This window comes from Aotus nancymaae, unplaced genomic scaffold, assembly GCF_030222135.1.
Source record: "Aotus nancymaae isolate 86718 unplaced genomic scaffold, 86718_ANA_hifiasm-v0.15.2.pri h1tg000002l, whole genome shotgun sequence".
Lineage (NCBI taxonomy): Eukaryota > Metazoa > Chordata > Mammalia > Primates > Aotidae > Aotus > Aotus nancymaae.
The window spans coordinates 32815422-32937317 of NW_026988413.1; the positions used below are offsets into that span (position 1 = coordinate 32815422).

Below are 121896 nucleotides of genomic sequence, written 5' to 3' on the forward strand. Positions count from 1 at the left end.
CACATTCAGATTCAACTCAGTAAGTATCAGCAGAGTTCACCATATTCATGACATGGTGTTTGATGCTAAAGATGACACAAGAACATGCCCGAGAAGTTTGAGGTCCAATGTGTGGGTGCCGTGTGTGTGTGTGTGTGTGCGCACACGGAATGTATGGATGTGCATTGGATGGGAACAGGAAGGAAAGGAACATATACATCCTATTTAAAGTACCAAGGAAAACAGCATGAGTGCTCATTCTTTCTTTTTTAAAATTAGCTATTATAAAATTAACAATCATTGCACAAAATATAGAAAAATATAGACAAAATTAAGATTAATTTTGTTATTACTCAAAAAGCAATACTTTTCCTGTGTGCCCCAAAGTGCTGATTAAATGAGAATCTTTTCCCTCCCTTCCCAATTGAAGAGGACAATCAGGGCAGAAGACCAGACTTCCATATAATCGGTCTCAGAACACTGGCATTTGTAGTATTATTACACCTGTGAATCAGTAATTCCCAGTGGTGAGTAAAGTCAAGAAACATATGTGCATAACCACCCTCACCATAGACTTCTTTACAAAAACAGTGTCATACTATATATGCCATTTGCTACTGTGTTTATTCACATAGGGTGGGTGGTGTTTTGTGAGAATAATCAGCTTTGTTAGAGAGGGGAGAAAGCTACAGTTTCTTAGCATATATAGTATGTGAAAGTAAATTGTGAACTCTAGTATAAGACGATTATATAAATAACCTGTATTCATGTGGAGTAAAATAAGTTCCATAAGCTAGACATACCCAGAATGCCATGTGACTTCAAAACATGGAGCCATCAAGTGTGGTTTAAAAGATCTGGATAAACTTCAAGCTGGATGTGGTATTTAAGGCTTGAAACATAAGCAGAATTTCAAAAAGCTGAAACTGCAAAGGGACTCCAGATGGAGGAAATGGCAAGAGGAAAGATGCCGAAGAAGAAAGACAAAGGGCACGTACAAATGGTAACAGACACTGATTTGGGGGTGTACATATCTTCACATGAAGATCTGCTGCAGGCAGTTAGGAATTTTTCTAGAAGTATAAAATTGGGCATCTTCTGTGTGGAAGTGATGGTTGATGCAAAGGAGGAAAATATCTACAGAGCAGAGATGAGAACTGAAGATAGAATTTTCAGTATCACCTACATTTATATTGAAGAAGGAAAATGTCCAATAATAAAAGAAAAAAGTCTTGAGAAATTGGGAGGACAGTAGAGTGTACCTAAAGACAAGGAACATGAACTGTGCCTTAAGGAAGGCAAGTTGTGGAGGATAAAAACCAAGAAAAGGCAACTTTGCTGAAGCAATTAGATGCTGATTAAAGATATCAGTATACGAGTATTAAAACAGTGAAGGGGTTTATGAGTAGATCATTTTAGTGAAGGTAGCATTCTTCCTTACACTCAAGTGATGTCTCTGTGCCCTCCTTTTTTAAAATTTTATTTTATTTTTTAGAGACAGGATCTCACTACATTGCCCAGGCTGGCCTCAAACTCCTGGGCTAAAGCAATCCTCCTATCTCAGCCTTCCCAGTAGCTAGGACTAGCAACACATGCCACCATGCCCATGTGGCCTCTTTATCGCTCCCTAGAGGTCCTTCAACTAGAGTAGAGAGAGGATTATTTCTCAAGAAGGGAATGCTTGGATGGTACAGCCTCTTGACTTGGTGGTACTCAACTGAATTTACTCGTGAAAGGCTAAGGGAACAGAATGACACCAGATTTAGAGTTGTGGTAAATAATCAGGTATATGGAGCCTAGTGTCTCTCAGTCCTGAGATACCAGCAAGGTCAGTCATGACAGATTTTAAGACATGAGGTTGACCTTACACAGTAGTGTAATATAGTTGTATACAATTGCATACATTTCATAATCTTAAAATATATATCCTATTTGAAATGGTACTACATATTTTGAAAATTATTTATTAAGCAATCTTATTTTTACTAGCAGTTGAAAATATTTATTAATATTTGACTTTTCCTTTAGTATCTTTTGTTTCCGTCTTTACAGACTCAGTGCCATAAAAAGATCTATAGGGTGTTGAAAAGTAACACATACCCAAGCTATACTCTTTTGTAGGGAAGTCTTCAAAAGAAGAAAAAAACAAAACGAAAATTTCCCAACTTGGGATCTACAATGTTAGTTAGATATTTAAATTTATATTAATAGTAAATGTTGCTAGAGAATATACAAAATGAAGTCAATGGAACTTGATTTGTTGTCTAATATGAGCACTGTTGAATGTGCCAAAAGGCACAAATTCCATTTAAATCAAATTACCTTGATTTATTAAAAGTTGAACAGAGGATTGTCAATAACAGAGAAGTCATCCTTGATATGCAAAAATGAGACAAAAACTCTCCTTTAAAAAGAACACTCTATCTGAAGATTATTAAAAGATTTACAGTAGAGGGAGCTATGGTGAGGAAAGGAGTATGTTTAAATTTAATTTTCCAAAAGTCCATATGGACATTCAAGTTAGAATATGAAGCAAAAAATAATAATATTCTTATATAATATCAGAAACTTCTCCAACAAGCAGCTAAGGAAATCTTTCTTTTTTGGAAGCATCAGGCATTATATTGGTTGCTTTGGCAATAGTTATACTTGGAGATTATACGCTCAGTTTCTTCTCATGAACTCAGCAATCAGAAAAGTCACTCCTCCTCCCCTGGAGAGGAATAAGAGAAGAGACAAGAAAAGATAAAAGTATTTTCCATACTATTCTAGAAATTCTCTACCCTCCTTTAGAACACAAAAACCATGGGGGAAAAATGTGCTCCCCTCACACCTGTCTATATGGTGAACAGACAGTCTGGTTTGCTGGGGAGAATCACAATCTACACCTGTTGCCCTTGTGTGATAATTAGTAGTGCACCTTTTAATCCCCCAAACTGTCCCAATTTAGACAATAAATTATATGAGCAGCCTAAATATGTATCAATTGTAGACTCAAGAGATGTATAATACTGAAAATAGAAGTTTCATAATAACTTCTACTTAGCCTACAAAATGAAGGAATAGGATACTAAAAAAAGATTACAAAATCAAACATGAAATAGAATTAATGAAATCAAATAAGTAAGATACTTTTACTTATCTTACTTTGGATACAGTTTAAATAGCTTAGAAAAAAGAATAATGTTTTATATTTATAAATTTAACTGTAGAATTTGAGTCATCTTGAATAAGTCAATTTTTACTTTTTCATCCTTTCTCCTCATGAGAGAAAAGTCCTCAGGTAATTTACGGTTCAAGCAAATGAGTACCTTAAAATAGTTTACCTACTTTTTAGTGAATATTAAGGTTCATGGATAGAAAACAGATCAGTACTCCTTTTCTGGATTAATAACTCAATTCTATTCCCACTCCCACTCAATTCTACATAAATTTAAAAGACAGTCATTTTTAAACATTTTTTAGTAGATTTAACAAGATGTATTTAAGTGCCTCAATAAGAAAATGAAAAGTGAATGAGAAATAATATGAATAATGCCTAAACTGACCATATTCTCATCAGTCAATGAGGGACAAGAAAATGGGTGGTGAGTAAAGGGAGATAGTGAAGCCTATCGTTCAAGGCATTCTCCTTCTAGTGGATGAAATAGACATACAGAACAATGTTGCACAATAAATTTTATTTTGAAATTACATTGAGGTTGGGCACAGTGGCTCATGCCTGTAATCCTAACACTTTGGGAGGTTGTAAGGAGTTCAAGACCAGCCTGGAGTACATGGTAAAACCCCGTCACTACTAAAAACACACAAACACAAAAAAATTAGCCAGCGTGGTGGTGTACACCCATAATCCCAGCTATTTGGAAGGCTGAGGCACAAGAATTGTTTGAACCGGGGAGGCACAGGTTGCAGGGAGCTGAGATTGGGCCACTGCAAAAAACTATTAAAAAAAAAAAAAAAACTACATAGAGATTTTAAATGGATATTACACTAAATGGAATTATTAAAGATGCAAAGAAATGAAGTGATTGCATTCTAATTAAATCCTAGAAGATGATCTACTTATTTGATATTTTAGCTACCAAAAGCAAAACTTCTATTTTTATTTATTTATTTTTTTTAAGACAGAGTCTCTCTCTCTGTTGCCCAAGCTGAAATGCAGTGGTACGATCTCAGCTCACTGCAACCTCCACTTACTGAGTTCAAGCAATCCTCCCACCTCAGCCCCACCTCCAGTAGCTGAAACTGCAGGTGGGCCACCATGCCTGGCTGATTCTTTGTATTTTTAGTAGAGACGGGGTTTCACCATGTTGCCCAGGTGGGTCTCGATCTCCTGTGCTGAAGCAATCAGCCCACCTCAGCCTCCAAAAGTGCTGGGATTACAGGCATGAGCCACCAAGCCTGGACAAAACTTCTATTTTTAATTAATAGTGATTTCATGTACCAAATAATGTATTCAAACAAAAATTCATATTGGAATTGAAGTAAATAAGAAAACTTGTTTAAAATGCAAGTCATTCCTTGGTAGAAAAACATGTCTGATGAAAAGAACAAAAAGAACAAAAAACATGGAACCAAAATGAGTAAAAGAAAAATTATTAACAAAAAATGTTAGCAAAATGTTGCCTTCCATAGTATTATATTTTCAAAAAGATTAGAAAAATGAGCCTGCTGATAAAAGAGTAGGTAGGGAATGGAAAAAACTGGCTTAAAGGAGCTATGTAATTAATTTTTTTCTGTATTGCCTTTTAACCAGAAAATTAAAGGGAAATCTACAATGAAGAAATAATAATGTCGGGAGAGAGATCCAAGATGGCTGATCACTAGCAGCTCGGGCATGTACCTCCCAGTGAAAGCGCAGAGAACGAGAGGACGCCACACTTTCAGATGAATATTTGTTGCTCACGGACCAGGAGATTCCCAGTGCAGGAGCCCCACGTGTCACCAGGGCGACTCTTGTGGCCAGCGCGGCGGTTTTGCTGGCGCCCTAGCGCAGCAGTTCTAGGTGCAGAGTCTGGAGGTTCCTGGGCAGAAAAGCACCATCAATCTTAACACCGCTGTTTTGGCCGGCGCAGTGGATTGCTCAGATTTCGGCGCTGGGAATCAAAAAGTTGGACGTCCGCTCAGAAACCTAGTTAGAAAGTCGGTAATTACAAAGATGACAGAGGGATAAATATATAATGAAGAGAAGAAACCAGCCTAAAAAGGCAGAGAATACTCAAAATCAGAATGCCTCTCCCTCTATAGGGGATCGCAATTCCTCATCAGTGACGGAACAAGGCTTAATGGAGAACGAGTGTGTTCCAATAACAGAAGCAGGTTTCAAAATGTGGGTGATAAGAAACTTCCGTGAATTAAAAGAACTTGTTCTAACCCAATGCAAAGAAACTAAGAACCTTGAAAAAAGGTTTGACGAAATGCTAACGAGAATGGACGATTTGGAGAGGAATATAAGTGAATTGATGGAGCTGAAAAACACAACACGAGAACTTCGCGAAGTATGCACAAGTTTAAACAATCGAATTGATCAAGCAGAAGAAAGGATATCAGAAGTCGAGGACCAGCTCAGTGAAATGAAACGAGAAGACAAGATTGGAGAAAAAAGGATAAAAAGGAATGAGCAAAGTCTCCAGGAAATATGGGACCATGTGAAAAGAACTAATTTACGTTTGATAGGTGTACCTGAATGTGACGAAGAGAATTGAATCCAAGTTGGAAAATACTCTTCAGGATATCATTCAGGAAAACTTCCCCAACCTGGCAAGGCAGGGTAATATTCAACTCCAGGTAATACAGAGAACACCACAAAGATATTCTTCAAGAAGACCAACCCCAAGGCACATAATTACCAGATTTATTAGGGTTGAAATGAAGGAGAAAATACTAAGCGCAGCCAGAGAGAAAGGTCAGGTTACCCATAAAGGGAAACCTATCAGACTTACAGCAGATCTCTCAGCAGAAACCCTGCAAGCCAGAAAAGAGTGGGGACCAATATTTAATATCCTCAAAGAAAAGAACTTTCAACCCAGAATTTCATATCCAGCCAAACTAAGCTTTATGTGCGAAGGAAAAATTAAATCTTTTGCAAACAAACAAGTACTTAGAGAGTTCACCACCACCAGGCCTGCTTTACAAGAGCTTCTGAAAGAAGCACTATACATATAAAGGAACAACCAATATCAGCCTTTCCAAAAATGTATCAAAAAGCAAAGAGTATTAACACAATGAAAAATATATACCAACTAATGGGCAAAACAGCCAGCTAGCATCAAATGGCAGTATTAAACTTATATATATTCTAATTGGATAAAAAGCCAAAACCCATCGGTGTGCTGCATCCAGACCCATCTCACATGCAGCAATACACAAAGACTCAAAACAAAGAGAAGGAGGAAGATTTACCATCCAAACGGAGAGTAAAAATAAACAAATAAACAAAAAGCAGGAGATGCAATTCTCGTCTCTGATAAAGTAGACTTTAAAGCAACAAAGATCAAAAGAGGCAAAGAAGGACATTACATAATGGCAAAAGGCTCAATGTAACAAGAAGAGCTAACGATTCTATAGATCAACCAGACAGAAAATTAACAAGGACATCCAGGACTTGAACTCAGACCCGGAACAAGTAAACTTAATAAACATTTATAGAACTCTCCACTTCAAATACACAAAATATACATTACCACCTCACACCTATTCCAAAAGTGACTACATAATTGGAAGTAAATCACTCCTCAGTAATCGCATAGCATTTCATAGGTTTAAATGAAATATTGGTTGGCTGCTTGTTTGTTATTTTCTTCCCTTATTCCTTTCTGTCTACATCATTAAGTATAATTATTGGCATAAAAGTGGTTTTCAATACCCATTACTAAATTGCATTCTAGCCTGGGCAAGAAAGCAATACTCCCATTCTCTCTCTCTCTTCCTTTTTCTTCCTCTTCTTCATTCTTTTTTTTCCTTTCTTTAAAAAAAAAAAAAGAAAGAAAGAAAAGAAAACAACTAGCTACTGACTGAATTCAACAAAGTTTCCCCTTTACCATCTTCAAACAACCGGTTCACTACATTTATCCATATACCCAAGCTAGTTTGTACATGAAAAAAAAAAAAAAAAAAAAGAAATAATAATGTCTTTACATAAGGCTATGAGGAGAAGAAAGAGGAAACTACATGGAATGTGACTCAGTCAGAGAGAAATGGCATTACTTTAGCAGTACTAAAAGAGTTTGCAATGAGTCTACTGCTATGTGTAATTAACTCGGATAAATGTGGATGCCCTGAATTATTTAATAGCCTCTTAACAAGTTTCCCTACTTATACGATTGCCTCCTTCAGTCTAGTTGCCACCATAGTGTTCTCTTAAAAAACTTAAGTCAGATCATCGCTCTCCTCTGCTCAGAGTTCTTAAATAGCTCCCCATTTCCTTCAAGGCCCTATATAATCTAGTCACAGTTACTTCTCTGATTTCCTTTCCTATTTCCCTCCCCTAGACCATACTCTAGTATAGAGTAATAGAACTTTCTGTTCCACACAGTCACTCAGAGACCCAGGCTACTGGAGCTGGCACCATCTTGTAGCTGCTTCATCCTAAACATGCTGCTTCCTTGGGTATTCATTAAAGGGAAAGAGAAACTTGAGAAATCTGCATAGATTTTTCACTACCTCAATCTGGAAAGGACACACTTATATCCACAAATATCCCATTAGTCAGAACTTGTCCTATCCACGGATTTAATTGCAAGAAGACTAGGAAGGGAGTAAATGACATGTTCAATGTGTTTCTGTCAGCCCCATGAACGTGATTTGCACACCCAACCACCTGTCCCACTCCTTGTTTCAGCTCTGTCTTTCCTAAGGTTGTTTTTAAGTTCATGATAAGTATGATTTTCCATTTTTAGAGATGGATTTACATTTTGTGGTTTGAAAAGGATAGTGCAAGATCTTTATAAGTCTTTATTTAGGACTAAATTATGGTTCTAAGATCATTGTAGGTAATCTCTCTCTCTCTTGCTCTCTCTTTTTTTTTTTAAATGAAGCAGTGTTTATGGGATGAAGGAACACACCTACTCTTTCCCTTATTAAGAATAAAGCACCAAGCAAGTAGAAGGGTGGAGACTCTGATAGTTGCATAGTTTTTATAACCACAACTGACCCATAATCACTTGACCTTACCTCTGGCTTACATACACAAGAGTGACTTAAAAGTTAAACATCTGAGTGTGTTGCAACTAGCGCTATAACTACCACTGACAGGTTTTCAATTACAAAATTCCTACTGCATTACAGAGTCTTGAATAACAGAAACTTGCCAATTTGAATATTAACACAGGGTACTTAAAACAATATAAAAATTTCCTTCAGAAGCCAGGCCACATCTTTAGGAAATGTAAGGAAGTAGCACCCTCTGGTGGGGAAAACAAAAGGAGAATTTGTGGAATTGCTTATGAGGAATGTGTGATTGTGGGCACTTTCTAAAATTATTATTGTGTAAAATTATCATTATTGTGCTATAAGTGTAATCAAGTTTTCAAATATAAGCTTTTTGAGAACTTGCAATTGAGACCTCGGAAACAAAATGCTTTTCTTAGAAAACACTGATAAATAGAAAGTGTATGACTTTGCGAATTGCCATTTTTGATTTATAGCTACTCATGAGAATTCCAGGTGAGTTAAAGCAGTCTCTGGTAATGATGAGAAGGTTATTTATAACCTGAGACTATCATCATCAAGAAGCCATGTGCTGTGGTAATTTTAAAAAGTTTGCATTTGCTAGGCCCCGGCCTTAGTGTGGGCCTCCAATTTACTTAGTACTTAGCAGCAGAGCCCAGCAGGGGGGCCTTTTTCATATCTAATTGATCTATTTGTTAGCCAGTTTCAGAAATAATAGTTTTTATTTGTGTTTTGTTTTGTTTTGTTTTGTTTTTGCAAAGGCAAGAAAAGTTTTTGACTTTCAAGTATCTGGGCCCCATTTACATCATTTCCTTAGCTGACATTTTTCTTAGAACGTTAACATTGCTTCCTTGGGCAATTAAGTTTGGAGTTTTATTTGACTAAAAGGTTACTTAGTTCAACAGAGCAGTAATGTGATGGACCTGTTCTGGAATTTTCCTCTGGCACTTTATCATAGCTTTTTCTGTGATGTTCAGTAGCAATGAGAGAATAGAAGACCTTTTATATAAAAAGAGAAGGAAACACAAATAGTCATAGCAAATAGATGCTAAAACTTCATAGAACTGTTACTCATCCATTTACAATTCAGCCTCATTAAGCCAGGCTTCTTTTTAACCTTTTACCTTATGGATACTTTTTACCTGACTTTGCCTCCATATGAATACCAAAGCCACATGTATTTTATGGTATCTGAGTATATACAGCAAGACATTCTAGTCAGTAGGCTTCTGTGATCAAGACAGGTGAGCATAGCCCAGAGATTGAGAGTCCAGATTCTTGATCCAGATCCTTAGGTTTTTTTGAGATCCTGTGTACCCCTTAGTTACCAACTCCCCTGTGTCCTTTTTCCACACTCCACCCCCAACTTCTAGTAAACCACTAATCTATTTTCTGTCTTTATAGATTTGCCTATTTTGGACATTGTATATGAATGGAATCATACAATATGTAATCTTTTCTGACTAGCTTCTTTCACTTGATATAATATTTTCAAGGCTTATCCATGCGGTCGTATGTAGTATGTATTGGCACTTCATTCTTTTTCATAGCTGAATAATATTCCATTGTATGTATATACTATATTCTGTTTATTCATCTGTTGGTGGACATTTGGGTAATTTCCACCTTTTGACTATTATGAATAGTGCTGCTAGAAACATTAGTGTACAAGTTTTTCTGTGGACATTTTTCATTTATCTGGGACATACACCTAGAAGTGGAATTACTAGGTCATATGGTAACTCTGTGTTTAAACAAACTACCTGATTTTTAAGCCTGGTTGTTGTTGCTTGCTTTGTTGTCTTGGGCAAATTATGCCTGTTTTTTTTTTTATCTATAGATGGAACTGACAGCATCTCATATAGTTGTTTTAAAGATTAAATAATTACGACTTGAAAGGGTCATAGTATACTTATAAACACCATATAAGTGTTTCTTTAAATAAAATTCCAGGCTCTCTTTTTTAAAGATTTTGTGAGAATCCTTGAATCAGAGTGACAGAAGGAATCGTCTCAAGTTGGCCAGGTCTGGACGACTCTCCCTGTGAGACTCCACTGTTTTCTGTTCCCGTGTTGTCTAACCCACACTGTTCTGTGTTTGGATTGTTGCTTGGTTCCTTCAGTGCCTTCTGGGGATTTACAAATAGTCCTTATTCTTTGCATTGGCAAAAGTTCAAAGTTCACCTAAATACAAGCTTCACAGAGGCTTCATTTCCCTGCAATATAGTTTGCAAATAATTGACTTCCTGCTTTCTCATAAACCCTGGGGAAGGTTTTTATTTATTTGGTTGGCCCTACACTCTTAAACCAAGTATCCTATCCTATGTGTCTCTGTCAAACAGCACTCAAAGAACCAGTTTTATTCTGCTCCACTGGGGTAAGAATCTTTCACATGTTGGGCCCAAGTTGTATGGATCCCACCATGATGCAGCACTGTGACTCTTCCTTTGTAACTAAACATTCCACTAGTAGCATTTCTGATCAACATAGTCATGCTTATAGCTGCATAGGCTACATCGACAGTGTATTATATTAGTCTGTTCTCATGCTGCTACTAAAGACATACTGAATACTAGGTAATTTATAAAGGAAAGAGGTTCAATTGACTTACAGTTCAGCATGGCCAGGGAGGCCTCAGGAAACTTACAATCATGGTGGAAGGGGAAGCAAACATCCTTTTTCACAGGGTGGCAACAAGAAGTGCCAAGCAAAATTGGGGAAAGCCCCTTATAAAACCATCAGATCTCATGAGAACTCACTATCATGAGAAGAGCATGAAGGTAACTGCCCCATGACTCAATTACCTCCCACTGGGCCCCTCCCATGACACATGAGGATTATGGGAACTGCAATTCAAGATGAGATTTGAATGGGGACACAGCCAAAACATAATTCTGCCTCTGGACCCTCCCAAATCTCATGTCCTCACATTTTAAAATACAATCATGCCCTTCCAACAGTCCCCCCAAAGTCTTAACTCATTCCAGCAATAACTTAAAAGTCCAAGTCCAAAGTCTCATCTGAAACAAAGCAAGTCCCTTCTGCTTATGAGCCTGTAAAATCAAAAGTAAGTTATTACTTCCTAAATACAATGGGAGTACAGGCATTGGGTAAATACACCCATTCCAAATGGGAGAAATTGGTGAAAACAAAGGGGCTACAGGTTGTATGCAAGTCCAAAATCCAATAGGGCAGTTATTAAACCTTAAATTTCCAAAATTATCTCCTTTGACTCCATGTCTCACATCCAGGGCACACTAATGCAAGAGATGGGCTCCCATGGCCTTGGGCGGCTCAGCCCCTGTGGCTTTGCAAGGTACAGTTTCATTCCTGGGTGCCTTCAGGGACTAACATTGAGTTTCTGTGGTTTTTCCAGGCACACAGTGGAAGCTGTCAGTGGATCTACCATCCTGAGGTCAGGAGGACAGTGGCTGTCTTCTCACAGCTCCACCAGGCAGTACCTCAGTAGGGACTGTGTGTGGGGGCTCTGACCCCTTATTTCCCTTCTACACTGCCATAGCAGATGTTCTCCATGAGGGCTCCACCCCCTGCAGCAAACTTCTACCTGAACATCCAGGTGTTTCATACATCCTCTGAAATCTAGGCAAAGGTTAACAAATCTCAGTTCTTGACTTCTACCCACAGGCTCCAAACCACATGTAAGCTACCAAAGCTTGGGGCTTGCATCCTCTGAAGCAATGGCCTGAGCTGTATGTTGACCCTTTTTGGCCATGGCTGGAGCTAACGTGGCTGGAACTCAGAGTACCATGTCTCAAGGCTGCATAGAACAGGGGGCCCTGGGCCTGGCCCAGAAAACCATTTTTCCCTCTTAGGCCTCCAGGCCTATGATGAGAGGGGCTGACACAAAGATCTCCAACATGCCCTGAAGACATTTTCCCCATTGTCTTGGTGATTAACATTCAGCTCCTTGTTATTTATGCCAATTTCTGCAACCAGCTTGAATTTCTCCCAAGAAAATGGGTTTTTCTTTTCCATCACATCGTCAGGCTGCAATTTTTCTTTTTCCTTTTTTTTTTAAGACAGAGTTTCGCTCTTGTTGCCCAGGCTGGAGTGCAATGGCAGATCTCGGCTCACTGCAACCTCTGCCTCCCTGGTTCAAATTATTCTCCTGCCTCAACCTCCCAAGTAGCTGGGATTACAGGCACATGCCACCACTCCCAGCTAATTTTTGTATTTTTAGTAGAGATGGGGTTTCACCATGTTGGCCAGGCTGGTCTTGAACTCCTGACCTTGTGATCTGCCCACCTCGGCCTCCCAAAGTGCTGGGATTACAGGCATGAGCCACTGCACCTGGCCTCAGGCTGCAATTTTTCAAACTCTTATGCTCTGCTTCCTCTTGAACACTTTGTCACTTCATGGTTCTTCCACCAGATACCCTAAATCATCCCTCTCAAGTTCAAAGTTCCACAGATTTCTAGGGCAGGGGCAAAATGCCACCAGTCTCTTTGCTAAAGCATAACAGTCACCTTTACTCCAGTTCTGAAAAGGTTCCTCATCTTCATCTGAGACCACCTCAGCCTAGACTTTGTTGTCCATATCACTATCAGCATTTTGGGCAAACCTATTCAATAAGTCTCTAGGAAATTCCAAACTTTCCCACATCTTCCTGTCTTCTGAGCCCCCCAAGTCTCTAGGAAGTTCCAAACTTTTCCAGATTTTCCTGTCTCTTTCTGAGCCCTCCGAATGGTTCCAACTTCTGTCTGTTAACCAGTTCCAAAGTCACTTCCACATTTTTGGGTATCTTTACAGCAATACCATTAAGCCATGGCTGGAACTAAAGCGGCTGGGACTCAGAGCACCACGTCCATCCTCATATTCCTAATAAAGACATACCTGAGACTGGGTAATTTGTAAAGAAAAGAAGAGTTCACAGTTCAGTATAGCTGGAGAGGCCACAGGAAACTTAAAATCATGGAGGAAGGGGAAGTAAACACATCCTTCTTCACTTGGTGGCAGAAAGGAGAAAGTGCCAAGCAAAAGCAGGACAAGTCCCTTCTGAAACCACCAGATCTCATCTCACTCACTATCATGAGAACATGAGGGTAGTGGCCCCTATGATTAAATTGTTTTCCACCAGGTTCCTCCCATGACATGTAGATTATGGAAACTACAATTCAAGACAAGATTTGGGTGGGGACATAACCAAACACTATCAGATACTAATCTCCCAAGTTCTGAGATGTTCTATATAATAACATGACACAGACAAATTTGAGTCTCAGATTTTATCACTGTAAAAACAGTTAGCTTGGCAAAAAGGCAAAATATTTAGAGATGACTGTCTTGAAAATACTTCAAACTGTTCCTAAGCAAAGAAGGCAAAATGGGTAGCTTACTGTGTCACAAGAACTAGTTGTGATAGCTGTACAAAACAGCTCAATACTGGTCCACTTGTCCACCAACTGTGTTAAGGCATCCACACACCAGTCTAGGAGACTGGGATCCCCTGAAAAAGACTGGCCTGAAGAGACCTCAGAGCCTATGAGAGGAGGTCTGGAAGAGCAGGCCTGAGCTGTTAGCCTGCCTGAATGTCAGAGCAGTGGGCTATGGCAGGAGGAGACTGTGCTTGACCTTACCTGATATTACTCCCTTCCCCCTGAGCATCAGTGCATTATGACAGGAGAAGATAGAATGTCAGTGACATCTGTTTCTAGGGGCCTAACTGTTCTTCTGTGAAAAACATCTCTGATCATGAAACTCTAAGCGAGTTTTGCTACTCTCCAGAGAGGGAGAAAAGCAAGAGATCAGCAGTCTGGGGATGAGAAAGAACATGAGAACAAAGGAACTTTTCGGCAAACCTCACCCCTGGGACTTCCCAGCCAAAATAAATTAACAGGAGGGGCTTATACCAAAAGACCCAGTCTAGCAGGTGTGGGCTCCAAGCCTTGAGATTTGGACTATTATTATATATGTGACTATTTGTACGCCCTGGCAGGTAAAGCCTTCAGCTATCTGTGTTAGGTACATTTAACCTTTACAATTAATTTTACAGAAGAGAAACTGAGACTCAGTAAAGCAATTAGCATATGTGCAAAGAGATAAGAGGCAAAGCCAGGCTGTCTGACTCCAAAAGCCAGGCTCTTTCCCCCATACTTTAAAGCATTTTACGAGATGGAAGGTTCAGTGGAGCATAACCAATAAACACGTAGAGTGTTCTAAATAATGATAAAAAGCAACCTAAAGTAAGCAACTTCTACGTGCCATGTGATTTGCCTATGTAACAGTGTGACTTCCTGAGGAATTTATCAGAATCTTGATTTTTTTTCCCACTATTTTCTTCTCATCAGTGAAACAATGAGGTCAGGCCTCTATGCCTTTGAGATCTGGATTTCCCTTGTCCTCAGAGTGAGAGAGTTCATAAGACTCATTTCAAAGCCCTCAGCCAATGAAGAAACTGGACTGTCCCAAAAATGATGAAAATAGAGGCTTGAAAGAGTGGCCCAACACTGCAGTTGGTTCCACAGATGGAATAATTGGGAGGATTGTGAATTTCTTCATATGCTTGGACTTGGCATTCTGGAGGTTATAAGTCCTTGTATGGGCACAGGTGTTTGAATACAGATGAGAATTGGCCATTAAATGCTGTGTCTTGAGCATCTTTTTAAAACATTTGTAACTAAGCAGTCAGCACAGAGGAATTTTGAGGAAGTTTTGGGCCAGTTCCCCCAAGGAGGCCGTCTCCAGTGCATGGCAAAAAAAAACCATGCTCAACCACTGTTGAACATTTGGAAGACTGAGCTACCATCCATGTCTGTGAAGGTTGTGTACAAAATGGCCCTGTGCATAGCACCCAAGTGGAGCCAAGGGATAAATGCTTATCCCTGTGAACCAAGAACCAGGCCCTTTCCCATTTTCCTAGGAAAATGTAAGTCCCGCTAGAAAATAAAGAATTTATTTTCTTTACAGATAATAAATTCTATGGAACTAGTAGATGGCACAACAGAAAGATCACTAGATAATGAATCCAAAGACATCAGTTCTAACTCTGACGTCAGCTGTGCCACTTACAGTTCCCTAAACTTCCAGATTAATTTATCTGTGCCTCAGATTTGTCATTTAGAAACTGTTTATAATAATATACTCCCTTCTTTTCTCACAGGATTTTTAATGATTATATATGCAAAATCATTTACAAAATATAATGAGCTATAAGTAAATGAAAGACTTTACTGTTTTCCCTGTTTTCATTACTGCCATGTCTTCATGATTCATGACAGCTCTGATGGTCAATTTCATGTGTCAACTTGAATTGGCTAATGTGGGTGGGCTTCAACCAATCAGCAGAAGGCCTTAAGAGAAAAGACTGAGGTTTCCCCTGCCTCAAAGAAGAAATTCTGCCTCCAAATTACATCAGACTCAAGACTGTGAGATAAATGCCTGCCAAAATTTTCAGCCTACATACCAGCCCTTCAAATTTCAGACTTGCCAGCCCCCATAATCGTGTGATTCAGTTCCTTAAAATCTCTCTCTCTCACTCTCTCCATCTCTCTCTCTCTGGTTCACTCATTTTCGCTTTTGCTCTGGCTCTCAATCTCTCTGTCCAACAAATAGGATGTATACACACACAGAGAGAGACACATATACACATATACATGTTTGTACTAATGTGTATATGGGTATATATACATACATATATGTGTTCTTATATACATCCTATTGGTTCCATTTCTTGAGAGAACCCTGACTAATCTAATAGCTGAGCTAACAGGTTACTTTGACAAGAAAAACGTGGAAAGCAATCAAAAGGACTTCAGAAAGTACTATTTTACTCTCAATATATTTTCTGTTAGTCATTTTTGAATATTTATGAAGTAGCCAATAACAGAGCATATGTTTCATAATTATATCTTTGATTATTTCAATGAAACATGAACATTTTATACACCCAAGCAGGAAATACAATGACACATGACTATTCGCTATTGTTTGGAGCAGCTGATTTGCATGTCTTGGTCAGAGTGTGTGTCATTGTTCAAGGTGTTCCTTACATCATATTATCTCCTTCCCTCCCCAGTCACCCCTTGTCCAAATGGATTATAGTTCATTCTGAAAAGCATAGTTCAATGACCCCTCTAAGCTGAAATGCTCAATTCCTCTAGCTGAAAATAGTCACTACCTCTCCTAAACTCCATTCCTCTTGTACTATTTACTTCAGGTCCTGAATTACAGTTATTTGTGTGTTTGTGTTGTTTCCACGTCTAGAAATAACAATCTTCTTGAAAGTAGCATTTACTGATAAATCATAGTTTTTATCAGAGCCCGCTACGGCTCCTTGTGAAGATGTCTTCATAAATATCTTCTGGATAAATACACCTTCATGAGTCATTTCAGTCACCAGAATTCAATCTCTTCTCTCTGATTTGTGCCATAACAAGTCCTATAAGTAATTTCTATTGGACTGACTGTAATCTTTAATGTATGGTGGTGGTCTGGTGGTGAATATTTATCAGATAGTGAAAGGATGAAAAGCAGCAGCATGGGGCTTTAGCTATCTAAAGAACAAGCTTGAAAATTGGCTTACAATTATGTTTTTAATGAAGGAATTTTATGAACAGAGGTAGTAAAATAGCACAGGCTTTGATGTGTACACTGATATCTGCACAGTAACCAAGGTACTTCCTTGTTCTCACATGAAATGTTCTTGATATTTGTCAGTGATATAAACTAACTGCTAAATATGTAACAAAAGCAAAGTACAAGTGTCTGTGTACCCATCAATATTTTACTTTCAAAAATATTCCTGTACCCTCCATGAACAGTGTGTACTTTTCATCTAAATTCAGAACACTTCAGTAACTTCACAATATGTGAGGATACACAGTGGTACAAAGAGATAGAATGACTTCTCCGGGGTTAAAATCAGAGCTGAGATCTATTTTGGATCTCAGAATTTTAAATTTTAAATTTAGCATGTTTGATAACCAATATTCCTTGTACATTTGGGAGCAAATTTATCAAAATATTATTATGGTTGTAGAACAGAAATTTGTTCTTGAGTTCTATTCAACCAGTTTCATATTTTAATGCATCTAAAAGTTTCTAAGACCAGAATTATTCTAGAAGACACAAATAGTAACTGACAATACATTCGGTTCATTGAGCGAATATTTTTTTTTGAGACAAAGTCTCACTACATTGTCCAGCCTGGGCTCAAGCATTCCTCCCACCTCAGCCTCCCAAGTAGCTAAGACCATAGGTGTGTGCCACCGTGCCCAGCTTAATTTCCAAAATTTTATTTTAGTAGAGATGAGGTCTCACTGTGTGGCCCAGGCTAGTCTTGAACTCCTGGGCTCAAGCGATCTTCCCACCTGGTGCACAAAGTACTGGAAGTACAGACATGAGCCATCTCTCCTGGCCATTGAGCCAATATTTATTGGCCGCTAACATGTACTATGTTGAATGCTGAAGACCCATTTAGAAAGAAACGAAGCTCTTATTCTCAAGACCAATGTCTATTGAGAGGGGTGAGCACACACCAAACCAACTGGTAAGTTGTGTTTGCTGCTTAATGCTATTTTTAGTTTTCCCTGCCGTTGACTCACCATGATAAAATAAATTATCTCTTTTTTTGTCCTTCATCCAAAGAGGCGAAGTTTGCTCTCACTGCAATTGCCTCTCCTCCACTCAGTAAACACACACTGAAGTCTTCAGAGACAAAGTTAATCCTTGTTTGTGATTCAGGCCCATTGAGGAAGATTATGCTTCCTCATCTTAGAAGGAGAGTGGATAGAGGATATTGTTTGAAATTGAAGAGGGGGTTGACTGTGCCCTAGAGAGGATTTCCTAAGGTGGGTAGGGACTTGGGTCTTATTCCCACTCAGAATCCCAATAGGTGGCAGGACTGCTGATAAGAAATGCATAGAGATAGCTGGTGACTCAGTACTGCCATGGCCTTGCAAGCTTTGGAAAAGGCTACTAGGGCTGAGTTGAGCATGGAGAAGGATACTTCACCAGCTGCAGGGCAGCCTACCTTCAAACAGGCCACATGGGCTTGAGCAATGGGCATGACATTAGGCAACTAGAATGAACTCAAGTCAAGAATCCTTTCCTCTCCTCAGCCACCCTGTCACAGAAAAAAAAAATTAAAATATAGAAGAATCTTTTCTTCCATGATAGCATGAGATGAACTATATAGTACCCCTGGGAATCTTGAGGAATACTAAGGAAGGGCCCTCTGGTAAATCACTGGCATGTTGACAAGGAAGTTGAGAGTGAGATTCATTCTGATTTTTCAAAATAAAGTAATGCAGCTTTTTTTTTTTTTTTGAGACAGAGTTTCACTCCTGTCACCCAGGCTAGAGTGCAATGGTACGATCCTGGCTCACTGCAATGGCCACCTCCTGGATTCAAGCGATTCTCCTGCCTCAGCTGCCTAAGTAGCTGGGATTACAGGTGCCCGCCACCATGCCCAGCTAAGTTTTGTATTTTTAGTAGAGTCGGGGTTTCGCCATGTTGGCCAGGCTGGTCTCGAACTCTGACCTCAGGTGATTTGCACATCTAAACCTCCCAAAGTGCTGGTGTTATAGGTGTGAGCCAACGCGCCCAGCCAGTAATGCAGTTTTATTTCACCCAAGTCTCATGAAACGAATTCATACCCCTTACAGTTTAGATAGATAGATATAAGATAGATAGATAGATGAGTGTGATACATACCAAAATAGAGAATGTATTATATGCTAGCATTGCAACACAACAAATGTGGTAGACAAAGCAACTACCCCATTTCCTAGACTTTAAAATTGTTTGATTATTTCAGTGTTTCTCCATTAGAACATGTCTTAAAACTCATGCATACTTTTAATATTCTATTTGTTTTGCTTTGATTTTCAAAAAAAAAAGAAAGCTGACATTTTAGAATCAAGAAGGCATCATAATTCCCTGTAGGGAAATAACAGAGAAAAGAAGGTATCATAAATGAATTGATTCTTCAATTGGCTTAAAAGATAAGTAGCGAACAAAGTGGAGTAAGGATAGTAAGTGTGGAGGTGGAAACATGTAGAAAAATCATAGTGAGTGCAAGAAAACCTCAGCATCATTGGCAAGCAGGTGATTTGACACCTCTTTCACTCCAAACTACATTTTGAGCACTTTATGTAGAGTATGAAAAAATTAGATTAAAAAATGTTTTACATAGAAACAAATTTCTTTGCTGATTGACTTCTGCTTAAAGCACAATCCATGTTTTGAAAAAATGTGACCACTTAGTTTGAAGCATATTCAGAGATTAAGATTTTAAATTAAAAGGTGAATCCTGTCCCTATTAAGCAGTATTATGGCCTGCATTTTGGACCTTGGGATTTGGGCTATTTGTAACTGTTTATGTACAAGAACGCTCAGAAAAGAGGTGACTCCAGCAAGGAGTTTTAGTTGTTTTTTTGGTTTGTTTTGTTTTTGTTTTCTTGTTTCTACTGAAGGGCTTACTTCTTTTGCCAGGAAAGGAACTGTAAACCTACATTTTGCCTAGGATAGCAAATCAAAGCCTACATTATCAGGCAGCACATTTTCAATGTAATCCAGGGCTGGGTTGCCTTTTTATAGGTTGGCACTCAGCTGAGGCTGTCTGTGTGTCCCCATGCCTTAATCCAGCTCTGAGTTCAAGGAACTTAAAGAAGCAAAGGGGAAGTAAAAATGTGTTTGTGGAAGGGATGGGAGATGAAGGAGTACAGCAGAGTGCAGCCCATTATTATTTTCATAAAATATGTGGCATGTACACTCTCTTTTGATCACTTCTTTGCAGTATAGGTATCATCATCCCCACTCTTAAAGGTGGTGAAACTGAGGCTAAGAAAGTTAATCTGCTTTAGACAAAGTTAATCAAATAGTAAATAAGTAGAAGACTGAGTGTAGGCCTTCTGAATCTCAACTCAAAGACTGCCCACTACCTCATGTAACAGGCATAGTGGCTAGCTAGCCAAGTGAGAGATGTTTAATTTGTTTAAAGAAATCCATATAGTTAGGCCCAGTGCAGTGGCTCATGCCTGTAATCCCAGTACTTTAGGAAGTCAAGGTGGGAGAATCACTCGAGCCCAAAAGTTTGAGAGCAACCTGGGCAACACAGGGAGACATCTTCTCTACAGATCCTCAGAAAAATTAGCCAGGCATAGTGGTGTGCACCTGTAGTCCCAGCTACTTGGGAGGCTGAGGCCAGAGGATCCTTTAAACACGGGATGTAGAGGCTGCAGCATGGTCAATGGAGGCTGCAGTGAGCCATGATCATGCCACTGCACTCTAGCATGGTTGGCAGAGCGAGACTCAGTCTCAAAAAATACATACATACTTAATTTTTTGATAATTGTTTATGGTACAAGTATTAAGGTAAATGGAAGAATGACAATAAATTATCCAACTGGTTTAGATCAGAAAAACACCACTTCTCCCTTTGTGATGCTCAACATACGAATCCCCAACACAGAGGCAGGATTCTAGTTGCTAGTTCTAGATGTCACACAGCTTGATCTCTGACTTACTCTGAGATATGTACAGTAACAAAAGCAACAACCACATAATCCAACCTGTGGCTGCCAAGGTCCTTCCCACATCCTGGAAGGCTCCTTGTTTTCAGTGGAGTTGGTACTGGTGGTGAAAACTAGCAAATTCAAATCAGAGCAGATGTGGTTTGTAGACCTCTTTATAGAGTTAAGGTAAGCAAATTTATTTGTAGCAAAACACAAGTAATAAAAGTCCTTTAAGATAAACATTCCTAAATAAAGTTACTGAAACACTGTGGATTTTTAACCACAAACTAATTCCCTGGTAATCAGTTTCAAATGCTGACAAGCTTGTTTTCTTCCTGGTTTCCTATTTCTGACCTTCTAATTCCTTTCTTTAGCAACAGTAAGAATATTCCAAAATAATTCTTTCCAAGGACTCCGTGTCAACAGCTGTGAAGCCTCTAAGCTTCTGTTTTCCTTTGGCTGGTCACTAAGTGAGGTCAGTGTGAGGCTTATGTCATATTTTCTAGTTGAATTAAGCAACTTCTCAACTGGTGAAAAATGTGAAGTTCTAGATATCTCAAGAGTTTTGAAAACCAATTATGATATTGCTATTATGTAATATACAAAAAGTCTGTGCTAAATTTATGACTAATAGGTTTGTTAGACATAGTTTGAACTCACTTATCTAACATCTTATTTTAACAAATATGCTAAAATTAAAGAGTTTCTTTTTTTAAATCAAGGCTAGACATACTTTAAAATACCAGGAAAATTATTTACTCAACAGATGGGAAACTAAAGCTATTCAAACAACAGAATTAAACTCTCTTTTACAAATATACTCTGTGGCTATTACATGAACACACACACACACATGTACACAGTGGCTAGGTACTTACTGGAAGAAGTTCTTGCTAAAATAGTAAGATTAGATTACAAACACATTTTATGACAATTCTTTTATTGAGAGGGAGTGACCAAAAGCTATTTTACGTGGTGCTAATTTAGCATACTTTTTATTTCTTTGGTAGACGTTTAACACGCCTATGAAACTTTCTCATCAGGTTGTTAAGTTGGCTGTCCAATACTGAAAGGCACTCATCAAGGTCATAAAGTTTAGTCATTAAAATCATAGGTCATTTCTTTATTCGCCCTGAATTGAATTTAAAGAGACTTTATATTTGGTTCCCAATTATTTTTTTAAACTTATATTTGCCCCCATCACCCTAACCTATTCCCAGCAGCATGGAAAATGGGCCTACACGGTCTCTACCGGCATTGTTTTTAACTGTGCAAACAACTCTCTTGGCCTGAAAATACTTAAACTCTTCCTGTGTCTGTCAGCATTTTAATGTATTTCAAGGCTTCACTCACTTAGGACCTCCTCGGTGAAATCCTTTTCAGTGATTCTGGAGAGAGCTGAGTAATTCTTTCTGTTTTAATATCACTCAATTTATGTCTTGTTCTATCACTTAACTATTAAGTCACAATACAATCATGTGTGTTCTACCACTAGATTAATTCCACTAACCTTCATAGTATGTTGATAATACTATAAGATGTAGAAATACAATTATGATAAGAACCAATTAACAAAAAATAGGGGGAAAAAAAAGTCCCTGCATAGAGAAGACAAACTAATGCACATTTTTCTATAAAACTTAATCCATAAGGGATCGTATCTGATTCATCTTTGCATGATCAGTACTAGCCAGGGCTTGATGTTTAAGATGCATGGGATGAATATTTATTGAAATTAACTGAAATTAGCAGGAACTCAGATTTCCTGATCACGAATAAAAGGAAAGCATTTCCTTAAGCAGACATCTGCTCATATCAATGCTACTTTAGAAAAAGTCAAAGAGGCTTATTATATAATGATTACATATTTATTTACATAATAATAAAAAATTGTAATTCCTCCTATGGTAGAAACCTGTTAGTCAAAAACCTGGCACTGAAAAATTCTCAATATGGTTAAACTAATTTTAAGTGTGTTCCATGGGATGCTATATGTGTCACAGGAAAAAAGGAGTTTCATAATGAAATAAATTTAGGAAACATTGAGTTACACTAAGTTAAAAACATTTATTATATGACTTCTCAGAAGCTAGTATATGTTGTAAATTTCTAAGAGGGAAATGAAATATGATTTATTTCCCAAGGTTATTGAACCAAGAAATCCTATCATCAATAAGGATATTACGAAAGGTGAACCATGAAACTTATTGTCCAAACTGAAACAGTTTTGAAAGTGCAAGGGAGAGCTAGTTAATAAATTATACCAGAACAACTGGTATAAACTGGGATCCTGCCAGGCAAATCAGGATGTATGGTTACCCTACTTTTACAGAATTTGTTTTTTAATACACTTCGAAAAAAGAAACTATATTAATATGGTCAAGAGATAAAACTGTTTTATGTCAACACACGTCTGCTATTAGTATTTGTGTTGATAATACGAAGAGGAAGATCACTTGCATTTTAAACATAATGATATCTTTTTATTTTTCTAGCTCAAGGAGTCTCACCATTCTTACAGCTCTTTTCCTGAAACTATAATGTGAATGATAAGGTTGTATTGTTGGGGAACAATAATACACAATGGAAATTCTCACTTAGCAGTTAGGAGGATGATTGAAGAATGCTGGCTTCCAAGAAATGTCTAGGTTGTGGCACTGATATCAGCATTTCATTTGGTCTTGGACAATAGTTCTCAACCTTTTTCTTCTCAAGACCCCTTTTTATTATCAAACTTGTTGAGGACTTCAGAGAGCCTTGGTTTATGTGGGCTATAACTATTGATGTTTACTATATCAGAAATTAATACTGACAATTTTTTTAAATATTTATTGTTAATTTATTTTAAAATAACATAAAGTTTAGTTGAAATGTGAAATCTGGAATCTTATGTAAGTCTCTTACATATTAACATAGGTAACATATTTGTATGTAAATATATTTATTTTTCCAAAACAAACAAACAAAAAATCTAGTGAGAAGAGTGGCATTGTTTTACATTTTTACAAATCTCTTCAATATCTGCTTAATAGAACTCATTTGGACTCTCATATCTACTTTTGCATTTAAACTGTTGCAATATACTGCTTTGGCTAAAGAATATACAGAAGTATGATTAATTCAAGTATGATTCATCATAATAGGCTAAAAATATAGGTTAAATTTTGAAGGGGAATATTTAGATATTCGGATTGTCAAAGTATCTCTCTACTGACTATTTACGAATTACAAAGGTAAAACCTGAAATTTTACAGTACAAAAATCTATGGACATCATCTTAATCAAGCTGGCATCACCAAAATGGGAAGCTAACATCCTGTGCTCCTGATGTGGCACCTGAGATCGCAGCATCACTTACGTTGCACTCCTGCCAAAAGATTCATAACCTGCATCTCATGACCAGGAAACTCACATCAAAACACATTGTACAAAACAATTAAAAATTGTTTAAATTTAAGAGGCCCGCACTCTTAAAAATATCACTGCCATGAAAGACAAAAGTGAAAAAAAAGGGCTGGAAACCGTTCTTGATTAAAGGAAACTAAAAAAGACATGGCAATTAAATGCAAGGCATAATCTTGAACTGACCCCCCATCAATTGGCAATATTTAGATATGTATGGTATAATGGATAATTGCATTGAATTAGTGTTCAACGTCATGAAATTGATCAGTTTATTATGATTTTATAAAAGAACACACTTATTCTTAGGAAATGCTCATTGATGTATTTTGGAGTAAAGAAGTATAATGCCTGCAACTATCTCTCAGATGACTCATGAAATAATATGAATAGATGATAGATAGACAGATAGATAGATAGACAGACAGATAGACAGATAGATATGGAATAATAAAGCAAATGTGGCAAAAAAATGATAAATCTGCTAGAGAAGTATATAGGAGTTGTCTTACGCTGTTCTTACAAGTCTTCTGTGGGAAAATTATTTCAAAATAAGTAGCTAAAAATAAAAATAATAATTAGAATTTTGGAAAATCAGTTAATGTTTCTTTCAATTATAAATTAATAAAATCTTACAGAAATAAGCACAAAAAAGCTAATGAAGAAAAATGCCCTGATTTCTTTCTTAAATTTCTCATTTTAGAAATATAAAACAAGGAGATCGAAAAATAAGCTCATGATGAAATTTAAATAATTCTGTTATTCATTAGCACATTTTCTGAACTGAATGCTTTTTATAGCAATACAAAATTCTGTTTAAAATTAAAATGCACTTATCTAGGACACCATCTAAAAGTGGTTCACAGTTTTATGGAAATTTTAAAAAATCTTTTTAAATTAATTGAAATCAATAGGTATATAGTGAAATCAGGTGCTAATAGTGCTTAAGCATCTGGACTAATGAAAAACAGAAACATAGAATTTATCCTCAAGGAATTTAAAATTTTATCAAATGAAAACTTTTTGCACATGTGAATTAAAAATTAAAATAAGCAGCCGGGCGCGGTGGCTCACGCCTGTAATCCCAGCACTTTGGGAGGCCGAGGCAGGTGGATCACGAGGTCAGGAGATCGAGACCATCCTGGTCAACATGGTGAAACCCCGTCTCTACTAAAAATACAAAAAATTAGCTGGGCATGGTGGCACGTGCCTGTAATCCCAGCTACTCAGGAGGCTGAGGCAGGAGAATTGCCTGAACCCAGGAGACGGAGGTTGCGGTGAGCCGAGATGGTGCCATTGCACTGCAGCCTGGGTAACAAGAGCGAAACTCCTTCTCAAAAAAAAAAAAAAAAAAAAAAAGCAGCATATGATTTAGCACTTATATGTTAAGTATCAGTCATCTCTGTCTAATAAAATTATGTGAGCCACATGTACTATTTTTAATATTCTTTTCTATTAACCACACTAAAGTAAAAAGAATCATATGAATAATTTTAGTAATATATTTTATTTAACCCAATATATCCAAGACATCATTTCCACATGTAATCAATATAAAAATGAATAATATTTTACATTCTTTTTTATACTATTTCGGAAATCCGGTATGTATTTTACACTTATACTTCATGTGAATTCAAATTAGGTACATTTCAAGTAGTCAACAGACACATATGGCCAGTGGCCACCATTTGGCACAGAGCAAGAGTAAATAATGGTAAGAGAATTATTCCATAAAAATGGCACAATGGTGGTGGTGTATGGCTTCAAAACGGTCTCATTATTGGGGTGCCAAGGAGTTTTTATTAACTGTAATTACTCAAATTTGGTGAGTTTCTTATTCTCCTATGTACTTCCCAGGACAATAATGGTCTGTTGCATAATTCCCCTTCACCATAATTATTTTTTGAGAGTTTTCAGGGATATTTTGCCTACGGTCACAATCAATCAATCCTTTCACCAACCTTGGTTGAGAAGCCACTTGAAGGGACGCGTCATCACTGTCAAAAGTCATGTTTCCTAATACATCCCAAATCTGCAGTGTAAGGATGGGAAAGAGCACCTCACAACTCTTCATGCCAGTACTGTAGTGTGTGCTGCCCCAAAATGTAGGACATGTCCCTCTCTCAAACCTCATCTTCCCTCATGAAAATGGCACCTTCAGCCAGGCATGGTGGTTCACACCTATAGTCGCAGCACTTTGGGAGGCCAACATGGGAGGACAGCTTGAGGCCAAGAGTTCATGAGTAGCCTAGTGCAACACAGCAAGAGAACATCTCTATAAAATATAGAAATAAAGGCCGGGTGCAGTAGCTCGCGCCTGTAATCCCAGCACTTTGGGAGGCCTAGGCGGGTGGATCACGAGGTCAGGAGTTCAAGACCAGCCTGGCCAACATGGTGAAATCCCATCCCTACCAAAAATACAAAAATTAGCTGGGTGCAATGGCAGGTGCCTATAATCCCAGCTACTCAGGAGGCTGAGGCAGGAGAATCGCTTGAACCCAGGAAGGACAGGTTGCAGTGAGTCAAGACTGTGCCACTACACTCTAGCCTGGGTGACAGAGCAACACGCCATCTCAAAAATAAATAAATAAAAATTAAAATTAAATTAAAATTAAAATTAGCCAGGCCTGGTGGTGCCCACCTGTAGTCCCAATTACTTGGGAAACTGAGGCAGAAGGATCACTTGAGCCCAGAATTTTGAGGTTACAGTGAGCTATTATAACACTGCTGCACTCCAGCTTGTGCAACAGAGTGATTCCCCATCTCAAAAAATGAAAAAACCACACAGCTGCAGCTTTCGCCTAACATGCCTCTCCACAAAGGGCCTTGATTTAATATAAGATCAAGAAAGAGACAGCATGTTGTCCCTTATTGCATTGGTTTCTAGCTCCCAGGTTCCCATGCATAAAGCTTCCTCAGACTTCCTGCAGCCCAAAAGTCTTCATGCCAATCAGTCCATGAAACCCATGCTCTTCTTAGGCTTGTCCTACCAGTTCCCAAATGCCACCCAGTCATGCTGAGTCCCAACAGTAGGTCCAGTCCAATTTAAAGCTGAGATCTCTGCCATATAAGCAGAGACGTATAGAAAGATATCTTACTTTCTGTAGTACATGTTTTCTTGAAACTTTTATATAAATTGAAACTGTCTTAATTAATTCCTATTTAAAATGGATTATAGAAGGCAAGTGTTGGGTGTGCCCGAGAAAATCTTCTCTAACCCAGTTCCTCTGATTTTCCAGATGACTAAAGTGGCCAGGCCAGTTTGAGCTTGCAAACATGACATACACTTGTTCTGCTCTATATTTCCAGATAGCTACAGGTCTTCAACTTCTGGTTTAGGGGACTTCCTGTTACACCAGTTGCCTAGGGTAGTGTGCCATTTTAAAGATTCATCTAGAGAATGATCAAAAAAAGTAGGGAACTCTTTTTGGTGTGTCATTTAATGCAGATAAAAAAAAGATAAAACAAAATTCAGAGATTAAAATAAAGTAGGCTACATCAAGTTCTTGTCACAAATGGACTGCACTCAGCATTTTACACATGGCACAAAGGACAGTGACTTTGCTCTTATTTTTTGTCTTATTCCAGATATGGTTGAAGACTAACAAGTCATTACTGATTTTAAACATATAGCTTTAGTATGAAATATAAAATAGGAACCCTGATGGTATTTTTTTCCTTTTTTTTAGAGACAGGATCTGGCTCTGTTTCTCAGTATGGAGTGCCATGGTGTGATCACAGCTCACTGCAGCCTTAAAATCCTAGGCTCATGCAATCCTCTTGCCTCAGCCTCTTGAGTAACTAGTACTATAAGCATGTGCCACTATGCCTGATTTTTAAATTTTTTGTAGAGATGCGGTTTTGTGATGTTGCCCAGGCTGGTCTCAAACTCCTGGCCTCAGCAATCCTTCCTGCTTCTACCACTCAAAGTGGTCTACCCAATGTCCTGGAATTACAGGCATGAGTCACCATGCCTGGCCTCTTGAGGCATTTTTAGAAGATATACAAGTATTCTCTTAAAATATGTCATGAGTTGTTGCCTTATTCAATCAAGTGCTTATTTAGCACCTACAATACAACAAACACTAAGCTAGACTCTAAGTATCCAGAGAGGAAAGGATATTTCCCTGCTCTCAAGTTGCTTGTGGAAGGAAACAGGACAAAAAGAGAAAAAATTTTAGTGCTGTCTGTGGTAAAGGTACATATAGAAGAGATATCTAACCCAGAGAAAGCTTCCTGGAAGTAGTGAGTGTGGTGAGACTTAAATTTGGCTGGAATTAGCTAGGAGAAGCATAGTGAAGAAGGTGAGAGATAAAGAATATTGACACGAAGAGTCAGAAGGGAAAGTACCTTCAAAGACCCAGAGGTGAGAGAACATATGTTCAAGGATCGAAACAGGCAAATGAGATATATGTGAGACAGATCAGAAAAAGGCTTGAAGAATGTTAGGAATCTGGACTTTTATCGTAAAGGAAACGAAAAATATTGAAGGGTTTTTGAGTGGCTTGAGACAGTCTGATTTGCATTTCAAGGAGATCCTATGACCGCAGCATTGACCATGTATTAGGGGAAAAACAGAGATCCATTAATTAGCAGTTGCCACTATCCCAATCATAATAGATATCTGATCTAGGATGGTGACAGAGACTGGTAGGAAAAGCAAGAGACAGATTTCATAGGGGGGAAAAAAAGCAGAATTGACAAGATTTTGTGACAAATTGAAGGTCAAGGCAAGGGAGAATGCCACACTGAGCAAAACATAGGAGCAAGAATTAAGCATGTGACTAGGTGTGATGGCTCACATCTATCATTCTAGCACTTTGGGAGGCTGAGGTGGAAGGATTGCTTGAAGCCAGGAGTTAAAGACCAGCCTGGGCGACATAGCAAAACCCCATGTCTCTAAAAGGTTTCTAAAAAATTAACTGGGCATGGTGGTATGCACCTCTAGTTCAGGCTACTTGGGACGCTGAGGTGGGAGGATCACTTGAGCCCAGGAATTGAACCCAGGAGTTTGAAGCTGCAGTGAGTTTACGATCAAGACACTGCACTCCAGCCTGGGCAACAGAACAGGATTCTGCCTCTAAAAAAACCAGAAATTTAAAAATTAAAAAAAAAAAAAATGAAGTATGTGAGACCATATCTCACTCACCCTTGATTCCTCACTGAGTAGCAGACTGCCATGCATAACAGAGTGTAAAACAAATGTTTGATGAACAGATGGATGAATATGGAATTATTGACTGACTGACTAAATGAATTTATTAAGAAGCAGGAAACTTGAGGGGAGAGATGAAAACAAAAATGAGCATTGCCTAAGAAGAAAGTTCAACTTGAAAAATTTTAAAATTCCCTTTTAGATTGAGATATCTTTTGAATTCTGCATCATGAGCTTTAGGGATTTAATTAGGCAAACAGTAAAGATTTGATTCAATGAGTTGGTTTCTGTAAAGAAAATACACACAAACCTCCCCCCAACGTGAAATGGAATTGTTAACAGCTAATACCATGCAAAAAAATGTACATTATATAAAAACATTCTATGAGATAAAATTTATCCCTAAAGTATATAGGTACCCTGTAGTTATCCCTGTTTGAACTAGTATAAAGTGAGCTAGTATAAACTCACATGAAATTTTTTAACCAATTATGTAATTTCAGGTAGTGATTAATTTGTTCTTATCTTAATCTTCCATAGAAAACAGAAAATAATTAAGGAAAATAACAAAGCATAATTATTATTTATAAATAGATACGTATTAAATAAATGAAGCAGTAAATATTTACTTTTTTAAAATGCAGAAATAGAGTCAAATCTGATAAACCACAGTTTATCTTTCCCATATAAGAGCACAAACAGGAACTCATACAAGAAAAGCACCTGGGCTATTTGTTGCATTAGCAGCAAAAACTCCTTAATTAACTATAAAATATAAAGAAGCAAAAACTAAGTGTGAATAAGAATCAGGAAAGAACAGAAGACTGCCAGGAGCTTCCATGGGCAAGGTTAGACTTAAACCATCAAAAAATATTCCTATGGAATACAAGTTCCAATGACATAGAAAAACAAAAAGAAACCAAATGAAGACAACCACTGAATCTTAGGAGACAATATTGTGTGCCATGAATAGCTGGCATTATCAGTTCTTTTTCATGGGTGTGGTCTGGTCTGACATAAGATTTCATTTTTTAACTGTAGTATCTGCTATCAGTGTCCTTGTCCCTCACTTGGCAGATGGCCCTCTGTACCCTTTGATCTTTCAGTCCCACTCCACTTCCTTCTGACTTGAGGCTAAAGGCGCAGAAGCAGCTTTCATCAGGCAGAGCTTGGCTCTAAGACAATTTTCTGTAATTCCATTTCAAAGATGCTTCACTTTCCACAGGTTTCATTTACTATTCCACAAGTCACAATTTCTGCACTACATACATCAAATAATTGGACTGCTGCTTTGTCCTTATTTCTTAGTTTCAGTCTCAGTTTTTTGCCTACTTGCTCATTCCCACCACTAAGATAATGCACCTTTTTGTCTATTTTAACTTTAGTCTCCGCGTTTGAAATTTTGTACCAGAAACATTGTTTTCAATGGTTGGAAATCCTGTTATTTGTGCATAAGCTTCTCAGATGAAAAATCCCCTGTGTCACGTGTCTAGATGCCAAAGTGTCACATGTCTCAGGTACATGGGTATTATAATTATGTTGTTGCCACCCATTGAGATGCCCACCTATTGCCTGATTCATGACTAGATGTTGCTGTTACCAAGGAATCTATTCACCAATCACTCTGCTTCCAGCCTTAGTGACTTATATCCAAATCCAAGTATTAAGTCAAGGTTCTCTAGAGAAACAGAACCAGTAGGAAATATATACACATATCAGAGCTTTGAACTTTCTGGGTCTCCACCTTTTTATACACAAAAAAGGAGATTTATCCTGAGGAATTGGCTCACATGATTATGGAGGCTGAGAAGTCCCATGATCTGCCATCTACAAGCTGGAGACCCAGGAAAGCCAATCAGTCAGTCTGAGTTCAAAGGCCTGAGACCCAGGGGAGCTGATGTAAATCCCAGTCTGAGGGCTGGAAAAGATGAGGTGAGGTGTCCCCGCTCAAGCAGTCAGGCAGGCAGCAAAAGTGGTTAATTTCTCGTCCTGTCATCTTTTGTTCTACTAGGCCCTCAACAGATTATACGATGCCCTCCACCTTGGGCAATGTACTTTACTGAGTCCATTAGTTCAAATGCTAAAGTCTACATGGATGGGTAAGTTAAAAAAAAAAAAAGAAACTCAAACCAAACAACAAAAACACACAAAAAAAAACAAACACTAATCTCATCCAGAAACGCCCTCACAGACACTCACAGAAATAGTTTACCTTGGGCACCCTGTGGCCAGTCAAGTTGACACACTAACCATCAAATCAAGTAATCAGTATCATGTACAAACTACCCATAATGAAAATGCCAAAATACCATAAGAACTAAAAGGTTTTAAATTGCAACAAGATATTAGTAAGGAGATGAAGCACTGTGAAAGAAAAATATTGCCAATGTCTATGAATGATAAGCTGAAGAGAATAACAAGCTGGGTAAATGAAATTGGATACTACATGCTACTGGTATCTAGTGGGTAGAAGCTAGAGAGGTTGCTAAACACCCAATGCACAGACAGCCTCCTCAACAAAGAATTATGCAGTCTGCAATATTAATAGTGTTAAGGTACAGCAACACTGATATGTAGTTTTTGAAATCTGTGTTCCTCATTTTAGATAGCACCATGTTGACTGAGATTTGGACTCAGTGAATAGTAAGGAAATAATTTCAGTAAATATGAGATTCAGTTAACATCGTACCATGCAAAATGAGGACTGCTTTTATTTATTTGTCAGTTGAAGCTCTACTATCCATGCTATTGTAGCAAGAAAGGAAAGTATTTTTAGAAATAGATCTTCTCTTCAGCCTACTCTTCCCAGGGCAGATTATTTAAAGTTAGGATGCTTAGAACTAACTGAACTTTTCATCTTCTTTCTAAAATCTCTCTTCCTCACTCTCTTTTTCTGTTCATGAAACTACCATTGTTTTTTCCTCTTCCTTCTCCATAAGCACTCCAATAAATTGCCAAGCTCTGGTGATTCTCTTTCTACTGTATTTACATTCATTTCCTCCTTCTTATTCTCAGTACCCCACCCTTAATTCATATCTTCCTTTTGTCTTTCACAGACTACAACAATCGCTTCATAACGAGACACAGAATCTCTGCCATATAATCCATTTTAAGCATATGTCATAAATAAAACCTTTTTACAGATGAATTACTTTTCTTAAAGCACAACTTAGATCATGTAAATTCTTTGCCCCCAAATCTCTACTACTTCCCATTGTCTGCTGAATAATCTGACCCCAATGTGTTCTAGTTTCATTTCTCAACACTCCTCTCCATGACTAATGCTCCCTTGAGCAGGATTACTACACTTCATTGTGTTATTACGCCCTGCACTTCCCCATCTCTGAGCCTTTGTTCACACTGTTCACTCAACTAGAAACCTCTTCACTGACTCATCTTGTTACCTATCTTTCCAGCTTTAACGTTACCTTTTCTACCAGGTCTTCCCTGGAACTTCCATGGTAGGATTTTTCTTTAGTATCCCACTTGTGGTAATAATTTCCAAATGCCAGTACACGGACAAACCATCAGTGACAAACTTTTCTCCTGTCCATGATGAAATGAAGAATAATGTAGTGAATGTTTTACAATGGAATATTTATTCAGTTTAAACTTTTATCTGATATTATGCCCAGCCTTTTATTATTAAAATATCCTCTTTTTAATTATTGTTAAAAAAAAATCCTTACTTGGCAAAAATAAAAGCTGGTAACCACGGGTTTGTCATTTCAGTTGTTGAGAGAAATTTCACTGTGAAATCCAAGAGTCCTCATATAACATTTTACCTAGGATTAGTAAGTGGTCAACTTTTTGTTTTGTGGTAGTTGTTGTTTTTTTTTCTTCAAGTCTCTTTCTCTTACAGATTTGAGGCAGCGATTATTACTCTATAAAATTATTTACAAAAGGACTATTTAAACTACAGAGCTGACAGATGTTTGCATTGCGTAGTCTCTTGCACTTGTTGGTGAATTGTAGTGGACACTGTGATGCATCACTCAGATTCTCCTTCCAGGAGGACTTGTTTCCCCCATGCTAGAAGGGCTGTTGGCAGAAGCCATCAGCTGACAGCCTTTTCAGGATTGCTCCAATTGCAGAGAGCCACCTCAGTCAAGGTCATGCCCCTTTCTTGGCACATCATACCCAATGACTAATTCACACAATGTTGGGAATACTCTGAAGGGCCATTCTAACCCCAGAGGTTTTCCTAGGACCAGAAAAACTGTTGCTGGTTCTGCTCCACAATTCAACTTTTCCTTCTGCCTACTCCTGCTTCCTCCTTAAACCTCTCTCTAACAGGTACAGATCCCATAAACATTCCTATACACAGCCTAACTGCTAAACTCCATCCCAGAGTTGGTTTCCTATAGAACTCAATCTCTTTATTAACTCATTGAAATCCAGAAATAGGCTTTTAATCCTTACATCTTCCCAAGAGCCTTACACTGTATCTTGAACATGTACTTGACACAATTAGAAAGGTTAATTAGGATAGATCTTCTTGCTTGAACCCATAATTCTACTTAGGAAAAAGAAAAAGAAGACTAAACATATATAGATAATGAACTCACTTGTGTTTCTTTCCCTGTGACAATATCATAAAAACTCTACTTCAGTATTAGTATATTCTTATGTTGAATTTATAAGCTGACATGAGAAATACAATTTAAAATGTCAAAATCATGTGACATTTACTTAGAAAGGCTCATGGGTCTCTGAAAATAGAAACAGACTCTAGCATATAAAAAGGAAATTATTAGAAGGCTCATACAAATCTTAGGACAGAAACAGGGGCAATGTCATTTGCCTGGAATCATAGCAAAAAAAAAAAAGAACAAATAGACAATCTCCTCAGCTAGCTCATCAGAACAAATCAACTCCTTTTTTGGCTCCAAAGTAATTCCTCTTGAAACTCAAAATTGAGGGAGAAATTGTTTGCTTAGCCTGAGTTGTGTCACACGTTCACCTGGTCAGAGATGGCAGGACACTGAACTGACCATCCTACCAAGACTACATGCAACAAGAGAAGATGTACCTCCTCAAATGGCAGTGGAAGTGCTGCCATAAGGGTGGTGCAGATGTACAGTGTACACTGATGAATCAGCCTGCCTAATAGAAGTCTATCAGATGACATCAGCAAAAAAATATCCTGAGACTCTGAGTCTGAGGATGAATCAAGAAAATATTGTAGCAGCCATTGCCCAATAAATGTAACCAAAATGACCTATAATTTCACATTTCAGGAGTGCTAAACAAGTGGAAATATCCTAATAAGATAGGTCTTTCCCAGATAAACAAACCAGAAAGCACAAAATATCAATATTGAAATTATATCAACCAAACCTATGTAAATAAAGTGAGGTCAGGTTGCTTAAATTATTGAAATCAAATTCTTTGGTTTTTATTTTAATAATGGAAATTTAATTGTAAATGTTATTTATTTTTACTGTAGTTGTGTAGTACTGTAGTTATGTTTATAGTACCTATGATTCTAGATGGATGAAGTGGCTGCCTAATATAAGATTACTTATTTTCCTATTATTTTAAGTTAATTTCAATCTTACATTTTTTTAAAATTAATGTATATACCTTTGTGGTAGGGTTATCAGATAAAATACAGAATGTCCACTTAAATTTGAATTTCAGATAATTAATAATAAATAACAAATAAATTTTTAACAAATATTTAACAGATAATAACAAATAACAAATAATTTTTTAGTTTAAGCAGTCCCAAAGGTTGCATGGGACATATTTATACTAAAAGTTATTCGTTGTTTATTTGAATTGTAAATGTTCTCATGTGTCCTGCTTTTTATTTGCCCTCTAAATCTGGCAACCCTACTTTGTAATGCATACCTAATGTTTTTGATTATCCAGTACTCATCATTTTCCCTACCACTCATAACCAAACCTCTCTTCCTTTAGAGGACTATCCACCCTAATATTAATATATGTGGTGTGGGTGGAACTGACCCATCTCTTACAGGTGCATGATCCAAGCTGTATCAACCTAACTACAATGTCATGCCACAGTGACTGGTTCAGTAATGCACACATGACTCTGGTCAGGACAATGAGAGCCAGACCTAAGATTTTTGCTCTTTGTAGAAAAGATGAGAGATTTTGTTTGTCTGTTTTGTCTTGTTTTGCTTGTTTGTTTTTCCTGATATTATTGCTAAGCTGGTTGGTGATATGTCCTGGAGCTTCAGGGAGCCAGCACATGAAAAGAAAGAGTCTGTCCAAAAATAGTGGCTACATAGGATAAAGCTGAAAGATGAAGAATAAAGGCTGAGACCTACTGATGTCATTGAACTCTGGATCCAGCTCAGCCTGAAGAGGTCTATCTTGGACTTTTCCATTATTAGAACGAGAGATCCAACTCACTTAAAACAAACAAACAACAACAACAACAAAAAAAAACCATAAGCGAATACATTTAAATTGTTGCCATTTGTAGTCAAAAGTTCCTTTTAACAAAGATATTTTGAAGCAATGAGAGGCATATACAATAAAATTATTAAATAGAAAAATCAGAACCAAATGTAGGAGGACAAAATAAGCCAATCCTAAAAGTCAACATAATTTAATGTCTTCTAGTATATGTGTCCCAGTGATAGTATGTGAGATGATTCTAAACATATATAAATAATAATTTTTTATTTTAATAGTTTAATACTATTTTAATGTGAATTAAATACATAGCTAGCATATCATACCCAAGTATTCTTATAAAAGACATTTGCTGAAGTAAAAACATGATTTGATCAAAATTGGAATATAAATTATTCTTCTGGAAATATAAGGATATGGCAAACATCATGAAGGTATCATTTAAGGTCCCAAATTTTGAAAGCATTGACATGGTTAATGTGATTGTATATCACGTTTTGCTCTGAGTAACCTAGCAGTCAGGGTTGGGGCAGGAAATGGGGAGAAATCTGTTATTTTATAACTATCATGAGAAAAGAAAAATTATGTCAATATTTCTGGAAGGCCTGTTTATTCTCTGAAGCCAAATTCCAAAACAAATTTCTCATTTTTTACTTATATGAAGACTGTTAACCTTTATTACTTAAGAAAAATATCCTCTGCAATAGTTTTATAATCAAAACCATCAATATAAAAACAAATTTTTAATGCTTTTTCTTATAACAATCTTCCATTAAAGTCAACAGTTTTAAATATATACTTTAGTACAACTGGTTCCGTAAAATATAAGTTAATATGGTACAACCGTGCAGTCTTCCAGGGCTCTAATTTAATGAAAAAAAAAAAAAAAAAAAAAAAAAAGCTTAGGCTACCAAGGGGTTTCAATGAAAAGCATTTACATTGAAAACTTTCATAAACCCCACATCTCTTACTGGGTTTTGAAAGTAGCTGAATAGAAAACAATTAGCTATCTGAGGTGGTTTTATAATACTGGTGCTGTATATTGCTAATGGATTCATATGCTTTGAAAATCAAGAGAACAAAAGACAACTATTATTGATGAGAAAAAGAAAAAGGCTTTTTGTAATTCAAAGAATTCTGTAGCAATTACAATTAGGAACCTTTCACAATAGGTAAGATACCAGCATCATGTCCCTTAGAACAGAATGTACATTGTTAGAAATCCAAGTGCAGTAGGCCTTTTCTATTAGGAATTATAGGGATAGGAGTGGAAAGTGGGAAATCAAGAGTAGTTGTTGAAGAAAGAATAAGTAATACAATGGAACAACAGCAAGAGATAAGTGAGAGAAAGATATGAAGTTAGGCTTTCTAAAGCATATTTTGGAGAGGAAATTCAAATAGCTTAAGGAAAAGTAAAACAATATTACATGAAACCTAATCTCGCAAGAGAGTGATAGAACACATCCAGAGAATAAACATACCTAGCAAATAAACGTCCTTGGATCAATTATTTCTCCTACTAAGGAAGCAGGAAGAGTGCATTGTTTGCTATTTTTAGGTATAAAGTAGTTTCAGTATAGCCTTGGTTTAATGAATAAGACTAAGATAAAGACAGGCACTGTGCTGGTAGCAGATGAGTTGAAATGCTGACTGCAGAAAGGCACACTACAAAAGCTTTAGTTTCTGATAAAGTAAATATTTAAAAGTTATTTTTTCTTTTATTGCATAAATATTTGCCTTCTACTGGATTAATTATGAAAATACAAACTATTTCATTAGCAGATTTTACTTCTGAAAAGTTTATGAAAACTAAGAAGGGAATTAAGGGCAGATTATTAGAGTAACGGGCCTTAAAGTCACTCTCATTCCACATTTCCCGTAGAACTAAGAGATATCTAATACTCTCGAGAGTGGGGATTTCTCTACCTAATTAAAGATTACATTTTAAACTCTTGACTTGCAAAAATCCCTAATGTATAGTTAACTGTATACTGTTTTTCTCCTTACCTACACTGACATGAACACTCTTCCCTTCTTAGAAACTTGCTTAGAGAACAAGATTTTTCTATACAGACAAACCATCTCTGTTATCATCTTACCATCTTTCTTTACTCTCAGAGTGACAATTTATTTTCTTTATTTACCACTGATAGCTTTCTTAACTCAAAAGAGTTAAAATGCAAAAACTTCCAGTATATTTTTCTTTGAGAAATTAACAAGTTTTTAAATTAAAAATTAATACATATTTTGAATGATGAATAAAATATCCCAAAGAAGTAGCACTTAAATATTTAAGTATTTGTAATAGAAATATCTTTAGGCGGACTAATTATAATATGTTATTCCTGGGCAATCTGACACTTTGGTTGAATATATTTCTATCATTAACTGTCATTACCACTTTCAAAAGAAAATCTGGTTTTCTTTGCTTATCAGATTGTTATGGATCAAGGGTTTCCATAAAAAAGAACTAAAATTGGAGTGGAAGATGGCAGCTGGCAAGAGATCTTCCAATGAAGGTGGGAGAATTTTCAAGGCACTTTCCTGTCTACAGAGGATGACTTTGGCATTTATATCCAAACAGGTGAGAACAGAAGTCTCAGCCATGATTAAAATAAAATATTTAGCATTGGGAGATCCACGATTATTTAGCAGAAAAAGAGATAGAGAGTGACAAGGAGTCTAGAGTAGTTTCTTAAAACTCGGAACCATCTTCCCTTTGTCATTCATTCCATTCCTTTCTTTCCTCCCTTCTCCCTACTATATGCTTTAATCATTAGTCAACTAATTCTTACTGAGACTCTGTGGTAGGCAGTGGAGGATCATATTCATGAGAAACATACATATATGGGGACATATACTTGTAAACATTCAGGATCCATCTCCTTAGAGTCAAATGAGGGAGCAGATAAGTACAAATAAGTTAATTTTAAGATGTGAGGGGATTAAATGCAAGTTCCAATGTGGGCACGGAAGAACAAGGAACAGCTCACCTGGGAAATTCAGAGAAGGCTTCTCAAGGTGGTAAATACCTGACCTAAATATTGAAAGAGGCCGGGCATGATGGCTCACCCCTGTAATCCCAGCACTGGGAGGCTGAAGTGGGAGCATCACTTAAGCCCAGGAGTTTAAGACCAGCCTGGGCAACACAGTGAGATCCTATCTCTACAAATAATTAGCCAGGCATGGTGATGGGCGCCTGTAGTCCTAGCTACTCAGGAGGCTGAGGTGGGGACATTACCTGAACCCAAGGAGGCCAAGGCTGCATGAGCCATGATCTCACCACTGCATTCTAGCGTGGGCATTGGAGTGAGACTCTGTCTAAAAAATATATAAATAAATAAATTAAAAAATTTATTTTATATATATATGGAAAGCTTGTTTGACAGACAAACTTGGGGAAACAGGAGAGAAGACATTCCAAGGAGTGGGAATAACGTGTGAGGAAGTGTGGCCTGTTCAGGAAACTACCAGTACTGACAGAGTGGAAAGTGTGAGGGTTTGGAGGTGTGAGGAGGAGCTACCAGAGGATGAGGCTGAAGAGGTTGGAAGGAAGAGATACTAATGGACCTTACTTGTCATGGTAAGGAACTCAAATCTTATATTGCAAACAATGAGGAGCCTCGAAGAATTTTTAGGAGAGAGAGTAACATGATCAGATTCTCACTTGCATCCTGGCAATGATGAGCTGGATGAATTGTGAGATTAAAACCAGGGAGACAAGTGAGGTGTGAAGGATGCTTGACTTAGGGCGCAGGCAGAAGAGATGAGAAGGAAGTGGCAGTGGAGGGCTTATAGGAGGTAAAATTGATAGGAGGTGGTGACTGAAGATTAGACGGCAGGAACAACGCAAGCAATAGGAGAGCAAGATGCTTTTTGAGGTTCCTAATTGGAAAAAAGAGTGTGGCGGCATTAATCAATAAGATAGGAAACGCAGAAAAGATTTGGAACAAAGCTCCTGAGTACAGATTTGTACACAGTGACTTTGAGGAACTTACTTGTTGTAGCTATAGTTCCAGACCTCAGAAGAGAGGTCTGGAGAAATATTTGGGAATCACAAAGAGGACAATAAAAGCCATGGACATTAATAGTGTCACTGTTAAGGGCATAGGCTCTGCTGTCAAAAGACCCAGAATTGAGTTGGCTCTCTCATTGACCTTGTACAAGTTTTCTAAATCTGAAACATGCTGTTAATAATATCGCCTATAAACTGCGAAAGAGTTAAATAAAATGGAAATGTATCTAAAGCATTCAACATGGTATTGGGCATGTAGTAAATGCTCGGTAATGCTACTTTATATTATTCTGATTAATCAAATTAGGAAATTAAAATTCACCTATTCACTAAATCTTCTGGGGACCCCTACTATATTCAAGGTCAAATAAAAGAGGCAAAATTATAGAACTCTGGGTGGAATTAATATTTAAGATGTAGAGCCATAGAGAAAGAGGAATGAGTGATTGATTGCCTTTAGTTATGTGACAAAAATGTTACATAACTAAAGCTTTCAATGTTTTCAGGGGGTTAGTAGTTACCTAAGTCATGGGCAACTTTAGTCATTAAAATATTAGGAGTGGAAACAGGCTTGCATTGCTTGATGAGTGAAAGAGAAAGGAAAAAATATGTAGACAATGGGTATAGATTACTCTTTTTAGAAGCTTGGCTGTGAAGAGGAAAAATAGAGATTAGTAACAAGGTATTTGTTTATTTAAATCGATTGTTTTAATGAAGGTAGTTTTTATTTTAATTTGAGAGATAACTGAACATATTTATACGCTGACCAGAAAGAGTCAATGGAGAAAACAAAATGATGTATATAGGTGAGAAGGTGACTCAGAATCACTGGTGGAGCAAAAGGAAACAGGGAAATGTAGAGTGCAGTAAAGCAGAAGGCCTCAGGAAGAGCAAAGTGCTTTACTCAGTGAGTACAGAGATGCCAGATCTAATGGGTGCTCGAGTTACCTTTATTGCCACTTGAACAATTTCAAGGGTGTCAAAGAATTACTGAATTCCACATTGAGAGAGTGCTAACTACAGTAGGATAGAGAACAATACGAGCATCTGGGAAATAACTGAAAATCAGTTCCCCACTGGGAATGAACAGGAACTGGTGGCATGTGCAGCTTTGGGTACTGTGAGAAAGTTCTGGTTCAGAAGGCAGATCCTAGTATTGAGGGAGATGATAATCCTAACAGTGGCCACTATAAGGAAGCTCAACATGAAATAACAGAATATTTAGAATCAGGGCATGGAGGAATTGAAATTACTTGGAAATAAAGGAAATCAGCATCAGCTGAAAAGTCCTTCAGCTGGTAGAGTTGATAGAGGAGATCTATCTTCTTAGACCAATATTTTATAGGCACAAAAACCCTTAATACATTATCAACAAATGGAATTAAGCAATATATAAAAAAGGATAATATATTATGATCAACTGGGGTTTATCTCAGGAATACAACACTGTTTCGACATTTAAAAATCAGTGTAATTCCAGGAACAGAAAATCAAAAACCATATGTTCTCACTCGTAAGTGGGAGTTGAACAATGAGAACACGTGGACACAGGGAGGGGAGCATCACACACTGGGACCTGTTGGGGGGTGGAGGACAAGGTGAGGGATAGCATTAGGAGAAATACTTAATGTAGATTATAGGTTGATGGGTGCAGCAAACCACCATGGCACGTGCATACCTATGTAACAAACCTGCACGTTCTCCACATGTATCCCAGAACTTAAAGTATAATAAAAATAAAAATCAGTGTAATTCGCTGTATCAACAGAATAAGTAGGAAACAAAATATGAGTTTATTTAAGAAACAGAAAAATTATTTGACAAAATTTATGAGGAAAAACTCTCAGCAAGTTGGGACAGAAAAGAACTTCTTCAATTTAATAAATGGCATCTAGCATCATATTTAATGATCACAGATAAAAGAAATAGAAAACAGAAAACCATAAAGAACATCAATGATGCCAAAAGAAATTTCTGTAAAAAGGCCAATAAATAGCAAAATGAAACAAGACAATTATTTGTTTTCTCTAAAATATTAAGAAAATAGTTTTTAATGCATGCAATGTCATTGAAATTGCTCCATAATTTTTGAAAATTTGGCTTAATGCTTTTTGACATGTGATCCAAAAGTTTTGCTATACTATATTTTAGTAGTGAGTTTTGTCTATACCATATTTTAGTAGTCATAACTGAAAAGGACACTTTACAAAAAAACACAAAGATACATCTACCTGGGAGAAGTACACATGAGTTTTCCTTACTCAAGCATAATATTTAAGATTTCAATTATATTCATCTGTTGAAAATTTTGATAGTAATTTTCTTGCAAACTAACTGAGAAGTATTTCATTTACATATTTGCATCAAATGAAAAGATATCAAAACATTTTTACTTTGAAAAATTTTAAACAGTTTAAAAGATTGTTTTTAAGTTTAGAAATAAAAGTTTTTACAGGAAACATATTTTAGCATTTTGAACTTTAAAGTCATATAATGATGGACAAGATTCCAAATAACTGTTTTCAAAATATGCTTTGGAGAATGTAAATTTCTTTTGAAAAGTAGTTCAGGGACACAGTAAATATGTGCTTCCTTTTTTTTTTTTTTTCCAAAATATCTACTAACAGTGATTTATTGTCCCTGGAAAGACTGGCACACTTGAATAGTTGTCTTTTTTTTTTTTAAGTAACATCCTAAGTTTAATGATTCTTGTAAGAAATTTACACAAAGATAGACTGGATGTCTTTGTTATAAATTATTTTCATGGTCGTCTCCTATCTCATTGCACAGTATTTAAGATACTTTAATTCATAAATCATTAGTTTAGCAACCCTGGATCAAATCATGAGTTTCACTTTTGCTATCTCAGTCCTATAATGATCAGAGATAGATTTTTTTTCAGAATTATCATAAAATATCCCTGTAGCAGGCTATCCTCTGAGGCAACAATTCATTCTTACTGGTTAATGTATCTAATGCTATCTCACAATTCTTGAATTCTCACAACGCTTGTATTATTTGATGGCAAAAAAACTATGCAGTTACCTAAAGCAAGGGTTGGCAAACTTTTTCTGTAAATGGCCAGATAATAAATATTTGAGGCTTTACAGGTCATAAGGTTTCTGGAACAACTATTCAACTCTGCTGTGTTGTATGAAAGCAGTTATAGACAATACTAAAAGAATAAGCATGGCTGTGTCCCCCAAAAAGATTTACTTACAAAAACAGGCAACACCACAGGTGGAGTATAGTTTGCTGATCCCAGCCCTAAAGCTTTCTAGAACCTCAGAAGTTTCTAGATCCTAATAACCAGAGGTAGTAATGTAATTCTCTGTTGTCTGATGCTAGTTTCCCATCTTGGAATATGAATGAGAGTTTCACCACCTCTTGCCTCATTATAGCCAGGTAAACAATGCCAAATAACTCAGCTTTCTGAAAGATCTGTTGCCTGCAACCACCTTCATGGTAAAATTTTAGAATACCTAGGGTTTCTAGTTTAGAATCACCTAGAGTTTCTGTAAGTAACAGAATCTGACCCAGGTTAGCTAATGCAAAAGGGAATTTATGGAAAGGATATTGTGAGCCTCACAGGTCAGCTCATTTTTTAAGCAGAGGTCAGTTATCCTAGGCCATCTTCCTATTCCACCTGATATCAGGCTAGTTCATTGTACAAAATAACATCATACTGAAATGACCTGTAGAGCAGGAAGTTGCAAGTACCTAGGTCCTTGGTCACATAAATGAATGCCGGATGATATAAATACCATCGAATATAAGAGCCTGATACCTCAGGGATGTTTCAGGGTGTCCGTCGTTCTGAGGCATATAAAAATATGTCCTTCCAAATGAAGGGCATGTTGCTATTCCTTTTGTGCCTTTCCAGCAAGAACAAGGCTTGGTGGGCCTCTTTGGGTGATTATGACAATAAGGCACAGTTGAGTGCCTTGTTTCAATCAAGTTACCCAAAGACCACAATGCTGCTATCTCTGAATGGAACTGAGAGTGAAAGAAGTCTCTCTAGGTAAGTTCAGACTGAGGGGAAGTAGGCTGTGAATTGTCCCTTATAACACAATAAAGTCAAGGGTGCTTGGAGAGCCTGAGGAAGATTGGGATGTTGTATGGACTCGCATTAAAACAGGAAACTGAGACAGGGTAACACATTTTTCTACTGTGTGTCACAACATTATAATGTGCATGCATATAGATGCCATCATTATGTGGGAACTGAGTCAGCATACCAAGTCAGCCCTGATGCTTGTTATAGCTTTCCTCTTACATCAGTTCAAAGCCCTAGTCCAGCAGAACATATCATAAACACGCAATAGTTTCATTATGAAGAGGATCAAAGTGAAAGAAAAGTGGCAATATTCTACTATATCTTCCTAAAACGAGGAAAAATGGAATGTGAGAAAGCAAATATGTAATTTAATTTTTAAACTGATTCTAAGTAAAGATATTGAGCTGAATGACTCCTAAACTAGGTATGAGGCACTTATTCTAATGTGACCATTGAGTTGTTTGCATATTCAATGTTTTTCCTCCTCTGTTAAAAAACAAAACAAAAATGAGTACTACTAACTTCCAGGCATGGGGAATTGAAAATCATAACTGATGTAACAACTATCAAGTATTATCTAGTTTTTAATATAAATGAAAAAATTAGATTAATAATTCCATGAAACCACAGTCACCAATTACCTTCCTTCCTGCTCTGAGGTAATTAAAAGTAGGATTTTTATGTTCAGGGGATTGTATACTTTTGAGTCAGGCTTATGATAAGGCTTATATATTCATTTTCATACCACCAAAACTGTTTATATTCCCTTATGCACTGCCTTTTACCCATTGCTTTTTAAAATGCAGGATTTTTTTAAATACAAAAAACATGGGATTGATCATATAATTTTGAGCTGAAAAGGACCTTAGCAATCATTAAGTCATTCCTTTCATTTTACAAATGAGTAAAGAGAAGCATGCTGAGGTTGAGTGACTTTACTAAGATTACATGGCTAGTTACTATCAAAACTCAGATTAGAAAAGCTATAGCTAATAAATACCTGCTTGCCCTTGCAGTGGTTTTGCCATGTGTGAACAATGAAGTCATCCCACCTACAGACTCTATCCTATAAATCCCAGTGGTTCATTACAAGTTCCATCCCCCGAAAGGAATATGATTCAAACATAGTTTGTGTAATGCTATAAGCCTTATATGCTTGGGAAAGGGTGGAAGGCAGCTGGTGGTGGTGATAAATTTCATCCCCTGGATGTCATCTTGAAGGTCTGCTTTTTGGAATCACCATGAGGGCTTGTTAAAACATAGACTGATGAGTCTTATCCCCAGAGTTTAGGGTTCAGTGGGTCAAGAGTGGGGCCTGAGAATATGCATTTCTAACACATTCCCAAATGATCCAAATGCTGCTGGGGGGGGAACCACACTTTCAGAACTGCTGGCCAGTCTCCCCCAGTCCATTGGGATGCCAGCCTACTTTTTGTCCTTGTTTTTTCACTTCAGTTTCCAATGCTCCTGGATACTGAATTTGCTTCCATATGCTTCCAGAGTTGCTTTCTAAGCTCATATCAAGCCTTGTCTTACTGTTTTTGAAATCACATCATGCTAAAAACTATTATTCCCACAAATCCCTAAAATATAATACCTTTCTTTTCTCAGATTGGACACCTGAGCTCACTCAGGAAAAAAAAAATCACTTTATCCTCTGGACTTGAATTAGGTTGCTGGGTAATCTCAAGTAAAGGTCATTCCTTTCTATTGCTGTTGTCACAAGCCCTGCTTCTGCTCCCATTAAGTTGTGTGCAGTTTCTTATGTATTGTGTTGTCTTTCCAGGTGCTCTCAGAATACCACATGCTTAGTACTGTGTGGAAGAGTTTGGACAAGACTGTAGTTTCTCTTTTTTTTTTTTTTGAGACAGAGTCTCGCTCTGTCACCCAGGCTGGAGTGCAGTGGCACCATCTTGGCTCACTGCAACCTCCACTTCCTGGGTTCAAGCAATTCTTCTGCCTCAGCCTTCCAAGTAGCTGGGACTACAGGTGCGCGCTACCAGGCCCAGCTAATTTTTTTTATTTTTAGTAGAGACGGGGGGTCTCGCCATATTGGCCAGGCTGGTCTTGAACTCCTGACCTCATGATCTACCCGCCTTGGTCTCCCAAAGTGCTGGGATTACAGGTGTGAGCCACCATGCCCAGCCTGTAGTTTCTCTTTATTTGATCTCAGATCCTGTATAACTATCTTTGTACCTGATAAAAAATTCATTTATTTTTATTTGAATCAAAGGTGGTTGTTTGATCTACAAATATACATTGAATAATGTATAAGTTCAATGTTAAGACTAAAAAGATATAAAGATGAATAAGAGATGATACCAGCTCTTAGCCTTGAGGCTAATGTAGGAGACAAACATCTAAAAGCAATTATAATTTACAAATGAAAAGGCTGTATATCACTGACTGTATATACAATAAATTTGATAATTTATTATATCAAAATGACTTATACTTCAATTTTCTTTAATGAATCAGCCAAATAGCTATTTATAAATAAATGATATCTAAATGTATAAACATATAATACTAACCCATTCAACCATTACCTATTTTCCAAGGACAAATAACCTAGTTAATGTGGGGGAAAAAAAGTTCTTATTAAAGACTGTATAGAGGCAAAAATAAAGACTGCTTACTTCCTAGATACAGAGTTTTACAATTTTATTATGTATGTAACATGGATATAATTCAGTACACAAAAATGCTATCATCTTGATAATATTGGAAAGCATTAATCTTTCATATTATTTCATATTGACCCTCTCCAGTCATCCAGTGTCCTGAAGTTCCAACTGTCTCTATTTGAATTCACTAGCTGCTGAGTACCTTTTGAATACCTTTTCTGTGTTCATGGAATTCCTGACCTTATGAATCTCAGACCCTTAACATTTAGCCTGAAATCTCCAGCTCTTTTGCAGGTAGGGTATAGGTATGTGACCTTTCCCTAATCAGACACACCCATGGGCAACCGTGATTCAAAAACACATAAAGTGAAGGAGCATGTGACATAGGGTGGCAGCAGAAACATCTCGCTTTTAGAATCTCAGAAGAGATTCTAGTTTCCAATTCCCAATGTTAGCAGTGAATTTATGGCATCTCTGCCCAGAGATGACAACAGTCAGGAGTTCACTGGAGTAGTTCCACAGTGAAACTTGGGTGTAGTTTCTAACTGTATAGAATGAGTCAGGAAATCTGACATTTGACCAACAGGCATTCCAGAAAAAAAAATATTAAAGGGAAGAAAAATATGAAAATAACAAAAGAAAAATTTCCAATACTAAAAGACAAGAGTTTTTGGATAAAAAGGCCTTTGGAATACCCAGTACAATAAATGTAAAAGTACTCCACTATTGTACATCATCAACTTTCAGAATTCCATGAACAAACAGAAGATTCTAAAAACTTTTAGAGGTCATAAAAGGCATATACAAAAGATCAGAATCAGAATAACATCAGATATCAACAGCAATGTTGAAAATTCAAAATCAATAAAATAACACCTTCAAATTCTGAAGAAAACTAATATTCAACCTGAGATTTTCTACCCTGTTAAACTAATCAACCAAGGGGGAGACTAGAATAAAACTATCAGATATGCAAGGTCTCAAAATTTTACTATTTATGCACTTTTTCTTAGGAAGCCACTAAAGAATGTACACTACCAAAACAAGGGAAAATGACATAGGTTCCAAGAAACAGAGGGTCTAACATGGAAAGATGAAGGGGAATCCCAGGATAGTAACTCAATAAAATTCCAGGCAATAGCCATGTAGCAACAGTCCAGATTAATATGGGATGATGGATGACTTTGGGAGACAGATCTCTGATCAAAATTAGTTTATCTAATAGATTTCTGATACACTTGATTATGTGGAAAATAAGATGAGAAAGGACTTTATAGTTGTTAATATAGAAGAAATGAAAGAAATAAAATTAAAACTACTGAGCGGGGAAAACCCAACAAAGTGAAAGTGGTACAAGAAGGTAACTTCTGTTTTATGTTATTAAAAGTTTTATACACCATTTGATTTTATAAATTATGTGCATTTATCATTTGTTTAAAAATAAAAATTGATTTTAAAAACATTATGTGGTAGCAGAGACCATATCCTTGACCCCAATAATTTCAATGGGGTAATGGGGACATGTGGCATCTTCAAATTATCCCAAGTATCCAATTTGCCTACTCATCTGTAATGTAGACTGACCTTAAGCACATTACAATAAAGAAGCCAATGTTTTTCCTCTCTCATTTGGAATAATAGGCCACTGAATATCCATTAACATTAAAGACCAGCAGCCAGAAAACCAGTAAGCAGCACGCAGGGAACTATAACATACTTAGCTCTTCAAATCATTTCTTGATTACAGGTAAGTACTAGGCATCTGGAGACTAGGCTATATAATGGCAGTAACCATCACTGGTAATTCTGTAGCATAAGTAAGAGTTCAATTTTCCACCAACTTCATTAAGAAATCAGAATGATTTGTAAATAAACTATTTATTCCTAAAAAAGAAAGCCCCAAAGAGGTTTGTAGTTAAAATGAATTTTAAAAAGAGAGGCAGAATAAAATGGTGTGCTAGCTTACTTTTCGGATTTTAGTTGATGAAGAAGAAAACAATTAACATTTAACTTGGGATAACATGTACTAGAACAAATTCTTGTAAGTATTGCTATATGCAACATTTACATAACACTCTGCAGAGATATTTTACAAGATGAACATTTTAAACACATGACATTTGTGGAGGTTGCATGGGAGAAGTAGCACTCATTGCCCCTGCACTTTTTCTGCAAATCCAGATTTGCTGTATTCAGATTTGCTGTTGTTCTGTCTCTATAAATCAGTCCTACCATAGCCAAGCAGCAATTATGGCTACAATGGCTGCTGAATGCCCTTGCATGCATTCAGCCACCTTTACATTTCCCCACAGTAAGGGATGTCACTACATTTTAAATTATTAACATTAGCAAGGGGAATAGGGTGTTTCAGAGGACTTGTAACAGTACATAAACAATGACATCTGTAAAGAAGAAAAATGGATAACAAAGAACCAGAACAAGAAAACCTTGCAAAGTACCCATAAGGATAACAGCAGGAATGTATCTGAAAATATGGCCTCATTTCCATAATAAGCTACCCTAATGTTTTCTGTTACAATGAGGGCTTTACCTTAAAAGATCCTACCAAAGAAAGAAAGAAGAAAATAAAGTACTAGCATAGATTCTAGTTGAGGTAAAGAAAGTCAAATGGAAGAAATTAAATGTAAGAATTGCCTTTTTTGGGTTATATTCATATATACCTTAATAAAGCTTTTTTTCACAGCCCTCTCCCAGTACTCTTTCCTGTTTTCAAAATAGTTTGGTGGTCTACAAGTTCTAAAAGCTGGTATTTCTAGCATATGCATTATATATATATATATATATATATATATATATATAATATGTAGTCTTCTTAACTGAGCTTACAAACTTCAAGATACTCTGTTGAAGGGAAACAGAATGCTTATGTCCTGGATAAAATCCAATCTCTCAAACTGGGTAAGAAGAATTTGAGATAAGGAATTAATTTTCCAAAGAAAACAGAGAGAAAAGATGTCTTATGTTCTGCCAAATAGAGGATATGCTATCAAGAATTAAAAAAGGACTTTCTAAACCTTTTGAAACAAAAACAGCAAGTACTGCTTGGTCTCAGGATGAGTATGAAAAAAATAGAATCCTTTATATATGGTAAGGGGGGAATCCCCAAATATTGCTTGTTCACAGGCTTAAATGAGTAAGGAAGTCATATTTCCAGTGAAATGTTCATGCTTACATTTTCCACACTTTAAGAACATCACAGAGTCAGAAAAAGCCCAGAGAAAAACAAAAATAACAATGAAGGGTAGAAGACAAGAACTTAAAGTGCAATTTTGTGGACAAAGTACTATATTAAAAATTTGGAGAAAAATTAAAGGTTGGACCTGAGGAAAAAAGTCACTGTGGTCATAATTTTCCATCTCCAAGTCTAAAGAAAACAGAACAAGAGCAAATAGTTAAAAAAAAAAAAAAAAAATTACATTTAGATAAGTCATAAAATTTCCTTAAAGAAAATCAATAAAACAATAGTCTAGGCTAGTAAGAGGTTTTGAAATGATTGGAATTCAATAATTCTCAGAATGAGATAAGATTCTTCAATGCAGTGACTGTCCATTTACCTATCATCTCATGGCTTTTTTTTTTTCACAGCCCTTTCCCACTACTCTTTCCTATCTTCAAAATAGTTTGGTGGTCTACAAGTTCTAAAAGCTGGTATTTCTAGCATAAAATTTGCTGTTCTTCAGTTTTTATCAATTAGAAGCTAATAGAATTCTATCTCTAGATTTACAGTTTTAAAAAGTTTTATTTTGGCACACTGGGATATATATGTAGCCTATTTGGCATAATATATGGCCTAATCAGAAATTCTGCTATCAATTTCTCCACTGTATTTTTGAAAAATTATGTACAATTGTAAATTTGAAGGACATTTTTTCAAGAGTCAGACTTAGAACAAAGGTAAGAAGGGGCCGGGCGCGGTGGCTCACGCCTGTAATCCCAGCACTTTGGGAGGCCAAAACGGGTGGATCACGAGGTCAAGAGATCGAGACCATCCTGGTCAACATGGTGAAACCCTGTCTCTACTAAAAATACAAAAAATTAGCTGGGCATGGTGGCGCGTGCCTGTAATCCCAGCTACTCAGGAGGCTGAGGCAGGAGAATTGCCTGAACAACAACAACAAAAAAAAACAAGAATAAAGGTAAGAATACATGTCAAGTCCTGATCCCTTAACTTAGGGAAAGCAGAACAGATCATAGGCAAGGACTGTCAGTGGCAGACAACTAATACTTGAGTGACCGCTACTTATCAGGTCCTTTACAAGTGATATCTTTTTAAAAATATCTTATAATATTTTAGTTTTAAAAAAATTTAATAGACACAATAATCATACATATTTATGGGGGTACACAGTGATGTTGCAACACATAAAACGTATAGTGATTAGATCAGGGTAATTAGCATATCCATCACCTCAAAAACTTACAATGTCTTTGTTTTGGGAACATTCAATATCCTTCTAGCTATTTGAAACTATACAGTATTGTTAACTGTAGTCATCCTACAGTGCTACAAAACACTAGAACTTATACCTCCTATTTAGTTTTAATTTTGTATTTCACAACTTTGAAGTAGATGTAATTACCCCCATTTAGACTGTACCTGTATGACACAAATTATTTTCATTTTACAGATGAGGAAACTGAGACCCAGAGAAGTAACTTGTCCAAAGTCCATAAGGTTGTAAGACTCACAACAAGAACTAAAACTTGGGCCTATTTAAATCTTATACTTCTAGTACTATACTTGTTCAAAGGTTTGAAAAGAAGAGCTGTAATAAATTTTATTATTTCTCAAGAATTTGTAATGCTTTCTGTTGTCACTGTGCTTTCAACTTACAGGAGTTGCATTTTTGGTAAAAGACAAACTGATTTAGCTTCTAGGTTTATTAGATCTGTAATTCAGAGGCAACGCCAGGCTTATATTTCTACTACTGCTTTCCAAACCTACTTATTTTATAAATAGTCCTGTTGCTTTTTTAATTCACTTTTTACCCTAATATTATTAATCAAGTTTAACTTTGAAATCTCTATCTTTTATGTGGGAACTCCCAAGGCTATCCACTCTCATTTTCCTTTGTAAATTTATTCTTGTTCAGCCAAATTTCATTAAGGGCAGCTTTAATTTTAACATTTTATGGTATTTTCAAAGTGCATTGATAATGGCTTATCAGTCTGGTAAGTACATTAGAGATTTCTATTGGGAGCTATCAGAGATGTTTAACATCCAACAATTTTACCACAGTTTGTTACAGATGTCTTAAGTTTAACGTATAACTTTTTAATTGAAATTTAGCAATTAGCAGACATCAATTTATGCAACAAGTGTTAATGTGTTTAACGTGGAGAACGGTGAGATGCATATTTGATTAATTGACTGCAGTCTGCATCACCTCTATATTACAAAATTTCGTTTCAACCATTTAGTATTTAACTTACAGAACAAAGGGAGTTATCTTAGATAACTTGTAATATCCTAGGGTATTTTCCAATTCACGATATAGGGAGAAAAAAGTGTCCAGAGCCCTTAGAAGAAAAATACTTTGAATTTAAATGTGACACATACATTGAACCCACGTGACACGCCAGGCAGGCGGTGGAAGTCAAGTGCATTTGTTTTTGTTACATCCATCAGGGAGATCTCTTTCACAATTATGGGAGAGGCCTGTTTGTTCTTCCACTCCCACAGCTGAAGTTTGGGACAAAGTTTGAGAAAATACCAGGCACCTGCGGCTCCTATCGAAGCCGACACAGGGCAGAGCGCATCTTCCCAGGTTTCGGTCTTTAGGTCGCAGGCCTCTCTAACCCGGGGAGCGCTTGAGAAATAGCCATTCCAAGGAGGGGCCCTGGGTCCTCACAGACGTAAAGGTGTGCGTCCGGCCAAGGAAGGCTGGCGGCACAGCGGCGGCGGCAAGTCTCCATACATTCTCTCTTCAAGCAGTAGTAGCTGGGTCTGGGCACCCAACCGACTAGCCGAGACGCCAGAGGCCAAAGAACGAAGTCGGAAGCCCGCGCCCGGAGCCAACGGGGATCCCGCTCAGCTCCGCGCGGTCCAGGCCTCGGCCGGAAGGGGGCGTGGCCTCGGGCCGGCGCGGCGAGGCCCGCTGCCGAATGGGGGGTTCCTCCCCGGGCCCCGGCCGCGCGTTTCCGGCGCGCTCCCCCGCGCCCTCCGTCCTGTGGTCTCGCCCGCCCCGCTGCCATGTTGGATTGTGCGGCCGCCGCCGCCGCAGCGGGAAGGCTGGGGGAGGAGTTGGGAGTTTAGCGCAGTCGCCGGAGTGCGAGGACAACGACCATCCGGCCCTAGCCTGACCGGGCGGGAGCTGGGAGCTCCCTTCTCTCAGCGCGGCCCGAAGGTGGCTCGCTGTCAGCGCCTGCGTCCCTCGATCTCCTCCTCCTCCTCCCCGCGCCGGAGGAGCTGCGAGATGCGGCGCCTCTGACTCCCCTCCTCCCCGCCCCTGTCACCGAGAGGGGGAACAAGCTCTCGTCCACTCGCCGGAGGAGACGGCCCTGGACTCCCAGCCCCACCGGCGAAACCATGAGCTCCGTCCAGCAGCAGCCGCCACCGCCGCGGAGAGTCACCAACGTGGGGTCCTTGCTGCTCACTCCGCAGGAGAACGAGTCCCTCTTCACTTTCCTCGGCAAGAAATGTGTGGTCAGTGGCCAAGACCCGCGTCGCCACCCCTGACGTTACCTCACGGGCCCGGGCTTGGGGGCCGGGAAGTGGGAGTGGGGAAGGAGGCGGGAGCCGAGTGGGGAGGGTCCCGCTGTCGGCCAGGTCTCCCGCCGGCTTCGGCCCGGCCCGGGCCCCGCGTCGGCGCCGTGCTCCCTGGGTGCGAGCCGGGGCGGTCGGGCGCCGCCTTCCCGAGCTGCTGGAGAACAAGGGAGTGTCACCTCCTCAGGCCTGTCCTCCAGCCTGGCCGAGCCTCGGTCCGCGCCCTTGCTGCTGGTTAAAACTTTACTCTCTGGCCACAAGGGGATTTTTTTGCACGAGCCGCTTGGTCCCAAAAGCTGAGCCCTTGTTCTAGCTCTCACTTCACCTCCTACTGCTTGATCTGGGGGTACCTTCTTTAACAATGCCAGGTTTGAGGAGTGGATAGGTCGCGGAAGGAAGGTGGTTTTTAATCTCGCATTAGGATTCCAGGAGGGAATGAAGTCGAGTACAAGATCTTGGGCTCTCTTCGGATTAGAGAGAAGGCGAGAAATGTTACTGCTCCTCGTTGAAGATAAACAAGATTTATTTCTCCAGCAACCTTGCCTAGGCCTGGTTTCTACTCTCCTTCCCACTGATTTTTTTTACCCCATTGATGGGAGCGGGTGCTGCTCTCCCCGCAGCCATGCGCAGGGAAACCTCAATCTCTGGTAGTTCTTGGCTTTTGGGGCCGAGAATGATTCTTAGTTTGGTGCTGTGCGGCCAATTGCAACCCCAGATGGCCGGTTGGGAGCGAGCAGTTCTGCTGTGGGAAGGGGAATGTGTGTTGTTGACGGAAGCATTCATTACATTGGCTGCTGGCACTTCTGGGGGTGGGGAGGTTCTGCTTTGTGGTGTAGGCCTTTTCGGGATCATACTGCGGTGACTGGGTTGAAGTGTGGTTTGTTGAAATACTGGCTGGGTCTCTTTCCACTTTGCTTGCTAGCACCTGCAGAGTATGTGCCACTGGAACCCAGAAAACACGGAAATTTCAACAGAGCAATACCATTTTATAACTTTTTAAAGTAATGTTAGGTATGCCAAACCAGATTTCATCTGCTGCTTTAAGAAGTTAGGATTAGAGAATTTCTGGAAAGTTCTTGGATTGTTGACTTCATAGGAGTCCACCCTTTGTATCTTGTGCTGTCCGGTTGGAGATTGAATCGTTCCATTCAATTTCAGATTTGTTTCATATTTCAGAATTTAGACCTTAGGGAACATTGAGCTTACTAATTGGAAGAATGAAACAAGAATAGTGGCTCTAAATGAGAATTTTGGGTAACAACTTTAAAGATAAGCAAGCTCCTCCCCATCCACACACACTTTTTTCAACAAATGAGAAAACTGAGCCAGTGAGCCCAAGTCATACAGCAATTTAATAATGTAACCAGAACTAGAATACCAGGACTCCTCATGCCTAGTCCCTTCCCATTGTACTTTCCACTACGTCATGTTGGTTTAGAAGGGTATTTTTTTTTTCTTGTTACTGATTTATTTCTAAAAGTGGTCTTAAAGGAATAACCACTTTGCCTTTTTCACCAAAAACTAATATAATTAAAATACTAGATTTTTTTTTTTTTTTTTTGAGATGGAGTTGCGCTCTTGTTACCCAGGCTGGAGTGCAGTGGCGCGATCTCGGCTCACCGCAACCTCCGCCTCCTGGGTTCAGGCAATTCTCCTGCCTCAGCCTCCTGAGTAGCTGGGATTACAGGCACGCGCCACCGTGCCCAGCTAATTTTTGTATTTTTAGTAGAGACGGGGTTTCACCGTGTTGACCAGGATGGTCTTGATCTCTTGACCTCGTGATCCACCCGCCTCGGCCTCCCAAAAAATACTAGATTCTTAAAGCACCACTAATGTTTGGGAATGTTCAATTTAGGAAAATCTCCAGCACTTTGAATGGTAGTTGCCTCCAATGAAAAAAAATTTGGTTGCTGGTTTACTATATTAGCTATGTAATCTGTATCAAAAAGGAAGTAGTTTTACTGTGTTCTACATACCAGACACATTAGGCAGGAAGGACATTACATTTATACACAAGTATATTAATTGTTCCTGTGCTTACCTATAGCTTTACTGGTTTCAAAAAATGACAGATGGGGAAAAATACTGTGATAGAGAAAAATGGTGTTGCACGTTGCTTAACATAAGTGGATTGTTGAATAGGCTGTCAGTATTCAGTGCTTAATTTCTTTATGCCATCTTTTATTAATCAACTTTACCTTTTGAATTTCTGTCATTTAAAACCACACTGTTTCCGTTGCCTGCTCTTGTGGGATGAAGTCATTGCAAATACTAATTTTAAAATTTTAAGTCTCTAGTTAATAGAGAGTAAAGTAAAAGTGATATTTTAATTTTTAAAATAATCTTTTCCTCTCTTTGCTGATTGTGCAGTTTTTTGTTTGTTTTTTTTTCTTGTTGTTGTTGTTTAAGACATTACTGAAATACATGTCTCATAATTAATCCAGCAATAAAGTGTACAGGTCAGACCAAATGTGTTAGACAGAAGTATACTCAAAGCTCTTTCTAAGAATTCAAGAACTGAAACAGAAGTAGTTATAGTCAGAGCTTTGGAGGAGCTTCATTTCTTCTTTCATTCAACAAACATTTATTGACTAAATATTGAGGCAAAATCTGGAAGGGCTGATAATTGTCTTCAGGGAGCTTACTAGGTCTAAAAAAGGAAACATGTAAACAGAAAAATAAGTCAGTGCTTCAGAGTGATATGTAAGAGGCTACTTGTTACAATAGAAAATGCCTTGGCTTTGTATTCAGCAAACGTGGGTTCAAACTGGGGGTCACTTTGGACAAGTTTCTTAAGCTTCCTATCCTAGATTTGGTTTTCTCATCTGTAAAACAAGGATGCTATCTCATGGGGTAGTTGTGTGGATTAAGACTGTGTGTAAATATATGGAAACTATAAAGGTTTAGAGGATTGAAGGAGAGAATGGTGGGAGAGAGGATGAGTAAAAGTTTTTTAGAATGGATGATAACTGAATATTTATATTAACAGGTACTCCCCAGGTTGATGAGAGATATGAAACAGCTTGAAAAATTAGGAGAAGTTTGTTAGGGAGCAAGGAGGGCTTCTTCTTGGGCTCTCAGATTTAGGTATGCATTGGAATCATTGTGGAGTTTATGAGAAATGCATATATCTAGGCCCAATTCCTAGATAATATTCAGAATCACTGGGTCTGAGGTGAAGCTTGGCCATGTCTATCTTTAACAAGCTTGACAGAAGATTCTAATGTATGTCACAGTTTGAAAACCACTGCTGAAGTCCTCGTTGTCTGATAGGATAATCCTTGAGCATGCTGGAAATCTTAATAGATTTTTCTTCAATTTTTGGTCTGTACTTTGCAAATTGAAGCTAAATTAAGTTAAACCAATTAAGTATAGCATTTCTCCGACCTCTTAAGATCTCAGTGTACATTTCACAACTAAGAAGGAGATACGGTTGAGGAAGTATTGCACTGTTTAATGGGTACTCACGAGATCGTATTTGGCTTAGAAAGTTTTCAGGGGAAAGTTGGAGGCAGTATAGAAGGTGGATTGAGGAATGTGAGGGAAAGACAAAGGAAATCAGATAGTTGTTTTATAGTAGTACCAGTGAAATAAGATGAGAGCCCGAATTAAGAGAGTGCTTTGGGAATTCAAGGACAATTAAAGTCTCCAGCAGAAATTAGTCCCAGTTATATATAGAAGGTGAGGGAAGGTAATTTCAATAAGGCAGGCATTATAACCACAACAGAAAAAGTACACAGAAACATTTTTATTCTCATTCGCTGCAAATAAATGCTAATGAGACTCTGGATTGGTGATTGGCTTCATGGAGGAGTAAGCCTATTGTTTTACTGCAGTTTCTAAAAATACATTTTGTGAAAATTGAGGTTTCATTGTATTATGTAAATATATGATAGGTACTTTTATACAAATAGTTCTGATGCCATTCATTAGCTGGTAGTATTATGGGAGAACAATTTAAGAAGGTTATAAACAAGGTTACTAAGTTAGATCTGTTGTCTTTCATTAGTGTGATTCAATTAATTTTATATGAAAAATATGTGCAATCTTGCTAAGTGGAGTTCAACATATATAGTCCTAAATAAGTGACAAACTAAGGATTAGGAAAAAATAAAACATTAAACTATGCCTCTACAGCCATCTCTGGTCTATATGAATTTGAGTTGTTACTATCCGTTATCTTTCCCTGCGGTACTCACCTGGTTTGTTGATTTTCGAGATTTAGTGATACTTAAGCCATTTTATTAATCAATCTTAATCTTTATATCCTTTAATTCCTCAGCACTTATTTTAACTTGCTTATTTTCTTTAGTTTTTTTTCCCTCACTTTATATATAATTCTTGGAGATAGACTTTATGCCTATGTAGTATTCTATAATTTTTATAACTTCTAGCACACAGATCAGTGAATACTTACTGATTAAATAACTATAGTTGCTCACTTGTTTATTTTTTAGGAGCTTATTCTGCATTTTTCATTGTTTGATCAGGTTGTTAAGACCTTCAGTTTCTAATGCACATGGTATCTGGACTTTAGTCTTCATTTATTAAGCAACCAAAGTGGTTTAATTCTTTTTGCTGAACTAATATTGGTGCTAATAGTTGTCTAACAGTAGTTTCTGTTCTAAATCAGACCATTTGGATAGGGATTCTTAAATAGGCATAGAGGGGAAGACATGCATAGAGGGATCATTGTATTATTGACGATGGCCTGAGTAAGGTGCCACTGGTGGAAAGTTTGGGCTGGGAATATATTTCACCTTGAGTAGTAAGGAAAGATAAAAGTTAAAATTCACTGGATTTGGAATATACAAAGATGAGAAGATAACCTTGTATAGAGCAAAAAGATTAGCACAAAAATGTATGTGATGCAGGGTAGCTGTAAGCACAAGAAGAGATTCAGAAGTGTTCAGCAGGGTTGGATTATGAGTTTTGTTTCTGGTTATTCTTAGCTCTGTAATATAGGAAAATTTCTTAACTAGTCTCAGCCTTAGTGTCCAGATTTGTAAAGTGGGCTTAGTAAAGAATTTCTAAGAGTAATACAATAATTATGGAAAGTGCTTAGAGTTCATAACACAAAGTATTCTGGGAGTTTGGAGGAGTATATGAAAGGAAGTTGTTATTAATACTATCCAGTGCTCAGTTTAGGTTTTCTGTTATTGTCAGGGAGGATTTAGAGTAAAATTTTCAACTCTATATTGTATTTGTTTTGACTTAGGTACATTATTTCTAACAATTTTAAAGTCAGTTAATTGTAGAGTGTATAAATTAAAAGATTAAAAATTGAGGAGAAACTTGAATATATCTCTTTGAGAGTGTCTGGGCAGCCTGAGAGGAAGAAAGGGGTCCTGGTGAAAAAGTTAGGAGTTCTTGTATTTTAGTCCATGCTCTGTTACCGTAAATTGTGAATGTGAACAGGAATTTTTGCATTCTTCTTTCTGTTGCCCAGGCTGCAGTGCAGTGGCGCAATCTTGGCTCACTGCAACCTCTTCTAGTGGCGTATGCCTGTAGCACCAGCTACTTGGGAGGCTGAGGTGATTCTCCCGCCTCAGCCTCCCAAGTAGCTGGTGCTACAGGCATGTGCCACTAATCCCTGGCTAATTTTTGTATTTTTAGTAGAGACAGGGTTTCAGTGGCCAGGCTGGTCTTGAACTCCTGACATCAGGTGATCTGCCCTCTGGGGCCTCCCAAAGTGCTGGGAATACCGGCGTGAGCCACCGCGCCCAGCCATCGCTGCCTTCCTGAACTTCACTTTTCTAATTTGAAAATGAAGGGTTGGACAAGATAACTCGTCTTCCCAGCTTTAATGCTTAAACAGTTTAACTATTCTAGATGCCAGGGACTCTAGCAGAGAAAGAACAGCCCTAATATTAAGAGACAAAGATAGCATATGTCTAAGCAAAATATAGATCATCCCAAATTATTTCATTGAAAACTCCTATTTTTAATTCAGCTTTTTAAATAGTCATTTCACTTTTAAAACACCAATGTGAACAGAATTAAAAGGCATTAATAATAGAATTATCAACTCTTAGCTAACTTAGAATTACTGTTATTTGTAATTATAATGTATTTTGGGTTATTAGAAGCTGCTTTTTTGATTAAGATGGGAGTTATTTTTAAGAATTTTTCTTTTGTTAACCAATTCCATCTAGAATCCTAATTCTAGATGAAATGTATTAGTGATGTTATAGGTGTTACATGTTGCAGCTTATTTTCCAATATTACAAAAATAGGTTTTTAGTTTTAAGTGGTAGAGTTATTTGTTACAGTGAATTGACTTGACTTGGTTATTTTAGAGACTGATTCAAAATTGAGGTTACTATGTGGATTCATTCATGTGATTAAAATAATCTTTGCTTTTTAAAAAAAATTTTAATGCACTGGACAACGTGCTGGAATTATGGCTTATTATATTAGTGAATTTTGTGTTCCTGAAACAGCATACCAGAGACACTAGAACCTTTGACAGAACTTTTCTGAAACCTAAGTGAATGTGTAAATTAGGCAGCCTTTTAAGATGCCAAGGGCTAGGTTTTGTCTTTTACTCTCTTTCTTGCTTACTCAACTTCTGTTCTTGCTGTGCTCTGGATATTAGAAAGCACAGTTCTTAGGAAAGGTGTGAGTGGGCCCTCTGAGCAGTGTCTCGTATACCAAGTTCTGCCAGTCACTCTTTAGCATCTCTCTGTTGTGGACAGTTGTAGGGATTTTTTTTAAAAGTTACCTTTTACTTAATGTAAAAATTGTATCTATAAGTAATATCAAATTATAGAGTATAGAAATAAAGTCTTGATTAGAAAGTAGGTTTGATTAGGCCATTCAGGATTCCTCATAACATATAGAATTGGAGCTGCTTAAGCGTTGGCCGAAATACAGAGGAGCCGGGTTCTACTTGTTTTGCTGCTGAGCCACACTCCTACCGTGTATATCAGTATTCTAGTCTTCTGTAGTAAGATTTTCTAAAAGCGGAAACACATGCTTGTAGTAGTCTCATTTATTTCACTTTTGTCCATATCCTATAGATTTTTAAGATAAATCATCTTAATTGAAGTATGATGGTAGCCCATTCTAGTTTTGAGTAGAAAAACAAATTTTAAAAGAGCAGATAGGAGTTGAGCTTTGTTATAAATTATTCTGCCTGGAAGTCATAGCTTTGTTAATAGTGTTCACTGTTACTATAAAGGTTCTAGAAACAAAACAAGTTTATACATTCTTAGTCACAGTAATAGACGGTACATTGTTAACTATAAATATAATTCTTATTGGTCACCTAGCATTGTTGATGGATTTTGGAAACTGTAACTTTAGGTAAAACACAACACATAATGAAACCAGTTTTACCACAGCGTAATTGATATAAACAAGAGTTAAGTTTCTATAGCATATTTATGGTCACAGATGTATCACCAGACTTCTAAATAAGGACAAAAACAATTGAAATAAATGTGAGCTGTAACACGTTTAAGAAAGTAATAAAAAAAAATAATTATTTACCCAGTTACTTCACTTAAGTCTTGGGTAGCTGGAGCCTATCCTGGCAGCTCAGGTTACGAGGCAAGAACCAACCCTGGACAGGACATCATCCCATCGCAGGGTGCACTCACACATAACACCCACACTCACTCATCCTGGGATAATGTAGACACACCAGTGAAACTTATTTGCATGTTTTTGGGATGTGGGAGGAAATCCTGGTACCCATAGAACCCACATAGATGTGGGGAGTACCTGCAAACTCCACACAGACAGTGGCCCTAGCTGGAAATTGACATTTTTTTTCTCATCAAAGGAAAATAATGAGCTGGATGTGGTGGTTCACATCTTTAACCTCAGCGCTTTGGGAGGCTGAGGCAGGAAGATCTCTTGAAGCCAGGAGTTTGAGACCAGCGTGGGCAACACAGACCTAATCTGTACAAGAAAAAGTAGCTGGTTAGTGGTGGCTCATGTCTGTAGTCCCAGCTACTCCAGAGGCTGATGCAGGAAGTTCACTTGAGCCCAGGAATTCAGGGATTCAGTGAGCCATGATGATGGCATGGCATTCCAGCCTGGGCAACAGAGCAAGACCTGTTCTCTTAAAAAAAAAAAAAAAAAGTTTTGATGAAAGGACATTGAATGAAATGATGTTGAACAAAAGGATGTTATTTGAGCATCTGCTGTATTAAGTATTTAGTAATTAGAAGACATTTGGCATACTTAATCATATTCATAAATATAATACAAAATAAATCTTATTTATTGCATCTATGTTAGTAGTTTCAGAAGTATTAGAGAGTTATAGTGATATAATAGCATATAGTTAATTTAAAAAATTAATTAGAAAAAATCATTTTCTCTTTGGAGTGAATGCATTGTAGAAGAATTGTAACCCTTTTTTAAAGAGATCAATTAATTAAATGTAGAGTAATGTTGAAGAGATAAATACAGAAAAGCCCCTTAGGCAAATGTGATCAAATGAAATATATATATAAAAGATAATATATATATATGTCTGACATATATATGAGAGAGATATATATATGACTTAATCAACTTGTTTACTAATACATAAATGGATGCATAAACTAGTTAGAAACTAAAATAATTTTTATTAGTAAAACATAGTCAAGTGTTGAGGACTTTACTGAGCATATAACAACCCCCATTATCTTGGAATATGAGGGAGTGGTAAGGAAAATCCAGGCTTTACCCCCTCAGTTATTCACTGTATAGCTGAGGAAGACAAAAATTAGGCACAAAAAGATAATATGCTGTAAACTAGCTGTACACACACACACACACACACACACACACACACACACACAATTTGAGTAATAGGAGAGATAGGTATATCATTGTGGGACTTGAATATAAAGACCTTAAATAGCCTATAGAATTGATGTCAGAAAAAAGGAAGCAACTTATCAGGTACAGATTCTCTACTACTTATGATAAATTATGTCCTGATTAACCTATTTTAAGTTGAAAATACTGTAGTCAAAAATGCATTTAACACACCTAACCTACCAAGCATTATAGCTTAGCCTAGCTTTCCTTAAATCTGCTCAGAACATTTACAGTAGCCTACAATTGGGCAACATCATGTAACACAAAGCCCGTTTTATAATAAAATGTTGAATATTTTACATAATTTATTGACTACAGTACTGAAAGTACAAAACTAAATGGTTGCATGGATACTCAAAGTATGGTTTCTACTGAATACATATTGCTTTCTTACCATTGTAAAGCTGAAAAATTGTTATGTAGAACCGTCGTTAGTTGGGGAGTATTTATATAGGGAAATGTGTAAACGAAAGTTTGGGGTTGAAAATGTACATAGAATTTTAGGAGGTATTGAGTAGACTGGTTGGCTAGAATTGAGAATGATACTTGCTTGGGCAGATAGTAGATGGTATGTTTGAAGAGTAAATGGAGGCTAGATTTTAGAAGATCTTTGAACTTCAAATCTTAAGTATTGAATTTTATTCCCTAGACAGTAAGGAAATACTAAGATTCCTTCAAAAAATTTCAGGATAAGAAGGATCTGGAGAAGGGGAAAATTGGAAATTATTATTCACAATAGAAATAATTAATAGTTTAATGTTTACTAAATTTTTTATTTATTGGTTCAGCACATCTGATCTAACTAAGAAACCTGGATCGTGGCAGCTTCTAGAGCAATCTTGTCCAACCTGTGGCCCAGGACGGCTTTGAAGGTGGCCCAACACAAATTTGTAAACTTTCTTAAAATATCGTGAGATTTTTTTTTTCTCATCAGCTAGTGAGAGTGGTGTTAGTGTTAGTGGATTTTGTGTGTGGCCCAAGACAATTATTCTTCTTCCAGTATGACCCAGGGAAGCCAAAAGATTGGACACCTCTATCTATAGCAAAAAATGGACTAAGTCCTCGATCTGTGTATCCATGGCAGACACCAGCAATCACAGTACTTTTTTCCTACTGAGTTAAGACATGGTCTCTGACTACTTACCATATTCCTAGAGGCAACCACAAGTTCACAATAGATGAAATCTAATTGTCATTCCAAGGCTAGATAGCAGAAACATTGTGAAGAAAAATTTGGCAATATTTAATTGACTTGTGAATTCTGGATGACAACAGAACCTCATACTAGAAATGACTAGATAATAGAAACTACAGCTTTGGACTCTGGTGTTGATTATTGCAGCTGTGGTAGTAGAATTAGATCTGTGAAGGTGTCAAGCTCAAGATTACAGAGGGGAACAGTCTAGCTCATGTTTTACCTTTCCAGCATTGGAAGAGAATGGCTTTGGCTAAGGAGTTGAAAGTGCTGTTCTCTTTCATTTACTAATAAAAATGGTATACGTATCATTCTGCAACTTTTTCACTTTTGCTAATACATATTTTGTATATTTCCATGTTCGTTTATATCTGTTGCATCCTTTTTATTAATATATTACTACCTCACACCAAGTTATATTTATGGGTAATTTATTAACCTATATTGATGGGTGTAACAGTTTTCACTGCAGACAGTCTCACACTGGTGAAGACATCTCATTGTTCAATTCATAGTTTTTAGAGAGGTTGAACATCTTTTCATGGTCTCTTGGCCATTTATATTTCTTCTGTGAATTGCCTCTTCTTGTCCTTAGACCAATTTTCTATTGGATTGTCTCTGTTTTAGTGATTTGGAGGAGCACTTTATGTACTAAAGATAATAATTCTATATTGTAGGTTTTTTTGGTGGGTTGTGACTTGTCTTTTGACAGGTATTTGTTTTTGGTCATTATACAGGTTTAACATTTTTTGTAGTTAAATGTAAAAATATTTTTATTATCATATCAAGTTCCCTGGCTCAGAATTGCAAAAATATTTACTCACGTTTTTCTGGTTTTATTTTGAACGTTTAATCTTTAATCTTTCTGGAAGTGAATTTGGAAAATGAGTATAACAGAAATTCAGCTTTATATTTTTATAAATGGCTAGTTGTCCCAACACCATTTATTGAACAATTTATTTTCTCCCACTCATATTGAAATGCTACTTTTATACTTTACTAAATTACAGGTAATACGTAGACCAACCTTTTCCAACCCATGGCCCATGGGCTACACATGGCCCAGGATGGTTTTGAATGCAGCCGAAAAAAATTTTTAAGCAGTCTTAAAACATTATGAGATTTTTTTTTTTTTTGCAGTTTTTTTAAAGCTCATTAGCTATTTGTTTATTTCTTGGCCAGTATACTGAATTTTAATTAGTATAGCTTCATAATGATGATAAAATTTGATTTGAGTATGTCTCTTATTAGTCTTCAATATATTCTGGCTGTTTTAATATGCATATGCTTAGTGTTTTTTTTAAGGCCTTACCCTCTACCAAAAAAAAATTGGTTTGATTTGGAATAGCATTGGATTTGTAGATTAATTTGGGAAGAATTGGCATATTGAGGCTTTCCATTGGAAAGCAAGAATTTTTTACTATTTGTCTTGTTTCCTTCTGTAGTTTTATAATTTTCTTATATATACTTCCCATTTATTTAACTATTTTTTGAAATATAAAATAATACCGAGTTACAGTCATGTATCACGTAATGGTGTTTTAGTCAGTGATGGACCACATATAAGGCCCCATAAGATTACAATCGAGCAGAAAAATCCCTATCACCCAGTGATGTAGCCTTACCGGCCATTATGCTATACTCTTCTCATGTATTTTACTTCTACAAATGTTATAAATTTCATGATACCTTTTTATAGTTTTTGCAGTACAGTTTTAATTAAATTTTAAAGAAATTTAAATAGTAAGGAAAAAACCTTATATTTATTCACTTAGTTATCATTTCTGGTACCCTTAATTCATCTGTCTAGATCAAGGTTTTTCTCTGATATCATTTTCTTTCAAAGAGAAGTATTTTTTTCTTTCCTTATTTTAAAATGTTTCTTGTAATGCAGGTCTTCTACTTATAAATTCTTTCAGCTTGATATAACTGAAAAAGTCTATATTTTACCCCAGTTCTTGAAAGACATTTTCTCTGGGTATAGAATTAAGGTTGATAGGTTTTTCTTTCTGTTCTTTAAAGATACTACTGCTCCAGTATCTTCTGGTTTACATTAATTCTGACAAGGAATCTGCTGTTGTTTTTTTCTTTAATCTTCCATACATAATGTATCTTTTTTTCTCTGACTGTTTTTCTGATTTTTCTCTTATATTACTCGTTTCAAGAGATCTGATTATGATGTGCCTTCGTACAGTTTTCTTATTCTTTATCGTGCTAGGTTTTAACTAAGTTCATATCAAGTTTGGAAACTTTTCAGACATAATTTTTTCAAATATCTACTTTTCTTCCCCTGGCCCTGCTAGACTTGTGTTTCAGATGTATTAGACTCCTTGACGTTGTCCAGTATCTCACTGCTGTACAGCTTTTTTTTCCTCCGTCTCCCATTTTTCCTTTTCTGTGTTTCTTTTGGATAGCATCTGTTGCTATGTCTTTAAATTCACAAGTATTTTGTCTACAATATCTAACCTGCCATTAAAACCATCCACTGTATTTTTCATTTTAGACATTGTAGTTTTCATTTCTAGAAGTTTAATTTGGGTGTTTTTAAAATATATGTTCAGTCTTTGCTCTAGCTACATTTTTAAATATATGGACCTACAGATATAACAACTGTTCTAATGTCCTGTCTGCTATCATCTGAGTTAGTTTTTGTTTTATTCCTTTGTTCACCTTGGGTCATATTTTCCTGTTTGTTTGTTTGTTTGTTTGTTTGTTTTGCATGTTTGGCAATTTTTGATTGAATGCCTGATTTTGTAAAATTTACCTTAACTCTTTTGATCAGTCTTGAATTTTCGATAGTAGGAAGGTTTTTTTTTTTAATTTTCCATGAGGTCATTTCTATGATTGCTAATTGATCTATTTTAATAACAGCCTTCTATTCTCTTGTGTGTTTTTTGCAATAATAATTAAATATTTCTGAAGATACAAACTGATTTTTTTTAATTCCCGTTGAATTTTTTTTTTTTGTCAGTGTCACTTACACTGTGTATTCATTGTAGTCCCTCTGCTCTTTGCTGCTGGTTTATATTTATATTTGAAGGACTGCTTGCACAATATAGGCAGCTGGCTTGCATTTAAAAAAAAATAAAGTAGACTTGTTTGTTTAGAGCAGTTTTACATTTACAGGAGCATTGTGCAGAAAGTCCACAGGGTTCATATACTCTGTCTCCTTCCTTACTCCCTCTTCAGTTTCCCCTATTAATAACATTTTGTATTAGGTAAATTTGTTAGGATTGATGATCCAGTATCGATACATTATTATTAAGTAAAGTCCATAGTTTACATTAGTTTTAACTGTTGGTATTGTATAGATGATTAAGGTTTTGGTTTCATAAGTACATAACATCAACATGTCTACCATTAGAGTGACATACCAGAATAGTTTAACTGCCCTAAAAATACCCTGTGCTGCACTTATTCCTCCTCCTTTTTTAAAAAAAACATATTTTATAGTTTTGCCTTTTCCAGAATGTCATGTAGTTGGAATCAGACAGTATGTATCCTTTACAGACTGGCTCCCTGTTCCTGTTGCTCCACATTCACACCAGCATTTGGTTTTACCAGTATTTTGGATTTTTAGTTATTTTAATAGTTTTGCTGTCCTATCTCATTGCTTTTGCAATTCCCTAATGCCATATGATATTGACAATCTTTTCATATGACTATTTGCCATCTATATATCTTCTTTGGTAAGATGTCTAGGTCCTTTGTCCAATTTTTTATTGGGTTTGTTTATGTCTTAGTGGTGAGTTTTAAGAGTTCTTTGTTTCAGAATCAATTCCTCTATCAGCTGTGTTTTGCATGTATTTTTCTCTCAGTCTGTGCTTGCCTTTTCATTCTTTTATTAGTGTCTTTGACAGAAAGGAAGTTTTTAATTTTAGTGAAGTTCAGTTCATGAGCTTTTTCTTTGATGTATTGTTCATGTTTTTGGTATTGTATCTAAAAAGTCATCACTGACCCCAAGGTCACCCAGGTTTTGTCTTATGCTCTTTTCTAGAACTTTTATAGTTTTGCAATTGATACTTAGATCTTTAATCCATTTTAAGTTAATTTCTGTGTAAGATGTAAGGTCAGTGCCTAGATTTGTTTTTTTTTTTTTTTGGCACATAATGTCTAGCTTTTTACCAGTTGTTGAGATTATTACCAGTTACTGGATTGCCTTTGCTCCTTTGTCAAAGATCATTTGACTGCATTTGTATGGGTCTACTTCTGGGCCACCAATCTGTTTTGTCTAACTGCCTTGATCACTGCAGCTTTATAGTAAGTCTTGAAGACAGATAGTCTTCAAGTCTCTGATGTTCCTCTTATTCTTCAGCATAAGACTCTTATTCTGAGTCTTTTTCCTTTCCCTATCTTTCGGGTTTTTGATATCCACAAAATAACTTACTAGAATTTTGACTGGAGTTCTGTTGAATCTATAGATCCATTTGTGGAAAATTGACATTTGAGCAGTATTTTTCCTGTGTGAACCTGAAATATCTCTTAACAGGTCATCTTTGATTTATCAAAATTTTGTAGTCATGTAGATCTTCTACTTATTAGATTTATATAGAGGTATTTCCTTTTGTTGGTACTAATATAAGTGGTGCTGTGTTTTTATTTTCAGATATTAATTGTTCATTGCTGGTACACAGGAGAGCAATTGATTTTGTATGTTAACCTTGTATCCTACAACCTTGCTTTATATAAAAGCTTATTAGTTCCCACAAATTTTTTGTTTCTTTGATTCTTTAGGATTTTCTACATGGATAATTGTGTCATCTGCAAACAAAGACAGTTTTATTTCTTCCTTTTCAATCTACATACCATTTATTTTATTGTGTTGCATTAGCTAGAACTTCTAGAATTATATGGAATAGAGTGGTGAGAGGAAACATTTTTACTTTGTTCCCAGTACTAGGGGAAGAAACATCTACTTTTTCTCCATTAGTATAAGGTTAGCTACAGGTTATTTATGGATACACTTTATCAAGTTGAGGAAGTTTCCTGCTATTCTTGAGGTGTTTTTTTTTTTTTTTTTTTTTTTTATGAATGGGCATTGGGTTTTGTCAAATGCTTTTACTGCATCTGTTCATATGATCATTTGGATTTTCTTTAGCCTATTGATAGGATAGGTTGCATTGGTTGATTTTTGAGTGTTAAGCCAACGTTGCATACCTGAAATAAATTTCACTTGGTTTTGATGTATAATTATTCTTATATATTGTTGGATTTAATTTGCTAATATGTTGTTGATTTTTTTTCCCTTTTTGTTCATGAGAGATACGGTTTGCAGTTTCCCCTTTTTGTTAGGTCTTTGGCTGGTGTTGGTATTAGCTTAATACTGGCTTTACAAAACAGTTATGAAGTAGTCCTTCTGCTTCTATTTCTAGAAGAGACTGTAGATAATTTGTTTCATGTATTCCTTATATTTTTTAGAAGAATTCACCAGTGAAACCCATCTGCTCTGGTATTTTTTGCTTTGGAAAGTTGTTAATACTTAATTCAATTTTTAAATAGTCATAAGCCTATTCAGACTGTCTAATTCTTGTGTAAATTTTGATAGATTGTGTCTTTCCAGGAATTGGCCCATTTAATCTAGATTACTAAAATTTATAGGCATAGAGTTTTTCAAAATATTCCTTGTTAGTCTTTTAATGTCTGGAGGATCAGTAGTGATAGTTCTCTTCTGTTTTTATATTAGTAATTTGTGTCTTTACTCTTTTTTTCTTGGTTAAGCTGGTTAGAAGCTTATCAGTTTTATTGACTTTTCATTTATGTATTGATTTCTTATTTTCAGTTGCATTGATTTCTGCTATCGTTATTTTTTTTCTTTTCATCTGCTAACTTTGGGTTTAATTTGTTCTCCCTTTTCTAGTTTCCTAAGTTAGATGCTTAGGTTATTGATTTTAGATCCTTTTTCATTTCTAGCACATTTCTACTTTTGCTGCATTGTGCTTATTTTCATGAGTTATATTTTCATCTTTATTTAGTTTAGAATATTTTAAAATTTCTCTTGAGACTTCTTTGACTCATGAGTTACTTAGAAGTATGTTTAGAAATATTTCCAAATTTTTCTACTGTGTGTTGCTAATTTATAGTTTTAATTGCATTATGGTCTGAGAGCATACTTTGTATGATTTTTATTCTTTTAAATTTGTTAAGGTGTGTTTTATGGCCCAGAATGGAGTCTGTCTTGGTGATTGTTCCATATGTGCTTGAGAAGAATGTGTATTGTGCTGTTGTTAGATGCTGCATTCTGTGTGTCAACTGGATACAGTTGATTGGTGCTGTGCAGTTCAATGCTATCCTTCCTGATTTTTTGCCCACTTGTCAATTACTGATAGAGGGGTGTTGAAGTTTCTAACTAAAATAGAGAATCTATCTATATTTGTCCTTGTAGTTTTATGGGCTTTTGCCTCATGTATTTTGGCACTCTATTCTTAGCTGCATGCATATTACCAATTGTTATGTATTTTTGTATAATTGACCCTTTTATCATTATGTAGTGTCCCTTTTTATTCTTGATATATGTGTATGTGTGTGTATATGTATTTACTCTGAAGCATACTTTGCCTGAAATTAATACAGCTGCTCCAGCTTTCTTTCAATTAGTGTTAGCATGGTCTATCTTTCTCTATCCCTTTGCTATTAATTTATCTGTGTGTCTTTATATTTAAAATGGTTGTCTTCATTGAGTACACATGGACGCAAAGAAGGGAACAAACAGCAGACATCAAACCCTACTTGAGGAGGGTTGCGGGGGTAGGAGAAGGATGAAGATTTAAAAACTACCAACGGGTTGCTATGCTGATTCCCCGGGTGACAATTACCTGTACACCAAACCCCTGTGACATGCAGTTTACCCATGTAACAAACCTGCACATGTATTCCCTGAATCTAAAATAAAGTTAAAATAATAAGTTTTCTTGTGGATGATATAGAGTTGGGTTGTTACTTTTTGACCCATTCTGACAGTCTTCTTTTAATTGGTGTATTTAGACCATTCACATACGATTATTGATAGTTGAATTAATATCAACTATAACTGTTTTTGTTGTCCTTGCTCTTTTTATTCTTCTTCTGCTCTTTGGTTTTAAGTGAGCATTTTATATGTTTCCATTGTCTCTCTTTTCCTGACAGCAGTTATACTTATGTTTAAAAATTTTTAAGTGGTTACCCTGTAGTTTGCAATATGTATGTACAACTAATCTTTATCTATTTTCAAATTATACCGTAGTGTTTTGTGGATAGTGGAGGTACCTTAGTACAGAATATTCCCATTTTCTTCCTCCCATCCCTTATAACATTGCTGTCTTTAATTTTATTTATCTAAAAGCTGTAATCACTGAATACATTGTTGCTATTGTTATTTTAATCAAATTGATCTATTAGATCAATTAAAAAGAAAAAAATGATTTACCATTTATCCCTTCTCTAAAAATATTTTTTTCTGTATGTGTATTCAAGTTTCTGACCTCTGTCATTTTCTTTCTCTAAAGAACTTTAAACATTTCTTGCTAGGCAGATCAGTAACAAATTTCTTCAATTTTCATTTGAAAAATTATTTCTCTTTCATGTTTGAAGGATCATTTTGCTGGATACAGAATTTTAGGTTGTTCCATTTTTTTCTTCAACATTTTAAATATTTTGCTTCACTCTTTCACTCCACTCTCTCATCGTTTGCATGACATCTAAAGAGAAGTCCAATATAATTCTTTTTTCCTCCTCAGGAGAAGAAAATTTCCTTCCATAGGAATTTTTAGGTTTATTGAAGGCACACAGAATGAACTCTTAACATTTTGAGCCTTGTTTAATGCACCTAATTATTATCTTTTTCCTATTTTTGAGAAATACCTAGGAAAGTTGGAGAAGGTTTTAACTTTATTTGGTTAAACATACACCAAATGATCATAATCTCATATTAAGAGAGCTCAAAGTAATGCTCATAGAATATTCAGTGACTATTTATTGAATTTAACTGTCAGAAATTCATTGTTAGAAAACCTGGAAATTAGTGATTGGCTTCATTTGTACACCCACATACATATCTGTAGGAAGACTTATTTTAGTACTACTTTGTAGATTGATTTTTATGTTGTTATAGCTCTTTATTCCATAACCTTACATCAACCTGTTCATTTCCAAAAACAATCTTCCATGGAATGCTAGGAAACAGTTTGGAGTAATCCAAAAAATTATATAATACACAGCTGTGAGACTTTGGAAAAAGCTCTGATAGCAGTCAAGTGACTTATTTAAAAAATACTGTGTCTTGCTCATTAAAAATATAGTGCTGATTATTAAATACTTAATCCTGTACTGTCCAGTATGGTACTTGGTAACCACTAGCCACATGGGCTATTGAGCAATTGAAATGTAATTAATTCAAATTGAGATGTTCAGTAACTCTAAAATACACACTGGATTTCTAAGACTTACTGCAAAAAAAAAGTGAACTATTTCATTTAATATTGATTACATGTTGAAATGGTAGAATTTTAATATATTCAGTTAATAAATTTCACTTTAAATTTACAAGTTGGCTACAAAAAAGTTGAAATTGATTATTGGCTTGCATTATATTTCCAATGGATACTGCAGACTTAAGCAGTGTACAGAGTAATAATGATAACAGTACAAATCATTTATAAACCTTACCACCCAGAAATAACACTTACTAACATTTTTGTTCAAATCCCCCTAGGTTTTGTTTTACATGAATCATTGAATAACTATACATGTGTGTACTTACTCTCAGCAAACACGCAACCACAGGCACAGACATTATTATTATTTTTTTTTTTTGAGACGGAGTCTTCAGACAACTAACAGCAGTTATACTTAGGTATAATGGAGTCACCCCGGCTGGAGTGCAGTGACTTGATCTTGGCTCACTGCATCTTCCACCTCCCAGGTTCAAGTGAGTCTCCTGCCTCAGCTTCCCGATTCGCTGAGATTACAGGTGCCCACCACCACACCTGGTTAATTTTTTGTATTTTTAGTAGAGATGGGGTTTCACTGTGCTGGCCAGGCTGGTCTCGAGCTCCTGACCTCGTGATCTACCCGCCTCGGCCTCCCAAAATGCTAGAATTACAGGCGTGAGCCACCGTGCCCAGCCGAAATTAATGTTTTATGGACTTTGTTTCTTGTCAGTAAATATACCATTATCAGTGGACACATTGTATGGACTTAGCAATTTCCTAGAGATGAACAGCTGTTGGGTTTTTTTTTTCCACGTTTTCTTTTTTTTTTTTACTCCCTAACATAATATTGGAGTCCGTACATGCTCTTCATCTGTCTTCAGCAGACTTGATCTGTTTTTTAATGGTAATTCTAAGCAATAAGTTTGCTTAGTTTTAAATTGAATTTTTGCCTTGCCAAATTGCATTTTCCAATAATCTGTACCTTTTATAATGATAGTCTGTGTTTTCTTTGTAGTTTTTTTTTTTTTTTTTTTTTTTTCAGATGGAATTTTGCTCGTTTTCCAGGTTGGAGTGCAGTGGCACAATCTCAGCTCACTGCAACTGCCGCCTCCCGGGTTCAAGCTGTTCTCCTGCCTCAGCCTCCCAAGTAGCTGGAATTATAGGCACGTGCCACCACACCCAACTAATTTTTGTGTTTTTAATAGAGACAGCGTTTCACCATGTTGGTCAGGCTGATCTCGAACTCCTGACCTCAGGTGAGCCGCCTTCCTCGGCCTCCCAAAGTGCTGGGATTACAGGTGTGAGGTACCTCGCCTGACCTTCTTTGTAGTTCTTCATATTTGTTTAACATTACCAGTCCCCAGGTAATGTTAAACAAATATGTCGGGTTTTTTTGTTTTTTGTTTTTGTATTTAATTCTGTAAAATGCTCTGAATTTTAAAATGTGATCTTTCTGAATGCTGGCCATGCTTTTTAAGAGTCTTAGAGACATCTCAATTTGAAAATAAAAGTGGGTGAATGAGATGATGAATACAGCAGTGTATTTTACAATTAAGCTTTCTTGTCTCCTTTGTAAGTGAGGTACATTTCTTTTCAAATAAAGTAAGTAAGGTTACATTAATATTTATTGTTAATAAGAACTATCTAATTTAGCTATCATGAAATGAAGTCTGTCAAACATAAGAAGTCATTTGTGTTTGGTGGTTTGCCTTAACACTTCTTTATCTTAACAATTCTTTTCTTCACTTAGAAAATGATGATATAATTTATGTATAATAAAATACACAGGTATTAAATATTTGATGAATTTTGACAAGTGATACACAGTATAACCATATCTCCAAAATAAGGTTTAGAATATTTGTAATACCTCGAAAAGCTCCCTTGGGTCTCTAACCAGCTAGTTTCTTTCTAATTCCTGCCTCTCTCCCTTCTTCATCCACTCTTTGCAATCACTTTCTGATTTCTGTCATGATGGCTTAGTTTTGCCTGTACTGGCCTCTTCACTTAGCATGTTTTTGAGATTCATCTATGTTATTACACACATGTTCTTTCTTTTTTTATTAGTCGATCAGTATTGGCCATGAATATACCACAATTTGTTCTTCTATTAATGGATATTTGAGTTTTTAGTTTTTGACTATTATGAATAAGGCTCCTATGTTCTTATATAAGGTTTTTTTTGTGTGTGACACATATTTTTATTTCTTTTGGGCAAATAGCTCAGGAATTATATTGTCATTGGAAAGATATACGTTTGTTTTTATAAGAAACATTCAGATAGTTCTCCAAGTGGTTGTGCAATCTTTGCACTTCCACCAACGGTGTATGAGACTTGCCATTGCTCCACATCTCTAACATTTTATGTGGTCAGTCCTTTTGTTTTTGGCCATTTTAGTGGATGTGAAACGGCATCTCAGTGTGGCTTTTGATTGTATTTCCTTGGTGGTTAATGGTGTTCCTTTCCCCCTTTCATGTGCTTATTGACCATTTATGTGTCTTTATTTTTTATGTAGCATTTCAGGTCTTTGGCACATAGATTCAGTGGGTTGTTTGTTCCTTATTAATGATTTGTAGCGATGCTTTATATATGCTTGACACAAGATTATTGTTAGAGATATGTACTTTAGATATTTTCTCCCAGTCTGTGGCTTGCCTAATTATTATCATTATTATTATTATTTGAGATGAAGTCTCACTCTGTCACCCAAGCTGGAGTGCAATGGTACGATCTCAGCTCACTGCAACCTCTGCCTCCTGGTTCAAGCGATTCTTCAGCCTCAGCCTCTGGAGCAACTGGGATTACACATGCCACCACACTCTGCTACTTTTTATATTTTTAGTAGAGATGGGGGGGTTTCACCATGTTGGCCAGCTGGTCTTGAACTCCTGACTTCAAGTGATCCCTGTGCCTTGGCCTCCCAGAGTACTGGGATTACAGGCATAAGCCACTGTGCCTGGCCCTAATGATTTTTTTATGATGTTTTTAGATGGGCTGAATTTTTTTAGTTTTGATGAGGACTAATTTATCTTTTTTTTTCCTTTTCTAGCAAATGCATTTGTGGTCTGAGAAATCTTGGTCTATGGCCTAGGTGGTCACAGACACAGTCTTCCTTCCGCTTCTTCTAGGAGCTTTGTGGTTCTAACTTGAGGTTTATGATCCATCTCAAATTTTTTTTGTGTTATATAAAGTGCAAAAAGGTCATACGAGACAATCATACGAATTTTTCTTTTACAGGTTTATTTTTTCCTTATATAGTTACCCATTTGATACAGCACCATTTGGTAATAAAGCGTTATCTTTTGTCATTGAGTTGACTTGGAACTCTTTTTAATAATTTTTGACCTTATACGTTTAGATTTATTTTTGGAGCCTGACCTGTTCCATTAATTTGTTTTTCTATCCTTATATCAATATATTATTGATATGATTATTGTAGATTTATCATAAATCTAAAATCAGGTATGGTAGGTCAACTTTTTTATCATTTCAAGATTGTTTCGGCTATTCTAGGTCCTTTCAATTTTTCATGAGTGTTTCAAACTTCTAACAGAAAGTCTACTGGGATTTTGATTAGGATTGTGTTGATCTAGTGATCAATTTGGACACAATGAGTATGGTAATAATATTGAGTTTTCCAATCCATGAATATAACATATCTCAATATTTATTGCTAGGAATTAATTTTTCCATGCTATTGTAAAATTTTGTTTTTAATTAAGTTGCTAATACATATAACTATATTGTATTTTGTTCTTGAATCCTCCAACTTTGCTAAATTCAGTAATTAGTTCCAGTAGCTTTTTTATAGCTCTATAGTTTGTGTGTGTGTGTGTGTGTGTGTGTGTGTGTGTAGGTGCGTGCATGTGCACACGTGCCAAAACTTGTGCAATCTGTGACATTTTTTTAATGCACATAACCATGCTTTCTGTGAATGATGTCAGTTTTACTTCTTCCTTGTCCCATCTTTATGTTTTTTACTTATTGTTCTTGCCTTATTTCCCTGGCTTGGACTTCTAATACAATGTTGAATAGAAGTGGTGAAGATAGACATCCTAACCTTGTTCTTGACATTTGTGGGGGAAAACAGTATTTTTGGTAAATACCTTTTATCAGATTGAGGAAGTTCCCTTGTGAGTCTAGTTTGTTGAGGGCTTTTATCATTAATGGATGTTAAATTTTGTCACATGATTTTTCTGTGTTGAATTGATCATACAGGTTTTTTTCTTCTTTCTGTTAATATGGTGAAGTACATCAGTTTTTAAATGTTAAGCCAACCTTGTATTCCTGAGTTAAACCCCATATGGCCATTTTAATTCATTTTTATGAATTGCTGTGTCTGACTTGCTAATATTTTGGATTTTTCACATTCATATGCATGAAGAATATTGGTCTAAAATTTTATTTTCTTGTAATATCTTTGTTTTGAGCAGGATTTTGCTAACAGGGTTAATGCTGACTTTGCAAGAGCTTTGAATATATTCTTCATATCTCTAGGTAATATTTAACAGTGAAATTATGTTTGCTTTAAAACACTGTTTATCTTCTTTTCTTGTGACCAGAATTAACTGTTAGGGATTCTTACAGACTTAGTGTTGAATAAGAATTTTCATTTTGGGGGAGGAATTAAAATTCCACCTCCCCCTTTTAGAAGCCAGTGGAACATTTAATTTAAATGTTTTCTGCACTGAGACACATGGTTTACAGCATGGGCTCTGCAGTAAGACAGATCTGAATTTATAACCCTGTTCTTTTAGTTGTTACCTCTGTGACAGTGGGCAAGTTACTAAATCTGGCTCAATTTTAATTTCCTCACATATGAACTTGGTTCCTTCTAGGATTGATATTAACTAAGAAATACAAGTAAAGCCCTTAGCACTGTGCCTGATACAAGTATCAATTCTAGACAGTTGTTTTTAATGTTTTTATTTGGGATTCTAATGAGGAAAAAGGCATAAGATATTTCAAGAAATTGGTTTTAGGTTTTTTTTTTTTAAGAAATATAACCTAATGTAAGGCTGGGCGTGGTGTTTCATGTTTGTAATCCCAACACTTCACTTTGGGAGGCCAAGGCGGGCGGATCCCAACGTCAGGAGTTCAAGACCAACCTGGCCAACATGGTGAAACCCCGTGTCTAATAAAAATACAAAAATTAGCCTGGTGTGGTGACGGACTCCTGTAATCCCAGCTACTCAGGAGGCTGAGGCAAGAGAATCACTTGAATCTTGGAGGCGGAGGTTGCAGTTAGCTGAGATTGTGCCACTGTGTTTCAGCCTGGGCAACAAGAGAAATCTCTGTCTTAAAAAAGAGTTTAGAAATAGATTTCAGAGGCATGTGTTCTAATTTTTATCTTTGCATAGTTTTACAGTTTTCAAATTATATCTATCCTTTTTTAAAAAACAGATTAGCATCTTGAATAAAAGTCAGTGCTGTGTATTTTCATAGCACAGTAGTGATGGGCGTACTTAATATTTATTGAGTAATTTAATAGAACATTAAATTTACGTATAGTTTGTGTACCACAACAATGTATAAAAGATGGAACGCCATCTGTTTTTAAGAATATCTTGAAAACCACAAAATTGTTCAGTTAACCAAAAGTACTGAAAATTGTTTCGTGCTTCTGTGCTCATCTGACTTACTGATCTTGTTGTACTTTGAAAATTATTGGGGAAAGTATATTTTTAAAAATATATGTTGACTTTGGTGTGCTGTTTTTTGCCCCAAAACTCACTACTTCCTTCTATCAGAGAAGCTTTGAGAATTAGTGGGAAAAGTACGTTCTTTTTAAAAATGTATGTTGACTTTGGTATGCTTTGTTCTAGCCCCAAACTCTCACTACTTTCTTCAATCGGGGAAGCTGTTGTGGAAGCAAATTGTTGTGGCATTTAAAACAGGAAGAGAGATGCATTAACTGAGATTTTTCATCATGTCGTGTAAATGTTTATGATTAATTGAAGTGCCAAGAAGAAAAGTATCATTATTCTTCTAAAAATAATTTTAATACCACAGATTAGCAGTTTGTAACATTCTGAAAAATTATTTTAAGACAATTTTGAGAGCAAAACAGTAATCAGTAAGATTCTAAGAAAGGCCCCCCCCCCCTTTCAGTTCAATCCAGCAAACAAATGAATGCAAAATGTATATAAAATACTGTGCTGGAGGCTAAAGGTAATAGTTCAAGAGCATGTGGTCCTTGTCTTTAGAGGATGAACAGTGTTTTGGTGAAGCAGACCCCACATAGGAACATATAAGTCATTCTATAAGTGCTTTATTGGATATATAAATGAAATATTATGAGAATACAGAAAGGAAGAAATATTTGCTTGAGGAAATTGAAAAAACCTGATTGAGTGTGATATTTGAACTACATATATGGAGTTTGAAAAGGTTCCAACATGGTATTTCAGTAGCGTGAAAACCATAAGCTGAGAAGTATGGTACGTTTGGGGTCTGCAGATTATTTGGCTGCTATCTCTGATATATATTGGGTTAATAGCAAGATGGTGTCAAAATGTTGATTGCCTCAGACTAAGAAATAGCTTGAATTCATGAAGAAGAGTTTGGATTTTATTTTTATCAAATAGGAACCTGTTATGTTTTTGAATATTAATCTGTATACTAAAAGATAATTGGCAAGCATTTATGAAAGAGAGTAAAATAGAGGCAGTGTCTCCTCTTGGGAGGGGAGAGCTATTACAACACTTCAGGCCAAAGCAAGGTATAAATTTCAGATCTCACTTATATACTTGTATATAATAGCATATACATATAATGAAAAAGTGTGTCATTTCTCATTGAATTCCATTAAGATTTCAGAGATGTGAGAATATACACAATATATATACATTAAGAAGTGTATTGTTAGCTAAGCTTCTTTTTGTACAAATAAAATGAACTAATTTTGGCTGGCTCAACCAAAACGGAATTTTTTGGCTACCAGAGGATCCCATGGAATCTAAAACAGAATTGAACAAGGAAGTTTCAGGAACAGCAGGAGGCTGAGAAGCTCTGAGAAAAGCAGCAGGAGTTGGTGGAACATCTCTGAACTCCAAGGCTCTCTTCCCTTACTAAGCCCATCAGTCCTAGGTCCCAGTTTAGAATTCTAAATTCTTGGAAGAGGATCTTAATTTAATTGATTGAGCTTAGCACAAGTGCTTGTCCCGGGAGAGAGGCAATGAGTCTCTGACACTGGAAGTTATCGGAGTTGGGTAACGAACGGGAGGTACCTGATAATGTATACAAGCCAGCAAAAATCCTATTAAAATATACTACATGATTTTTTATTTGGTTTCTCACTGACCTAAACTTGCTTTAGATGCCATTGTTCAGAATATTTACTCTCTACTGTACTGAATTGTTTTTTTAGTTATAGCTCCAATCTGAGATTTGCACATAGTAAAAGTGTGAGTATATCTTTCTTATTTTTGGAAGCCTGAGCTTTAATTGACCAATATACTGAAAATAAAAGAAATATTAGTCTTTTTATTACTAGCTTCTGTTTCTTGCCTGGGGAGAACTTTACATCTCATTTGTTTAGACCACTGCCCATGAACCCCAGAAATGTCCACGTAGTTTGATCATAGTATGTCACACCTAGCAGGAACTGGGCAACACTCATGCAAATCCTTGGGTTAAAGATTGAGTGCGGATACATCATGTGGTCCAAGAGAGACAGGACATTACTGCTAGGAGCTAGGCAGATACAGAGAGAGTTGCATCCTTGATAGAAGTATCTTGATCATCTTCAAGGATAGCTAAAGAGGAACCCCAGGCATGAGGCTGCAGTTGTTGCTGATCCTGTGTCCCAAAGGAGAATACACCAAGCCTTGTAAGGGACTCTACCAAGTAAAGGATCCTGAAACTTAAACTTAATTGGCTTCATGGTAATTCACCTCTTTCCCCAGGACAAACAACTTAATGTCTTTTTGGAGTGTTTCCGTTCATAAACATCTTTTTTTCTCATGCACCAGCAATCCTTTACTTTCTACAACCACTACTACAAGCTCTCCCTGCCCTGCCCTTTTCCCTGCCCCAAAATTAAGGTAAAAAAACAAACCAAAAGAGAGTAATAGAGGAGTAAAACTATATTAAGGATATATCATTCTTTGAGGATCATTTAGATGGCATAGGGCAAAAGTATGATAAATTAGGAACTGGGATGAATCACCAAGTATGTAGTGTATGTTGAATGTAGAATTAGCAGCTGATTGAGAAATTCATCCAAAGCTGTATAATATGTGACCTCTGGCAAATAAATTGAGCTCATCTGTAAAATGGGGGGATTGGATTATAGGCTTGATAAAATATATGGTGAAATGGTGTTAAATGCTATTTGGTTCTAGAATTCAGGAATACCCAAATGCTACTAGCAACTGCAGTAACTGCTTTTCTACCCTCTTATCCCAAACTGTTCCCACAGAAGAGTAGTAGCAAAGTTAAAAAAAAAATCAATCTCTCTTTCTCTCCCCCTCTCTTCCTGCCTCCCTCTCTGTCTCTCCCTCCCTCCTTTCCTCTTTCCCTCTCTCCATTCTGCACTCACACTCTCCCTTCCTCTCTCCCTCTGTTCTTTCTCTCTATTTTTCTCCCTTGTTATCAGGACTTGGGGCTCCACTAGTAATGTTAGACATTGGGCCGGGCATGGTGGCTTATGCCTGTAATCCCAGCACTTTGGGAGGCTGAGGCAGGTAGGTTGCCTGAGGTCAGGAGTTCAAGACCAGTCTGGCCAACATGGTAAAACCACATATCTACAAAAATACAAAAATTAGCCAGGCATGATGGTGGGTACCTGTAATCGCAGCTACTCGGGAGGCTGAGGTGGGAGAATCGCTTGAACTTGGGAGGCAGAGGTTGCAGTGAGCCGAGATTATGCCATTGCACTCCAGCCTGGGCGACAGAGTGAGACTCCGTCTCAAACAACAACAACAACAACAAACTGTGGTGAGTGAGGTGGGAATCCTAGGATCCTAGGGGACCTTCTTTCCAACTTTATTCCCTGAAAATCCAGACCCACATTTCAGGTTTTACCGTAATCCAACCAAATTTACAAGAAACAAGGAAAAGGAGACAGGAGAGAAGAGAGGAAAAACTCCTTCCACCGAAGTTACAGGGTAGGGCAGAAGAGAGCAAGCCACACCTATGAGCCTCCCTTTTAACACAGTGTCCTCACCCATTTGCAAATAAAACCTAGTCTATAATGAGATCAGTATTCCTCTTTCCTTTATCTGTTTATGATTATCCTTCAAGTAGTAGAAAATTAAGGAGAATACAGTAAGCCTTGCCGTTTATAGTTTTAACATCTGTAATGGTGATTGTTTACTGATAATGCTAAAGGTGTGTGCCACATAATAATTTACAATTTTCTAGTCGTATGAATTTAAATCATGGGCAGTATGTAAGATTGGTGTGTGGTTGTGAATGACAGCCTACTGGCTAGCACACACCTTTCATATGGCTTTTGTATATAAAGTGATTTCTTAAATGGTTCCAAACAGGAATGTGCACTGATAATGAAGGTGAGGGCTACAACTTTTATGATTGTAACCAAAAATTTGTCATAACTATACTAATAGACGTGGAATGGAGGAAGAGATAGGGCCATTTCTTATAGGTCATATGTCTTCTAGTATATTAAAACAATCCCCTACGTCTGTTACCTGTTGTTGCAAACAAACCACCTAATGACTTTGTGACTTAAAGCACTATCAACATATTTCTCATTCTGTGAGTTGACTGAGTGATTAGTCTGCTGGTGACTGATATCACCAGAATGTAGGAACTGGGTTCAGAAAGGACAGTTGAAATGGGCTAGGGCCTTGCTCTCCATGTGGTCTTTGATTCCAGGTTTTAGGGCAGCACTTCCAAGAGGGCAAGCCACAAGGTACAAACAAGTATTCACACTTCTCCTTGAATTTACCAATGTCTTTTTGGTCAAAACAAGTCACATAGACAAATCCAGCATAAGTGGAGGAAGAGAGAACTTACAAGAATTTGGATCAAGGGCCATTAAAGGAATGATGTACTACTGTACCACATCTCCAGTCAAGGTTTCCAAACTGTATATGGCTGTTTATCTCTTTAAATCACAGAATTGAGCTGTGTTTTTTATTACTTTAACATTAAATCTGTCTTCATTCCATGCCACTCTTCTCTTTCTTATTCCCTACTCCACACAGTTCACCAAACTTTCCTAGCATTCTTGAACTCTTTGTTCACCTGACTCATCCTTTTTCATTCTTCAGGTAAGATGTCACTTTAGAGAAGCCTTTCTACACTAGTTAGATTTTACATTTTTCTTGCATACTAATTTTTCCTAGTAACATTTGTAATAGTTATTAACGCCAGCCTCTCCATTAACTAGATGTTTTATAAAGTGATTGTATATAAAGTGATTTTTTAAATGGTTCCAAAACCATTTTAAGTGGTTCCAAAACCAGGACCCTGTCTAATTCATTTTTGTACTTATCCCCATTTTTATTCCTGTCCTCACCCACAGTTATCCCAGTCCCTGGTACATAGTAGGTTCTTTATAAACATTTAGTGAACAAATACGTCTGGTATAGTAGTTTTCTTAAAAAGCTGCTAAGATCTAAAAGACTCTTTGTGTTTGGTCCCTGAGGTAGCAGCTGTTTTTATCTGGCTCCGTTTTTTTCTTCACTGTTGGGATTCTGTTTGTTACTTTTTGCTTTTGTGGTTTTCCTCCTTCATTCCTCCAGCTTTGCTTTTTTAAAAAAATTAACTATTTCTTGTGGAGTCTTTTGTCATTGCCATATATCTTTTTAAAACCTGTACTGTTTTTGTTTGTTTTCTCTTTTATTTTCTGGTTATTTCTCATTGTAGAAATTACCAGGTGATAAGATCCCTTCTTTCCAAAGTGAATTTTTGTGTTTTCTTTTCCTGGATAGTTCTTACTGATACTCACCACTCAGGAGTTATTGTTCCCTGCCAGATACATTGTTTTTATCTTTTAAATGTATGATTTCTGCATTGGGTTTTGAGATGGGCAAATAACAGGTGTTGCTACTTTAACTCCTTGAGATCACTGCATAATTAACTATAAGAATTCAACCAAATTATTTGCCATTTCTTTACTTTTATACTTTCTTTTATAATATATAGATTAAAATTTTACAGTCATCTCTTGGTATCCATGGGGGATTGGTTCCAGGACCACCCACGGATACCAAAGTCCACACATACTCAGGTCCTTCAGAACCCACCCATATGAAAAGTCTGCCCTCCTCTTACATGGGTGTCTCATCCTGCTAATAACCGTATTTTTCAGTCCACCTTTGGTTGTGGGTGCAGAACTCTGCGATATGGAGTCCTGAATGTATTTAGTGAAAAATATCTGCATGTAAGTTGGCCTACACCAGCCGTATATTCAGAGTAATAATAGGTGAGTTCATGTGAATATATCATGAGAACATCTAGAAATGTGTTTAAATCTTAGCTTTTATATAATAAGAAAACTTAGAATGGATTTTCTTATATTAGTTTTCAGACATTTGAGGCCAAATACACACTCAGACACATGTGTACATATAAAAGTTGGAGTATTTGACTATTAATCTAGGCCAACGTGATCATAGAAAATATTTTATTAAGTCATATGATCTTTTTTCTCCTCACATTTAGTGTATTTTGGCTATTTATTGAAAATCTATTCTTTGGCCAGGCACAGTGGCTCACATCTGTAATCCCAACACTTTTGGAGGCCAAGGTAGGAGGATCACTTGAGGTCAGGAGTTTGAGACCATCCTGGGCAACATAGTTAGACCGCATCTCTACAAAAAATGAGAAAATTAGCAAGGCATGGTGGTGTGCGCTGGTAGTCCCAGCTACTCAGAAGGCTGAGTGAGGTAGGAAAATCACTTGAACCTAGGAGTTTGATTCTGCAGTGAGTTATGATCTTGCCACCTGGGTGACAGAGCAAGACCTAGTCATGAAAAAGAGAAAATATTTTTAAATATTTTCTTTAACAGCATAGTATATTTATTAGATTATTAAAAATAATTATTGTAAACAGCTATTCAATATTGTCATCTTATTATTTGTTGTAGGCAGTTGATTGCTAAAAACAAGGATCCCTGTGACTCCTAGTATTTTCTAGTCTTCTCCTTGTCTAGCTTATTCTGTAGTCCAAAAAACACCTATTTTCCCGATCTAAAATTCTTATTCTGACCAGTTACATAATGTGGTTGTTCTGAAAATGTGAAAGGAATTTAAACAGTAGAAGTGCTGAATGTTTGTGGTTTAAGTCCTACTCAGGATAGAGTGCCTTTTAAGAAAGAAAGTTGGTATACATATAGCGGGAGTAGGAGGAAGTAGCAGTTTTCTTAGTTTTGGGCCGTTGCTGCAGTGGCTAACATATTATAGAGGTAGTAATGGCTCTGAGGAGAGGACCACCTTCTTGAGATTGCTGTGGTTGTGAAAGAGAGCTAAGGGTCATACTTTTTAATGAATCATTTGTGCTTCTTAAAGTTAGAAATAATTTCATACTTGTAGATACGGTATAAAGAACTTCTGTATATCCTTCATCCAGATTTGCCAAATGTTTATTACATTTACCATGTTTTTTTTCTCTCTATATATGTGTATACATGCATGTTATTTTATTCTGAATAATGCGAGAAGTTGCAGACCTTATGCCTCTTAATTTCAGGCTATATATCCTAAAATCCGTTATTATCATAGTATCATTATCAAAACAAGAACATACAGTTTTTAACACATGTTTGTTCACTTGAGGACAAAGTATAGGTGGAGTAAAAGTATAAGCTTGCAAAACTACTTTAAGTGCTTATGGGAATTGCAGTCTTTTTAGTGGTTAAGAAAGCAAAACAGAAAATTATTCTGATTTAGAATAAAATCAGTGCAATAACAGAGTAACACAAGGTACATAAACAAGTACTCTAGAAATGTGAGGGGAAAAAAAACAGTCATTTCAACTAAGGAATCAGGGAAATACTTCTCAACTGGTGCAGAGTCAGGCTCAGAGAGGTGGAAGTGCCATGCAGAAGGACAGTGGGAGGGAATTCACTTCGTAGAAAACATCCCCCGTGATCTTCCTGCCCTTGACCATCAGAGTTCTGAGAATGAATATGTTACTACAGTTACTCAGTACTGAAATATCAGGAATACACAAGATATAACAGGTTCTGTTTGTACCAAAGTTGATTCAGTCCTTTTTCCCCCTTTTAATTAGCGGATTTTAAACTTAACATTATTAGGCTAATAAGAAATAGATTTCCCTTCCTAAGCCCTTGTTCTTAGGTTGTTTTTCATTAATATCTTCTTAATTACAAAAGACAAGAAGGAATGGAATTGATTCGTTGTAATTACCTAGAAGAATGGAAGGAATGTTTTTAAAAACTTAATTAAGTCACTGTCAATCTAGAATTTGGTGGTTAGTTACTGTTTTTATATTGTCTAGCATTAATAAACTGTATTAAATGTACACTAGTTACTCTCATATTCACTATAATTATTCTGAATTAGTCAGAAAAGGCCTTACAAAGTACTGTGGTATCTCATTTTCAGACTGATACATAAAGGTAAGAAGGAATAAAATAGACACTTAGACTGATAATAAGAGTACAGCCGATTTTTGAAAATCCAGCTACTGAAAATTGCTTTTGAATAGTTCAGTTTTTTAGTTTTAATAATGTTTATACTGCAATATCATATCTGTGAAAAATTATAGCATTGTTACTCTTTTTTTCTTAAGCAGGTGTTTTAAGAATTCAAAGGTTTATATGTTGTTTTAATTTGGGTTTTTTGTTTTGTCTTTTCAAGTTCACATATATAGCCACACGAGGTTTTACAATGTGAATATTTAGTCCTTTGGCTAGCAAGGAGATTTTCAAAATGGAATTTCAGACCCTATTAAATAACTTTTTTTTGCAAGCTGTTCTTGGTCTCTGGTTTTTAGATCTTCATTTTGGTACATCTAGTTTCCTTATTACTTTCCTTTTTAGAAATGAATGTATTTTGACAGTACCATACTAAAAAAGGCTTTAATTTATATGAGTTATTTTTAGAAAATAAATTTGCTTGTTTGATTTTTGAATTCTTCAGCCTGGTATTTGATACGTTTAGATAGTGTATGCAGGAACAATTTTTCTGAAGTTTTCATTGCTGGGGTCAGAATGCATATGGTGCTATCATCCTTAGATTGTACACTTGCAAACATAGGTATGTTTTGAGCAGGCCAAAAAGTATCCTGCATTCCTCAGTCTCTCTTAAACCCAGTGACCCATATACACATTTTTGTTTCTAAGTTATCATAATTTTTAATGACCCTTGTAGAAATTTTCCTGCTTCTTTATGTCCTGCTCAGTACTGTGTATGAAGTTCAAGATTGGGTTTGGTCTAATGTTAAAAATATAACATTGAACGTTGTTATCTGGGCAAGTCTTTATGAACTTTTGATCCTAATGGTGCACTGATCTTACATTTCTGACTTTAGTATTATTATAAAAGATTCATGCATATAATTGTTCTTTGGAATTCCTCTTACTGAAAGAGGGAAGCCCTCAGGTATAGTTAAGTTAACCTAAAACAGCATATCTCTAAATCTTTGTGTGGTCTATTTTTTATTAAAAAGCTCAAATTCCATTCAACCAAAGTACCACAGTTACTTATCCTATTTTGAGTTATTTCAATTCTTCCTCTTTAAAATAAAATAATATACATATGAAATATTTTTATATTTACATTAAAATATGAAGTATTTGTTATATTCTAAATGATTTCCTAAATTTCCAGTTTTGAAGTGAAATTACTGGATCAGAAAATGTAATTATGGCTTTCAAAGGATTTCTAAGTGCTTTATCAGTTTATGTATATATCACTTTTGTAGAAACTAAGGTTGAATAGTTACATTCTAGGTTATAAAAGAAAATTTAGAACAAATTTAGTTTACACCCTTTCATGTTATAGTCTTGAGGAAGGTGGCAATATGGTGTACTGGAAAATCCTTATGCCCTAAAGTGTCCATTGCCTGTAACGAGTTAGCTTCCCTCCTATACACCTGAAAGGGTTCTATTTAGGGACTATCCTTGGTAAAATTGAGACAATAGTCACTCAAATCTTTTTCATATCCTCAGAGCATTAAAACTGTGTGGTGCCTGTGTAAATCACTTGCAATCTTAAACTCACTTTAGAAAGGAGATATTATAATCTGCCTTCCAGGATGGTGATACTGCTTTCAAGTTTGATTCAGTTGTTATCTAAGGTGTTTAACTGCTTTATAGAAGTCAGCCGTTACTAATATTACTACTTCATTGCTTAAATGTTTACTTTATTGGGAAGCAGTATAATAGGGAGAGTAAGAATACTAGATTTGAAGTCACAAATTGCCTGGACTTGGAATTTTAGCTGTGCCATTTAGCTATGTGGTATTGGGCAAATTACCCTCTTTAGTGTCAAGTTTCTCAAGTATAAAATGAAGTTGTCATGGTAATAAAAATTAAATGAGGCTATATTTAAAAGTGATTAACACATTTCCTAACACATTTTAAGCATAGTTTTCAGTAACTGTTGTTATATGATTATTGTATTAGTTCATTATTACTGCATAAGAAAGTCAAAAACTAGTGGCTTAAAATAACAATACATGTTTATTATCTCCTTGTTTCTGTGAGTCAGAAATTCAGCAGCAGCTTAGCTGGGTGGTTGCAGTCAAGCTGTCAGCAGGGGCTGTGATCATCTACATATCAATTTGAACCTAATCATTATAAATTTTATATTTCACAGACTATGTCTTCAGCAGTGGTGCAGTTATATGCAGCAGATCGGAACTGTATGTGGTCAAAGAAGTGCAGTGGTGTTGCTTGTCTTGTTAAGGACAATCCGCAGAGATCTTATTTTTTAAGAATATTTGACATTAAGGTGAGTTTTCTTTTGCTTTTACTTTAAACTCAAGATGATTAATAATTTAGTTTAGATTTGTTTATCCTTTATGTGATGTTTAAAATTGTACATAAACTAATATTAGAAGAATGAAGTGGCTGGGCTCGGTGGCTCACACCTGTAATCCCAGGCCTTTGAGAGGCCAAGGCAGAAGGATCACCTGAGGTTGGGAGTTTGAGACCAGCGTGACCAACATGGAGAAACCCCATCTTTACTAAAAATACCAAATTAGCTGAGCGTGGTGGCTTATGCCTGTAATCACAGCTACTCGGGAGGCTGAGGCAGGATAATCGCTTGAACCCCAGAGGCGGAGGTTTCGGTGAGCAGAGATCGCACCATTGCACTCCAGCTTGGGCAACAAGAGCGAAACTTCGTCTCAAAAAAAAAAGAAGAGTGAAGCTTGATTTTTAGATTTTGACAGATGGAAATCATGACCAAATGGAGGCATGTCCTAAGCCAGCATGTGAATAGTTTCCTATTTTATCTTTCTACTGCTACCATACATTTAGACTTTTTTTTTAAATTATGCCTATTGGGTCTTGGGCTTTCTCCACACACTATATTTTTTTAATGACACTCTTATTCTATCTTTTTCATTATAGAATAGCACACATACTCTATTCAGGGAACAACAAAATAATATTTTAGCTCAGTATGTACTATTATTTAGCTCAAGTTTAAAACATTTCAATATCTATCAAAATCTGTTTCCTACTCATTTTTTCTTATGTTGTTTCTCATGATAGATATATTCAGATTTTCATAGCTTTATATCCCTCACTCCCAATCATAAATCACATTGCTATAGATTGGATACCCTTTGTTAGGTACTCATTTCTTATAGTTGTCATAAAACTATCATTTTGCTAAGACGAAGTCTCCATTATTTTTTTAAAAACCTTTCTGTAAGTAAGCCTCCATGATTAATATTTACATGTGGCAATAAGTGTAATGAGATTTTAATTATAAAAAACTAAAACTGCCTCTAAACTCCTGGGCACTAATATGACCTGAATAATAGAGATTTTTACACCTCTTGCCTCAGCTTTATTTGTAAAATGAGATAACAATATTTGGTCTGTTATAAAGAATTTCACTGAGATTAAATAAGATCTTACTTACGATATTTGGTAAATTAGTACTTCTTTTTTGTTGTTGATTTATTTTTTGAGACAGGATCTTGCTCTTGCTCTGTCACCCAGGCTGGAGTGCACAGCTTACTGCAACCTTGATCTCCTGGGCCCAAGCAGTCCTCCCACTTCAGCCTCCTGAGTAGCTGGGACTACAGGCGAATGCCACCGAACCTGGCTAATTTTAGTATTTTTTTTGTAGAGATGGGGTTCTGCTGTTTTGTCCAGGCTGGTTTCAAACTCCTGGACTCAAGTGAGCCTCCTGCCTCAGGCTCCCAAAGTGCTGGGATTACAGGCCTGAGCCACCAGTCCTGGGCTAAATTAGTGCTTAAATTAGTGCTTCTTAATGTCTGCTTCCAAGACAGCTGAGCGATATGGCATGCTCCTGTCACTAGCAGTGGTTACTATGGCTTACTAAACACATACTATATTGAGGGTGGGGATTCTGGGGGATGGGGAACACATACATAGTTTGAAAGAAGTCCCTAAGTGCTTTGACATATTTCTCATAGTCATTGAGAAGCACTATTCAGAAATGGCATACACATACTGGCATACTACTCCACTAAGAAAGGAATTCCATTGCAGTGGTTATATAATGTGTGAACAGTGAATTTTACATATTTTTAAATTGTGGTCTAGATAGAACCTTGCATTTCTGGATAGGGCAATGACTATCTTTCTCTAACCACTTATTTCCAATTGTGGGTAACTACTGCTGAACACTCGTTAATTAGTCACCTTTGGTATTAAGGTTAAACATATTTTTTGTACTATGGCAATAGATATGGCATTCATCATGGCACTCTCATCCATAGTTTAACTTTGATGCATTTTAATTATCAGTCTCTTTCTGCATCATGATTAATACTACTTATACCAGTATATAATTAGAAGGCTACTCTGCGAAAGTTAAGAATTTGAAGGTGGTTAATGAGCAGTACAAGGAAGGTATACTTGACCCTCCTACATCTATAAAATTGAGAAAAAGAACATAAAAGTATCCCTGTAATATATTTGATAGTACATCATCTAAATATTGCTGGTGGAACTGTGCTTTGGTAATCAGTGCATGTACAAAAGTATTCTATTCCTTCTATGTAACATTGATGACCTAGTAATTATTCTGGTTATGTGTTTGAATTTGGAAATGGTTGGTTAATGAGATTATATCTTAGCTGAATTAAATTCACTTGATATGTAGGTTTTATGAAAGATAGGTTAATCCAGTGTTTACATACTTATAAATGTTATATGTGTGCATGTAAAAGTTATTTTTAATATAAACAGATATCTTAATGGGAGTCATCTGCTTCATTTTATTCCTAGAGATTATGTTTTGGTAGTTCTTATTATAATATTTGACTTTTTTCTAGGATGGGAAACTATTGTGGGAACAAGAGCTATACAATAACTTTGTATATAATAGTCCTAGAGGATATTTTCATACCTTTGCTGGAGATGTAAGTCATATTTTTCTTTATCGCCATCTTTACTTTTCTCATTGCTTGCCTTTTCTAATCCAAATTATTTATAGAGCCTTAATGAAAGATCAAATTCACTTTACTATTTTATGTTTTTGCTGAAGATGAAATATTCAAATTAGTATTTGTGTCTGCTATGATAGGTAACTTCTCTAATAGTAATCTTTTACTTGACCTTCTCCGTGCTTTTTGTGTTAAATTATTCAGATCATAAAATAATGTCTTATCTGCTAGTAAAGTTAACCTTTCCTTCTTTAGAAGTAGACTTCTATTGCCCATTGTTTTTATGATATAAAGCTAAATTTGTACGTTTTGTTGTTTGCCCTTTTTGATGAAAATATTTCAGACTTGTCAAGTTGCTCTTAATTTTGCCAATGAAGAAGAAGCAAAAAAATTCCGAAAAGCAGTTACAGACCTGTTGGGCCGCCGACAAAGGAAATCTGGTAACCCTTTTTTTTTCTTTTTTAAATTACTTATATTGGGCCAGCAAAATGCACATGGGACAAGTGTGGTCCACTTCCTGTTTTGTAAATAAAGGTTTATTGAAACTCAGCTATATTCATTGGTTTACATGTTGTCTTTGGCTACTGTTTTTTTTTTGCCACAACACAGTTAAAATAGTTATACATAGTTAAATATACACAGTTAAATAAATGGTCCTCAAAGCCTAAAATAATTACCTAAAATATTTACTATTTACAAAAAAATTTGGTGGTCTGTACCTTAAAATAAATAATATTTTTGTTAAGAACTATTTTTTTTAGATTTACTGAAGGACTGATTTCAGTAACCTTTTTTGTTGATAAAATTTCATATATATTGACTTTTAATTTTGCATTTGTAATATAAAGTTTTAAGAGTATTTTATACTTTGTAAACAAAGACTTTAGGCAAGCTTAGAAGCAAATAAGCAGAGTTGCTAACGATATCTATAAACAATGCCTTGTCTCTCTATTTTGTTCTTAATACTGTGTACTATAAAACCCATAAGGAACTTAGTTTAGTGTGTGAGACAACTCCAACACATATAAAACAATTACGGAACAATGCAGGATAATGTAAAGCTTTAAACTAATTGGTATAGAACTATTGTTTGACAACAGTGTACCAGGCCTTTCTTTTGTAAGTGAAGAAGAGTGACTAGGAAAGGAGAACCTCTCCAAAATCATCTTAAGCAGATCAGTATCAGGAGAAAGAACATGTAGGAGTTGAAATTGACAAATAGGTACCCTTAAAACTAGCCATGCCCTTATGTACTCTTTAAAAAGTCTTTCTGTACATCCAGGGGTACATGTTACCCCAATTTAAAGATCATGGTATTTAAGGTGTGCTTTACCAATAAGAGGAAAAGGAAGCCGAGGAAAAGGAAACATATCTGAAAAACATCAACATAAAAACATGTTATCTCTACTTTATATATGTTTATTGTTATTTTAGTAGGTTTCCAAGAGGGAGATGAGGTAAAAATGAAAATAAAGTGAGCTAAGTTGTTGCTTTACTATTGCCATCTTACGATATTCTACTCATAATGAGTGAATAGGAGAATTATTAGGGGCCCATTATTTTTGTTACTTTTGGGGGCCAGTGGCATTTACCACTTGATTTCATGCTAGGAAAGGATTTATATTGAAACTCAACTTTAGGAATAATTCAATGCCTGTTTCAGTGGCATGCTGTGGTGGTAAGCCAGGGGCTTTCTGGGTTCCTTTCAGTCAAAGTGTGACATTTTCAATGTACAAAAGAGTAAAAATATTTCTGAAAATATAAAGTAATTGGTTTTGGAATTGGTAAGTTAAAGGTGTCTTTCACCTGGCACAGGAATTCTATTTTATACGGTTTCTAAATTTTTAGGCAAAGTGTTCCAAAACCAGAAAATGATAACATTAGGAAAGCAGCTGAGTTATTTTGGGGTAGCCCTTCATACTGAGTCAAACTCCATCTTTACCTTTCTTTAACTGAGACACATGGGGTCCAGCTTGTGGAACAACAAAGAATTCCTCTATTTAATTTTCCTCACAGTAGTCATTTAGTAGTGGAAGCCAACCGTCACGTCCTCCTTATTTTCTTCTCTTATTTAGCCTAATCAGTCCCACTTTCTTGAAGTATTCTTATAATATAGTTTATAGTCTTTTTCATCTTGAGTACTGTGCTCTGAATCTACTATAGTTTTGATGTCTTTTTCAGAATATGGTATTCAAATTTGAACACAGTACTCCATATACAGTCTGACCAGTACATCCCTTGATTTAATTAATTAAACACAGTTCTACTAACATTTCTAGCAAATGCCTTATACCATTAGCCCCCATTCTGGTTTGTTCAACCAACCATCCCCCCTTTTTTTCACATATATTGCCCTCAAGTAGGATGGTGTCATGTATCTAATTGCGTCTGAGAAGGTATACTCTAAACTTTTATATTTATCTTAGCATATTTTCCTATTTGTGTCATCTACCAGCTTAAACATTTTCTCTCTGATTACATAAATAACATCACCTTGGAAATTGGTGATTGATACGTATTGATATAGAGAGGACTTGCTTATTTCAAACGTTTCAGAAAGCTACTTCATCAGATTATCAGAGTAATACAGTTATATATCCCATTGCTAAGATTTTTAACTTGTCTACTAAATAAATCCTACTGATTTTGGTTTATGGTCATTTATAAGCTAATTATCTTATTGCATCATTTATTTATATAATTTCAGTGAATTTTATGTTAGAAAATCTTTGAAAATTACATTTTTAAAAAATTCTTCTACTTTTGAACTTTCTTAAAGCCGAAATAGTGTTTTGGTATTAAGAGTATGAATGCAATACTGGTATGTAATCATGATATGTAAGAGTATGAATGCAATTAATAGATGGAAATTTCCCAAATTTTTCTCTTACCTTATTGGTTGTAGCTTTCAGCAGTTTTCTGGTCTGTCTCAGTGCTCAGAGCTCTCTGAGTATTCTCATTCCCTTTGTGCTTTCATCCAGTCTTACAGATCTGAAAACTGTATACTGATGATTCCCAAAGTTTTGTCTTCAATACTGACACAGCTTCTCTGACCTTCAGAATAGTTAGGTGGCAGAATAGCCTTTAGACTTAACATGTGTGAGCAGAATATTTGATCCATGTCCTGTATCCTGAACCCCAGCCCCACTCAGACCTGTTCTTGTTCTTCTACTAATTTTCCTTGTCTCAGTAAAAGGCATTTATTCCATCTTATCCCCCAGGCTCACCATGGTCCCTTATAAATATCCTATCAGAGTCTTACTGGCTCTGCTTTCAAAAACATATCCTATCTGACTATTTCCTACCACTTTTTCTGCTACCATCCTGATCTGTCAGCTGGACTGCCACACTAGCTCTCTGACTGCTTCTTCTCAATCCTTTTTACTATCTCTTTTCTATGCAGTAGCCAGAGTAAACTTAGAAATGTAGATTGATTATATCACTTTCTCTATTTAAAATTCTATAAGAACTTCCTGTCATATACACATAAAATCTGTAGTCCTTAACCATAGCCAGTGGAACCCTGTATGATCCAGTCCCCGACTTTCCTTCTGACTTGTCTCTTTGCACTGTGCCTCTTGCTCACTCCAGTCCAGTCTTCCTGAGGTTCTTTCATGTTGCACCCTCCTTGGGGCCTTTAAATATATGGTTCCCTCCTTATTTTATTTAGATCTCTGCTTAAATGTCAGGTCTTCTGAAAAACCTTCCTTTGTCACTCATACATCAATTTAGGAATAAGAGTTTAAGTGAATTATTTTTTTATGTTGATGTTGCCTTACATATATTTAATAACGTTCTTCTAATTTATTTTCTAACAGAGAAAAGGCGAGACCCCCCAAATGGTAAGCTTTTTGATAATTATTAATCTTTTAAGATTTTAGATTACAGTTTAATCCTTGTGGTAACATGTACCATACATTAGTAAGTTATATTTAGTATCTATGATCAAATTATACAGTTTATTATGTTCTCATTTTTGATTAATGACTGACAGATGAGACTTAGGAAACAATATTCTTCTTATTTTTCTAACATGAAGAAAGAATACTTAGGGTGAAGATGAAGATCACTAATACTTAAATCTTAATCCTGGATTCACATTTGACTAAGTATACAGTTTAATCCTTGTGGTAACATGTACCATACATTAGTAAGTTATATTTAGTATCTATGATCAAATTATACAGTTTATTATGTTCTCATTTTTGATTAATGACTGACAGATGAGACTTAGGAAACAATATTCTTCTTATTTTTCTAACATGAAGAAAGAATACTTAGGGTGAAGATGAAGATCACTAATACTTAAATCTTAATCCTGGATTCACATTTGACTAAGTATACAATCTGGCCTTAAAATTTTTCCCAGAGGCAGTATATTTTGTCTAGCATATTTGTTAATTTCCTACTTTAAGATTTATCCTTTATTCTTATTTCAAAATATTATTTCACACTGGTTATGTGTTATATGAAGCCCCTTTCAGAATGAACACCTACTGCTATAGTATATTTAGAACTAATTTAGCTGCATATAATGCTCTTTAATTTGATAATGATCACTTGAAGTATTATGAATTCATTTTCTAAAAAATATTGAATACTAGAGAGTAAAAGCAGAATACCAAGATGTAAAAGATAGGGTCTCAGGGGTAGAAATTCTTACCCTAGACTTCATAAACTCCCTGAAATTATGCGCCAAATATGTTCTTTTCTCTGGAGAGAGAGGATCTATGGCTTTCATTGTATTTAAATGAGGTCTCTGATTCTATGAAGGTAAAGAACATTCTCCATGACCCTTCATTATAATAGAGAAAATACCTGCTTCTTTTTAAAAGCCAATCTCAGATCCTCTTATCAGAACCTAGAATGATTATTCAAGGAACACTTACATACAGAGTTCTTAATATATGATAGCTGTTGGTGATTGTTGGGGTTTGTTTCTTTTAAAAATATGTTGCCTTTTGATTTTGTCCTTAAATTACTTTTCCTGATACAGAAACATGAACCAGATGTTGCTGTATTAAATTTTGGGTTATTTACCTTATTAGTTTTTTTAAATGCACGACTACCTTCAGTAGTGCTTAATAGGTACCAAATATTGTATAGTTTCACTTTCTCTTTTGAATAGAAATTTAGGGCTGCTGTCGGAATTGAGGCAATCAAAACTTAGCATAGTGCTTAATAAATGTTAGTTATCCTGATGAAGATAATGACAATAATAATAGCAACTACTATTTAATGATCTTTTACTACCTTCCAGGCACTGTTCAGAAACCTTCTGAAGTAGCTCCATTATCTCTCTTTTATAGATAAGGAAACTGAGGCACAGCTAGGTAACTTCCTCATGGTCTCATAACTAGTAAGTAGTGAAGCAAGATTCAGCATCAGATGGTTTGACTCTAGAGCCTGGCTCCTTAACCACTGTTATGTCAAGATGATTTTGAAGGCAAAACTAAGACAGAGGGTAAATATCATGTCTCAGGATATATAAACTAGTACATGGCAGAGGCAAAAGAAACAGAAGCAGCTGAGTTACAAGTTGTTCATCTGTGAACTTTTAATGTAGTATTAGAAATTTTCCTTGATGTAAGCCCAGTATTTTAACCTTTTTGAATTTGTTACATTATTTTGAGTTTGGAGAGTATTCACAGTATTGAGTACCAACAAAGAAGACTTTCTAGTTGTGCTGTTCAAACACTCTGGAGAAAGTACCCCAGATTTTAAAGTGTAGATGCTGTAGAAATAATAGAATTAAGGTTGTAAATACATGTAGCCATGTTGGATCAGTTCCAGGATCCCCCCCATGAATACAAAACTTTATAGACACTCAAGTCTGTGATACAAAATGACATAGTATTTGCATATAACCACACATTCTCCTATATGCTTCAGATCCTCTCTAGATGACTCATAATACCTAATACAATGTAAATGCATTCTAGATACATTTGATCTTAGCCAAAAGACTGAGAAGCAGTGCTGGGTAAATAGTTGTTATACTGTATTGTCTGGGGAATAATAGCAAGAAAGAAAGATCTGTACATGTTCGGAACAGAGGCGCCCATCCATTTTTTTTTTTATCCCAGTTGGTTGAATCCGTGGATGTGGAGCTCATGGATATGAAACTGTGAATATGGAGGACTGACTGTACTTTATTTCCCAAAATCATTTATAAAATGAATTTCTGAAGAGGCACATAATTTCCATGAATAGATAGAATTTGAAAATTCTTTATGTAACAGTGGTTTTTCATAATTTTGTTGCCCCACTAAGAGAGCCACTTAGAATTAAATGTAGTTTCTTTCTCTGAGTTGGCTATTGGTTTTAAATCTTTAGTTTTAATCATTTGGTTCAGTGGTTTCAGACCTCATTAAATAAATGGAGGATTTTTTTAAATAGTGTTGTTAAAGGGAAAAATTATACAGCATGTATTACCAATACTTGTATACTTATAAAATATTCATATAATATGGCATTAACATGTCATATACACAAAGAGTAAAATAAATACTATCTTGCTTTCCTCACTAAGTGGAGACCACTGTTTGGGAGGCTGCATTATTACTTTACTGTATTTGTTGCACCACCGCTAGGTGGCAGTGGTCCCCTGGACCATGTCCTGCAGTAGCTATGCAGGTGCTTTGTCCCAGATCCTTATTTAGATTATCAGTTTGCCAGACCTTTTCAAATTGTAACTATTAAAAAGATACTTTACGTAGAATTTACATACCTTCCTAAAATGCAATTCAGTATCTTTCTTACTTACTCATTTCTTTATTGGTCAATCTCACATTTTAGCATATATACTTTCCAATGATTTATTTTCAGCTTCATGACTGCCTTGACGGAGGCCACCTGTTTTTCAATTGTTTTACCTTGGTGAGACTTCTTTGCTTTTTATGTAATTAATGGGAAACTTGAGTTCTTTTAGATTCAAAATTAACTAGACATGTCTGTTCACAAGAATATTTTAAAACCTTTTCCTGCAACGGTTGTCCTTAATCAGAAGGAGATAATTTGTCATGTTTTTTGAAAAAGAAGAAAAACAACCCCCCTTCATTATATATGTACATAGTAGTTGTTCTTAGGATGAGTATAATTTCATAAATGGAATAATTAAATTTTATTAGAAATGACTTGAGTGTGTACATCTGTTACCAAATCTTTTATATCCTTTACGTTAAAAAATGGCTCTATACCTTAAATAGGTTATCACTTCTTTTTAGTGTGTCACTTGAAACAGATACTCAATTTGGCTTTAGAATACCATTTTAAACTTATTTCCTGACATCTTCAAACTCTAAAGTAAATAACTATTATCAACAGAAATAACCAGGTAACTAAATTCTTGAATGTGTAGGAATCCATTTTTTCTAAATTCTGGAAGTTGTTAGTAAACATTTATTGAATAGTTGTTGGACCACAGACTAACAAAACTGATAAATTGGTAAAGAAATAATGTATTACAGCATTTGTAAAATTAGCAGTGTCTCCACCTTGTAGTTTGACTTTCATGTAAGAGGTAGAATAGTTAATTGGAAGGGTAGTAGACTAGGAACCAAAATACTGGAGTACACCTTTTCTTTTGTCACTAATTGTATGACTTTATAAAGGTCACCTAACTCTTACTGCCCTTTGTTTTCATTAATAAAATGGAAGGTGATTTTGAAAAGAAACTAATTTTCCATTTAATACTAATTTTCTATGTATCTCTGTAATCTGGATTTTTCTATATAGAGTTACTTAAACAATGTTTAACTAGTACTAAGAAATTCATCTATAATGACTTAAAGAGATCATGTTGATGCATAACAATATGTCCATGCCTGATTTTTGGGTAGAGGGAAGAGGGGTCTGACTACAGTAGGAGTTATTCATGCCACTTAACACTTATATTTGTCCTTATCCATATTCTTGAATCTTCTTCAGAGACAGCTGAATTACTTTCTCTAGTGAGTTATAAATCAAGGTTATAAGAAGCTTATCTTTCAAAAATATACTAGCTTGGATAATTTAAATCATTAAACTTAACTTTATGCAACTCTGTTTCCATGTTAGTCATCTGTAGTTTAATAAATAGGTGGCTTTTACGTAAGCTAAAGTGGCAGAAAAGATTTTTCTTGTTTTTTCCTTTTATGTTTTACTGGTGAGTCTGATTGTTCTTTATAGTTGCTGTTTGAATACTTAGTTCAGGAAAGACCATATGAATAAAGAGAGTTCCTATTTCTAATACTCCTAATTCTGTCTTAATTCTTAAATTTTTCTAAGATATAAAGATAAGGTAAAAGTTATTTGCAGCATCTTATTGTGGATAGTGTTGCAGACACTGATTGGTAAAGATAAGTTAGAAGAAGAGAGAGGGCAGAAAGGGAGGAATGAAAAGTAAAAGCAAACCACCAGATAAGTCTGTGAAGGTCTGAGTGTAACCCCAGTTCAACCTTCTAGCCCTCACATTCTGGGTATTCTCAGAAAGTCCTTTATTTTGTATAACTACAGTAAATGCTGAAATCTGATACCTGAACAACTTTGAAAATTCACATCCTAATCTCCTAATCAGCCTTTCAGTTCATTTTGCACTGTTTAACTCACTGTTACTTCTTGATCTAATTTTTCAGATTATTCCTGGACAATGAAAAAGCTTTTAATGATTTTATCCATATTATTCACTAGCTTTCATTTTTTCCAATAAATTATTTCTTACCAATATCAGCAACTTCCCATGGAATTTTTTAATGAAATTGTAAATAAAACTTTGGGATTATTTACATATTGTATTTATACATAAATAGAGTTTGAATATTAACGGGTAAGAGTTGAACTTTGGTAATATTAAATTTCCAAATTATTTACTTTTTGGATAAGGTGACATGGCTTTCATAAATTTGTTCTAGCTCTGTTTTGTCTTTAATAGTAGAGTTGGGAAAAAATAGGTTATATACAGTTTACCCATGTAAATGAACATTTTTTTTCCAGATAATTTTAGTAAGTAGGATATATTGGCGATTTGGGTCATAATTAAAGAATTACAGTCAAATTGGAATTTAAGGATCACCTAATATACATTAGCCTTGAGATTTCTATTTGCCATTTATTGATTATGTTGAGGATCCCCAAGACCATCCTCAGAGGTGGTGATTCACCCGAAGGACTTACAGGACTCAATCAATATATAGTTGTACTCATGGCAAAGATTTATTACAGTGAAAAAATATAAAACAAAATCAACAAAGGGAAGGACACATGGGATGAAGGTGGAGTAACAGAGGTTGCACCTAATTCCTCCAATAATGAATTGTGACAACATGTGAAATGTTGTCTAAAGGAAAAGTTTGTTTGAGACTTGGTGCCCAGGGTTTTTGTTGTGGGCTAGTTACATAGATATCCCCTATCTTGCAGTTACCAAGATTCCAGACTCCCAGAAGGAAAGTTGATGTTCAACATAAACTGCATTGTTAGCACAAACAATTTAAGTACAATAAGCCCACCTCATCAGGGAATAGTGGGAACCCTATCCAAGTTCCCAAATGGGTCAGCTGAGGGCCAGCCTCGCAGGTGGCCCTTTATAAGGAGAGCAGTCTCAAGTATGCTGTGTTAAACTCTTTTCTACACAATGATATTAGTACCTCATACATTTTGGAAGTTGTTAATGTAGTCACCTCAGAAGAACTTGGTCTCATCGGAGGATTTGTCAGAGAATCATATATAAAAATAGGATCTTTAAGGAACATGTGTTGCCCTTTAGTTGAATTTTTAAGAAATTTTTCAGTTGAATGCTTTGCTTGCAGACTTTCATACTTTTAAGTTCAAGAATTTTATTTTGAATTGTAAGACAAGTTTGTGCTACATTTAGTACCACTTCTGAAGATACTATTAATAATATGGAAAGGTGCCTTTGATATTTTTACTGTTGATTCTTGCACAAGATGAGTGCTTTAAGAATGTTTGCATTTTTAAGTTTTTAAATTCTGTACTTCTGGTAGTCAAGGTGTATGTGTACTGGTGGGGAAAATATCATTGGACTTAAGTATGCCAGTTTTGGAAAAAATGGTAATAATTTTGTATAAGTACCCTTTTTCCTCTTGACTAATCAAGTTGAAGCAAGGAGTTAAGCCTATATTTCTTTGTTAAATTTAAAACAAAGTAGATACATATTTTACTTTCTTTATCCTTGTTATGAGATATGTTTCACTTAACCATTGAGCAGTGTGTTGGGTATGAGGCTATTATAATCAAAATTTAAGTGATTAGACTAATTATATTTAAATTCTAGCTGGAAGTTCATGTTCTTTATGAAATTTAATGTTATAAAAATGTAAGTTTGCTTTAAAATAGTACATCTACATTAATTTCTTTAGGAACTTACAGGTTTTAGAAATTTAGGCAGCACTTTATGAAAAAATTAATGTGCAAGTTTAAAATAAAAATAATTTATAATAAAGTGATCCTACTTCAGGAAATATATTTACATTCTAAATTGTGGTTAGTTATAATTGTTATCTTAAATTATATCCCTTTCATATTATTTTGGTTTTATTTGCAGGTCCTAATCTACCCATGGCTACAGTTGACATAAAAAATCCAGAAATCACAACAAATAGATTTTATGGTACACAAGTTAACAACATCTCCCATACCAAAGAAAAGAAGAAAGGAAAAGCTAAAAAGAAGAGATTAACCAAGGCAGATATAGGAACACCAAGCAATTTCCAGTAAGACAATTCTTTTGTTCTTATCTTCACTTCTGATTTATTCATTGCTGCTCTTGATTTTTAACTTGTTAAAAGATTTTCTTTTCCTTTTGAGAGGGTACGTACATTCATCACTTCAGTACCTTTTTAGCTATGCACTTGGTTAGCGTTTTTGTGTGTGTGTGTTTTAAGGCAGTTGCTCGATAGACGTTCTTTGTACCTTACAGTTTATTTACTTTTTCAACTATCAGAAAAGAAAAATTAGATGAAGTTGTTTCTTCAGCTAATTGTTGGACATAAAAATGATTTCTCACTTTGCTCTATAAATAGTACTTAGAAATTGTCTACAGTTACTGCCTAGGGGCAGTAAAAACCTCTGGTATTTATGTAATATATTTCAAGAAGTTCAATATGCATTATTTTATTCACTCATTATGAAACCCCTATCCTCTTATATATGTAATGCTTGGACTCTTATGCTAATTTGACAGTTAAGGAAATAGATGCTCAGAGAGATTGTACAAAAATTTTAAGTTTCAGTTAGTAGCAGAGTCAGGGCTAGAATCCTGTTCTTCTGACTCTTCGTACATAGTTTTTATCATAATATGGTTATGTTTGTGAGAACTATTAGTTCAAGCCAAAAATTCAAAGCCAAATATAGATTGAATTTCATATATATTGTATTTATAATGCCCTTTGTGAATTTTATTTTTCTATTTTTTTCTATTTTCTACTTTAGGCACATTGGACATGTTGGTTGGGATCCAAATACAGGCTTTGATGTAAGTGTGTTTTCAAGTCATATACATTATAACTCTAAATATGTGGCAATATATCGGCCTAGATTTTTATTTTTATTATTCGTTTTGAGGTTTCTAGTATCTATTTGAATGTGCTTGTGTTTTGTGTATATATACAACTGAAGTTTAAGCCCATATTATTGTTATGTCATTCATGGCTAAGTCTCTGTTAAGACTTAGACCAAGGTTTTGTGTACCTTGGCTTTATACACTGTATAAATAAAATCCTTGTGCTTTGAAAGCCAAGAGAAGGAAATCATTTCTGCTAAGTAATAATTTCGGGGGAATGTATACCAAATTACTAGAAAGGAGTATAATCAAATTCTGAATATTCAGTTGTTGAATTATCTAGATTTTTTTCATTCTCCAATTCTTTTTGGCAGTTTTGCGATTGTTTTATAGCGCTGTGAAACTGCTGGCAAAAATTAATCAGTTTGGATAAATTATTTTAAAGAGAAATTTTTTTTGTGATTGGAGTAAAAAATCCTTTTGGTTATTTTTGTTATAGCTACAATGTTAACTCCACAAACATACTGAGCACCTCTTATTACAGGAAGATCCTTGCTCTCAGATTTTCTAATTAATTTACTTTTTTTTTTTTTTAAAGAGAAAGAGAGAGAGAGAATAGGAAGGAGGAAAAAGGAAGAGAAAGAGAGAGAGAATAGGGAGGAGGGAAAAGGAAAAGAAAGAGGGAGAGAGAATGGGAGTATTGCTTTCTTGCCCAGGCTAGAATGCAATTTAGTAATGGGTATTGAAAACCTCTTTTATACTGATAATTATACTTAATGATGTAGTCAGGAAGGAATAAGGGAAGAAGATAACAAACAAACAGCCAACCAATATTTAATTTAAACCTATGAAATGCTATGCGATTACTGAGGAGTGATTTACTTCCAATTATATAGTCACCTTTGGAATAGGTGTGAGGTGGTAATGTATGTTTTGTGTATTTGAAGTGGAGAGTTCTATAAATGTTTATTAAGTTTACTTGTTCCGGGTCTGAGTTCAAGTTCTGAATATCCTTGTTAATTTTCTATCTCGTTGATCTATAGAATCGTTAGCTCTTCTTGTTGCATTGATCCTTTTGCCATTATGTAATGTCATTCCTCGCCTCTTTTGATCTTTGTTGCTTTAAAGTCTACTTTATCAGAGGCGAGAATTGCATCTCCTGCTTTTTGTTTATTAGTTTATTTTTACTCTCTGTTTGATTGGTAAATCTTCCTCCTTCTCTCTGAGTCTTTGTGTATTGTTGCATGTAAGATGGGCCCGGATGCAGCATACCGATGGGTTTTGGCTTTTTATCCAATTAAAATATATATAAGTTTAATACCGGCGTTTGATGCTAGCTGGCTGTTTTGCCCATTAGTTGATGTGAATTTTTTATTGTGTTAAAGTTCTTTGCTTTTTGATATATTTTTGGAAAGGCTGATATTGGTTGTTCCTTTATATGTATAGTGCTTCTTTCAGAAGCTCTTGTAAAGCAGGCCTGGTGGTGGTGAAGTCTCTAAGTACTTGTTTGTTCGCAAAAGATTTAATTTTTCCTTCGCTCATAAAGCTTAGTTTGGCTGGATAGGAAATTCTGGGTTGAAAGTTCTTTTCTTTAAGGATGTTAAATATTGGTCCCCACTTTTTTCTGGCTTGTAGGGTTTCTGCTGAGAGATCTGCTGTAAGTCTGATAGGTTTCCCTTTATGGGTAACCTGACCTTTCTCTCTGACTGCCCTTAGTATTTTCTCCTTCATTTCAACCCTAATAAATCTGGTAATTATGTGCCTTCGGGTTGGTCTTCTTGAAGAATATCTTTGTGGTGTTCTCTATATTACCTGGAGTTGAATATTACCCTGCCTTGCCAGGTTGGGAAAATTTTCCTGAATGATATCCTGAAGAGTATTTTCCAACTTGGATTCATTCTCTTCGTCACATTCAGGTACACCTATCAAACGTAAATTAGGTCTTTTCACATAGTCCCATATTTCCTGGAGACTTTGCTCATTCCTTTTCATCCTTTTTTCTGCATTCTTGTCTTCTCGTTTCATTTCACTGAGCTGGTCCTCGACTTCTGATATCCTTCCTTCTGCTTGATCAATTCGACTGTTTAAACTTGTGCTTGCTTCGCGAAGTTCTCGTGTTGTTTTTCAGCTCCATCAATTCACTTATATTCTTCTCTAAATTGTCCATTCTCGTTAACATTTCGTCAAACCTTTTTTCAAGGTTCTTAGTTTCTTTGCATTGGGTTAGAACAAGTTCTTTTAATTCACAGAAGTTTCTTACCACCCACGTTTTGAAACCTGCTTCTGTTATTGGAACACACGTGTAATCTATTAAGCCTTGTTCCGTTACTGATGAGGAATTGCAATCCCCTGTAGAGGGAGAGGCATTCTGATTTTGAGTATTCTCTACCTTTTTATGCTGGTTTCTTCCCTTCATTATATATTTGTCCATCTGTCGTCTTTATAATTACCAACTTTCTAACTGGGTCTCTGACATCCAACTTGTTGATTCCCTGCGCCGAAATCTGAGCAATCCACTGAGCCGGCCAAAACAGCGGTGTTAAGATTGATGGTGCTTTTCTGCCCGGGAATCTCCGGACTCTGCACCAAGAACTGGCGTGCTAAGGCACCAGCAAAACCGCCACGCCGGCCACAAGAGTCGCCCTGGCGACCCGTGGAGCTCCTCCACTGGGAATCTCCTGGTCCGTGAGCAACTAATATTCGTCTGAAAGTGTGGCGTCCTCTCGTTCTTTGCGCTTTCACTGGGAGGTACGTGCCCGAGCTGCTAATCATCAGCCATCTTGGATCTCTCTCCTAATTTACTTTTTTTGTGTTTATTCCTAATTTTACATACTTAGGACAAGGTGGAATAGATGAGCATTGGAGATATCTGAATTATGAATAGGCTAATAGAAATCTAAATGAGATGCCCTTTTTTGACGGCAGGGAACAAAAAAGAACAAAATAGGAAATCTATCTGTTCAGTTTTTTTAAATAAGATCTTTTAGTTAGCATGTAAGTAATTATGTTAAAAGTTTATAAAGGGAAAAAACTAAAAAAAAAAAAAAAAAAAGAAAAAACACAAAAGAAAGAAAAAAGTTTATAAACGTAAAATAATTTCGTAAGGACACAGATGAGCCTTAAAATTATGTTTTTTTAAAATTGAGATATATTTTTATAGTTAGCAGTTACCTTCTTTTGTAGTTGAATAATTTGGATCCAGAATTGAAGAATCTTTTCGATATGTGCGGAATCTCAGAGGCACAACTTAAAGACAGAGAAACATCAAAAGTTATATATGACTTTATTGAAAAAACAGGAGGCGTTGAAGCAGTTAAAAATGAACTACGAAGGCAAGGTAACTTCTATTCAGCATTCTGTTTGGTTTTGTTTTAATCTTTTGAGGTCGGTTTCATGGAAAACAGGTACGTTCATACATGTGAACCCTTCCTTGAGCAGAATGTTTAAGTTTATGAAAAACTGATTTGGCCCATCATACTATGTCTTAACATTATTTTATCATAACTAAAAAAATTTGTAAGGTTTTGTTTATTAAGTATTTATAAAAATCCATACAAAATCTTCCAGCTTTTCTATTTTAAAGTAAAAACTTATAGTTGCCTAAAGGTTTTACTTAAGGAATACTGTAAACCACCAGATTTTATTGTAATTCAGAAGTAGTAATTTAAATATAATTACTTTCTAATTAGTAATATAAACCTTTTCAGAATATAAATAATATAAATCTATTAATTTTGCAATACAAATTCTTTTTCTTGGATAAAGTATAAAATTTTTTTGTGTACCTGAGAGCACAATTTACAACCTTTTAAGATTTGATATTTCTTTTAAAGCACCTTGTATTTTAGTTTTGTCTTAATAATTATCACAGTAAAATGCAGATAAAATACTCTAAATTTTCCAATGTAACAGTCATCTTTTTCCTACCTTATTCATTTAGGACTGCTTTCTTTTCTTCTTCCTAGTTTTTGCATACTCACAATATTGTAGTTGAGTAAAAGCTCCAGTTAAAACATTCTTCTAAAAAACTTAACTGTCATTTTAAATTAGGCATTTGGTTTACTTGTGTCTTTTTCACTGCCAATGTTCATTTTATCTTTGATTCATTGATTGACGCATATATTTTGTAAACATTATTATGCCAGTACTGATCTCAGGATATTTAGATGTAAAGATAAGGTTTCAGCCATCAAAAATCTTAAGAGTCTCGTATGGAAACCAGTATGTAAATGAGCATAAGATCATAATTGGTATTGTGGAAACACAATGCTAGTTCCACTGAAACTAGTATGATGCTAATTTACTTTGCAAAAAATCTATTTCCAAATTCTGTAGTGTTTTTTTTTTTTTTGAGACACAGTCTTGCTCTGTCATCTAGGCTGGAGTACAGTTGTGCCGTCTTGACTCATTGTAACCACCACCTCCTGGATTCAGGTGATTCTCATGCTTCAGCCACCCAAGTAACTGGTATTATAGGCACATGCACTACCACACGCCCCACTAATTATTATATTTTTAATAGAAACAGAGTTTTGCCCTGTTTGCCAGGCTGGTCTCAAACTCTTGATCTCAAGTGATCCTCCTGCTTTGGCCTCCCAAAGTGCTGGGATTACAGCCATGAGCCACCACACTCAGCCAAGTTTGTTTTCCTATTCTATCTTAACATTTCCACTTATGTAGGCTAAGAATGCTAATATCATTACTACTAGAATAATAGTAATTTTTGTTAATAACTTTAATTTTGCAGTATATAGAAATTCTCAGTTAATTTGTTAATTATCTGTTCATGTCTCTTGAATAAGCAATTGAGCATTTCAACCAAGCAACCAGCCTCCCATAGTGCCATTACTAGAATTGCAGACTATTTTAAGGCATTATACTATAAAAGTACAAATGTAAATTAGATGACAAAGGCTTACATTTTGAAAGAAAAGCGTTATATTTGGGCTTTAGCTCAGATTAATGTGAATGAATGCTATTAAGTTATGCTACACTATGTAATTCTAAATGCGAATTGATTTTATTAAAAAAAACTAAGTGTACTTGATTCTTTTTAAAGAGGGTGGTATTCATTTATTTTTATTAAAATGTAAAATAATGCTGATTAACAAAATGTTTGATTTCATTGGTATATTTTCATTATTAGTTTGTAAAGTAGAAAGTGTTTATTCTCCTTCAGAACTGATACTGATTCCTAAAAAGTAAACTGTTCAGTTTTAGCTCATATTTTTTTTAAGAAACAATAAGAAAGTGATCTTTAGGCTGACAATTCTCAAATAAAATTGTGAGATCATCTGTGCTCGGGTATCTTTGTAAAATAAAATGTGAAGATGAGGCCCTTTTATGATATTACTTGGTTTTTATACATGTTAAAATGAATTGCTTTTCAGTGTGATATTTAAGAGAAGAAAAATGCGTGTCTTCTTTTTTTCTGTTTGCATTTCAGCACCACCACCTCCACCACCATCAAGGGGAGGGCCACCGCCTCCCCCTCCACCTCCACACAACTCAGGTCCTCCTCCTCCTCCTGCCAGGGGAAGAGGCGCTCCTCCCCCACCGCCTTCAAGAGCTCCCACAGCTGCACCTCCACCACCGCCTCCTTCCAGGCCAAATGTAGCAGTCCCTCCACCACCGCCAAATAGGATGTACCCTCCTCCACCTCCAGCCCTTCCCTCCTCAGCACCTTCAGGGCCTCCACCACCACCTCCATCTGTGTTGGGGGTAGGGCCAGTGGCACCACCCCCACCACCTCCACCTCCACCTCCACCTGGGCCACCGCCCCTCGCTGGCCTTGGCCTGTCTTCTGACGGGGACCATCAGGTTCCAACTACTGCAGGAAACAAAGCAGCTCTTTTAGATCAAATTAGAGAGGGTGCTCAGCTAAAAAAAGTGGAGCAGAACAGTCGGCCAGTGTCCTGCTCTGGACGAGATGCACTGTTAGACCAGATACGACAGGGTATCCAACTAAAGTCTGTAAGTAACCTTTTTTTTTTTTTCATTTTAGATCATCTATGATAATGGAATTTTAAAGTAGTTTATTGAAAGGCATTTTTGAAAAGTTTATACTTTATTTTTCTCTTGCTAATTTACTCTTAACACTGGAAATTTGAAAATATTTTTACATGCAATGACATGCATAAATTTTTAGTTCAGCTTTGATACATCTCTATAACCATGTAACCCATATCTCTAAATCCAAATGTATGGCATTTCTGTCACCCCAGAAGGTTTTCTCATGCCTCTTCCCAGTTAATTTTTCCATAAACAATCACTGATCTAAATATAGATTAATTTTGCCTATTCTGGAACTTCATATGAATGGAATTTTATAGTATGTTTGCAATTCATTGTTCTAGACTTTACTTTCTAATAAAAGGTACTTTAAAGAAAAATCCTTATTAAGCTCTGAGAATTAAAAATAGCCCGACTTGAAACGAATTGCGATCACTTTAGGAAATCTAAACCAGTGATCATGTTCTGAAGTTTTCATGTTTTAACGTTTAGATTAGTAGAGAATTAGACTCACAAAAATTGAAAGAGTTTTAATAGAATTTCTGACAGTGATGGCAAATAAATTTAGGATTATCTAATTTGGATGAGATAACCATTTAATCTTACAGGTCATTTAATCTTCTAGAGTTCAGCAAACATTTTTCTGTAAAGGATCAGGTGGTAAAAATTTAGGCTTATATATGCAATATGGCCTTTTGTCATGACCACTCTGCTGTTTTACCACAGAAGCATCACAGCCAGTACATAAATGAATGGACATGCTTGTGTTCTATGAAACTGTATTTGGATACTGAAATTTGAATTTTATATAACTTTCACATATAAAAAGTACTCTTTTTATTTTCTTTGAACCATTTTAAAATGTAAATTCAAGCTTAGTTTTTAGATTGTTTAAAAAAAAAAAAAGTCGAAGAACAGGCTGGATTTGTCCCATGGGCTCTAGTTTGCTGACTCCTACCCATCCTATAGCCTAACCTGTCTACATTTACATACTTACTTTGGAGTCTTTTATAACATGTTCTCTAGGACTTCAGGCAGGTCGTGGACGATAGATTTTTCTGTGAGGTAAACGGAGATGACAGAGGACGTTTTAATAGAAAATTATTTTCTGGTGTAGGGATTAAAGTAACTTTCTAGATCTCAGAAGCTTTGTCTAAAAGGAGAGTGATAGATAGGAAACACGCTAATTGAATGAAAACATGTAAACATTAGCATAGATTTAAGAAGACTCTGATCTTTAAAATATATTTAGATCTTTTCTTTGCATGTATTCAGGATGACAGTTAATTCTATAAAGTTTAATCGTTTCTGTTCTCTTTCCCCATTTAGATCAGACTAAAGGTCTCTCAGAAGCAGTTGACGAACTTTAAGGAGTAGTTAGTGGGGAGAATTAATGTCAAAATGACCACAGCCAGCTGGGTGTGGTGGCTCATACCTATAATCCCAGCACTTTGGGAGGCTGAGGCGGGCCTATCATGAGGTCAGGAGATCAAGACCATCCTGGCTAACATGGCGAAACCCCGTCCCTACTAAAAATACAAAAAATTAGCCAGGCATGGTGGCATATGCCTGTAGCCCCAGCTACTCGGGAGGCTGAGGCAGGAGAATCGCTTGAACCCAGGAGGTGGAGGTTGCAGTGAGGCAAGATCATGCCACTGCACTCCAGCCTGGGTGGCGGAGCGAGACTCAGTCTCAAAAAAAAAAAAAAAAGACCACAGCCCAGCTTTTACCTTGAAATCTGTGCTAGTTCCTGTGTCACTCTCATTCCTATGTCTCCCACTTTTTGTTTTCCCTTTTCTGTTTCCTTTTTACAACCAACTTTCGTTTCTTTCGCTCATTTAGCTATAATAAGGTGATTTTAAATTTTTAATGAATAAAGTTGTGTCCTCATTTATTTTGAAAAGTTAAAGTTAAATTTTCTATTTACTTTCTCCATAACTTTCTCCAATCCCAATGCTTGCTTTCTTTCCCCCCAAAAAACCTGTTAATATCTTTTAGAAAGAAAAATATTTTCTATTCCTACGTATTGGATAGGGGGCCATTTTTATCCTAAATAATCACTTTCCTTTTGATTGCATTTAGTGCAACCATAGAGTGCATAATCAGTGAACTATTGGCATGTTATACATGTAATCTGAATTCACAATTTTTTTTTATAAAGACCATTTTGTGGTTGAAATTCCTATGGCTATATTTCCTTTAAGTAAGTCATCAATTTATTCTGTGATGAATATGGTTAACATAAAACGTAGATTACAGAACTAGTAAGAAGTATTAAGTACTCACATATGTTTTAAATTCCCTGATTTCAGACTTCAAATAGTACCTTGTTAAAGTAAGTACTTTAAAAAATATGTTGGATGAGAGTGTGCTCACCTCTGCTATGTGCTCTCTGTTTTACATTATCCCATTGCTTAAAGGTAGTCTAAATGTCCCTACTGCTGTTGTACTTCAAGAGCTTTGTGCAGAAATACAAAGCTCTGAAACTGTTATATTTTTCATTTGTGGTACTTCTGTACGAGAAGTAGTTAATACATAGTCTTTAAAGCCAAAATACTAAGCGTTGAAACTGTATCTTAGGGGGAGCCACTTTGAATTTTTTTAAAAAAGTGTTTAGTCTAGAAAGAACAAGGAGTATTAGAGGAAGAGTTGTACAGATCAAAATGAAAAGTTGAATTGTCTTTGAGAAATGATTAAGAATTTCAAATATATATAAAAATTTTTAAATATATATAAAAACATATAAAACATAGGTAGTCATTTAGTTACAGCTATGCTGTTTCATCTGTAATTACAATTCTTTTTTCTTGAATGCACTTTGGCACAGCTAAGTTAGGGACTGTTAGTTGCCTAGTGAGGCAGATATATTTTGAAAGCTGCTCAATTCATCTCCTAAAAAGAAATTATATACTATGAGAAAAGAGCTTCATTTTGAAGGTATAAATATAACATAAAGGTGTAAAGCTGATTTTTTGTAGGCAAACATAAGTTTCCACGATTGTTTTTCAATATCTCTAGTGTTCTTTCCACATGATAACTCTGGAGTCTGAATAAATCTTACCCTCTCTTTATAAAATGAGTTCCCTTGATAATAGCTTTAAAGTTGATCATCTAAGTCTTTATGTGCTGTAATAAACAGAGGTAACCCAGCAAGTATTATTCAGAAAAGGGTTTGTTATCTAAATATAAACATAGATTTGGAAATGCATTGTTGGCTTATACATTAAGATGGAAAGGAAATATTTTTGAATAATATCTTTAAGGCAGCAGTTTGTTTCTTGTTAATTTAATTAATCTTGTCCTGGGCTTGCTAGTTTGATATATTTTTTGTCTTTTACAATAAAAAGTGATTCTAAGAAAGTAAGACTTTCTGGAGACAAAGATTCTTTGCCAAAGATTTATTACTGAGTTTTGCTAACTTTATTTTCCAAGGTGTCTGATGGCCAAGAATCTACACCACCAACACCTGCACCCACTTCAGGAATTGTGGGTGCATTAATGGAAGTGATGCAGAAAAGGAGCAAAGCCATTCATTCTTCAGGTAGAGAGAGAGAGTGAGAGTCTGCGTGCATGTGTATTTAATAAATTTGAATGTTTGAAGTTCAATTTTTTTTTTAATTTTATGTCTGTCTTTGCTAGCTTTCTGCTAATTGAGTAACTACTGATGTGGGTTCTAGGGTGTATCTTAAAAGTTGTTGCCTCCTTGACTAGTCTGTCTGAAACTTGACAGATGCAACACCACCACAGCCGTAGCCATAAATTGGAAGAACAGCTTTGGGAAAATTGACAGTTTTGTTTCCTGTATCAGGAAATGCTCAAAGACTTCCTTCCAAACAACTGCTAAACAGAACTTGAGATTTTTAGATTTCATTCCTGTGATATACTATGACATAAAAAATTCAGGCGCTTTACCTCATCTGTGAGGATTAAAGCTAAGAATTTATAATTTTCACTGTTTCTAGAGTTTGCTAAAGAATACTAACTTTTCTTAAACCTTTCTTTATCATTTTCTAAAAGGTTATTTGAATAAACCAGTGCCTATTTTGAGGTTATTATTAAACATACACATACCATCATAAATGAATATTGCTTTAAAGAAAGAACAAGGATATGGGTTTTGCTGATTGGAGTGTTCGAGGTTTGCTAAATAGCTTTTCCAACATGATGTGCTAGAGTCAGATCTTATTAGATTTATTTAATCTCTGTGAGCCTCAGTTTCTCATTTGTTAACATTGAGAGAATTCACAAAGCACATGATAGATGTGAGAATTAAATAGTATGTCACTAATCAGCAGATTGCCTAGCACATAGTAGGTGCTCACTAAATGTTATCTTCCTTTTCTTTGTTTCTCTGTAAGGATGTGTATGTCTTTAGATCCTTGAGCAATGTTTGTTTTCCTTAAATAGGCATATTTGTTCCTATCCTGCGTTACAGAAATGGAGATAAATATTTACTGTGGAATAATAATAAATTTTAACAAAACAACAGAAATCTCTGCCTTCATGGACATGCATTAGGTCTAATGAGAGAGAAAGAGACAAGCAATAAGCAAAGCAAACTAGAAAAACATACAGTATGTTAAGTGGTGACATGAACTAAGGACAGAAGTCTAATAGAAAAGGGAAATAAGGAGTTACAGACTGTTGAGAGGGAAGTTCATTTTGAAATGGGACGATAAAGCCTAACTGAGGTGACATTTGAGGAAAGACTAGAAGTTCAGGAAATGAACCATGTAGAAAACTGGGGAAAGTGTATCCAATGGAAAGAACAGCAAATATAAAGTCTGTGAGGTTGAGAAATAATGAGATCAGGAAGCTTGCAAGGGAAGGAGGGAAAGAGTAGTAAGGAATGAAATACAAGTAGTAGTAAGGCTTCGGAGACCCCTGACAGTAGCTTTTATTCTGAATGTGATGGGAAGCCTTTGGAGGGTTTTTAGCAGAGTTGTAGTAATGATCCAAGCAAGAAATGATGGAGGCTTTAACCAGGTTTATAGCACCAAGAAGAAGTGGTTAAATACTAGTTATATTTTGAATGTGGAGATCACTGGGTTTGCTGGTGGTTTGAAAGTGAAGGTAGAAGTAAAGGGAAGAGTACAAGATGACTCCAAGGTTTTTGACTTGAACAACTGGGAAAGGGAGACTTAGGAAGAAAAAATTTGAAAGGGAAAATTAGGAGTTTGATTTTACTTATTAAATTTGAGATATCTATTAATTCAAATATAGATATGGAATAGCATTTGGTTGTGAGTCTGGAAGTCGTAAGAGAGGTCTGAATTGCTAAATTGCATGTTAATAGGATATACATAGACATGGTATTTAAAGTTTTGCTTGTGTCTATGGTATAGTGTTCTTTAGTAAACTCTAGAAACAGTGAAAATTACCTAAATTCTTAGCCCTAATCCTCACAGATGAGGCAAAACGCCTGAATTTTTTATGTCACAGGAATGTCACAGGAATGACATCTAAAAATCTCAAGCTTAGTTTAAAGGTTGCTTGGTAGGAAGAGATAAAGGTCTTCATTCTTTCCAGATAAGAGAATGTAAGCCTTCTGTGAAATACATGATTCTGAAAAAGAATTTATTCTATGCTGGTATCTGTGAGTTCTGTTAAACATTTCCCTACAATTAAGTTTTTTTTAAATAATATATAATAGTCATGCTATTATGACAATATAGGATTGTTTTTACTTATTTTCAGACTTGTTAGCTATTAGCTTTTAACTATTTATTATTTCTGCGGTAGTATCTCATGATGGAATTATTAGCTACTTCCTCCTTTTCACCATAGATACTGATAAATTTCTGTCTTTTGTCACTCTGTAAATACCAGCATAGTTGGGTGTCTTTGATGCTTTTTATTCAGGTAAATTTTGGAAAGCATGTCTAGCAAAAGCTGGTAGCAAATTATTTCCCTTGCTAGAAAAGTAAACACAGAAGTTAGCATGAAGTCAGTTGAACTCCTTTCCAAATAAATTCTGTAACAATTTAGAGCTGACCATCAGACATAAATAAATAATAAATAATTATTGTTATAAAAGTAACAACTTGGGCCAGGCATGGTGCCTCACACCTGTAATCCCAACACTTTGGGAGGCCTAGGCAGGTGGATCACCTGAGGTCAGGAGTTCGAGACCAACCTGGCCAACATACTGAACCCCATCTCTACTAAAAATACAGAAATTAGCTAGACATGGGGGTCGGCGCCTGTAATCCCAGCTGCTCGGGATGCTGAGGCTGGAGAATGACATGAACTCGGGAGGTGGAGGTTGCAGTGATCCAAGATTGCGCCATTGCACTCCAGCCTAGGCAACAAGAGTCAAACTCCATCTCAAAAAATAAAAAGTAAAAATAAGTTACAACTTTGCTTGGGGCCAAGAGAAGATAAAGTTGCTCCTCTTTGGCTTCTGTTAATTTGCAAGTTTTAATACTAGAGCTCAAGTACTTTTTCAGATACTAAGGCAATCAATTTTATATGGAGAAAAATAGAAGAAAAAGTTTGTTCTGTGTTCTGTACATGTAACCCACACATATGTCACATAGTCTTACTGGCTGTTTATCATTATCAAGTGCAGTTACTCAGCTGCTGTCTCACTTTATATACTTGGTCTTCATGGGTCCTATGAGGTATATATATTTAAGAGGTTAAATATGGAAAGTCTGTATAACATAGAAGTATGTGTATAAAATCTAATGACATCTAAATATTCCTTCAACAAATATTTATTGAAGAGCTGATTAGTAGCACTGTTTTTGGTGTTGAGGATACCGTGAAAAATAAGATAGGCAGGATCCCTGCTGTCATGGAGCTTAATAAAGTACAGTAATTTTAGATATTAGTAAGTGATAGGAGGAAATAAAATGGGATAGGCAGTTACTGATTGTGGGGAAGGGCTATGCTTTATGTATGATGGTAAGGAAAGGCCTCTCTGAGGAAGTAGTTTTTGAGTGGGTCCTAAATGATGAAAAGATTCAGTTTAACGGAAGAAATAGCTACTGCAGAAGCTCTAAAGCCAGAAAAAGCTTGGTAAGTTTAAGGGACAGAAAGGAGGCCATCTTAATAGAGATAGTGACTTGAAGGGAGAGTGCGTTATGAGAAAAGCTTGGGGGAGGGGGAGAAACAATAACTGGGCAAATCATGTAGGGTCTTTTAGAGGTAGAGAACATCAGATTTCATTAGATAGCAGTGGTAGGTAGCCACAGGAGGACTTAAAGAAGGGTAGCAACATGATGTTTTTAAACTTGGAATTTAAATAATATCGGAATTTAAATAATATCACTCCATTTGCTGTGAGGCAAATAGACTCTAGAGTTGCAGTAATCCAAGCAGGATGTGATGGTGGTATGGAGAGTAGTAGTGAAAAAGTGAAAGAGAGCAGGCTTGATAATTGGATGGTGAAGAAGGAGGAAGTAATAATAATTTCTAGGTTTTTGGCCTGATTATGTGACAGGATGGTGATGCCATTTATTGAGATGGAGCAGACCAGGATGGAGCAGGAAAAGAAGATTGGGGAAGGAGGTAAAAGTTAGAAGTTTTGAGTTTGAGAATCTACATGAAGAGTACAAGAAGGCAGTTGAATTTGTGACAGAAAGGTCAACCCAGATGTGATTTTATACATTAACACAGGTTGAAATTTGTAACATAGATTTCAACCTGTGAACCCTGTTCAACAAGAACCCTCGTCTTCTGAGTCCTGTTTTAATCTTTAGTTTACTATAGTACTCTATAGACATATTTCTTTAGCTTCACTTTAAACTATTTTAGTAACTAGATTCTTCTGGGAGTCAGATTATCTATGTTTCAGGAGTTAAATAATTGGAGAAATCCCCCAAGAATTATGTAATGTCGTTTTATTTATGCATATATTTTAATTGTGTGTCTCAATTTTCTTCTAGATGAAGATGAAGATGAAGATGATGAAGAAGATTTTGAGGATGATGATGAGTGGGAAGACTGATCTATATTATATATATATATATTTTTAAGGTGAAATACTAAACACTACTTTCTTTCTGTGGATTCTGTAAAATTATCATGTAAATGTTCTACCAATTTGCTGTATATTTTTGTTGCCTTTTTTGCTTTTTTTTTAATTAATCTGTGCAATACCTCATTTAATCTGTAAAGGTTTGTCATAATCCTCTACGAAGCTACTCCCTGTTATTGTGTGCAAGTTTACACCAGGATGCTCACTTGATTTGTGAATATTTTTCATTCCATCAACAAGGGAGTTTAAATACTATATGTGAGACTGACAAAAACCTTAATGTAATTTACTTATAATGCCAGAAGGAAAACACTATTTTCATACCCTACTTTTTCTGTACCTAAATTTTCTTAAAAAAAAAATCTAGTATAGCACTACATTCTTTTTTAAGTGATGCAAACTTTAGTTTCTTTAGCCCCTTTATTTTGAATACAACACTACATTTGAATGTTGAAGCTGATACATTGCACAGTTCTCTAGACATCACTATACTGATGCAGTTTCTCAAATTTTAGCAATATGCTCTACATAAAATCACTACAGAGATACTAGTGGGGAAGATGAGTAAGTAATACACCTCTTACAGCAATACTGCCTGTTATTGGGATAGCAGTGGTATTTGCAGGCTGGAATCATAAGAAGCCCTTACATACTTGTTATTGACTGAGGTTATTTTGATGCTGTAGCAAATGTGGCAGGCTCTTTTTGGCAAAAGTTTTGAAAATTTTTTTGGTGTTATTCTGAAACAAAATTAAGTTGAAGTTTGGGGGATTTAGGGAGTACTTTTCATTCTACATGAACTGAAGTCATATTATGGTTACTCCAATATTTGGTTAAAAAAGCTATACAAATCAGAATAGTACTAAAATAGTGTGGAATTTCAGCATTTTTATTTTGCACTTTGTGTGGATTGAGGTATTCAAAAATACCAACTGTAAAAATCTAATCTAGTTGGCAAAGATATGCACTGAAACACAGGACCTCACATGCATTTATTTTGATAACTTTTGACGATTTTTGTCAAATAGCACATGAAGGGTTACATTTTTCTTAAAAGATTAGTGATCCCAGTGTCAAATTTCTTGGAACACCTAACTGAGTGATAGATTCTTTTTAAAGATAAAACTTGACAACCTGCACATTTGTTATGTATACTAAATGATGTGTTAAAATTAGGGTTTCTTTGCCTCTCTGCGATACACTAATCTGCCTAAAGGTGGTTGTTTCATATTTATAATGCTAATTATCATACCTACCTACTTTAAATTTTAGGTAGAAAATTATCTGATTTAAATACAGACACATATTTTTCTCACATTGAGTCATATGCATAATGTAGTTCCAAATGTATTTCATTACTATAGTCGCAATATCCAACTAAAAATTATGCTATCTAGAATTGTACCGACCAAAATCTAGTATTGGCAGATCTTGACAGGCTGGACCTGCAAGATGTGGCTTGAATTTTAACCATTTATTACATAATCTATAGTGATCATGCATCTAGTTATCATAAGAAATAATTTAAAAGGTTTTGTTTGCTGAAAGCAGTAAGTGGTGCAGTAAAATAGTTAAGTTATTCAAAGAATGTTATCTTTCTTGCAAGAGTAATTTAAGCACATGGGAAAGATTCTAGACTTTTTGTTTCTTGCAACAACAGTGCCCTCTGCTGCTAGAAACCTTTTTCTACTTACTATCATTTTTATTGTGGCTTGATCTCAGTGAATCTGGTGCAGATGAGGCTGAACAACTACTAACCAACAAAATCAGGAATTTGTACAAAAGTTAAATGGGACATTATAATTATTTTAAGTAATGTTAATTAATTGTTTTTTCTTTTTGACAATATAAAAACATTTTAAATTTCCTAGAAAAGTCTTCAAGGTAATACCAATTTAAAATCTCTCTTAACTTTTGGCCAAGGAATTCTAGATTTTCGAGCTAACTTTGGTAAAATAAATATTTATCAGGAACTTGTCTCAACAGGGAGTATCCATTCTTTGAAGTCGAAGCACAATTTTAAACATGTAAGATGGATATATAATTTGCCAAAGGTAATTGAATTTATTCTTTTTTTCTTAAAGAAAAAAAAAGACTTTGGTTGTTGTTGCACAAAGTCTAAGTTACTATTGGTTGAAACACAGCAGCTGTGGAGTTCAGTCCAGGCATGAAGACTAAATCTGCTTTACCAAGTAAGGTGTAAGGTTGCATGTTTCAGTCCTCTACCATCTTGCACTGTGAGCAGCACTATACCTGTGCGTTGTCTGAAAGCCTCCATATATTCTCCAGCTATATGGTTGTCTGGTAGCCTTTGCCTTTAACAAATTAGCATGAGGCTTTTTATATCTAAATGCTACGTGATAGACAATTTCAGCTAGCCACATATTGTATGTATGAGATTCATAAAGACTTTCAATCATTTCATTTTCAAACAACTGAAATTTTGTTTAGTATGTGAATTTTTTTTTTTTTTGAAATGTATAGTGAATAGGATGTTGCACTGGTGGCAATTCATCATGGAGCATAATAAAATTAATTTGACCCAATAGTTTAAAATAGTGTGTTTTATTTGTTTATTGTTAAGAGAGTAACTTTATAGCAAAGGGTACACAGCAGTCAATGATAATGGTTGATGTTTTCAGCAGACTGCATGCCCTGAGAGTTAGAGTGTGCCATTAAATAAACATGGTGAGCGGAAGAATGTTACACCCTGTTCTGTTGGGAAACATGACAGCTGCTCAGCAGCTCCCCTAGAAGCCACTGCTATGGTTAACAGAGCATTCACATTGCAAGGTCAAACTGTTTGGAACTCTTCCACATACCAAAAATGTTGAAGTTTTCTAAAGAATAATAATACTGGAGTTTACTGGTAGTTTCAATAAATGCCAAATATACCAGTTTGTATGGGACATAAGTAGCTTTTAATAAGTGGTATCAAAGAGGGTGCTCATTTTAAACAGGAAACTGTTTTTGATAAATAGAATTTTCTGTTTCACTGACCCTAGCACAAGTGGGTGTCTGAAGATTAAACGGAGTTGGGGAATTCAGAGTGTAGGATGCTACAAAATTCCTTTTAAGAGCCTTGGTCAAATGTAACAACCATTTCAAGAATAATACATTCTATTAAAAAGTTGTTTCTGTTGTACAATTGTGAATGCTTAAGAATGTATTAAACTTTTAAAAGAATTTTTTTAAAGAGAAGTGAAATGTGCCTAAGAATTGTTTCTGTCACATTTTTATCTAATCAACAGAGGGGATTCTTGAGATAACTCTGTTTTAGGAATGGAGTTCCTAAAGGACAAGTATGGAGAGAAGGCTTATTTATAGTACAGTGGAAAATCCTGTATGGAAAAGTTGTGAAATTTTACCTTCTACATTTATTGACATTGTCATATCTCACCTCCAAAACACAGCATTCTTTAAAATCTCTTGGTCATTTATTTGTGGATTAAAAAAAAACTTTGCTTTCTAGGGAAGCCTCTGGGAAGGGTATAATACACCATTATGAATATGCTAGGGAGCATGCTTTGCAGCTACTGCCTTTACTTCTGTATGTGATATGTAACATCCTCCATTGCCATGAGGAGCCTATTGAAAAATTTGTTTCCAGATGTGTCTGCCATAGGTTTTTCTAAAAAAGAAAAAAAGCATCACAGATTGTGTTAACTGTTGATAAGAGTATTTACTGTTACATAAGTCCAGTGTAACGCTAAATTGGCCATGCACACCATTATCAAAATTGGCAAATCAAGATGTGAATAGCACGTAATTATTTTGAGTAAAGCATAACAGATTGTAGTTTACAGGTGGTTTTCAGTTTAATCAGATATTTGTGTATTGGGGCATTTCTAGTAAATTTGAAGTAGTCCCTGAATAACAACCACGAAAAAAAAATCTACCTTAGGATTTTTAAAAAAATGTTTCTATTTAAGAGAAAGCTGAATTTCAGCAGTATCAGATTGCATTATTGAACTTGAACAAAACACTATTGAATTGGTTGGCATTTCATGACCTAAATTTTGTCTTGTCTTAGTGATTGCTAGATGTGTGTAGATTTTCATCAAGGCCTAATTCTAAGGATTTTTAAAGCATCAGTATCACCATATTTAAATGATTATGAACTAAATGTGTGGCAGACATTAAGATGCGACAGTGGAGTAGGATAGGTCCCCACCCACATCTACATTGTTTAAATATAAAATACTTATTTCATAAATGAAAGATGTTTGGAGACCATTGAGTGATAAGAGAACAGAAGCACATGGATGTCACCAAGCCTATTTTCTCATTTCCAGGCGAGGGTAGTCATTCATGTTCACAGGGCTTGTGGGGTCTGCCCAAAGTTAATTAGAACTAATAGTAGAAGCCAGATCTGACTAGTTCAGCTGCTCTTTTTCATGTACCTTAATCCTATTGTATTCCTTTCTTTTTCTTAAATTAAGGATAAACTGCAGATTTAGTTTGTTTCTGAAAGGTGTATGGCTGCAAATGTCACCCTTTTCTCACCTATCATCTGGGTGTTGGAAGAAGCCCCTAACATTCTGTGTCCATCTCTAGCCAGAAAAGCTGGCTTGCTTTGAGGAGCCAGCCTCTGACTCTGATGCATGTGACTGTATTTTGTCTCAACGGTGGCAGTCACCCTACATTGCCCAAGCATTTGGTCATCACAGGGCACTTCTGTCATCTAGTACAGAGTTGAAATGAGGTTGAGCTTTTCATTCTACATTGAATTATTTTTGTTAGTTTCTTAGAGATGTAAATAGGCATTGTTTTTACTTAGACATAAGTATTTTATAAGTCTTTACAATCAACTTGTCTTGACAGAATATTAGTTTGAGAATATATTAATCTTTCTGAGTAATTTTTTGATCAACAGCTGCACTGTCAATTTAAAGACCGGGAGTTCTTCCAAGGACCGCAAGGACAAACAATACTTCAAATCCAGCTTCCTGGCTTTATTATTGATGAGAAAGGGGGAGATCCTAACTGGGTTCCATGTACTTCAACCTTACTGGAAAAGAGGCAGGAAAATAAAATGTGGATCTTGTATTTGTGATGTTGAAAGAAACAAATGAAAAGGCATTATCATGTCCATTTAACTATGGGAAAACAAAGGTGTTCATGTCTCAATTCTATAGTTGTCTTAAGGGCAAGTATAATTTAGCTCCTTAAATCAGCATCTGACCTAAAAAGAAACAACTTTTTTTTTTAAGCTAGGTTGGGAATCTAAGGAGGCAGAGAACAGAAAGGAGAGTTTGTGTTTATAAGCATATTTTGATGATCAGGAGAAAGCTCAGCAAGTAGAATTAAGAAATACATTTGAATCTCCATTTTTAGGAATGAAAACTAGTTCTACAGGAAGAAACTCATTTGTTTTTTGTTTGTTTATTGAGCAAGGATGTGAATGCATAAGGACCAAACTTTTTCTTAATTGTATTAGCTAAAGCTCAAAACTACACTCGACCATTCAAGTGTAAGGGATTTTTCTTTTCTTTTTTTTTTTTTTTTTAGTTTTCTGAACTTAGCTGTAGATAGAAGCATAGCCCTAGTATTTCAATCACTTCCTTTCCAAGCCACCAGTAAACGGACCTTATGATTCTATTTAAGTGGCTTTGCTTTGGCCATGGTTGATATCTGGGTGCTGTAGAACATGCTTATAATGGACTTGCTGCCCAGAGATGTTTAGGAAGTTCAAGTAGATTCTGAGCCCGATAGTTGCTTAGATCTGCACCAGTGCCCAAAAGTTCTGTAGCCAACATGCTGCACTAACTTGACATGATTTAGGCCAGTTAGACTGTGCAAAGAGAGAGAGTCTCTGCATTCTACCAGAGCCCAAATTTAGCACCCGATTTGCTTTAGCACTTTTATCACTTTGTTTTCCTAAACTCAAAGCAGCAGAAAAACTGATTTGTTATGGGAATCACTCTTATTTTTCATGTGTTTTTGTTTCCAAGCTGTCTAAATCATACCAAGATATTAGACCAGCTTAGGAAAAACAAATAGATTGTCCATTTGAGTTCAGTTTTGATTCTGTAAAGACTTTTCAAAGCCAACTTCACTAACTGTTATCACTACTATTAAATGGTATTTGGTAGGTTGTTGGAAAAGATAGTTGCCCTTTCCACTGCATAGCAGGTTAACACTTCAGTGTAGCCTCATCTTTGAATCTTGGTGTTGCTTTGTGATACTAGGATTGCGGTAATTATCCCACATAAGAACTGTTTGACATAATAAACCTTGGGGTCTTTCAGCTTGTGAAAAACTATCGCTGTATCTTCACATTGGTAAGATTTTCCACAAAATTGAGGCTAAAGATAGGCATTGAAAAACTGTAAAGGAATTTTTTTTGAAGGCTTTCCCCAGAAAGCTGTTAAATATACGTGTTTCTTAAATATTAATGGGAAACGGTGACTGAAGCAAGAAAGAAACATAAGGAAATGTTCTCCTA

General features: G+C 35.9%; 1 protein-coding gene across 2 annotated transcripts; it reads left to right on the plus strand.

The window, feature by feature from the left end:
- Window positions 1-52520: 52520 nt before the first annotated feature.
- Window positions 52521-117996, plus strand: WASL (WASP like actin nucleation promoting factor). 2 transcript variants are annotated; one of them, XM_012474016.2, is made up of 12 exons: window positions 52521-52939; window positions 87183-87317; window positions 89845-89931; window positions 90299-90395; window positions 93774-93797; window positions 100496-100664; window positions 101383-101425; window positions 104636-104789; window positions 106899-107425; window positions 110897-111005; window positions 115357-115447; window positions 117533-117996. In XM_012474016.2, exons 1-11 carry the CDS (start codon window positions 52823-52825, stop codon window positions 115416-115418), a joined length of 1524 nt encoding a protein of 507 aa, XP_012329439.2. In that variant the 5' UTR covers window positions 52521-52822; the 3' UTR covers window positions 115419-115447; window positions 117533-117996. The 2 variants fall into 2 exon arrangements, with proteins under 2 accessions (XP_012329439.2, XP_012329438.2); XM_012474015.2 differs by having other exon boundaries at window positions 52522-52939; window positions 115357-117996.
- Window positions 117997-121896: the final 3900 nt, after the last annotated feature.

Excerpts from the sequence above, each read along its gene's own strand:
- WASL (XM_012474016.2), top strand. The coding sequence starts at position 52,823 with ATGAGCTCCGTCCAGCAGCAGCCGCCACCGCCGCGGAGAGTCACCAAC. Across the intron at positions 87,318-89,844 it reads TAAGAATATTTGACATTAAG|GATGGGAAACTATTGTGGGA; the intron begins GTGAGTTTTCTT and ends ACTTTTTTCTAG. Across the intron at positions 89,932-90,298 it reads TTCATACCTTTGCTGGAGAT|ACTTGTCAAGTTGCTCTTAA; the intron begins GTAAGTCATATT and ends AAAATATTTCAG.